Consider the following 132,158-nt stretch of genomic DNA (forward strand, 5'->3'; position numbering starts at 1 on the left):
TTGATTTTATTTTTTTTCAGATCTTCACACTCGATTTCATCAAAGGAAATTAAGACATCTCATAATTTAGAATTCAACCTAAAAATAAGTAAGATGTTGTTAAAAAAATTATTTACATCAAAGATAAAACTTAAATACTATCAGATAATTATATTGTAACTTCAACACATTAATTACTTGTTGAAATTCTCTTGATTTTAAGTGAAATGAATAATATGTACACAAATATCATCTAACTACGTGCAAATCATTATATATAATACATTTATTTACTTTAAAATTAGTTATTTTAAAAATTTATATTTATAATATTTTTTATTAATTGAAATTAGTTTTTTTTACACTAACAATACATCTTTATTAAATTTTTATAAGTATCAGCTAATTAGTATTCATTTTGTAAAATAGTCTATTGCTTGATTTCTTTTAAAAATATTATTAATTGTCATTTTACAAAATTAAGAATTAAAATGATAGTTTTATAATTAAACAAAAATATGAAAATTTTATAAAAGTTAGAATTTAAGTGACCTGACCAATATTATAAAGAATAAAAAGTTTCACCATATAGATTATTTCAAATTAAATAGTGATATTAAGTTAGAATTATATATATATATATATATAATTACATTAGATAATTAAAAAATTATCTCCGATAATAATTTTGCGACTGGATCATAATTTTTTTGTCACTATTTATTCAATCAATACTTGTTTTAAAAAAAAATCCAACCATTGAATGCTACTTTGGTGCTATTCATGTAGAGATTGTTCGTACTAAATAGCAGCACTCATATTGTTAATGTGAAATGAATATCCATTAGTTTAATCAATTAGTAATTTCCAATCTAGATTTCATTCTACAAAAGATACGTCTGATACGCATAGAAGAAAAATAGAGATTCTAATTTCCAAAGTACAAGAGAAGTTACCGAGTTAGGTGGTGATTCTCTTTTTGATCCCACAAACTACGAGAACAATTTTACAGTATAATAATAATTGACATCTGAGGGACACATTATAATATTAATAAAACTTAAATAACTTTTTTTTAACAAATGGGGCTCGCGCCCTAATAAGAACATTTTATCTCCTAAGGACATAAATACTATATAGCAACATCTATTAAATAAAATCGAGTGTGAAGATCTAGAAAAAATAAAATCAAGAGTGATTGCGCCACTGCACAACTGTAACAACATACGCTACCGAAAGCTAGCCTGTCCAAAAGTGATTGCGCCACTGGAGATGTAACAACCCATTACGCAAAACTTTTTTAACACAACAGTTCAATGTCATATGTCAGCTATTCGTTGAATTACGTCCTTGTCTTTGACGTAATACAAATAAAATTAAACCCCTTCAATAAATAGTTTAAAAATAATCCATTTTAATAAATAGTTTGAAAAAGAACTCCAAACTGATGATTTTGCCCCTTACCTAATAGCATCACACTGCACACTATCAAGCCTTGTTTGCACCCTTTTCCATTCTTTCCTCAACAACATCGATCCATTCATGATGCATGTGCGCTGTACTGTGGCCAATGGTTCGTGCTTTTGTTTCTTTCGACGAAAAGGTGTCCTCCGTATTTAAAATGCTTACGTAAGTAACTTTACCGTTTGCCATACCTCTTGAGTGTAACCAAGTAGGGGTGCACTGTAACACTGTCTTGTTCTTATGCTGATTACATTAAAGACCGTTACATATCTTTCCACTATTGCAGGGATTTCTTTGTCCCTTTGTTCATTGTTTTTTTACCCATCGCCATGTTAGCTGTTTCGCGTTTGTTGATAAGTGGAAAATAATTACTAGTGTAACCTCAAACGCAATTAAGAAAAAATGGCAACAGAGACATTTTAAGTGAAAGCATGGATTTATATATATTTTTTTCCACGTTGAGTACAAGAGATTAAATTACCTAAAAGAAAATATCACACACTGAAAGAAAGGAAAGTGCTTGAAAATACTAAAGGGTATTTACCAATGGCTCTTGTCTTGAAAAGAACCTTTAATCTACATAATAGGATCAAAGAAAAGGTTGCAATAAAAGCACAAGCAATTGCCATTATTGACAATATTTTTATTATTCTTATAATTTCCTCTTCATTTTGAACTCATCATGAAGAGGAAATTAAATTGACTCAAATAGCGGGGTTGCTCCTGAATGATCCAAGAGCCTTAGCAGCACCTGCTCTCAAGATGAATTGGTGGTAGAAGGCTGCAATGGCTGCTCCAATAAATGGTCCAACCCAAAAGATCCACTGAATAAACAAACATAAGAAACATATCAGACAAATGTTCCATCTATTTTATCCTTTGTTACATCAAATGACATGGCAAATTATAAATTTGATAATAGTATAAAAGTAGAAAGTTGTTGAATATAGAAAAGAGCTACTCACATGGTCATCCCAGGCCTTCTGTTGGTTGTACATGACAGCAGCTCCTAGACTCCTAGCAGGGTTAATGCCAGTGCCTGTTACTGGGATGGTTGCCAAGTGAACCATGAACACAGCAAAGCCAATTGGAAGTGGAGCCAAAACCTTCAAGTACAAAACAAAAGCACAATAAGAAACTCATGTCATGTGGTTGAATTAAAACAAAAAATGTAGATAACAAGTTAAGCAAAACATACGAATCTAAATTAATTATCAACATTTCAAATTGTGGTCGTGGTTTCAGTTTGATATTGCAAGAAATTGTGGCCAATGCAACTACAACTATGGTCTCATTGCTGTCACAAAACCCTAAAAGAAAACCTTAATGTTGCGGCTAAAATTGTTGTCATAGATTATCTTCTAAATTAAACCTTGTTAATTAATTATTATAAAAGGAAAACAAATGGAATTTATAAACAGTAAGCACTAGGGGCAGATGGGGCATGCCCCATGTGAGGCGCATGGTTTCTTTTCTTTATTGAATTTGGAGAATCTGAGGAAGTGTATGGAGGAACCTAAAGCTGATAATGACAAATGAGGAAGATGCTAGAAACTCTCACGAGATTTGCCAGCTTGGAGAAAATGGCGTTTAGCATTAATGATACTGTTCTGAACACTTTAATTTTAGGCCTTAAAGTTCCATATCAACAAAGATACATTTTGCTTCTAAGGCAAAAAGACGCAGACGAAAACTCCTGAAGAATCCACTTTTCTCAAAAGAAGAAAGAAATTAGATAAGATTCGTATCATAAGGCTATGAAAATCCACCACAGAATCATATATTTTAATGGCCTAATGGACTCATATTACTCAAAGCATATGGTAACATGTCACTTCAATAAAATAAAATAAAAAATCACCATGTATTTGGTAATTTTGGTGAAAGAAAGGGATAGGTTCACCCCTCTAGGATGCCTAGATGAATGAAAAATGTAATATAAACATTAAGACATGAAAATATGCCCACAGGAAAAGGTTACTCACTTTCTTGTTTTGAGGACAAGACAATCAAACAAGTAGTGGAAAACCAAGCAAGAAAAGTGGAAAAATTCATCTACATTGAATGCAGCCTGCTCTACTCAATATTATTGCAAATGAAGTCTCTAGATAAAGTAGTGAAAAGAAGGATTTTATCCACCTACACTCTCTCTCCTCAATATTCCTAAAATACATCTTTTTCTATTTTATTACTCAAAGTATATTAGTTTTTTGAGAAGTGGAGACTGACCACTCTAACTTTTGGATGTTGGCACTTTTTTAAAAAAAATTTATATATTTTTTTAAATTTATGTTTAAATTTAAATTATTAAAATAATAAAAATGTGGGACATTGAAAGTGAAATTCTTTAATATGTTGGTGTAGTTTAATGTTTATTATTAAAAAAAAATTAAAAATAAAAAATAGAAAGAAATATATTTTGGGAATATTGAGAAGAAAGGGTGTGTAGGTGAGTAAAAAATCTCTAAAAAGATGGATTTAGATTCCAACATCAAAAGGAAATCCAACTGGCTAAGTTCTGTACCTATCTCATGAAGGATGGACTAGTTCACATTATTGTGAAATGATTATTAAAGGTAAGGCTTCTATAACTAAAATTATTAATAATAACAAGCATATATGTTGACTGTGCCAATTTTTTTATGATAATGGAAACTACATGATATCATAGGCTGTAAACTTTATCATTTCAAACTGGAAAATTATTGAGTGGAAGCATGTACAGCTTCTGAAAACTATTAATGCCAATAACCGGCTAATTTCATTTAGAAAGCAAAGCTAGAAGCATGAAGATTAGATATGTGATTATGGTTAAGTCACTTCCACTCAGCTTTTTTCTTTACCTGTAACCAGTCTAAAATAATTTCAAGGAACTCGATCTTCTATTAAAAACCTGAAAGACCTACCCTGCTTTTAAGCAACCATAGATTCACTCCTACGCAAGATATATGGCAATATAATATGAACATGGCATGTATTATTCCATTGAATCATTGCTTTCAACACAACTTATGCAAGCAACATTTTCCTCTGAGTTAATGTAACAATGTATTTTCAAAGAAGGCAATAAAAATGATTGAGTTCATACCGGCACATGAGAATCTCTAGCATTCCTCTTGGGATCAGTTGCAGAGAACACAGTGTAAACCAAAACAAAGGTTCCAATGATCTCAGCACCCAATCCAACACCCGTGCTGTACCCTTCACTGAGCTCATTGGCCCCACCACCATACCTGTTGTAGTAAGCCTTTTGGAAGGCCTTAACCAACCCAACTCCACATATGGCTCCCAAGCACTGAGCCACCATGTACATTATTGCTCTAATCAAAGACACCTTGCGAGCCAAGAAGAGCCCAAATGTCACTGCTGGGTTTATGTGACCCCCTACATTGGATACAAAAATTCACAATTTTCAGAATAAGAAACCAAAATTTGCAAACAAATCATGGGTATTTACAAAAGAGTGTCTTAGAGATTGAAAAGTGAAAAGGCACCTGAGATTCCAGCAGTGCAGTACACCAGAATGAAGATCATGCCACCAAAGGCCCAAGCAATGCCAAGAATGCCAACTCCACCACACACATCACCCCCAGCCTTTACATCACTCTGGCTCTTGTAACCAATCACAGTGAGCACTGTGATGTAAAGGAAGAGCATTGTGGCAATGAACTCAGCAATCAAAGCCCTGTAGAAGGACCACTGTGTGAGTTCCTCAGCATCAATCAACGGTGCTGGAGGAGGATCATGGTAGTCCTTTGCAGAGAAGGAACCACCCTCAACATCATGCTTAGCCATTGCAATTTGCAACTACCCTTATGATTTTGGACACTGCACACTGATCAAGTTAAGAACCTGAAAGAAAGGCTCACAGAAAAAGAAAGAAGGTTGTTTGGATGAGTGTGTTAATTAGTGTGAGAGGAGAAGGGGTATATATGGGGGTGATGGAGTGTGGTTAGTGCATTTGATTATTTCAATAATGCAATTTGACACTGAAAAAACAAGGCAAAATAATAATAGCAATAAACTATTTGGTTTTGAGTCTCTATTTCACCGACCTTGACCTCACTTTTACTACACCACCACCTCCCTACCACTCTCTTCCATTCATTTGTATCTTTGTTTGCTTTGTCATTTTGTTCTGTCTAGAGTGGATGAATCTATCTTTTAAAACAAAACATATCTAAGTAAGAAAAAAAATTATATTTCTAAGTCTGTGCTTGAGTGAACAACATTTTGAAATAATTAAAAAATATATTAAAAACACTAATATAAAAAATGTAGATTAAACTCTACACCAAATCCCAGAGAAGCTTTTGTGCAGAAATTTCCAAGATTAAACTCAACAGTTATGCAGGACACAGTATAGTAAGTTAATTTAATTTGAAGTTGCGTATGAGTCAATTTAGGATAGAAGTTATCACAGACGTGGAAAAGCAAGCTGTTTTAGAAAAGCAAAGTGCTGTGCTGTGCTCTACACAGTTGCTTAGAAACCGTTTGAAAAGTTTCAAGATATTAGCGTGTTTAACGTGGTTTTTTTCCCGTTCCAAGGGAAATTGAATGTTTAACGTGACTTTTTCTTTAAGGTATAAGCAAGATTCTCATTAAATCTTAATACTCGTAAGTAGGACTCATTAAATTGAGTCAGTTTTAATTAATTTTGAAGCTCTAATTTAAACTAAATTAAGAGTGTTTGATTGCATCTTTTGGACGTGTTCAATGATACTTTTCTCGAATATATATATATATATATATATATATATATATATATATATTAATTTTAACCGTTCAAATAAGATGTAATTGTTTATATTTATAATTTTCATTCTTCACAGTAAAAAAATACTCATTTAATATGCTTCCTACTACCTAAGTATACATGCTTGATTTAGGTTTTAACATGAAAATTTTGTTATCTGATTCAATTTTTTTAAATCAAAGTTAAAAATTAATCCTGAGATATTAAGGGGCTAACATTGTTTAACAAATATTTGTAATACACATAAATTAGGAAAGTATTTCAATCAAAAGTCAAAAATTAATCTTCAGAAATATTAAATGATTAACATCTTTTAATACACATAAATTAAAAATCAAATTCATCATCACATACTTAAGAGATAACCACTAATAATGTCACACCAAATTATATTATCTAATTCAAATTTGAAATGACAAATTAAGAAGTATTTTGATGTGAGCCTCACCCAAAAAAGATCTATTCACTATAGGCAAGATTTTCGTGTCGCTATTAATATTATAAGCGATGGTTCGCTCAAAACATATTTGATTTGGACTTAGGGATAAAAAAATATATTTGATTTGTACTTTGTTGAGTCTTCTTTTTTGTTACTATTAAAAAATTATATTTCATGAACATTTATTGAAAATGATTAAACTAGACATATTTATAATATTTTTACTTTATAAAAATGAAAATAAATTCTCAAACCAAGTATAACTTTAAATATAAAAAAATTGGAAACATTTTTTTGAAATAAAAATAAAGAATATTTCCTCAAAATAAATAGTTGACTATTTTTTCTCACTACGAAATTGTATTCTGCCACCGGACAAAAGTGATGAGTATACATACTGCCGTAGATTTTCATTGTGTGAGTCTGTGTTAATTAATAACTTATATAATCAATATGTCATACAATTATTGGTATTGTAGAATCGTAATTATTTTTTATTTTTGACAGAAGAATTGTAATAGCTATTTTTTGCAAAATTAGCATTTTATGAACTTATAAAAGTAGACGAATCTGAGAACACTGCCAACACACACAAACAGGTGACCAAAAAAGTTGTGGCCCCAAATGGCTTGGCGGTTCCGCTGTTTAACTTATCAGGCGTTTGTTGATTAAGTTAAGCTATACAATATTACAAATTATATTTACAGGAATTATATTTTTAAGAATATTATGTTAAAAATATTATCTCCGTAAATATGTATGATTATCATTAATAATTTTAAGGAAAAAATTATTTAATTAAAAAGTAAATGTGAATATAAAAGAACTTCATCTAGATATGAATATTTCATATGGTTGAAAATAATTTGTTCTCATGAAAATAAAAGAACTTCATCTAGATATGAATATTTCATATTCTTAAAATGTGCTTAGAAAACTTGTAAACAACAAAGAAATGTGATATTTTTTAGTCTACATTTCGTATTTCTTTTTTGAGTTTACTGTATGTTTGACACTGTATTTCCTCATTCATGGGTGTGAGTCAAGTAGAAACAAATAATATTTGTTTTCACTTTATTTTGACCAATTGAGATAAATTTATATAAGACTCATCAAAACAGACCCCAATATTAACTTGCATTTATTTAAGAGATTTAATCTATGCTTTTCTTTTCTTTTTTTTTTCCTTTTATAAACATAGGATTATTCATTCATATTATATATGGTACTTTTTTTTATGATGGTAACGATATTCAAACTAAAGATCTTATAATGATTTTAAGTTAAAAATTTATGTATGTAATTACGTTAAATTAAATATTTAAAATAATAATTTTATTTGACTCAAGAAAATTAACTCCAATAAAATATAATCGTAGTCTAATAGAAAAAACTAAAGAACTGATACAAATTACTCACTATACCATTAGTGATCCTAATAAGTCTTTGTACTATGTTGGAACATATTATATTACTGATATATTGTTTTTATTATAAAATTTTATTTTATTGTATGTTTTATAACTATAAAAAGTTGTACAATATAGTTGTTAAAATAATAGTTTGTCTGTTAGAGAGTAACGATCCAAGAAGCATTAATTTCTCAATCGAGAAGCTCCTTTCCTAGTTTTTCTTCTTAATGATTATAGAAAGAGAGAATATATGGCAAGGATGAGCATTTTAGGCTTAGGAGTGCCGACTAAGCAAACTTTTTCTTCTTAAAAAACAGAGCGAAGACAAATTCATAAAAAAAGTTTATTTTTAGAAACGAGAAATTATGATAATAAAAAATAAGTTGGTGGTTCAGAAATGACAACATCCATATTTAAAGTGAAGAAAGTTATGGGTGGATGGCTGAGATAATGTGCATGTACACCGAAGAGCACCATTTCATCATTGTTTTATGAAAGAATGATTAGCTTGCCAACAATATTTTAATCATAAGCAATAAGAGGCCAGTATTGAACAAACGATAATTAAGTTTAACTAAGTGTGAATGAGTCTCAAATAAAAAATTACGATTAAAAAAATAATACTCCAATTAAATAATAAAAAATATTTTAAAAATATTATCATTAAATAAGATATAATTAGTTAAAATTTACTTATATTTTTAATTCAACACACATTAAAATTCTTTTTATATATATTTTAGTTAGGATTCGGATGGAGTAATTGAGTTTACGAGGTAGCATTGTTTCATTTAACGCAAATCATTATAGAGTATATTTTTAGGTTTATGGGGGGGCTTTTGATAAGGCAAGATGGGAAGACATAATTCTTCTTAATCATAAATTATGGGTATTATGATTTTAAATAATGATCAAAATATATTTAGTTAATTGCAAATATTTTTGAAGATATTTACACATATTTTTTAAAATTAAAAATCTTATATTTTTAAAACTTTATTATTCAAAATTTTAAATATATTTCATTTTTTATACAGAAAGCTTTATTATTTAAAACAAATTTTATTATTTTTGAAACAAGAAAAAAAAATACCAAAATGTTTTTCTTAACTTGATAAAGATGTTACCTTGCCTACGGTTGCATCTATAGTGAAGAAGGGCATAAGTGATCCACCATGAACCTATAATTTTACCTACTATAGGAGGTAAGTGCACATTTAATTCGAGAAAAGATTACAAACAGTTTCTTATTTATAATAAACGTAAAAATAACAGGGAAAATAAACTTCCTAGTGTCTTCTGAGAAATTAAGAACTGCCTTTCAACAATCAAAAACAGATCGTCAATTCTTAAAATTAAAGTTACCCTTAGATGTCTATGATCAGCACCAAACATCCTTTTTTCACTCAAAAACTATTTCCTAAAAAATAAAAATATATTAAATTGAGTTTCAATACTTAAAAAAATTCTACTCAACGACTTCAACAACGACCTAAAACATATTTAACACAAACTTTTATACTATTGAAATTAATCTCAAACAAAAACCATATTATTAAGAATATATTTAATTGGGCACAAGTTTTGTGGAAGCAAAAACACTTGAATCACAACGAAGTGCCGGTGCCGTCAACTGTTTCCCATTGAATCATAGAACGCCACATAGCTACTGAGTGACCGACTTCACATTGTAACGTCCCCACACTTCAGCTATAGATTCAGAAAATGTTCATCAAAATCCAAAGCCATCGTTCCGTGCTTCACTTTCACTGTGTGTCACTATTGTCGTGTCCACCAAATTCTTGTCGGTGACTTCTTTATTGACTCGCTGCCATAATTTTCAGAACTGTTTTTCACTTTTTGATTTCTCATTTCATTTTCATCACCTTTTTCATGCCAGCTTTTTACTATTACCACGTTTTATTATGCCTCACAGTTAAGTTTGTATCGTTTCGTCCCTGTCAAAGTGGCAACATATTATTGAGATTTTGTTTAATTTCTTTTGTTGTTTCTTGTGTGTGAGGCTTTGCGCTGAGATTGAGAGTTACTACCATCTTCTTTTTGTGTTGAAAATTCAAACAGAAGTGAATTAAAAAAACGAAGAGTGCACTTGATCCATCATCAAAATCAAAAGAATCCCTAAAGCAAAATTGTCAAAAAAAATTTAAAGATAAATGATTATTTTTCTCCTCGACTTGTACAATGCTGATAAATTTATCCATGAAAGATAAAAATTCAAATTTTAGTCCACAAAAATGAAAAAGTGTGATAAATCCATTCATCCGTTGACTTTTGACTTTCGACTATTATCATTAATGAAAGAGCCTACGTGACATATTTAGAGACGAATTTGTCAATACTCTATACATTCAACTCTAATATTCAAGGACAAAAATGATTATTTATCTAAAATATAATTTAATTTTCATCTTCATTTCCTTTTTTAATCGTTGTATATATAACATTATAATAAACACTTAAAAAAAATAAGAAAACAAACATTAATTAAAACAAATTAATAAGCAAAATATATTTGTTGTTCTAAAATTTTTATTATGACAACATTAGGTAATGACAAAATTAAGTTGAGTCTCATTTTTTGTAACAATTAACTTAATAACTATGTATTTTTGTTTGAGTCTCAATTTGGGTAAGGTATTGTCACATTAAAAATTTAGGGCAAATGTCAAATTATGTTCATTAACCAATATTATGCTAACTACTATGCTTGTTCTAACTAATGTTTGCTTTCCTATTTTTTTAAGTTTTTATTGTAATGTTATGTTTGTAACAACTAAAAAAGGAAGGAAGATGAATATTAAATTATATTATAGGTAAATAATCATTTTCATCCCTAAATGTGTCATGTAGACTTTTTTATTAATGATAACAGAAAGAAGTTAAATGATGAATAAATTTGTCGTACTCTTTTTACTTTCTGAAATTAAAATTAAAATTTTCATTTTTTGAAGATGAATTTATATGCTCACATATATTCATTGACAAAAATAACTATTTGTCCAAAAATTAATACCATGTTGAGATTGACCCTGTATGACCGATGTGGCCCAAGTTTGATTATAGAATCACCTTTTTATGACTTGGTCTATCAACAACTTTTTCTCTATTATCTTTAACTCATCTAGCATGAAAGCTCTCCGACTTTCAATTTCAGCAACTTCAACATACATACCTTGAAGGCTCCAATATTTGAACCATTGTTGGGTTCTCTAGTAAAGAAGCTAAATTGCTTTAATTTTCCACCAAGTTTCAGACTTTGAGCTCTCATATAAGTTCTATTTTTTGCAGCCCACAAATCATAATTTTCTCTTACAAATAATGGAGGCGGAAGCAAGGAATTGCTACTGCATGTCATACTGTTTGTGGTTTTTTTTTTTTTTCTGGTTTGTATAAGTTATTCTAGCTGATTTTCTCACCCTCAATTGAATCTTGATACCATGTAGAAAAATAATAGCAAGAGAAGAGAGAAAAAACAGAATACAAAGCTTCTATGGTGGAATGAAAGTGTATTTTCGTTCTGAATTTTCCAACATACATACAGTGACTTGATTTTTTTTTTTTTTGTGAAAATTCAATATCACAAGCAAAAAGTGTGACATTGACCTAGCATCCCTCAAAACATGGGTTACCACACTAGTTCACCAACAAGTCGACTTATTACATATCACAAAATATTAAAACAAGATATCTAATAGATTTTACTTCCAATATATAAAAAAAAAGCTCATCAATTCTAACAAGGAAATACAAAGGAAAGTGCTTCGAAGTACTAAAGGGTCTTTACTATTTACCAAAGGCTTCCTTTTCTTGAAAGAACCTTCAATCTGCAGAGGATCAAAGCACAAACAGTTCCATATTATTATTATTATTGTTGCAATATCAACTTTTTTTGCCTCCAATTATCTTTTTTTTCCATTTCCACTAACCCCCCATGAAGAGGAAATTGACTCAAATAGTGGGGTTGCTCCTGAATGATCCAAGAGCCTTAGCAGCACTTGCTCTCAATATGAATTGATGGTAGAAGGCTGCAATTGCTGCTCCAATAAATGGTCCAACCCAAAAGATCCACTGAACAAACAAACATAGAAAACATATCAGACAAATGTGCCATGATTGTTTCATTTAAATTTGATAATAGTATAAAAGTAGCAAGTTGTTGAATATAGAAAAGAGCTACTCACATGGTCATCCCAGGCCTTCTGTTGGTTGTACATGACAGCAGCTCCTAGACTCCTAGCAGGGTTAATGCCAGTGCCTGTTACTGGGATGGTTGCCAAGTGAACCATGAACACAGCAAAGCCAATTGGAAGTGGAGCCAAAACCTTCAAGTACAAAACAAAAGAACAATAAGAAACTCATGCCATGTGGTTAAATTAAAACAATGTATTTTCAAAGAAGGCAATAAAAATGATTGAGTTCATACCGGCACATGAGAATCTCTAGCATTCCTCTTGGGGTCAGTTGCAGAGAACACAGTGTAGACCAAAACAAAGGTTCCAATGATCTCAGCACCCAATCCAACACCTGTGCTGTATCCTTCACTGAGCTCATTGGCCCCACCACCATACCTGTTGTAGTAAGCCTTTTGGAAGGCCTTAACCAACCCAACTCCACATATGGCTCCCAAGCACTGAGCCACCATGTACATTATTGCTCTAATCAAAGACACCTTGCGAGCCAAGAAGAGCCCAAATGTCACTGCTGGGTTTATGTGACCCCCTACATTGGATACAAAAATTCACAATTTTCAGAATAAGAAACCAAAATTTGCAAACAAATCATGGGTATTTACAAAAGGGTGTCTTAGAGATTGAAAAGTGAAAAGGCACCTGAGATTCCAGCAGTGCAGTACACCAGAATGAAGATCATGCCACCAAAGGCCCAAGCAATGCCAAGAATGCCAACTCCACCACACACATCACCCCCAGCCTTTACATCACTCTGGCTCTTGTAACCAATCACAGTGAGCACTGTGATGTAAAGGAAGAGCATTGTGGCAATGAACTCAGCAATCAAAGCCCTGTAGAAGGACCACTGTGTGAGTTCCTCAGCATCAATCAATGGTGCTGGAGGAGGATCATGGTAGTCCTTTGCAGCGAAGGAACCACCCTCAACATCATGCTTAGCCATTGCAATTTGCAACCACCCTTTTGGTTTTGACACTGATCAAGAACCTGAAAGAAAGAAGGTTGTTTTGATGTGTGTTAATTAGTGTGAGAGACTGAGAGAAGGGTTATGTATATATGGGAGTGATTGAGTGTGGTTAGTGCATTTGATTAGTGCAATTTGACACTGAAAAACAAAGACAAATTAATAATAGCTATAAACTTTTTGGTTTGAGTCTCGCTTTCACCGACCTTTACCTCACTTTTACTACACCACCACCTCCCTACCACTCCCTTAAATACATTTGTATCTTTGTGTTTTTTTCTTTTGTTATTGTTGTTTTGTCATTTTGTTCTCTCTAGAATCTACTAAATACTTTGGTAATTGGTAAATTTAAGTTTAAGTTCTGTATGAGTCAATTTAGAGTAGAAGTTATGACAAACGTGGAAAAGCAAGCTGTTTTGGAAAAGTTTCTAGACATCAGAGTTTAACGTGGCTTTTTTCTGGGTTCTAAGGGAAATTGGATGCTTAACGTGACTTTTAATTATGGTATAAGAAAACTAGTTTTCTAAAGTGGATCTAAATACTCGGAAGTAGCACTATTCACATGGCTCATTAAATAGGCTAGTTTTAATTAATTTTGAGTCTCTAATTTGAATTAAATTAAATGCGTTTTTTCATTCATGTTTTGAAAAAAAAAAGTTAATTAGATTTTCGAAAAAAATTAATCACAACAAAATTAATGAATATTTTATATTAATAATATGGTTAAAAAAATGGTTGGTACTATTTGACGTGCATCGAACAATATTAAACATTACACCAAATATACACTGATTAACTTATCAAGATACTAAAGTCTGTTTGCATGCATAAATGTTTTAATATTCGTAAAAGAAGAAAATAGGTATTTAAATTTATTATTTTTAAAATATTTCATAAGCTTAATTTATTATAAGCATTCATTCAAATAATGATTTTCAGTATATATGTTAGATATTAAATTTTTAAATTACTTTTTTTGTAATAACTTTTCCTATCATTTTTTATTATATTAATATGAAAATAAAGATTTATATTTAATCAATACAAATGACATTATAGTCAATTACTATACTATATATCTTCATGTATATGTATAAATCACACGGATTGATACTTATCAAGTAACAAAAGAGGATTTTGCTTAATTGGGTTAAGCAAAATGATATGAGTTGTTATAAATTTTTGGTGTTTTTCTTTGATTCTTTTGGGAAAAAAAACTTACCAAATGCAATTATAATTACATGGAGAAGTAAAACTGTTAAGCTTAAGAACAATAGTTTTGAACTAGTTCTTTCAAAATTAGAAAACAGACTAATTAATCATGTTATTAGTTTACGTTATCCCTAATGTATATTTAAATGGAAATGAATACTGTGCACTTTAGAAACTTTCATTGGAAATGTGGCTGAGCAGATGCCAACACAGCTAACCCACACAAGCAAAGTTGTGGCCCAAAACACCTTGGCGGTTCTGCCGTTTAACGTTTGGGACCCGCTATTGCTGACTCCATTACATTACATACATTAATAATGTGTGAATGATTTGTCCCTCCCATTAACTTGGTCTGGTTCTGGTACAAGATTGATTTTAACATGTTTGAAAATTTTCAAAATTAGACTTAGTAGTACATTTTAAAGATATATTACATTTTGGGTCGTCTCAATTTAGTTGAATATTTTATTTTTTTTAGAAAAAGTTTGAATTTTTCTAACAATTCTATTTTTGTTTATATGTTGGAATGAAAGACATACAAATATCATTTGATTTATAATAATTTATATATTTTATCCAATCAACTGAATTAGATCTTCTTTAAAGATTTTCTAACAATTTATGTTATTAATAAAAATAATAATTTAATAGATAATGTTTCATAAAACTATTTTTTTTATAGATTTTATAATTATTATTAAGATTTGTAGGATATAATTGTAAAAGAAAAAAAAAAACAATTTGTCTGTTAGAGAGTAATGGACAAAGAAGCATTTCTCATTCGAGAAGCTCCTTTTCCTCGTTTTTCTACTACCTAATCAAATGATTATAGAGAGGGAATAGATGACAAGAATTAGTATTCTAGGAGTGCCGACTAAGCAAACTTTTTCTTCTTAAAAAAAGAGTGAAGACAAATTTATAAATAGGTTTATTTTTCAAAACAAAAAAGCTTGTAATAAAAAAATCAGTGGGAGGTGGAAAAATAACAATATCCAAATTTAAAATGAGAAAAGTCATGCGTGATCTAGTTGGCTGCTTGAGACAAAGGGCAGGTATCAGGAAGAGCACCATTTCATCCCTGGTTTAGTAATGAATGATTAGCTTTCCAACAAATACTTATCATAAGCAATAAAAGATCACTATTGAACAAATAATCATTGAGTTAAAGAGGTAGTAGCATTTAGGGGTGAATTAGGTTCGGGTTGGTTCAATAACCTGATCAATTTGAAAGAGAAAAATTCAATTTTAAAATTATATATTTAATACCGATTTAGCTTGAATTTTATTTTTTATTGTATAATTTTATAATTTTGTAACCCCCTAACCAAAAAAATGATATAATTACTAATTTAGTCCCTAAATTATTTAAAATGACTCAATTTGGCACCTAAATTTTTAAACACTTCAATCATGTCATCTAATTTTTAAAAATATTTCAATCAGGTCACTTTTGTAAAATTCCAACGGTTTTTACTTATGAAAAGTGATGGTTTTCATTAAATGTGTTGGTTTTAATTTGATAGAAAGGACTTGGTTGAAGTATTTTAAAAAGTTAGAGGGCCTGATTAGAGCGTTTAGAAATTTGAGAAATAAATTGAATCATTTTAAATATTTTAAGAACCAAATTAGTAATTAAGAAAGAAAAAAAAAAAAAAAAACCCTCCAAAATCATACACACGATGTTCCCTCAACCACATACAAAAGAATCTCTAAAAAAATACAAAAGAGAAGTAATTTAATTATCACACACAAAAAAATAAGCCCAATTTTCACAAAAATACATACAATTCGCACACAAAAACTGAAGCCCAATTCTTCACACGCACACAATCAAACCAATTTGCAAAAAAAAAAATGTTTAATTTTTTTTACAGAATGTTTTTAACAAGTAATTCTGATCATTTTTCTAAATTTATATAAAGTTTGGGATTTTTAATATATTTACAGCAAATACCCGAATTAGTAAACTACAAGAGTATCTTTCTCTCCTTTCTTTTTATTTTTATTTTGGTATAATTAAAGAAAGAGAACAAAAGAAGCGGATTCTTGCTACTACTTTCTTTATATATTGGGTTCACATTTACTTTATTTTGCTGATTAAAATTACTATATGTTTGAAACACTAGGATTAAGCAATGCAAATTGGAGGAAGTCCACATCACTTTCCAAGTTAGCTATATGTTTCTCTGGCATTGTCACTCATGCCTCTATTCCTTCTTTTGTTTCCATCAAAACTATTGTGTTTGTGATAGTTTCTTTAGTACCTTTCCTTTGAGCCAACCACAAAGGCTTTCCTCTTCCAAAATCCAACTCATTGAATCCCATATTAGCCCAACTTGTGAACACAGATGTAATTGGGTTTTTAGTGGCAATACCTTCAAGCATTAGTTGTGCACACTCATCACTCCCCAAAAATCTAGGATCATTTTGCACCTTCAAAAACAATTCCTTAGTGAGCTTTCCAAGCCCTTCTTCTAAAACTCTAACTAAATCTCTAATGTTAGTGTTTTTGTCGACATCCTCCAAGAGAACCATTGCTGGCCATAACAAGTTTCCAATGGCACCTTTTGAGAAAGGCTCTCCCATCCTTTTCCTCATGTCCACAAAATGTAATGCAACCATTGGACTTGTTGTGTCACAAGATTCCTTTGTGCATGCCACAATCATATGCTTACACATGAATGAAGACACTACTTGGTATCTTGTAGGTTTTGTTTCATCACTTGATTCAGACCAAAAAAAAAAAAAAAAGTCATGACTTGTTATATCGAAAATGCTTAATATTACGAAAAGAAATTTCGTACAAACAGCACGAATGATGTGGTAGGTGTGTTTCAATTCCTTTCATGACTTTCCATTACTCTTTTTTTTTCCAGGTGTTTCAATTATGTTCATGTTTTTCCGTTCTTTGCTTATCCTCTTCGCTGCAAAAGCACCACACTCTTCAGCGGCACTGAACCGCATGTTGGTTCATGTGTTTCCGTTCCTCACTGATACATATATACTAGTATTATTTTTCTTCTGTTACCTAACACTTGCAACACTCTTCATTTGACACCGAACATGTATAGACTGGTACAATGTTCAATGCTTTTAATAGGAACTAGAAACAGGAGAGAGGAATGGTTGATTGAATAAAGCTTCAAACAATTGATTTGGGTGAATTACTGTGTGACCATTTTGCAGTAATGGTCACAACAACGGTCAATTGCTGCAACTTTCAGTGATAAAGACATTGAGATGGAGTTATGAATTGCTATAAAATGAAGCATTGAAATCAACCATTGTGGTGGTGGTGGATTGATTTCTTTGCAAACTTTCTAAGTCCTACAAAGAGTTTGTTTAAGTCTCTAATTGATAGCCAACATTCATTTTAGAGTAAAATTTATGGAATATGAATGAATTTAACTAGGGAATTTTTAATTGACTAAACACAAAAGAATAAATTTCAAAATCAACCTGATCATTGATGTAAAATCTTCAGAGTTTGGGCTTTTGCTGAGTCACAACGGCTGAATTATGAGGTATTGTTCAAGGTATGCTTTTCTGGTACAAATACAATCTTGTGGCTTCACACAAATTTAGATTAGATTGAAGCAGCTCGTCACTGTTTCAATTTCATTTTCATAATTAGATTTATATTGTCACTTCCTAAAGGTAGAAACTAGTTATACTGAGTATACCTTAATATCAAAGAGATTGAAAAGATTATTGCCATCAAAAGTCTAAAGGTTTGTTTCAATAATTTAAGGACAGGGTAGTAGCGATATCTATAGTCATCACAGGATCTTTCTTCAGAGTAATGGAAAACATTTAAACTCTAGAATACGCAGGTATGATTCCAAAGCAATCTAAAATAATCGGTCTAAGAAATGTATGGGAAGAATATCTCCTTATTTTTTTGGGGAAAATGTAAATTATATTAAACCCAAAATGATACAACAATAAACGGGGCATACCCCGCAGCTAGAGAAAATCAAAAGTCTCCCTAATACAAGAAGGCTTATATCAAGATGCTAAAACAAATACAACAGGTGCGCTTGTCTATACATAAGAAACTTAATCTTGCTAATAACCTCTATTACAGAAAATTGATAATCTTCAAAAATCAGCTTGTTCCTAGACAGTCAGATGCAATAGACTGTAATTGTTATAGTCAGACAACGTAATAGAATCTCTCCTTATTTTAATGGTACACGCCATGTTGCCTAGACTCAGGCACTAGCAAGAATGGTTTTTATCATTCCCCGTATATTTGCTTAACCAAACAACATTACTATAAATTTCAAGACAACTTTGTTACATGAACCAACTTAAGGGGAAAAAAGTGACTAGGCCTGTATTCATTCATATAAAACTTTTGAAGCCCTGCCAGAAAATTTCTACTTGATATATCCTATTTTATACATTAATTATCTCGGCTGCAGCAATTGGCTGTAGGGGCTTTTGCTTGAGAGATGAATTTATCCTAAGAGATGATGATTGGGAGATGGGCTGCACAGGGGCCAAATAATGGTTGCCACAATAAATTAGAGGTGTTCAAAGGTTGGGGTGGGAAGAAATTCCAAAAGGCTATACACAAGGTTTTAAATATCGGTCACGGTCGTCACAGTCACATTGTGGTTTATTGATATTGCGGCAACAAGTTGTAGACAAATGCGACCGATGTAAAAACCTGTGCATGGCAAAAGGCTGCTCATGCGTTGGTACAATTCGTGCAAACAGATTTCGTGAGATGACATAGTTGCCATGCCGATATATACATAGCTATAGAGGATGAACAATTAATTCAAAGAGGAATTGATGAACCAGATCATCTCAGTGATTTTCCACAGCTATCTTGAATTGTGCTCATAGAATATCTGCACTTGCATAGGAGATAAACCTTCACTGGAGAAGCCTCACAACACACATGCAGTTCAAGAAAACTGTGGAAGATCACGAAAACCATTCCCAAAGCAACACCCTACGGAATAGTTTTTCTAAGAATAAGGGGTGGAGGAGAGTGAGTAATGAAAACAGGTATAAGTTTTTTTTTACGGTGAAAATATGTATAAGTTGTACATTGCTTGAATCATGATTTGAATATATATATTATATATTATATATATGTAAGGTGAGAGAGATTTCATTATAGTGATTAAATGACAAATATGGAGGGTTTAATTAGGGTAGATTCTTTGGCATGTTTCTAGAGTAAATCAAAATGTATGCTTTTTTATTTTTTATTTTAATGAATGAAATGCATGCCTTCTTGCCATTTTAATATCTATATATATAATTTAAATAATATTATACATAAAATAATTACTTTAAAAATATTTACACAAATGCTTTATCATACATAATTTCTTGAACATCGCATAGGTAGGGTTACAACTTACTAATTTAACTGTTTTTCTTCGATGGTAGTATTATTTTAAGTATTTTTAGTTCTAACTTGAATTTTAATATTTTTCTAAAAAATTATTAAGATTAAAAATAACATCGTAACAATATAATTATTTATAAACAATTTAAAATAAAATTTATATGTTAAAAATCATTTATTTATTATAAATTTTAATTATATAAAATAAAAATTTATTTTATGCTATGTAGAATCTAAACTTACTAGTCTATATAATAAAAAAAGGAAATATTATCGCAAATAGTAGAAAGAATTATAAAAACAATTCATTTTATGGGGTATTCTTTTTAGTGTACTACCTAAATTAGTACATGTAAAAATATCAGGAACTTGAAAAATTATGACAAATCTATATTTTTTTATTTGTAAAAATTAAAATTAGGAAGTTTACATCAACTTGTTTAATCATAAGCTGGATCCTCTCGGTCAACTTATATGCCTCCTCTTAATTGGCTTTTTCTCTATATATTAAATATTAATATTAATATATGGTTCAAAAAAAATGTTAATATAATATAGGAATGAAAAGCGTGCTAGTTCTTTATCCCGACAAGTTAGGTTTGTATTTCAATTGGTACCTAAAGAAATTAATAATTAATTAGTTTAATAAGCATGAAACTAGGGAAATATCCCCTCTAGTAATTGTTAATTCATTTCATTGACTTAAAACTTTACATTTCAAATAATAAAAAGAGAAAATAATATGTTTGATTACTAATTTATAATAAAAGTGTGTTTTTTATTTTTCAGAAATAAAAGAATTCCCGAGAACATATTTCTTCTAATACATACTTTAATTTCTCTTTGATAGGGTGATTCACAAAAATATAATATCTAATAAATTTTAGTGAATAATAAAAAATATGTAAAAAAATGTGCTAAAGATTATGTATGTTGCCACTATTTTCTAATATGATAGTTTTGACTTTTTTAAAATGAATAAAAATAAATGGTGCTTTTGATTTATTAAAAAATAAGGCACTGAATAACATAAAAATATTTATCTAATATTTGATTTAAATAATGACAGAGGGATAGCACAAAATAAAAAATGATGAAGTGGAAAAATATCCAAAAATTTGTAACTTGCTAAACTCTTATATAACTTTTTATCCCGTGTCTAACAAAAATAAAAATACAATATTATCTCTGTTTACCTCCATCCTCATCTCTGTCGCATCCCTCATCATGGATCTCTCAAATCGTTCTTCCCTCTCTATTCTCACCATCCCCAACGCCTACCTCACTGTCGACAACCACCTCTCCCTAGCTGCCCTTGCTGACATCTTTCGATCGCTACCACTTCCTCCTCTAGTTCCTTTCCTGGTCCAACCTTCGCAACCTCCCCCCTTCCAACAAACTCATCACCACGCTTCTTCAAACCATCGGTCGCGCCATCAACAACTTTGGCTCCGTGAATCTCATCGGCGACTCCTAATCTAGTGTCATCTCAATTCGCTCTCCCGCACCGTACTCCCCCTCCAATGTCATCATCCTCTCCTTCATAAAGAAGCACAACGACATCGAAAAACCACTAAGCACTGTTTCGTTGAACTTCCTCCTCGCCTGTAGGGACACGTCGTCGGTGGCGCTAAGCTGGTTCTTCTAGCTCGTCATGAACCACCTCGCCATGGAAGAGAAGATCCTCATGGAGCTAACGACAGTGCTTACTTCCACTCGTAGCGATGATCGACGGCACTGGACGAAGGAGGTAGAGGACTTCAAAGAAGCGGACAAACCAAACATTGCACAGTACAAAGTGTATTATAGTAAAATTTATATTATTTTGTCTAATACATAAGCACATAAAATAAGATACAACACAAATCGATCATCAAACAACGTACAGTATAAAAAGTTGTCATATGATTCAGCTACTTGTCCAGTATTATTATGTTTGTCCTGTCTTTTTAGCATATCAAATGTACCCAAAGTAAATAACTTTAGTACAAAAAAATATTATTATTTCAACACCATGTGCACCTAATTAGTCTTGATATATTGACTGTTGATTTTCTTTCCAACAACTATAATTATTTACTGTGTTTTCTAAAACAAATTGCTCACTTAATTTTAAAAAATATATAGAATAATAAACATTAAAAAAACACTTAACTAACAAAAAGTAAAAGATAAATAGTCAAATTTGCTTATGAAAATGTGAGATATTGATAAATTATTTTTTGAAAGATGAAAAATTTAAATTTGATCCCTTAATGTGATAAAAGTATGATAAGTTACTTTTAAACAATTTAATGATAAATTAATTTTTAAACTTTATAATTTAATGTCAAATTAATTATCTAAAAATATAACTTATTGTCAAATTGATCCTTAAACATTATAACTTAATGATAAATTTTGATTAATTTGTCGTATTTTTTGTACATTTAATAGTTAAATTTATATTTTTCATCTTTTATATACTAATTTGTCACAATCCTGAAAAGGAATTTGGTTATTTATCCAAAAGCAAATAATAAAGATTTTTGGAGGAAAAAATGAAAGCAAATTGGGTAATGGATCCACGTTGACCATCATGTGATGAGTGTAACACGTGCACGTAGTAATTCTTGAACGACAAGGAAGGGAACGAAATAGGAAACCTAGCTAACTGCACCTACGTCCATTGTTATCATTATCACTGTGATTAATTTCCTCTTTGATTCTCTGATTCCATTTTCTCAGAATCAGAGGATCATATATATATATTTATCTTCTTAATTTCCCATTCTTAGGTATATATAATGTATAATGTGAATATCAATCACCATATATATCTTCTTATGAGGAATATTTTGTGGGTAACCAGAAGGTGTGTGCGCATGTTTCGCTGATTTCTCACAATGGCTGCTCCTCATAGTGAGGGTGTAATGGAAGGTTGGCTCTATATATTTGCCTCCAATAGGATAGGGTTGCATTGCTCACGCAAGAGATACTTTATTCTCAAAGAAAGTTTTCTTAGAAGCTTCAAAGATAAACCCGTTTCCCTGATGAAGGTGCTCTTTAATATTCTTTTGCTTATCATGTAGAATTTTAATTTACTTAACTCCAACATGATTGTTTCTCGTGAAAAATAATTATGATGTAAAAGAAAACAATCTAAAATCTATAAATGTTTGTTATTGTCACTTTCTTTTCTATCTCATCACTTTCTCTGTCTATTTTTTTTCCTAGCTATCTGACTTTTTCTTCTTAGTTTTTTCCTTATTTTTGAAGTTGTGAAGATGCATATAAAAGCATATGATATGAAATTATATGGTTTCCAAAATGTTTTTGTTGGTTCAGTTTTCGATGCTATATGAATCATTTTAAGCCAGCCAAGTGCGCGCCAACGTGATGGCTCTTTTTGGATTGATGCATGGCAAAAAATTGTGTTTCTATCTCTATAACAGTTTGAATTTACTCTCAGTCTCAGTGTTCAGGATTAGTTTTTTTTTCTCCTTTGACAAAAGTGAAGGAAGTTTAATTCGATGTAGTTTAGTCAGAGCTATTGATGTTAATTTTCTTGTCACGCGTTTCAGACTATATATTCATATTTGATTTCTTGTTTTGGTGCTAGGTGCAGGAAGCTGAATAATGTTATTTTACTTTACATTCTCACAATTAAACTTTTTCTATCTCTCTTATCTCACACTTCTCCCCATCTCTCTTCTTACTATAATAATTTTTGTGATAACTTTTAATATAAAGTGTGAAAAGCATTACTCTTTTCTAATATTTAGTAACGGATAATCTTTCTAACATTTCGCATGCAGGCCTATTCTTTTGTACTCAGATTTCGTTATGTTGGTGACAGAAGATTTTGTGCAATATATTAGACGAATGATTAAGTAGTTTATTTTGGGCTAAATAAAAGTATTATCTTTTCAGGAGCCAAATAGAAGTGCAATAATTGACTCCAGCGTTCGGGTAATTGACAATGGAAGAGAGACTATCAACAAAAAAGTAAGAAACTTAATTAGAGATTTTAACTTTGAAGTGGACTACTGTACTTTGTAATACACTTTTTAATTATCAGTTAAAATTTATTGAGACTCCTAAATATGACCTGAGTTGCACTGTCTATTTAATTTAATGAGTTTTACTTGTAACTTTATGATTTTTAATAACTTTTAATAAATAATAATAAGTAACAAAAAGTGTGTTAAGTTAGCATTTTTGAATCCTTTGTCTTTTTTACTAATCATCAAATTTCAGAGTTTGGATAAGTTTGCCTTGTTTCTTTTAACAATGTTAACTGTATTTACAAATTTGTTTACTTTGTGCAGGTATTCTTCACCTTCACAGTATATAATGCTTCAAATCAAATAGATCAGCTTAAGGTGTGTGAGAACTAAATGTCAAAAATCAAAATTAATAAACACATATGTAAAAAGTTTTTGCAGTGGTGGATTGTGAGATGGTTTGAATTAAAATTTCTAGTTGGGAGCAAGTAGTTCAGAAGAAGCTGCCAAATGGATACGTTTATTGAAGGATGCTGCATTGAAGGTTTTAATTACTCTCTGTGTAGGTTGTTGCCTTAAGACAGAAGCTAATGTTATTATGTATTTTCAGGAGAATTCAAACTCAGAATTGAATCTTGTGATTACTTCAAAGAAAAAGCATTCATCATTGAGGTAAATCAACTGCTTTTCCGTATGTGATCATGCAATTCGTAATCTATTGACAAGAGTATCATTATATAAATCAATAAATAGCATTTGTCGTAATAATTTAATATATTCAATTGGGCATGTATTTATTAATCTGGTAGTTCTAAATTGGTTCATTTTTAAAGGTGGTACTATTGTTCCTCTACTTTTGCTAGAGTTTTGATAGTGGTTGTTGCTTTTCTATACAAAATTATGGTCTTAAACAACAGAATTTCATGCACTAGAAATGTTTTTTTTTCTTATGTTGCTGTTGTTCTTATGTATTATGTATACCTAAAGCTTTGTTTAAACAGAATGGGAGGCTCAAAAAGGACAAATTGGAAACACTATGTTGAATGGAATTTTCAGTCATGTATATACACTGAAGCAATGATCTCTGATGTTATTGCTCCCTCCCAATGGAAGATTTTTAGTATTAACAATGGTAAAGTTTTTAAGTCTTCTCCCTGTAGCAAGTTGCTTCATCTGTTATCTCAAACTTCACTGATTGTGTAGGACTAAGGATGTTCAAAGAAGCAAGGGATTGGGATTCCCATGGAAATGTTAGTTGCTCCTACCTCTGTAAAATCTCATTTTTGTTTATGGTCATTTTGTCTAAACTTTGTTGTATTCAGAAATGGGGCACTCACCCAGTAATGATGGCAGTAGGTGTAGTTGATGGAACTTCTGAAGAAATTTTCCATACTCTTATGTCTCTGGGGTCATCAAGATCAGAGTAAGTCTTCAAATTACTGTTGGTAAGTTAAGGAATGTTATAAACACTCTTTGAAATACACTTTTTATTATTAGGTGAAATTCACATGCAATCCATTACTTGTAATATAGGAATCATCAAATAGGGAGTGAGACTTGCATCGTTTATGATAGGTCCAAATAAATTTCATGTAATAAAGAATGTGTTAGAAAAAGGATGTTTATATAAGTGCAACTTTTAAATTTAATCTGCTCTCAGTATAAATACTTTTAGTTTTTAGACTATATCTGCAAATATGGAAGTCAAGTGGGGGCATTTTCTTAGGAGTAGAAAAGATCATATTGATCAGGTGTATTCATAAGCTTTTTCATTACATGGAATTTAGTGGTAAGAAGGATTTAAAGTCAGTTCACTTTTAATGGAATCTTTTTTACATCATCAGCAACAATGAAGTGTCACACAATTGTAATAACTAGAGGATTTCACTAGCAATTGAAGCTCTCAACAGTTTTTCAGACAGAAGGCACCAAACGTGTGATACTTTCCATGATTGTGGATCTAAATTAAATAAGTTCTTTAATAAACACTAGCATTGGAATCTACACAATCATAAAGGAAAATGTTTTACCTTGATAGAATAAAGGGAATTAGTTGTGATTTTCTTTTGGCTTTAGTCGCTTTCTCTTTATGTTTGTAAAAGAAGACAAAAAAAATGAAGACAAACAGTATGACTGTCAGTGTTTTTCAACTTGAGATTCATATCCCCGTTAGTACTAACTACTAAGAAGTTTTTATGCTATCCAGAGAAGCAACATTCGTAATGAATCATTGGCAATTTTCCCCTTATAGATTTTTTTTCATTCCCAATTCAAATGTTGAATATAATAAGTTTCTTGCAGATGGGACTTTTGTACATACCAAGGCAGTGTGGTAGACCACATTGATGATCATACTGATATTATTCATGTGAAGCTGTACAATGATTGGCTACCATGGTAATTGATAAATTGAACTTTGTTATAGACAGTTTGTTCAATCATACTTGTTATTAATTTATCTCATTCTTAGGGGCATGAAACCACGAGATTTTCTGCTACGACGGTATTGGAGAAGAGAGGATAATGGCACATATGGTACATTCTTTTAAGTAAAACCATTCTATGAAGCTCTAATTCATTGTTATTATCTATCAGTTAATTCTGTCTTTTCCTATGGTTCTGTAACAGTTTTGTTATTCCATTCTGTTTATCATAAGATCTGTCCACCTGAAAGAGGCTATGTTCGTGCATCCCTTAAAAGTAATGTATGCTTTTAAATTTGAGATTATTATTTTACCTTTCTTTTCTGAGTAAGGTTTCAAATTGCAATTGTGGTTGCTTTACTGTCAAAAAAAATAGTAAAAAATATTGGAAAATGCGACTGATGTAGCTACAATTGTAATTGCAATGCTTGGTTAATGTTTGGTAGGTGGAGGATTTCTAGTAACTCCTATTAACAAAGGAAAGCAGTCTCTTGTAAAACACATGCTTGCTATTGATTGGAAGTTATGGAAATTGTATCTAAGCTCCTCATCTGCTAGATTCTCAACCATTCGCATGCTTGAAAGAGTTGCAGGTACGTTTAACAATTAATATATTTAGGAATCAATCATGTATGAAAAAAAATTATGTTTAGCCCTTATAATTAGAAAGGCATATAGTGACTAAAATTTAAGAAACATTGTAAAAGCAAAGACTAATGTGTACTAGTAAGGTTGTATGGTGACTAATTTCAAAATGAGTGTCACTTATTGATACCAAATGTTTATTTTAAACTTTAATATAAGATATGACATGATAGATATTGAAGTTTTTATTTATAGCTTTTACATAAGGATATTGTTATACTAACACTTTAAGTCTTAAAATCTTCACCATTTGCAGCACTAAGAGAGTTTTTTAAGGCTAAAGCTGGAAATTGTTCCTCTGAACCTATTGAAATAGCAGTAGATATTAAGAATGAAGTTACAGAAGAGAACAGCAAAGCCGTGGAAGGTGTATTGGAAGGAGAGGTCGATGGAGAAACTTCTCGCCGTACAAATTTAATGGGATTGGATGATTCTGATGAATTCTTTGATGTTTCTGAACCAAAGAACTATGATGAATTTGAGAATGAGTGGCACTCTGCCCCGCTTTCAGAACAGCACTCTCAGGTACCTTATTCCTTACCAAGATTCTTCCATCTTGGATTCAGAATTTACTTGATGTTCTGGTTTATTAATCATAATCAAGTTTTCAATGTGTTTGAAACTAGAACAACTTTACACAGTACTTTTGCTTACTAGGGAATACTTTTCTCAGTAATGTAAATAAAATCATCAATTTTATTCCTATTTATGAAAATGTCAATCAATTTAGTCCTTTACAACAACTAATTAATGTAGAAATATAATGAAATCGATCAACTTAATATCTTTCAGAAATGAAATTGCTAATTTTCATTTGTGATTGAATTCTTTAGAGACCAAAATGGTATTTAGCTGTATGGTATACATGGATTAAATTTATTGTTTAACTTGAGCAGTAAAGACAAAAACAGAGAAAGTTCAAGAGAAAAGGAAAAAAGACAAAGGAATTGAATGAAAAGGTTAATTTATGGAGAACTTTCAAAAGTTACTAATGTCGCATGAATTTTAAATGAAAATGCATAACATGAGAATGCACCGCTACAAACTAAAGAAAGAATCAGGCATGTTTGATCATTAAATTTTGTGAATTACAATCTATTTCATCAGATTTTTTTATTAATTATGTCAATAAAAAATTATCTCGTGTTGAGCAAGGATAAATATAATCCGAGTGTTCTTAAAATTAACTTAAACCCGAAACAAATGTTCATATTCTCTTCCTAACAGGTCAAGAGTCGTATTAACTGAACTAATATTTCTTCACTTAGGCTCAGGAATTCAACCCCTTTAATACTTATGTGCATTCAGTTTGTTCTTTCTGATTTATTTTTTTTATCTTCCTCAATATTTGAGTTTTCTTCAACTCACGTCCATAAAGAATAATTATTATCTTGGAAGCTGACAACAAAACCTGTATACTGACTTGGAAGTTGACAACAAAAAAGAATTCTGGCACCCCATTTCCTTATTATCTCATGATTTGTTTCCTATTTTTAGTTAAGATTATGATCTAGCTAGTATTCATATAAATAAGGATTCGTACATTATATTTTGCATCAAATTGTAATCACATTATTTACAGAGAAACATTACTCAGTCTCTATTTTCTCATTTTCCTTCCTAAAAACATAGAAAACCTTATAATTTGATCAACAAACATTTGTTCTTATTTCAAAAACCAATATTTTATTATCTAAAAGATCTTTTTATGGCAATTTGTCTCATTTTATTAATTGACGATGAAACTGAAATTACTGGATTTACAGACGGATTACCACCCCAAAATGTCATCAGCTGATGGTTTGGCAAAAAAATTACAAGACCTTTCAGGTTATTCTTGTTTTAAGTATCATTACTTAGAGATGGAAGGTATGTAACATACTGCTAAATGATTTTTTGAGGAACTGGTTTCAAATATGTTTTGCAGTTCAGAAGAAGGGATACATGGATTTACAAGAGACTTCCAGCAGGGATAATAGTGAGCCATGCCCTTATGGAGCCACTCTTCAAAAAGATTCAAGCTGTAATTTACCATGCAGTTGGGATGAATCTGATGCATCTTTATTTTATATTCGTGGAAAAACTTATTTAAAAGATAAGAAAAAGGTATTTACAAATTCTAAAACTGTACCTATATAAAAATCCAATTGTAGAAAGTACAATACTTATATACAATTCCTTAGTGGTGTTTGTATTATTTCTAATCAAAGTTGGGGTTTCACCTTGATAAATTTAAGTGCAAATCTTTATTATGTAATTAAATTGTGGAGGTGAAACTTCAATTCTAGTTGAAGAACAATACAAAAAACACTTATGAGACTGTATCTAAGTTTTGTCCCTGTAGAAATTTAACTTCTGAAAGTATTATAAGAGAACTCCTGATGATCCTAGCCTGATAAAATATGCTCGTTCCATGTTATGATGATAATAAAAGGTATAAGAACAATTCAATTAACAAGTATAAGTTAATATACATGTGTTTACATAAAAATTAATTTCTATCACAAGCCTTAGAATAAAGAAAATGACTATGTTGAGGAACGCGGCTAACACGAAAATCAATTTTTTTTTACATAAATTAAGCACATAATTGAACTAGGAGATTGAATTTCTCGTATCCAGGTCAAGGCAGAAAGAACCTTGATGCAAATGGTTGGTGCAGATTGGATTCAATCTAACTCGCGACAAGATGATCTATGCAGTCGTCCTGGTAGCATAGTTCAGGTTTATTTTCTATCCTTATTTTGCTACTTTTGTATGGTTTTCGTCCATTGTTGATGGCCAAAAGACTAAAAAAGAATCATTACTGCTGAAATATTGTCATTCTCACATTTCTGCTTTTGGATTGATTCAGCAATATGAAAAAAATGGGGGGCCAGAGTTCTTTTTTGTTGTCAACTTCCAAGTTAGTAAACCTCATCTTGATTATTGCATTCGCCCTAGTTATTGAGAATCCTATTGTTTAATGTATGATTTTATCAATCAGGTGCCTGGAAGTTCCTTGTATTCCATTGGACTCTATTACATGATGAAAACTCCTTTGGAGGACAATCCTTTATTGCATAGCTTTGTTCATGGAGATGATGCTTACAGAAACTCAAGATTTAAGCTAATACCATATATTTTTAAGGTTAACTTCATCATAATATTCGTGGTCCTTCATCAAAAAGGCTTACTTGCACTTTTGTTTATCTTACTATTGTTATTTCATATATGTGGTCTTTTATTTTTATTTTTGCTAATTTGATTCTTTGCTATCTTAATTATGCAATTTTGGCTCATTCGTTAATTTGGCATTCGATATTTAATAGAAACAATCGTGATAGTATAGTAGAATATCATATTAACATGGCAGAACAATAAACTGTCACGTTAGCATTTCCATTAAATATTGGATGTCAAGTTAAAACCAAAATTGTACAAATAAAATAGTGGGGGATAAAAATTGATAATAGATTGATAAAAATTACATTTAAGCCCACCAAAATAAGTTGGATAAAGAAGAGTATCTCTAAAACTTTACACACTTTGTGATTTGTTTCTTCCAGGGACCATGGATAGTCAAGCAGAGTGTTGGAAACAAGCCATCTTTGCTAGGCAAAGCTCTAGACATACGTTATATTCGTGGGAGAAACTATCTAGAGGTGACAATATTGATCTTCCATAATTATTAGAGTAGTGGTGATTGTTATTGTAGTTTTACTTGTAATTATTTTAGTTTTCATCTGACTCTGACTCTGACTCCGACACACAAAGATAAGGATGGTGTTTAATTTAACCTTTGGTATTACTTTTAGCTTGTTTCTCATGTTTCCTAAGCTAATTTAAATCATAAATATTTTCAGGTGGATATCAATATTGGATCTTCAACTGTTGCAAGGGGGGTGGTCAACCTAGTTCTTGGATACTTAAACAATTTGGTCGTAGGAATGGCATTTCTGATACAGGTACACATAAAAGTATCAGTACTGTTAGACTAAGGTGAAGAATTGAACATCCATTTAGGTCCTCTGAAGATATATTTCTTCGTTTTGATTATTAGTATATTAGCAATAAATAGTTTATTGATATAATTGAGAAAACTTTCAATATAATCCTTTACATTGTAACGATTATTAACTTTTAAAGATTTTAGCTGTCATTAAATTAGTCCCACAGAATTTTTTTTATTACCACTTTAATCCTCCAAAATTTTTATCATCAAATTCTTTGGAAAATTAATCTACTACCAAAATAATATCCCAAAATTTCTTTTCAACCCCACTTGATGATGATTAATATAGTGAAATTTTAAATCTCTTCCCTTAAAAAATTAATTTGTCACTAAATTAGTCCTTTTAAATATTCTTTCATTTTTATCATTTTACTCCTTTACAGGAATTATGTGGACATTAACCTTTAAACATTCTTTTCTTTTATCATTTTAATTTTTTATTGGAATTATATGGACATTTTAGATAACCAGGGATACAGGTCCAATTTCTGTGGAGGCCCACTTTGAATTGTAATATATTCAAAGATTTAATTTCCATCCTTTCTAACTTAAAAAAAATCAAGTCAACACCTTAATAATAAGGGCTTCTCTTACTAACATTTTAATCATATGGTTTGTTGTCATTAAATCACTCCAATTTGATGGATTGACTTAACAATCTTCGTACTATGGAAATGTGTTTTGGATTTACAAAATTTTGTAAACAATCTAGCTTTTCATTCTTGTCTTAGCCACCACCTAGTGATGGTGTTTAAATTAGATATTATGTGTGTTAATTACAAAAGGTGTAGTTTTGGTGTAATATAGTTGAAGATCTTTGGCATATCATCTCAACCGAAGGAACTAAAACAAACCTAACAAAGGTAGTGACCACCTCCAAAAGATTTATGTAGAATTACCATGTGATTTCCAAGTCCTTGACATTTAAAGAAAAACAACTTCTGTTGGTTACTAGAGGCCGATGGTTTCTTTTGAGAATTATTGCTCAATGTTGCTAAAGCCCATGTTGACTTACCATTCAAAATTGAAACAAATTCGCAAGGGTATGGTATTGGGATAGTCCTTATGTAGCAAGGTAGAGTATTTTCAGGAACTAGCCATGCGTTATTTGAGAGGTGTGTAAGGCAAAATTTGTCTGTATTAAAGGTGATAGTGGCCTTAGTTTTGGTATTCCAAAAGTGGTGGCAATATTTGTTAGGACATTACCATTAAGTTTTTATAGAGCAACAATTTTTGACCAAGGAATAGCTAAAGTTTCATATCTAAGATAAGACAATAGTGCTGGTGATGCTTTATCTTGGGTTACAGAGTGTATCAAACCATTTCAATGAGCCCCAATTCAGAATTGGTTGAATATCTTTTGGAAGACGAACGATTAAATTATTTTATAGGAATTTATTTGTGGAATCTCAAGTCACATCCTCGAGGGTGTCTATAGTATAAGGAGAGGTTGCTATTGTCTGATAAATCAAATCACGTTCCACTTTTAATGAAGGAATTTCATTCTTCCCCTGCTAATTAGTCTTTCTAGCCAAAGACTTCTGAATTTTCCATCTAAGGAATGCATGGAAATTGTAAGTTGTTCCTAGCAAAAGTCCTTGCCATTCAAAAGGTATATGAATCAAGATATTGAATATGTGCTCATTAAATGGATTCATTAACCTAATCATCATAATATTAACAAGAGTTTTGTACTTATTTAAACCTAATATTTATGTTTTCACCTTAAGTTCATGGTGAAAGTCATTTGTGAGTTCTAATGGTTTGATGGGTCTTGTGCCGATAGGCCTCGAATCCACATATACCATAAAAGGGAGAAAGGGAGGGCTAGGGGCAAATATGATTTTCAGTTGGAAATGGTAGTAGATGAAAAATTTTGTTATGTAAAGAGTCATCAAACTAAATGGGCACATGGCAATTGGATATTAGTGGGAAAAGTGTTGCAACCATTGAAAGTGACGTGAATATGATTAACAAGGGAGATGGGGACATTAGATATTTGGATGGATTGTCTAGGGTGGCTTAGGTAATTTGGGTAAAAATTGTACATTATTTCTCTTTTATTTTTTTTATCCATAAAAATTAAAGAGTGTTAGAGAATTTACAATATTCACATAATTTTTTAACCAATTGAGTTAGACCTTCTTCTCTTTTATTTTTATTTCTATTTCATACTTGTAATTTTAGTGATGGGAATCTACTCCCTATTATTCTGTAATTCTTTTCATTTTTAATATGAAAAATTTCTATCTATGTATGTTACCATATTAAAATTACACATTTGATAACATATGCAGGGAAACACAGAAAAGGAGCTTCCAGAAGTCCTCATTGGAACAAGCCAACTCAATCATCTGGATACAGCCAAAGCATTTGTAGTTAAACCGTAATATTTACCCTGAAATTTATTTGTTACTTTGAAGAACATAAGCTAACATTTCAACTCAAAGAGAGAGAAATTAGTCTCAGGCTTGACTAAAAATAGTCAACTTTTACAATTGGACCAATTAGGGGCATGGATCATTTACAACAGTAGATGAGAGATGCAACTATGTGCTTCATTGTCCTTCCACTGAAGTTGATACTGGTGGACAATGTACATATTATCCTTTGTTATTTTATTTGGCTATTTAATTTGTAAAGCAAATATTTTTCAATTTACTCTTAATGACATACTGCACATAAATTATAATTTTAGTTTATTCTACCAATTATTATAAGGGTAATGTTACATACTAAGAATGTGATGTTTTAGGAATTCAGTTGTAAAGCCGGAATGCTATTTTATGTAACTCTCCTCATCTTGTATTTGTAGGTGAATTTAATTTGTTTATGCTAAGCTTTAGTACACCTTGTGCTTTCATTAATAAATTTATTTGGCTTCTCCCAAAAAAAAACAAATGTTACACACTAACAATGGTTTTTTAGTTAAAAGACTTAAGAAAAGGAAAAAAAACACATAAAATAGAGTTTATTTTCTCAACTAATGTTTTTAAAATCAATAAGGCTCAAATTCCATATTTTACTTAAAAGAATTGAGCCTATTTTTATTGGACGTGTAAAATATTTTTTTATTATTAGTTATGTTTATGATTTGAATATTCAAACTTTTCATTTTAAAAAAGTTTATAAGTAGAATAAAATAATTTATTTCATGCAGGGTTAAATATGTTTTTTCTCCTACAAAAATATATCAGATTTCATTTTAGTAATTTGAAAAAAAATTCTTTGTATTTAATCCCCAAAATTTTCGAAATATTAGATTTTAGTCATTTTCTTAACTCATTAATTAAGAGGTAGAAGACTGTGGTGAGCGAATTCGATGGGGATGATAAGTTAAACCAATTGCATCAGCTTCGAATGGAACCGATCCATCAAATAACAGAGTATGTGTTAGCCTTGTTAATTGTTAGTGTTAGTCTTAGCATTTTAATTACAGCTGTAGCCCATGTGGCAAAGTTAGTTATTCTCACACTATGTATAAATACCAAGAATGTAATATAATTGAATCATGGAAATCATTTCTACCATAATCCAATGTGAGTTTTCTCTCAATTATCTATTCTATTAATTAGAGACCATGGCCTTCTTCAACCTTCTATTTTTTACTTGTTTTTCTAATTCTTTTCTAATTTTTTAAATTAGTTTTTTTAATTTTATTTTTGTTTGGTCAATGGATCCCTTTTCATTATTTTTTTTATCTGCAAAAATTATTAAAAGATTTATAACAACTCATGTACTTTGTTCAATCTATTAAACAAAACTCTCTTAGTCTTCTTGTTAGTTTAATTACCTATTATTATTATTATTATTATTAATGCTTTTATGACATTTTTAATATACTCCATCCCAATCAAAATAAGTGACAATGGAATGAAATTAATATACTTTATTATATATATCTGTCACCTTAAACAATTCAAAAGATATTAATTTTTTAACTTTATCTGTATTTATTGATATCTCCCCTAAATAAAACAGAAGAAAAAAAAAGCATTATTATTATGAGCATTCAATAGAGAGCAAGAATAGTAAATACTAAACAAAAATAAAGTAATGATTGTATTAAAATGTTCAAAATAATATTTATTTTTAATTAATTTTAAAAAGAATAATATTAAACACTATTAAATACTTATTATCTTTACAATATTTTTACCAAAAACTTGTTTATATTTATTTATGAAAAATAAAAATAAAAAAGTAGGTGGTGGGTGGGAAACGATAATTGATACGTCCAATTTTCCATCGAAATCACGTTTAGGGAAAGGTGTACTTCTTTCACTATTATTAAGTATTAATTAGTTCCTTGAACTGTACTCATCATCTCATGCATGTCCCAAGAGCACTAATACTAATCCACGTTGTTTTTCAACAACCTTGAGGCTGCTATCTTAACACTTATATATAGTGACAAGAGCCTAACACTTAAATCTTTGAAATTTAATTGGGTTTTGGAACCAATCATTATTATCTTTTCTATCCCAGTTGGAGAAGTCTAATAGAAGAAAGGGATTCAAAGAGTGCAACCCAAGTTAGTTAAAGAAGTAAAGGATGAAGTGGAGCAGCACCAGCACACCACCATGCTCGATCCTATCTCTTCCCTTTTGACATTTTTTTAAAGAGAGGGAGTAATTTTTAAGGCAATTGAATGAATGATTCAAAGAGTGTAAATCAAGTTAGTTAAGAGGGAAAAGAGAAAAATTGAAAGGAGAAACAAAGGTCGTGAGAGAAAGAGAAGCCCGCCTCTAATTTGATATCTTTCTTATAGGATATAAAAATAAGATATATACTAAAAGTTGCACTATATATATATATATATATATATATATATATATATATATATATATATATATATATATATATATGTATGTGTGTTAATTTAATTTTTAAGTTTAGAGCAACACTTGCTGGATTACAGGCTCTCTCATTTTGAACATAGATGATAAAATTACTAGAAACGATTTCGCCAAAAATAGTTAAAAGATATATTACCAAAAAAAGTCAAAAGATATAGTAAAGCTAGTGCTTTTGACTACTCAGGCTAAAACTTTGACTAAGTATTCTGGATTTTTTCTAAATACACACCAATTTGTGAGAAGTGCACTTATAAATCGACAGAAAGTAGTTTTAGTCTTGAGTGATGTAAAAGTCTGCTAGTCTGCTCAAGATACACTTACTATACAAGTGAAACAATCAAGTAGGAATTGAAACAATATATATATAAAGATGATAACCATTCACGGCCTTCAAAAATAAGTTGGATTTCACCTAACATTTATATATACTTGTTGAATAAATGTTTGAATTTCTTCATTAATTTGATTTAATCTACACTAATATTTAACAAGTAAGAAATCTCCTCAAAGAAAACTTGTAAGAAATTAATATTGTAAGATGAATAAGAGTATAATCAGTTGAAATACAGATATTGTAGATAACATAAAAAAATATAAGAAAAACACATACTAAGGATATCAAATTGTGTTTCCTTGTATTAAAGATGCGTGGAAAATGAAAATTAAAGATACGTTTCTACCATTATCCCATGAGAAACCTCTACAAGAATAGAAAACTCTATATTTAGATACCCAACAAAAACAAAATTAGTGAAAATTGAGGAAGCTTCTTCTTCATTTCATTTAGCAAGTTGTTATCTAACCGTCCTTCATTCTTCTTTTTCAATTTGATTCACCTTCATCTTTCTTCTTCTCCAATACTCCTTTATCCTTCTTCTTCTTCCGTTTTTGTTAATGGAGGTGGTATGGTAAAGTAAACTCGAATGAAATTGATTGACAAAAAAACTAACTTTTTGCAAGTAAGTCAAAATGGTCCCAATAATTGAAACTTAACGTCAAAATAGTCTCCAAAAAATATAACTAACTGATAAAGTGATACACGGCGTGATTTAATAAATTTGCATTCATACTAGGAGGGTGAAAATTGTTACTAGAGTCTTTGGAGACTAACTTGATGAATATGAAGACGGTACATGACCTTTCTAAAGCTTGTGGTGGATATCTAACATTTGGCCATGCTTTTTAATTATTTGGTATCAAAAAGAGAATTCAAGGATGGTTTAGTTTCGTTGAATAATGATCAAGATGTGTTGGCTATGTGCCACACAGCTCTCGCCCATTCAAACAAGGATGTGCTTTATATTTTGAGCATGTCTTAAATGTCACGTCGGATATACTCCTTAATTTTTGCCTCATGTTGTTGACTAGCTATTTGTTGGCAGCACACTTATTATATGAATACACACTTATTATATCTCGTTGTTGTGGACCATTTTGTTAATTAGTTATATTTTTTGGGATCATTTTGATATTAAGTATCAAATGTGAGGGACCATTTTGATAGTTACTTGCAAAAGTTAATTTTTTTTTGCCAACCAATTTCGTTCGAGTTTGCTTTGCCATACCACCTCCATTAACAAAAAGGGAAGAATGAGAAAGTTATGGGAGAAAAAGGATGAAGATGAATTGAATAGGGAGAAGAAGGATGAAAGATGAGCTAGCACATAACAACTATGTTGAATGAATTAAAAGAAGAGGCTTCCTTAAATTTTCTACTCAAATATCTGTTACCTACATAAAGTGAAAAAAAACATGAGTAAAAAATATTTTTTTCCATTGACAATTTAGTTCAAAATAATATGCGCCGAAGTGGAAAATCTCATGCACACATGAATATGCGGTATAAGCAACATGTCATGTATATACTTAATGTTAATAGAAATCACTCATATTTAATGGTTGAACTAATTTATTATAACATTTTCATATTCATGAACTAAATTTGTCATTTCAAAAATATAGAGACTAATTAAATTGTCAATAAATGTATAATTCAAATACTAAATAAGCTATTTATCCTAAATTTTTTTATTATAAAGATTTCGTGACTATTAATAGTTTTGTCAATAAAATCCATCAATTGATGTAGGAGCTTAGATTGATACATATTGAGATTATTTTGTGTTGGAATAGCATTGAAATAATTTATTTTAATTTTTTGTCCAAATTGGTAAAAACAACTAAGGGTTCTCGATCATAATTTTTTTTTCATGATGTGTATACCTTGCATTAAATCAAATGTTTTGTAACACATCCCAAAACATGAAACTTACTATTTTGAAATACATATTTCTATCCAAGAACACTTGTAGTTGAGTTATTTTGTTCTCTTTAATTAGATGATTCACAAAATATATTTCGGGCTTCACCTTGATGGCACACAACAAGTAACATACTAAAATTTCACGAGGCTTTGTAAAGTCATTTGTAAGAATTTTTCGAATTATTAATGAAACTTTTTTTTCATAACCTCTCATTTCAATATGAAATTCCTCTCAAATCTTCAAGTTCTTTGTAAATTTTATTAAAGGGTTATGTTTGCTATTATTTTGCACCCATATACTTAAAAAAAAATGCATAGAAAATTGATGGCTAGAATGAAAGAATTTCTATGGTCCTAATGTGATTCATGAAACTTGATTTATTCCCAAATTTGGATTTTTCCTTTTGTCTCCTATATTCTTTGCACTCTCTCATTGTGTGCGCAATTTTATTTTCTTTCCCTTTCCTTATGTTGTGCTAACACCTTTCTCTAAGCTATAAAAGATCATTTTAAGTGGCAATATAATTTGAATGGAGCAAAAGGACAATAAAAGGTTAAATAAAATCATAATAATTCATAAAAATGAGAGATACGAAGAGGAAGAAGGTTTTTTTTGGGAGGGGGGTGGATATTTTATTTATTTTTAAAAAAATGTTTGATGTAAGTGTCCCCAATTTTTAACACCTTGAAATATTTTATATTGATTTATTTGAGAGAATTTTATATCTTTTGTATACCCTCACCTTTTGGGCTTGATATTTTTGTTTGCATCATACTTGTGTTATTAAATATATTTTAGTATTTAGTTTAAAAAAATATTTTAGTATATTTGCACTGCTATCTCAGTTAGGATATTTTTGTTTGGAGATTAATTTTGATTATTGTATGACTTAAATAATAGCCTTTGTACCATTTTTTTAATGTCTTATGCTTGTTGTGTGTATATTATTAAATAATTTCTGCAGGTACAATTATTAATATTTTTAATAATTGTTAACTCATCTGTCGTGAAAAATATTATACAATTTTTTGAATTTGTTGAAGTAGATTATATTAGCTAATAAGCTATTATTAACTAGTTAAATAAGATCGTTTTTAATAAAAATCCTAATTTAATTAGTCAAACAAGTTCAATTGTAAGCTAATCAAATAAGTTTTTTTATAAGAAATATAAGATTATTTTCTTTCATTCAAAATGTGAATAACAATACAAGAAGAAATATAATCAAAACATGAGAGCTAACATAACATCTAGAAGTCCTAGCTGAGCTATGACTCACTTAATTGGCTTATCTCTTTATAAAATTCATCATGGAGTTTTGAATACTAGAGGGAACATTTTCACATCTGTTGACAATTAATTGGAATTCTGAAAGTGTTGTTGTTGAGGAGTACTATCGAAAACAATTTTGCAATCAGTTTCAACAATGACTTTTTGAAGACCAAGCTGTTTTATCCATGAGAGAGCTTTGTGCAGCGCCCATGCCTCCACTATTTTTGGGGTTGGATTTCCAAAACAAGTGAATGTTAATTTGACATTTCAAATGAACTTTAAATCTCTTACGTAATTGATCCACCATAAAGTATCCTTTAGGAGCTAAAAAGAAGAAGAAGTTGGATCAACTATAACCAAGGGCCATCTTGAATCAAGTAACAAATAAAACAAATTTGCTCTTAACCAAGCTTTGTTAGTATAACAGAAGTTATCATGTTAAAATGAAAACTTGACAAATATAACATTTTTTTTATCTTAACAAACAATCTGAATGAAACTAAACATATCTTAATCAAATTGGTTTAGTTCGGATTAATTGAAAAAGTTTAAAATCCAAACCCAAACCAATCTATATTAAAATAATTCTACTATAAAATCTTATTAATTTTCCTACTTATCTTGTATTGTAAGTATTAAATATACTTTATATCTTTAAAATATTAAGTACGTAGTACTTTACTTTTTACTTTTTCATTTTGTACCTTTTTTATAAGGCAACAGAAAATTATAAGAATATAAATTAATAAAAGCAATATAGCATTATTCAGTTCACCTAATCAAATATAATTAGTTAAAATTTAGTTTTTACCTTAAAACTCATCCAACCCAACCAAACCAAAACTTAAAGTTGTCTGAAACAACAGCTTGGGCCCTGCCATTATTATTCTGCAATTCGGACCCTCCACACTTCATCTACAAAAATTCTGAGCCTCTGTTTTATCTTTTCTCTGTTTCTCAATCAGTGGTTGTACTTTCCGCAAACCGAGGCCTATTATGCAGATGCTGTAAGTAGTGTAATGTACCGTACGTACCGTAGTAAAACTCAAAAGAGTAATATTTTAATAAATAAAGAAATTAGATTGGATATTCATAATATAGCCTTGCTATTTAATTACAAATTATTATTTATTAAATTTATTAATTTTTATAATGATTATTTTAAAATAATATTAATAAAAAAATTTATTGTTTGATATTATACTTTAAAAGCTTTAATACTGGTAATGTATCATTATTAAACTCATTAATATACTATATCTTTTTATTAATTTTTCTACTAAATATACCTATTTTTCCGATAAAATATTAAATAAAAAATTAAAACATTTAATATATTAAAAAAACTCCCTACCCAGTATATAAAAAGTAAAAAGAAAAAGTTGACTGAATTCAATTCTGGTTCAAAAAACGGATTTTTTTTTTCTGATTCAAAAAACGTTCGCCCCCAATATTCAAAACCCATTGGCGTTTTTTTCCAGAAAAAGGGTGAAAAAGTGAGAATAAAAAGAGGGGAAAGTGGAACCAGTTTCTCAATCTTCTCTCATGGGGCATGCAATATGCACTGCGATAGAGTTGAAGATTGTTGTTGTTGTTTTGTAGCGGTGAAAATCCGTGAATGGGGTACGTTGTATTGTGTAGGGTGTGAGTGCATGGGACCCGTGTGCAATCAGAGTAGAGAGAGATTAAAGAATAACTTCAACGTCACGACACTGTGGGATAGTAAAAGACAGCTAGCAATGAACACGGAGCATCACCTAACGTTGTTGCCCATCACATTTTTCTTCTTTTCTATCACACTACTTTTGTTTTTCTTCTTCTCTTCCCTTCTAAGTTCTTACTTCTTATCACTCTTTTAAGGCTTCTTCACTCCTCTCTCTCTTTTCAAAACCCTCTCTTATTTCCTCTTTCTGAACATTACTGTACTTTGTTGTCATCATGGAGAAGAATAGCTACTAACGTTGTTCAGACTTTGGAGCTTCCTTTGTTTGTTTGTTGTCTCTTTCTGTGTTTCAGGTTTGCCTCTGCTTCTCTCATTTGGTTCATGAGTATTTGTTACACATTTTGCTCATTTACTATTGGAAAAAGAATTAGGGTTCGTAACCCACTTTTTTTTTTTCTTTCAATCTAACACAGTATAGTTGTTTCTCCGTTTGTCGCTCTGCTACACAAACGCATATTTAGAGTTGTGCAAACGGTTAACCAAACATGTACTTAATCTTCTAACTTGATTAATCATGGTTTCACTTTTAGTTACGAGAGATGTTCAAATTACGTACGTGGAAACCTAAAAAAAATATTTGACACGTCACACGTTTGGTCTTGAGAAAGGAATTCGGGCAAGAATGAAAAATGTTGAGGGTTTACTAGTTAATTACTACGTACCCTCATTGTTTTTAATTATTCTAGTATATTTCAATTGAAAATATGAAATGAGTTAGTATATTAATTATTAGTTATGTCTGATTTCTTTCAATTTCAATTTTCTCATCCGTAGCTGATTTTGTTTTGTTTTTCTTCTTTTCTAGGTTTGGATTTTGAAATTGTTTACGCATTGCCGATAGGTTTGCTCAAAGTAAACTAAAGGTTAGGTCTTGTTCTGCATGTTCTACCTCAATTTTTATAAAATAGTTTTTTTTTTTCTTCTGAAGGATGATGAAATTGAATGTTCTTATGTTCTTCGTCTTCAATTTTATGACTTCAAAGACAGTATGGAACAAATTTGGGACCAGCTGTTGCTAACATATATTCCAAGTGTTAGCTGAAATGGCACCTTTTCAAAATTATTTTCATTCGTAATTTTCAATTAATCCCGGATTTTATGTCAAATTTCAAAGTAAAAGAGAGAATTAAATATTATTTTTAATAGAAGTAATTTTGAAGTCTCTATTGTTAGCAATTACCCAAAAAAATGAATTTCTTACTGATGTATTTAAATTGTTTCGAATTTTGATTAAAACATAATTAATTAAAATAAAATTCAAAAACTCACTTTACCTTAGATTTCTTTTCTAATTCTTTCTCTATAATTCCCAAAACTAGAATCTTTGACAATTTCAGAAAACCCATATGGCCATATGGGATTGACTTCGTTTAGGATTTTCATTTCTCAAATAACCGGAAAAAAGTTAATAAAAAAAATATTACATTTAAAAATGAGTCTAATAGACATGTATAGTAAATGTATTTTTTTAAAGTTTTACCATTAATGTTGGTCAATAAAAAATCTATTTGACATGATTTTTAAGATACCTATTAATAAATTTATTGTATATAACATTTATGGTTAGACAATATACATGAATTATTTATATTTGAAAATTTTAAATTTTCTTACAATATTTACTTCATAATCCTTTCACTTTCCTTGAATAATAAATATTTTATATTTTTAAGACATTATATATATTTATTTATTGTTTTTAAAATAAAATAAAAAAGAGAGAGAATTTGTAAGAAACTATAGCATTTTTATTTTATTCTTTATAAGTTCCCATTTTAACATATTAATTTATTATCATTTTTTCTATTCCATATTTCCATTTCAATAATTGCCATAAACTTTCAAATTTTGTAAAGATCAATATAAAAAACAAAACACTTTTATGACAAGTGCTAACATGCGCTCTCTCTTTCACGGTGGACACCCTACTCCTTTCGTGGGTCCCCCGACATGGGCGCTACTACTAATAACGGATTTCGAACCATTCACACTCTCATAACTCATTCTTCAAACAAACAAAACCTTAAAAACAAAACATACTAAACCTTCTCCTTTTCTTTTCTCTTCCATTTTCCCAACTCACACTTCTCATTTTCTCAGGGAAATAGAAAAAGGAAAATGATCGGAAACTTCATCGACGACATTGACTGCGGCAACTTCTTCGACCACATCGACGACCTCCTCGAATTCCCCGACGACGCCGCCGCCGCTGACACCTCCGCCGCCGCTCCTGTCCCTCCACCGGCGAACTTCTGGTCCGCCGAGTCCGACTCGCTCCCCGCCACCGACACGGTGTTTTCCGACAACTCCGTGACGGACCTCTCGGCGGAGCTCTCTGTTCCGGTGAGTCTCTAACGCCTCTCATTTGTCCGTCCACGTGTGCACTCGACACGTAAACCCTAAACGTGTTGCGTGTAACTTCATCAACCCCCATGATTTTGTTGATGTTTTTATTACATGTCTGTTACTCCGCGTAATGGGGTTGCGTGAATATTTGGTTCTTTTAGTTGTGCATCTTCGCTTCAGTTGTTGATGTCTTTTTGTTCGTTAGTGTTCTACTGTTGTGTTTTTTTGTTTTTAATAATCTAAAGTTATCTTTTAAAATATTGATAAATTTAAAGAGTCTAATATCTATGCATTAAAAAAAATTTACACTGTAAGTGTATATAGTATTCTTCTCAAATTTGAAGTTGGATTTTGAGTTTCAGGGTTTCAAATATTTCAGACAATGGCTGTCCGAATTTTAAACAGTTTCATTATTTAAAATATCATATTAATCCATATTAAATATACTTATTTTTTCGTAAAATTTGTTAACTTAAATTTGATTAATGTGTTCCCATCATAACTTTTATTAAAAAAATTATTTATTAATTTTTAATTATTATATGGAGAACAATTATTTTATTTTTCTAAATTTAATAGGCATGCATAAATTTTTCATTGTAACCTATCAGAAATAATGACTTTTAAAAATTTTAATTACATTCTTTTGTATTTTTTCTTACTCCCTTAAAAAATATTAAATAAAAGATTAAAAAAATTAATGCTTGAAAATATAAAATAAATTTAATGCTTATACATATTATATAAAAAATGTAGGTGGATATTTTAGGAAAATTTAGAATTATTTAAGTAATTATTGTAAAAAAATCAATGGCCATCTTAAAGACTTTTTGTATTTATTTATATTAAAGTCAATAAAATTATTGTATATCACAGTTTATGATTAATTACAGTATATAAAAAATGTAATATGCTTTACAATAATATTCTCTCAAAATTAATATAAAGCTGTATATCAACATTTTCCTTTCTGAAATTCGGTTTTTTTAAAATAATTTAATCTGCACCGTCACAACTTAGACAGGGGTATATTTGGGAATTTAGTGCAGCATAATTTTGGATTTGGGTTTGTACAAATTTCCAAAAAAAAAATTAGACAAGGGGTAATTTGGTAATTTGGTAAGGACACATGGTTCTGTCGGTGAGAAACAATGGGCACATCCTCCACTCCGTTGTGGGGTTGCGCTGCCTAAATTATTATGATTATCATTATTGAAGGTCACGTGCCTTGCCATGTGACGCCATAATGGCCATTTACAAGGGTCGTCACTCTAAGTAGTAACTTCACCAGGAACTGTGGTTTGGTCATGGTCAAAATCTGTTACCTTCATTAAACGTGTCTAGATATTTAGTTAAAGAATTAATTTTTAGGATAAATTAATGAAATTTTACTTGATATTCCACTCTTTTCATTGACTCTATTAACATAGACTATTTTTTTTTCTGATTTCTTATGCAATTATATAAATTAAGGGAAGTCAAAGTAACGTCAAAACGTTTAAATAAAGGAGTAAAAGTATTGTATCTATTAATATTTAAATTAGTGTTTTTAGGACACTCGACACTTGTTAGTAAAACCTTACAATAACAAAGCTTTTAGTTATAGGTCTTTTTAATGATTCTCAAAGACATTAGTCAAAGAATGAATAAAGAAAAAGTATTTAATGAAAATTAAGTTACTTAAGAAATACACCAGTAATATTTGTTTATAAACAGTTTTTACTAAGCTTTATAGTAGTATTTGTTAACATTCTTCTCTATGTATTGATTCATTAAGCTAAGCTCACCCTTTTATTATTCCATTTCAAGAGATTGCAATATTCACCAATGGGGTTTGTTTAAATTCTCTGTCCCAAGAGGATTAAGTGCACTGATTAAACACTTGATATGCATTTAATTATATATATTATTTTCAATAGAAATTTATTATATGAATTTTTTTCAATAGAGATTTATTGTAAAATTTAATGAAATATCATAAAAAAAATTATGATGAGACAAATGTTAACCAATGTTTATAGCTTTACATCCCGTGTCATTTATGATAAAAGAGAAAGAAAAAGAAGTTATTGGGATACATAAAAAAAAATGTGCTCTTTTATAATTTTTAAATGTACTCTCTCGTAATGTCCAATATAATCTTTGCTTTTTTTAATTTCTTAGGGCACTTGTTAGAAAACACTTATGATAATAGTGTTATAACTTATAAGGATTTGTAGCTACGTACTTATTGATAAAATAAAATAAAAAGCGTAACAGAATTTTTTTCATCCTACCATTTACTTTTTTGCTTGAATTGTCAATTTAGTAGCATCTCTGTTATGTCATTTGTATGAGAAATCTTTTTCTTCTTGGCTAGGGAATGTTAAACTTAAACTCTAACTATGTTCAATGTGTGTCCTTATTTCAGTATGAAGACATTGTGCAATTGGAATGGCTGTCCAATTTTGTTGAGGACTCTTTCTCTGGTGGGAGCATGACCATGAAGAAAGAGGAGCCACAATGCACCACCACCAAGGAGGACATAGCTCCTGCCCAGTTCCAGACAGCAAGCCCAGTATCAGTCCTTGAAAGCAGCAGTTTCTGCTCTGGCGAGAAGGCTGGCACGGAGATTAAAATCTCCGTGCCATGTGGACGCGCGCGCAGCAAGCGCCCGCGTCCTGCAACCTTCAACCCCAATCCAGTGATGCAGCTCATCTCCCCTGCATCCTCCACTGGTGAGAACACGCAGCACAACGCTGCCAACACCTCCAAGGCATCATCGGATTCCGAGAATTTCGCTGAGTCGGTGATCAAGGCTCCTAAGCAGGCCTCTGGGGAGCACAAGAAGAAAAAGAAGATCAAAGTGACTTTCCCATCAGGTCAAGAGCGGAATGCACCATCACAGGCAATTAGGAAATGCTTGCACTGTGAGATAACCAAGACACCACAGTGGAGGGCAGGGCCAATGGGGCCGAAAACACTCTGCAATGCTTGTGGCGTGCGCTACAAGTCAGGCCGGCTTTTCCCCGAATATCGCCCTGCAGCGAGTCCAACATTTTGTGCGGCCATGCACTCCAACTCCCATAAGAAGGTCCTTGAAATGAGGAACAAGACAGGCACCAAATCTGGCTTTGCAACTGTTTCTGCTGCCTCACCAGAACTCATTCCAAACACTAACAGCAGCCTTACCCTTGAATATATGTGAAAGGGGGAAAGGAAGGATTCTAGTTGGAGAATTCTCTAATTCTCTTTCAAGTCCTCTCTTGAGTCATGTCTTATACAAGGTTTTGAATTGCATTCTACAAACTGCAATGTTAAAGGTTTTAGAGGTGTCTGCAACTGCGTTGTGGTTGCGGTTGTGACTGCATCAGCCATATTTGTCCACAATTTTGATGGCAACCGCAAGTTAAAACCTTAGTCTTTGTGTTATTTCTTGTCTGTCATTTATTTTTCTCATTGGATTTTTGTACAGGGCTGGAATGAGGGGATAGGAGCAAAATAGAACATGATCATATTGTAGCTATATTTAGAACTGAAGAACAAGGGATAGAGATATGCAAGTCAAAGAGGGTAGAGTCACCAGAGTGTTAGCCATTTTAGGTCTAGTAATTGTAGCAGTACTCAGGAGGAGTCTTTGTTACTTTTCTTATTCTCATCATTTTTCATTTTTTTTTCTTTAATTTCTGTTTCTAAATATCCCTCCCTGTAGCAAATTCTTTTTGCTGTTCATTTGTAGCAAAACTTATGAGTTGATCAGGAAAGGAACTTTTGGAATTTGCCTTCTTCCTTTTAATGTTTTGTCTTGTGCATATCCTTTCCTAATATCTGCAAGCTACAATGAGTAAGTATATGCCAGTTATGATTTTGAGCAATACTGCAGTTTTTTTTTTAAGTATAAGAATATCTTGATCTATTCTAACTTTGGTATTGGATTCTTCCTAAGTTGTCCATATTGCAATATTGCTCTGTTTAGCAAACTGTGCAACGGACCAATTGTTGCAATATTGGCAGCAACACATGCCACTGTATCAATTAGTTCGCTGTGTGGAGATTAGTCTTTGACAGACGATATTAAAATTTCACAACGAATTTTGGCAATACCAAATATCAGGTATATTACTCTATAGGCACTAGACATATTACTTGAAAAGGAATAATATCACTATATTATTGAGTAAAGTTTTACGTTAGTCCCTAAAATACTGTTATTCACTTTAGTTTTTGATTTTACAGAAAAATTATTTTAATTCCTAAATCTAAATTTGTAAAATATTGTAAAATTTTATTCATTTTAGTCTTTAATGGAAATAAAAGAATGTAATGAAAAAGAAGATTAAAGTGAATAAATTTTTGTAAAGTTTTATGAAGTCAAACACTAAATAGAATATGCTTACAATCTTAGGGAAAGTTTATTTGACTACATATTTGTAACTTTTACGAGTTAAGATGAAAATTTTATATTTTTAAGGATTAATATCTTTATTATACCTCCTAGTTATAGGTATGGAGTGATAATTATAGGTATTTTTTTACCTCAAAAATAGATTGATCTGGTAAAAGGAAGATTATAAAAAAAAATCTTTTAGGAACAATTTCAAGAATTCGTTTGTTATGAAGTTTAAAAAGATTGCTAGTTTGGTGAAAATTTTCAGAAATTATTACTCATTACATAGATATGAGGTTAATTCAATGGCCAGAAAAAAAAAAAATCTCAAAAAATTAAAAAAAAAAGTAGTTGTCTACTATAATGTAAATTACCTACATAAGAGAACAACCTACAAAACCTACCAGCAAAAAGAAATAGAAAGAGAAGCAGTGGGAGAAGAAATGATGATGATTATTGATAAAAAAGGCATCCATGCCTTGAAAGGTAAGACTAATGCTACTATATTAATCTAATTATGACATTGAGAGACTCTTTCTGAGGACTTGGCAACATGTCATGATCTCATTTCAACTTTACAACCGACAATTAAATTAAATGATAATTTGCTGTTAAACTCAATCCATTGCATCAATCATTTCAGCTACTTGAATTTTCTCCTGCTGATGGGAAATATTCTTTCAAAAAATGTCACACATCTCCCATGCTTTAAGTTATGCCTGATCATAACAACTTTGATAAAGACTTCACAAGGATATATACCTCTCCCCCTCCAACATCTTTTGTATTTTTGTGTAATCTGATTACTCTAAACTGGCCCTGCTATTACTATATATATGTAAGAGTTGGGTCAATTTTGTCACCAACCTCTTGTGCCTACTATTACTGTTACTATTCCAATGTATTTTCTTTTTTCTAGTCATCTCTATCAAAGTAGGGTACGTATGAAAGGAGTGCAAGTAATAACTTCTTCCGTCTCTAAGGATAGAAAAATGCGTCCATAATTATCGATCAATTGAGGTGACTTATTTAATAACATATCCTCAACTTGTAGGAAAGGATATGGATTCTTTTACTAGAATACATTTTTGAGAAGAGGTGAAAATTTTAAGTATATCTAAGCCAAATAATCTTATAGACAGCTTAAATAACTTAAACTTGCACACAGATATTTCAGGTCTCACTTAAGAATTAAATATTCAAATTATAGTAGTTATAAAAAATTTATTCATTTATAAAAAAAAATGTAAAAGGAATAAAAGTGAGGAGATTGAATTATATATATTATTAGTATATAAATTATGTTTACACAAATATTTAATAAAAAGTCAATTAATGTTATTAGATATTTTTAAAAATATTTTGCTCAAAAAATATATAGTTATAGTAAAAATTAAAACGCCCAAGAGAACTCTTCTCTGGCCCTAAACTGCGTTTCTAATTGTACACAAATAGGCTATAACAAAAACAGCCCTCCTCACAAACAGAACAATTGCCAAAAGTCAAAATCCTTTTTTTATAAATTGAAAGGGTGAGAAATGAATGTATCATCACTTAGTGTATGCTTGAATATTATCTTTTTTTATGGAATTTGATTTTTTTTGTCTAATTGTTTAACATTAATCTAACACTCATTATTTTATGTTTTTACATTAGAAAGTGTAAATCCTCATGCCAATCAAATAGATTTCAAGAGACTCTTACATATTACACATGAAAGCTTATCCCATGCAATGTTGTATCAAACAAACTACTACCTCATTTCCTATATATAAGAAATAAATAATTAAATTATCAACACCAATAAAAATAATTAAATAAGTTACTTTCAATTAATTACAGTACAAATTAAATTTTCATTCCAAAAGTACCCTTAACATTAAGTATATTAAGTGGTGATTATATTTAATGAAAATATTCTTAATTTTATGAACAAAACTTTTCAGGAATAAATATTCTATTTTTTTAAATGCTAATACTACCAAAATTTCTCAAAATAAGATTTCCCTCCTAAATAACAATTATACAAATTTGCAAAACTAATGCAAATCATGATTTTCCACCAAAAATTAAAAATCCATTGGTCTGAAAAATTGAAATATGACTCTCCAATTCTTTTAGTAGTTGCACTAAATAAATAATGTAGACCTCACCGAAAAAAGAAAACACACTTCACAAAAAATGCCAATGCAAATAGATTTGAACATTGCACGTGAGAAAAATGAGGAACCATTGACAGTATCGTTTGTGCTTCAAGAAGTTGAGGAAGCAATAGGGACAAGGGGGAACATGAGGAAGTTGAAGAAATATTCACCCCGGATGAAGTTGATGAAGCTTTAAAACACAAGGAAGTTGAGGAGGAGCTAGCACCGACTTTGACAACAAGTGAAGCTCAATATATGATAAATATTGACTTTGTTTACTTGTTTATATTTTGTCCAAATTCAATTAGTATAGCCATATGTTATTTGATATTTCAAATTCCATCATTGTCACATTTTAAGTAGGGTTTGTGGAGAAGAGGGCACGCCCTCACAGGTGAGCTAGGGATTTAAAAAGTGGCGCGGTGACAATTTTATAATTAAAGGGAATAAAAATTACGATGATTTTACAAAAAATTGTTATAATTTTTATTTCATCTAATTATAAAATTATCATCACGACATATTTTAAGATGATTTATCGTAATTGTCTTAGAATGTGCGTCATATAAAACAAATTTTTTAATAGTGTAATGAGCATTTTTATGGTCTTTACTAAGGTGAATCACATTTGGGTTGGATCTTCAAGTGGTTATTGGGTTTCAATTGGATGTGAGGGTGTAGTCCTTTTTACAATTTGAGGGTGAGAAATGAATAAAGGTCAGTTTCTTTAATATTAAAAAAAATATTTTTAAATAAGTTTTTTTAAGAAAATATAGATAGAATTTGTTTATTTTATTTAAAAAAAGTGCTTGTAAAAAAATTTAAACAAACAGACCCTAAATCATACCGAATATGTGTTTGAATATTAGTTTTGTTTTAATTAAACTCACATTCAGAAGTCAATTAAAATCTCTCATTACTTTTATGCTTGTGTATGATTGGAAAGTGTTAATTCTGAGTTCAATGCCAATCAAATATGTTTTCAAACACACTGTAGTTTAATCGTAAATATTGATTTCACTTATGTAACAGTTGAATAATGTGATATAGTTTAATAGTATTTTTTTATTAAATATTACTTAAATAAAATATTTATAAATATATTATTGGATAGTTAGGGACCGTTTGACAGGGGGAAAATTTATGTCCGAACATCATGAATCTTAGAAATCATATTTATTGGGAAGGAATAAAATTTGTTTGATTAGTTATTGAAAATCATTAGATAAATTTTTTTAGAATCGAAGAGTTATGCATATTTTTATTGATTATTTTAATTATATATCATAATATATAATTTAATAAAACATTTTAGTTTAATAAAAGAAAAAGTAAACTCTGAAAAGTAAAATTCTCACTTCTCTCATGAAAATGTTTTTGTAAAAAAATATTAAAAAAACACTCCTAAAAAATATTATTATATGGGAATGTTATTTATTTAAAATGCATACCAAACGTGAGAAATTAAATTTTTTAACCTATAATTCCTAAAAAATGAAAAACTTATCTCCTATCGAACATCCTTTAAAATTTTCATTTGCATGGTACATGAAAAATTATGAGGAAAATTCTCAAGTACTTTTTAAGTTATTAAAATTGTATAGACTTAATATTACACAAGTTTCTTGTACATCGTATGGGTATTTTAAATTTACTATTCATGATAATGCCTTTTCTATTTGATAAAAATATTTAGTAATTAAATACTATAATAATTTATTTTAAGGACAAACGAACAAAGATATTTAAAAGATAAAGTTTTGTCTTAAAAAAAATGAAGTACGCGCGATTTAGATTTAAACTTTAATAAATATATGACCTATTATTTATACATGTTAAGCAAAAATATTATTGCATATATTTCATTATATTTTTACATGTTAAGCAAATACTTTGGATGCAAAAATTATTTATAATCATCACTCTTTATCTTTTCTAATATAATTTGTTTACTACATTTTGTTGCTCATTTTAGTCCATATAAATTTTTAAAATTTAATAAATGATTCTTATCATCATTTACTAATGAGGTAACATACATCTAAATATGTCACAAAGCATATCATTTCATAATAGTTACTATGTGACATATTTAGATGTTTTTCATATTATTATTAAGTGATAATAGAGACTATTTTTTAAAAAAAAAATTATGAAGACTAAAACCAATAAAAATAATTGGTGACCTAAAACCAAATTTAGTTATATTCGCATAGATTAAAAACATATGGTTAAAATACAACTTTGATCTTCTTATTTTATATAATTTATCATTTTGATTCCTCGATTTTAAAATAAAAACATGTACTCCCTGATTTTTGAAATATAATAATTTTAGTTCAATATTTAATTTTACATATGTTTTATTTTAAAATGGGAGGCCAAAAATACAAGTTGGCCAAACACATATTTATGCCTAATCATTATCTATAAAAATATGGTTAATTAGTCTACCTTTATAAGAGAGTTAGGTTACAAGAAAGTAGAGTACCAAATAGCAATGTGGCCGCCTAAAACAATACTCAAACTCTAGTCTGTGTGTTTATAAGAACTAGAATATAACTTAAATAAAAGCATACCTCTCACTAATGCAATTACCACCTTATATTGATGTCATCTGACATCATTGGCTCCAAGATCAATGATCATTCGCATAATGTAATCTAAAATGTTACAATTAATTTTGCAAGCAATTTTTCTTTGGTCTGTATATATACACATTCCAATAATAAACAGCCTCCCTCTTAACACTTCCTTTTTTTTTTTTTTTATAATAGATAGTGTTATAGAGTAAGTATTACTTTCTCCTAAGTACAATGTCTAATTAGAAGCTGGTGAGCTTTTGAGAAGTTTCATCATGAAGTTGAATCTGATATCTGGTGAGGTTCTTGGCTGAGACCACTTTGCTCCTTCTGGAACCATGATACATTTGTAACCTTGTCCTTTGTATAACATTGTGGCCACAAGATTAGCCCCAACTTCTGGCATGAGACTCTGCCTTTGCTATCAATTTCTTAGCTATCCCCTTCCTCTGAAAATTTTCCCGGACCGCCACATTTGATATGTATGCAATTCCAGTCCTACAACACAAATAATTTGTTCTACAGTCATCAATAAGGATTCACATGGTAAAACCATAATCTGTTTTGAAGGGTAATGGATGGTTCAAAAGCTTTATAAGACAATAATCTAGGTGGGAAAAAATATTTTTTAGCATATCTAAAGGCAAATGCATTCTTACCAATGCAATCAATGTCAACAGATTAGAATTTCCAATTTAACAAAATGAAAGGTACAGTTTAACCAAGAAGAAACTGTGCATGTGTGATGAAAGATTCTGTGTAATTAGTAACATAAATGACATATATGCTGTGTTCTATAGAGGGAAATCATCCAGTGATAACTTTTAAGACAATAAAAGTGGGCAAATGTATACAAGGTCTAGATGTAACGGTTATAAATTTGAGACTTCAAAATCGGACAAGCTAATTATAGCTGCAGGTGTAACTTTCTTGAAAACATTTTCTGCATTTTTTGGTGTTGGTTTAAATATTACAATTCGAAAATCTTTTCTTATGCTTGATGCAGAAAAACATTTTGCAGATAATACATTTCCAATATTTGATGAAACAGTAAATAAATAATGTGTTTTCTATTGACCATATGCATTGGGGTCATATCATATCACAGGAAAGATACCAATCTTTCATTCGATGCATTCATTCTAAAATATGCATTCTTAATTGAGGTGGAAGGAAAGCCTACTAAAATGATATGTGCCCTGATTCCTGTGAGGAGTTCACTCAGCAATACAAAAAAAAAAAGAGATGTTTGCTCTGAAACTTTGCACAAAACGTGACTTCCTATGGCTGCTGTATAGGCCATATGTCATACCTGCTTAAAAGTTAGGTAAATAACATGTAGCATAAGTTCATAAGAGTTCTCTCCCCTAAAAATTTTTGTGCCTCTTCAGGGGACAACAGCTCTCTGCCCTTCCTATAGAAGTCATTTTAGGACACCAATTTATCAGAAGATTTATATATGAAATGCGCCACGGTTTGTAGATGGATTCAAGACATGGTGAGGTACTTCTGTGAATGACAAACTAATAAAGCAAAATTTTCTGCTTAAAGTTTGAGATCTGAGCATTATACACCAAGGAAAAAGTGGACAATCAAGTTTGAGATCTGAGCATTATACACCAAGGAAAAAGAGGATGATGCAACCCATGTCACATTGAAGCTTATAATGATGAAATGCATTATCTATTACTTCATGGCCAAACTATGAAGCAATGCACCAGTAATCATTTCAAAATTGAAATTTTGTATGATGAGGTAATAATTTTATCAGCCAAGGTACAAACATAATATGAACAATTTCTTTGGAAATCAGTTTCTTAAAGAAGATGGTGAAGCATGAATCCACACTTACACAAGTCAAAAAATGGCAATATTATAATATCTTTGGGCCTTAAGACGTATATAACTCCTTAAGCTCCAAAAGTATGTGCTGCACTCATAACCCCTTTCTTGGTAGAAAGTCTGCATTATTGTCTACTGTTAATATACCAGCCACATAGCCTTTGTTGAGGTTGAATTTCCCATCAAAACCACCCATCTTGAGACCCCCACTTCCAAATGAAAAGGACTCATCAAGCGAGCTGTCAATAACAGCCACCAAAACAGATTCTTCTGCAGTCTCTCGGCCTAAAGAATCCGGCTAACATAGCCACCACCAATCTGTCTATCCTCAGCACAAAATCTAATGGGAAGGAATATTCAGGGAAGAAGCACTTGCAGTGAGTCTCTGCCACTCCCCCAGTAGTCCTCCAACCTTGCCTCACGGACAATAATTTCGGGGGACACTGTTGGGAACAAATCAATAACTTGACTAGCCCTGCAAATTCCAGAATTCAAACACCAGAGTTTTATCTCCAGTAAAGTTGACATCTCTGAGTGTATTAAGTGGAAAGCATGCATGCCCAGAATGCTTTGTATCAGGTGAAATCAAAACCTATGAAGTGAAAATGAAACTGCATAATGTAATGTGAGTATGTGACTATACCTGTATATGATTCTCCACATTGTTTACAATGGTGAACTTAAAAAAGGGTTTGAATAAGATCAATTGAATGAAGGGTGTTTCCCAATCTTTTACAAAATGACAACCATTCCCTGGAAAAACTATTACATGGTTCCAAACTAACATAGTCCAAGTTAATCTCCATATGACACATAATGTTAATTATCTCTTCCTCATAAATTGCAAAATTCGACTACAAGTCACGAAAATTGGTCAGAAATTCAGAATCATGTATACATGATAGTCCTAGACTATACTATATAATAATTTCTCCATTTGAGGCAAAAAATAGCAGCAATTCGGCTAATAAGTAATTGATTTCAAAAGGCCTATCTTTAATCCACTTCATCATTTTCTAACAATTAAAGGCTTATACACAGATGTGCTAAGACAACAAATCCAACAACCAATACCACTGAGTTACTTGAAGGTTGAAAATTGTTCAACACCAATAAAAGAGAACTTAAAACAAAGCACAACCCAGCAATGCAATGAAGCCTGGGCTGCAGGTAATTCATCATAGGAAGGTGAAAGCTTGGATGGGAAAGAGGTTGGTTTCTTAAAACTGGCATTGAAAGGTGAGACTTTGGCAAGAGTTGAGGATACCGAGGTATCCAAAGGAATAATTGACAGCATTTCGTGGAGGGTCTCTCTGTCTCTTGTTCAGCTCTGTCTTCATTGGAAAGATCCCAATATTCTGTTTGTGTTTAGTATAGGGGAGAGTGAGTTACATGACATGACAAAAGAGTAAAAGCAGACCAAGATGAATGAGAAAATAGGATGAATGGTTGTTTGTTTGACGTGAGGGAATGTTTTATTTTTGTTATTACATAAAAGAAATTAAGAAAAAATTAGAGATATAATATTGATTGTGTGATAAGAAAGAAAAGAGAAATATGAGAGGTTTAATTTTGCGTGCTAACAAACTAATACTTAATGTTTCCTGATAAAAAAAACTTATAAGAATGTCAATATGTAGTTTCTTTTCTTCTAAAACTTTATATTGAAAATAGTATAATATTTTTTAGGGTTTAAATCTTTTCTGTTAAGTTATTCTTAAGACTCCTTTAATTTATAAATAAAATAATAATAAAAAATTTATTGAAAAAAAGAAGAAGAAATAAAATCAACAAGCACATTTATTTTGTGACCATGTTTTTTATACGGAGTATTGTCAACTTTATCTCCACTGAAAACTTTGCTAACTAATTTTAGTGGAGTTTTTTTCTTCCAATTATATTTTTTTTTATCTATAAAACTTGAACTCAAAATCTTACTTAAGGTTGTCAAGTCTTATATCACTTAAACTAACGACTTATTAATCACCAAGTACATGAATCAATTGGGGTTAAGTTGTTCCAATTTAACAAACAGGTCTCAAACTCAAGTCCTAGTGTGGTCTAGACCAAAAAATTTTTTTGGGGGGTGGAGGAAAAGAAAGGGTAAATACCAATTTTGCTCAATGAAAGTGTCAAGCGCTCACAATTTGGTATTTGAAAGATGATAAATTCAAATTTAGCTCCTCAATGTGCAAAACGTACAACAAATTCATCATGTCGTCAATTTTTTTCTATTAACGTTAATGATTTTGCCTATGTGAGAACCCATGTGTATAGATAAAATATCATGTCATTGATTAATAATGTACTCGACTAATATGTTAGTATATTTATCATGGACTAAATTGTCAATACTAAAAGTTTTATTTTTCTTTCTTTTATAACAAGATTTGACAAATTAATCTTGTAACATTACAACTTACCATCAATGTAGTCTTTCAAAGATACAATTTATTGACAAATTAATCCACCAACTATAAAACACTTAATTAAATAATGTTAGACACAACACACTCACATACAAATTGAAATTCCTAGTAGTAAACATGAAGCTCAACCCTAGTTGTCATCAATCTAGCCTTTTCAAAGCCTGAACATCTTCCTTTCATTTATGTTTAGACCATAGCCTTTTTTTTTTATGTGTCTCAACATGAGTTAAACTTGGATGAACTCTTAACTTATTGACCAATTTTTATGCAACTCATTTCATAATTGTTTTTGTTTTTTAAGACCTCATCACAACTATGCTCATCCACAAAGGTTTTAATTTCAAATCATTTTATAACTTTGGTCCATGCACAATAACTCTTATAAGGGTGTTCATAATGTGATTTGGTTTTATTTTTAGATAAAAAATAATTTTAATCAAACAAATAAATATACAATTCAATTTAAATATCATTGTTTTTAATCTATTATCATAATATTAATTCTATTGACTAAAATTATGTAATTATTATACTATATTATTTTAAAAATAAATTTATTTTTCATTAAAATTTGTTTAACATATTAGAAATTATTACTTTTTACTTTTATTTGGCACTATTAAAAAATAATATTAACAACTTTTTTTGTAACATAATAATAAATTATACATCATTTGATATTTAACATTAATGTTAAGAATATTGTTACATTTTTTATCAAATGAAAATATAATATGCACCTTGATTATAAAGTAAAGGAATGTAATAAGTTATTTAATACTTATCATTAAATACCACAACAAAAATCATATATTAAAAACTTATTATGAAAAGAAGCACACTATAAATCACATACTTTAATCATTAACAATTTAAAACAATATCAGCTACATAATGCAAATCATATATTAATAAAATTAATATAATTATAATATGCGGTTTGGTTCAATTTTTATAACAATAATTGAAAATCAAACCAAACAGCAAATAGTATGCAATTTTTTAAGTTTTTTTATCTTTGCAATTTTAGATTTAATTAATTTTTTGGGATTGATTTAGCGATTTACCAACGATTTGATTCGGCTTAATCTAAACACCTCAAAAATCTCATGAATATTACTTTTGTTTGTAAGTTGCTCTACTTCATGATTATTTTGATGTTATTTAATATCACGTCCATGAAATATGGTGTAGTCTCTTATAACATTAATAAAATTTTATTTAAACCTCCAAGTGAAAATATCTAAAATGGTTTTTTACATTGTATTGAACTTCTTGTTTGATAGTCATGATTTGAGTTTGTGTAAAAGTGTATTATGTTGGAGATTATGTAATTAAGTATTTTATTGTTTGTGGATTAGCTTGTCAGTTAATTATATCTTTAAAGGATTAGAATGATAATAACTTGTAATCATAATTTGTAGAAAGTAATTTGTTACCATTTTTTTTTAATATAGGGAGAGTGCTCTAATAAAAAAAATAAAACATTTAATATTAACAATTTAATCTATCATAAACATAATAACGTGTTAATCCAATATAATCAATAACACCTAACATCTATCCATACACATGTACTACCAAGCAAGGGGTCACATGCCACCTAAGTTCGAATTTCATATTTTCCAGGAATCAAATTGTTAGTGATTGATATTTTTAGTGGTCAAAATGAATATTTAAAATAAAAATAAAAAAAAAAGTGAAAAGGAAAGCATGAGATAGATAATAGAGGAAACAACGTGAGAGTTCCACCGGAGTAAAGTAAAAGCTTTTGTAGATTCAGAAACCCTCACTTGTTGTTGGTGTGGTTGTGTTTTTGCATGCTTCGGACATGTCGATGGCGATGGTCCACCCTTCGGTTCACCCAATCGAAGCCCCACCCATGACTGAGCATGCAATTGCAATTGCAATGCCCAGACACACTCTGAAGGATACGCAGGGCATGCCCGGCACCCTCGGTGGCTTCCTCTTGCGCTTCGCCCAGTTCTCTTTCGCCCTCGTTTCCCTCTCCGTCATGGCTACCACCTCCGATTTCCCTTCTGTCACTGCCTTCCGGTATTCATTAATTCCCCCCTTTCCTTATTTTCTGTTTAATCGTGCTTATTTTTAATTGGGTTTGTGGTAATTGTTGATTTGGGCTTGTTTTTTGTGTTCAAAATCAGCACCCCAGATTTTATTTTTTTTCAAGTGGGTTTTATCAAGGGGGCAATGAAATGTAATGAAATGAACTCTTGTACATTCACCATATTTAGAAAGAATTGATTTCTTAAAATAGTTGGGGCCTTGGTGGGCATTTTATTGTCTCAGGTTCGTACTAATAAATTCATCTAACAAGTTTGAGAATTGTTTTGGGTAGTTACTAGTCGTTATTTCGAAGATACTTTAGTGATAAAAATGGTTAAATCTAGTGCTTATTTCGCATTATATTTTATTTAACAACTTACTAATATAACAACAAAAGTAAATGAGGTTGGTTGGCTGAATGAATCACATAACGCCATTTGATTCAGTTAGAGACCAAATCTTCTGAGATATTATTATTCACATGAGATTCTTCTTAACAACTTCCTCATATGTCTTTTTTGTCTCTCTCTCTCCCCAGTTCTTAGACTAAAAACCATGCAATTTATTCTTATTCTTGTTACCGGTGTACTTTTTTGTATACATGTCCAAACCACTTTAATCAGTTTTCTGTCATTTTTTCCTCAATTGGTGTCACACCAATATTTCCTTGTCTTTAGCAACTTACTAGGAACCGAAAATTCAGTCTTGATAAAATGGGTGGGAAACCTAGGCTTTTACCAAAATCACTCATGGAACCCCTTTCAAATTTATTTCCTTTTATGTTTTGTATCTTTTTCTCTTAAATAGTCCAAAGTTACTGCTGATTTCTGAATGGGCATTCAGGAAATGATAAGATTATGATGGAATAAATTTGAGAGGAAGTTGGAGTAGCATTTAGTGAGGTGGGGGAATATAAAGTAAATAGTAATACACTTAAGGTGGTTTGGTCATGCAAGGAGAAGATCTACTGAGAGGCCCCAGTGAGAAAAGTGGATCAAATGGAATGTAGTCCAATTAAAAGAGGGAGAGGGAAACTGAAGAAAACTTTAGGAGAAACCATTTCAAAGACCTTGATCTAAATAGACTTTATAAAAATCTGATTTTCAACGAAACATAATGGCATTGTTGGATACTTGTAAGTTGTAACCAACCTCACTTGGTGACATAAGGCTCAGTTGTGGTTTTAAGTGGAATTCTGTTTATTGGAATCTCCTTATATTTAGTGCTATATTTAGTATTTACTTGGGCTAGAAGCCTACAAATTTTATGCCATCTGAAGATCCAGTTGGTGATCTGTTCAAGCCTTTGCCTCTCTAATCTATTTGGGAGTTATAAATTGTCTCAGAAGAATATGCACACTGTATGAATCAATTAGGCTTGGAATGGAAATGAGATTTGAGAGCATTCAAAGGCTCCATTATATGTACTGTAGGAAGTCATATTCCAAATAGTGGGCCACTCCACTTCCTTAAATTTGTGTATCTCTACTGTAATGTTTGCAAAGGTGATCAGTTCATTAGGATTCGATTAGGTCTCCATTCGCATAGTCTTCATTTTCAACACAGCATAACAAGTTTTGTTATATTTCTTGTACCAGCTACCTTGTTGCTGCTGTCAGCCTGCAAAGCTTGTGGAGCCTCTCTTTGGGAGTTGCTGATATGTATGCCATTTTAGTAAGGCGTGGCTACAGAAATGTGAGAATTGTCCGCTTATTCTCTATCGGTGATGGGGTAAGACAATGCTAGAAAACTTTGTGTACTTTTAATTAATCTTGTAAAATTGGTGTTATCGTCACATTGTCCTGAACACTCTGACACAGAAACTGTCTGAGTATATTCACTATCCAAGAAAGTTGTAACAATGGTAGCAGTAAAGGCAGTGAAAAAGTTGTCTTGTTCATTAGAAATATAACCATGTACAAGATGGTTGTCTGTCTCCAACCAGAGACAATCATCATTTTAAGGAAATACGCATGTAAAACTGTACCTGACCATCAGATTAATACGTTTTGCGAAAGACTATTAACACTGTACATTAGGAAAATGCATTTTAGCTATGGAACTGATTAAGTGGGATGATGCAAAAGTCAATGTTTTCAGCTACCCTATTATTGGGAATATAGTTTGTTCGTTCATTTGTTACAATAATGCGTATACTGTACTATAAAGAATAAAAAAAATGCAGAGGTACTCATATGGTGTTTTCTTATAATTTATTTTTCTATGAAACTAAGTTTTTTCCTGTGAATTCTGGTGCAGATTACTTCAACACTTACATTTTCTGCAGCCTGTGCTTCTGCTGGTATTACAGTCCTCATTGGCAATGATTTGAATGATTGTGCACAGAACCATTGCAGCAGGTTTGAGACAGCAACAGCAATGGCGTTTATGAGTTGGTTTGCTGCTTCGCCCTCATTTATTTTAAATTTCTGGACGCTGGCCTCCAAATAGAAGCAGCAAGAAAGGGTTTTAGCTATGTATGTCATGTAACTTTGAGGATTGATGGCCCTGATTGTTGCAAATCTTAACCATGGGCTTTTTTGATCCTTTGAAATATTGCTGCTCTTCAATTCAAGGCATGAGCTTTAAACTTTTAGTTGTGAGGTTTATAATTTCTCAAACGATGATATGGTAACTTTCCAAGTACATGTCTACATGGCACAATATAAAGTTTATGCTGGTGTGAATGAGTTTGCACAAGTATAGCACCCAGAAATGAGTTTTGAAGTAGATTAATCAACTTGATTTCTAGAGTAATAAACTTCTAAAATTCTAGGAGCTGGAGTCGTGGCATTGACAACCATGTTCAAGAAGTAATAAGTTATAGCCTCAAACAGTAATGCATAGAGGCTAAAAAGGCCTAGAGTTGTTAATCATTGGGTTCGGACTAATGGAGTCTGCAGAGTAAAAGAAGTAATAAGTTATAGCTTCTGCGTAATTCGATAAATTTGAAGTGATTTTATTAGTATACGTGTGCATTAACGCATGTTCAAATATATATAATGTAATTATGTAAATTTATTACCTCTCAGATATGATTTTTTTAATAGGCAAAATAAATTAATTGAGGGTACCAGAAATACAAAAAACAGGATACAACCAAATAACAATTTCAAACTGTCCCTCAACCCCACGGTTATCCAGTATTTACAACTCTCAGATATGATATTACATAGTTACTTATACCAAAATTTAACGTATTTGTGATAGATCCAATTCAAATTATATTTTATATATTTAAAATATTTTTTTTGTAATTTTTAATCATGGCATAATTTATATATTAAAAGGGATTTGTTAACTTATAGTCATTTGTGTTTTAGTTAAAAATGTAGCAGCAAGTTATACTTATAGATTATCTTAAAATGTTTTTGGTGTAACTATGTTTTGGTTCTTGATAAATAATTAAATTTTTATTTCGGTTTTTAATAATTTTTTGTTTCAAATCAAATTTTTTATTGTTTGTTTCCAAATTTGTTTATATAGCACTTTGGAAAGTAATTTAGATAGTGCTTGAGGGATTAAAAACAAAATAAAATTAACAGGGACAAAAAAGTGTAAGAAAAATTATTGGAGACTAAAATAAAAATTGTCATTTATTAAAGAAAAATATATATTAAGCATAAAATAAATATTTATCCTTCATAAGTTTGAATTGCTAATAGCACAAAAATAATAAACTTATTGGTTTTAAGACGAAGACATTTGTATAAATAAAAAAATTATTATTTTTAGGTTTAATTTGATGCTTTTCTTGTTTAAAGATTCAATTAGGTCATGTATTTTTTTTTAAAAAAAATAATTCAATTCAATTAGGTCCTTTACTTTTAAAAAGATTCAATTATGTCTTTTATTTTTTATAAAATGGGTTGAATTTGGTCCCATTAAAACTAAGAGAATGTTTTCAATTAGGATTTTAATTTTTTTTATAAAAAAATCTTGTGATATTCAATCAAAACTTTTAAAGAATAAAAATAAGTCTTTTAGTATGCAATCAAAATTATTAAAATTTTGTAAAGAATACAATGAAATTCGTTACATATTCTATTAAGACTTTTTACTCTTAATATTCAAAAGTCCACAAATTTTAGTATTTTTTTCTAATGGAATTTGTTTAATAGAAAATATAAACACCACATCTATTAAGTAATCTCATCCAAAATTTGAGATTTTTCAGACTTTTTTCTTTTTTGACCAGATTCTTCCTCTTTTTCTTTCTCCCTCATTTTTCTTGCCCATATCTCTCAAATTCAGCTCTTATTATTCTTTAAAATTTTAGGAGCAAATGCAAGAAAAATGTGACCAAATCTAAAAAAAGAGCATTGCTATACTTTCAAAATTATCAGTCATGAACAATACGAAATGGTGATTACTTGCATCTTATTGGTCAACAAAAAATAAAATTTAAGGGTAAAAATTCGAAGAAAAAAAATCATTCTTCAAAGGTATAATTACATTTTGTATTTTTTAATTTATTTTTAAATTTAATTTGATACTTTTATTATTTAAAGATTCAATTAGATCATATATTATTTTAAAACAATTCAATTCAATTAGGTCTTTTACTTTTAAAAAGATTTAATTAAATCTTTTATTTTTTAAATGAATTTAATTTGATTTGATTTAAAACTAATTTAACTTATTCTTTAAAAATTTTGGAGCAAATGGAAGAAAAATGCGACCAAATTAAATTCATCTAAAAAAAGAATAGTGCTATACTTTATAAAATTATCAGTCATAAACAGTACCAAATGGTGATTACTGGCATCTTATTGGTCAACAATTAAATAAAAAAGAAATAAGATAAAATATATTTGATGGAATTAATGGGATAGCAGTTGACTTCTGTTAGTTTAGTTGACAAAAATATACATTTTCATATTTATTGTTAATACAACTAATGTAAAACAAGAAATTTTATATCGATTTTTCCAAAGCAACTAACGTAAAAATGATAGCATTTTACATGGTTTGTTAACATAACATATGTAGAAAGACAATTTTATATCATGTAAAAATATCTATTTACAAAAATTTCATCAATCAAACTAAAATAACCGGTAAAAAATATAATTATAATATTTTAAACACTTAAAAAATCTGATGAAATTTTTTAATAGTTGAGTATCCGTTGAACTTTTTAATAATTAAGTGAATCAATTAAAATTTTAATTATAAGTAAGAAAACCAATTATATAATTAAGCCATAAGAAAACACAAAATATAGTTTAACTTTTAAATAATAGAATGATGAGATTGAATTAAAAAATAAATTAGAATAATTAAACCTTCTTTATATAAAGAAGAACAGAAAGATGACGGGTCCCACTGTTTAAGGCAAGGAAGATCCGATCCGGTTCGGAGAACAACCGAACGAGGTTTTCTTTCTTTCTGCTACGGAGAGAGAGAAATTGTTGAAGAAACTTTTCTACTTCGAGCATTTTTATTTTTTAATTTTGTTTGGTTTTAGGGTTTGAGAATCAGCGCCGTGTCACGATGTCCAATCATCACCGTTCTTCCTCTAAGAACGGCCTTCCACCTCAAGAACTCCTTGACGATCTCTGCAGGTCTCTCGTTTTTCTTTTTATTTTCTCGCTTCTCTGTTTTGTTTCCCAGAAAAAAATGTAGGAAATTATGGCACTGAAAGTTACGGAGCCTTTATAGCTTCTTCTGTGTCATTTATTTATTTAACCCTTGAATTGTTCTAATTTTCTGTTTTTTTATCCACAGTAGCAATATTATACTTTATGCCTCTAATTAAAATTACTGTCTTACATAAAGAATTGATAGTACTGTCAACTGCTGACTGTGGATGAAACTTTTTTTAATTATTATTGTTCTTGTTGTTTATGTCTTCAATGTGATTTTGGGTTGTAAGAATATGAGTATGGTTGTAAATTAAGCTTCAAGCAGTAGATTTTGGCTTCTTTTCTGTTGCTGAATGAGTAAATTATTCTTGCTACACTGCAATACAATTTTTTTGAAAGAGAAGGTTCTGCTGGATATTTGTCTTATGAACATTAAATCGGTCACTTTTGCAACTGCTTAATCATGGATTACTCACTATCAGCATAATGAACGTTTTTTTTTGCTATATAACCGTTCATTTTTTTAATAATGGTGAAGATCTTTGAAATGATTTGTCATAGATAATGATATATAGTAATGTTGTCCTCCGACTCCGTAACACTAAAGTCATTTGCATTGACATTCTTCCCTTTATTTTGTCGAGTATAAGTGTCCTCCTATGTTTATTTTGTTATGAAAACCCTTTTCATGTTCTTATATTGCAGCCGATTTGTGCTAAATGTGCCAAAGGAAGATCTTCAGTCATTTGAAAGGATCTTGTTTCTTGTGGAGAATGCACATTGGTTTTATGAAGATAATTCCGTAGAAAATAATCCATCTCTGAAGTCATTAAATCTGAAGGAGTTCACTTCTTTATGTATCCTTACTATAGCTGTTTTTGTTTTCAGTCTTTCTGTTTACAATAGCTGAATATTAGCTTTTCATTCTTAGGGCCTGTTTGGGTGTAAGCTTCTCTAGAAGCACTTCTAGAAGAAGAAAATAAGAAGAAAAACATGAAATGAGCTTCTCCATTAGCTAAAATGAGTTTTTCATGAGTTAATTTGTAGTTGTCATCTCATCTTTTAGAGAAACTATATTGGTGAGCTTCTAAAAATTAGCTCATGAAGAGCTTATTTTTGCTTATGGATAAGCTCATCTCATTTTCTTCTTTTAAAAGTGCTTCTAAAGAAGCTTACCCTTTTGACTAATAATTTATGAACAATTCGTGCACTGGTTTGTTTCATACTCTTCATTAAAAGGGAACTTGGTAAGCTATTTTCTTTGCTTTTGAACTTGGCGGTGAAAATGTGAGAGGAGGATATGGATTGTCCATAGAAATTTATTCCTACAACAACCACCAAGCCTTTTTTTGCTAGGTAGGATCTGGGTGGACGAAACAATGCAATAATGTTTTGTTGTGAATCATGTCTGTTCCGAACTAAGAATTTCAAGACCTTTAATTTGGCATTAAAAAAATTGTTGCTTCACAAGATTTACTTGTTCTATTCTTCTCCCATGCTATCTCTTGTATTATGTGAACCAAATCTTGGTAAACAGGGAGAATTCTCTTCTTCCTTTGATTTCTCCTCAGTATTCTTGCGTTATACGTAACATATAACAGTGTACATTTCCCAAACTGCTTGTGGAAAATTATCTCTGCATGATAAGGCACATAAAGATGTTGACATGCTCTTATCTGGAATTCCCTTAGTCCCCTTGCCCTGTTTTTTCTTCATAAAATCCTATGCATGGTTTCTTTGAGTTCATCAACGAGGACTGCATTTTTGCTCAGCTTGTTAGCCATGCTCACATGCTTGTGCATGGACACACAGTCAAAATGATAACTGTTAAGACAATGTAATACAGTAACCATGTTCTCCAATTACATTCCATGACCAGGTGAGAGAAGGCTATCTCTTTATGATTTACTCTGTAGACATTATAAGGCACAGTTGTCTAGGCTTTACCTAAAATAGAGCTACTCATCATGGCAGTGTGTTTACATGGTCATACTCTATCCATATCAATTTATATATTAGATGCTGTTTTCCTTAACATATAGCAGTGTTCAATAGCTGTGATGTTTTTCAGCCTTATGTGGCCCATATAGATGATATTTTCAAGGACTTCACTTCCTATAAGGTTCGAGTTCCTGTAACTGGGGCAATAATTCTTGATGAAACATATGAAAGGGTAAGACAAGAATTAACACTTTCAGCAATACTTATTTTTTGCTTTCTGTAGTAAGACAAATCTATTTGCTTACCTTGTTTTCTTGTGATGTTTAGTTACTGTAATCAGTGTGTTTGAATGTGGTTACGATCTGTGTTATGAATTCCAATTATTTAAGTTCCCAAATTGGCTATTAAGACAATGTATATTGTCAGCTGTCCATAGTATTGTACATGCAGTCAATTGTTGACTTGGTTTTTTATAATCTTCATTACTCCACTTGGTTAACTTCTTTTGAAAAACAGGATAACATTATTTGTTTCAGTTATAGATATAGGCTGTTTACAAGCTTTCACCTAACATCTAGAGCTTTTAGGAGAGTCATTTCATGTCATAATACAAACTAATTGGCCTCTGACCAAGTGGTTAAGACTAAGAATGCCCCCATTCTTAATACAAACTTTATTGGGAAAAACCCAAGTCCTACATCGGCTAAAGATAAAGCCATATAAGAGTATATAAGTGAGGGACAACCCTCATCCCTTGAGCTAGCTTTTGGGGTTGAGTTAGACTTAAACTAACATTCTAAATTCTAAGATGGTATCAAAGCATATCAAATATTATTCAAAAGGGCCGTCCACCATTGTTATCCACACACCAAGCCCAAGAAGTGTTGGGCGCGAGAGGTGTATTGGGAAAAATTCAAGTCCTGCATCGGCTAAAGATAAATCCATATAAGAGTATATAAGTGAGACATGGCGGAGCATCACGAACACGAGGAAGTGAAGGGTGAGTCCTTGTTGGAGAAGATTTCTCGGATTATGCTTTTACCACTGCTTAACAAGGGAAACAGACTTCCTACTGTTTCCCTAAATTTTGCCATGCCCTTTGTCACTCTCTTTAACAAGGATCCCGATTTTTCGATTCCTTAAAACATTTGGTTGTGCTTGTTTTCCCTTGTTAAGACCTTATCATGCACGTAAACTTGATTTTAGATCTCATGAATGTTTATTTTTAGGGTATTCTTCATCTCATGAAGGTACAAATGCTTGTCTCCTTTTGGAAGAATATACATCTCTAAAGATGTGTTGTTTAATGAATTGAGATTCCCTTATTCTGATTTTTTCCCCTCCTCTTCTAACTCTTTCAAAAATCTTGACTCTTATTTCACTCTTAATCCTAATCTATCTCCACCTTTAGTTGTCACTACACCCGAATTGTCTCAACCATCTCCCTCTCATTCTACTTTTGCACCTCTTGTTCCTCCTGGTTTTTCCACTAAACCTATTCATTCACCTACAATTCTTCTTCCTGAATCTCATTCATCACCCCCTCTGAATCCACATTTGTTCATCCTCAAACTTTAGAGTCCACAACCATTAATACATCCTCCTTTGAGTCTCCTTCAGCAGCTAACACAAATCCCATGCAAACAAGATCCAAATCTGGAATTCACAATCCTAGACTACATCCTTCGTTATTTCTTACTCATTCTGAACCTAAAACTGTGAAGCAGGTCCTGGAAAATGCAGATTGGCGTGCTGCCATGCAACAAGAATATGATGCTTTGTTGAAAAATAAAACTCAGGACTTAAGTTTTTTTACCTTTCAATAGACAGGCTATTGGGTGGAAGCAGGTTTTCAGAGTAAAGGAAAATGCTGATGGTTCCATCAACAAGTTTAAAGCAAGGCTGGTAGCAAAGGGGTTTCATCAAGTTCATGGCTTTGACTTTCATGAAACCTTTTCTCTTGTAATCAAACCTGTCACTATTCGTATTGTTCTTACCCTTGCTCTGTCATATGGGTGGGAGTTATTTCAGCTTGATGTAAATAATGCTTTCTTAAATGGGGTTCTTGAAGAATCAGAATTTATGACATAGCCTCTAGGTTTTGAAGTTGCAGATAGATCCCTGGTTTGCAAGCTAAATAAAGCTCTTTATGGCTTGAAACAAGCTCCAAGGCAGTGGTTTGATAGGCTGAAATCTACTCTACTTCAGTTTGGATTTGAAGGGAGCAAATGTGACACTTCTCTTTTCATCTATAGGCAACAGGTTCATATTGTTTATCTTTTGGTCTATGTGGATGATATAATCATCATAGGTAGTTCTACCTCTCTAATTCAGCAGCTCACAATCAAACTTCACACTGCATTCTCTCTCGAGCAACTTGGACATTTGGATTGTTTCTTGGGTCTAGAGATCAAATATCTTCCTAATAATTCTATATTGATGACTCAGAGTAAATACATTCGAGACTTCACAAAACTCTCATTCTAAGATTCTAAAATGGTATCAGACAAGAAGTGCTGGGTGTGAGGGGGTGTATTGGGAAAAACCCAAGTCCTACATCGGCTAAAGATAAAGCCATATAAGAGTATATAAGTGAGGGGCAACCCTCACCCCTTAAGCTAGCTTTTGGGGTTGAGTTAGACCTAAACTTATATTCTAAAATTCTAAGAAGTTTCAACCCAAGGTAGAGGGGACTCGTGCATCATATATGCTTCAAGCCCAAAGGGCTCTATCATGAGGGGACTTACAAGGGATATAATAAAGCCATTCATGAGTCTCGTACACCACCTAACAGCCTACACTTTTAGGGAAAGTTGCTCCATGTCATTTTCCAAAAGGCATTCAGTGTTCTAGAAACTGTGTATTGGAAGTAAACAGTCTTGTTCAAAGGTAGGCAAATTAAAAGTATAATTTTGCAAAGAAATTCTAAGGGTAGTGAAATGTTAGAGATGACATATAGAACTTCGCTGAAGATCCTTTCATCTCTGAACTGATATAATAGTATCAAGAGATTCTTTCAGAGTTATTTATTGCTATGTTAAGCCATATTTACTTGCCTGCTGTGGACAGTGCTTGCTAGTGAAGGGATGGAAAGGTACAAGTTGGAGTTTCCCTCGTGGAAAAAAGAGCAAAGACGAAGAAGATCATGCATGTTCCATTAGAGAAGTAAGTGTGCTCCTTTAGAATTATCATTTTCTCTTTAAATGACTCTTTTTTTCTATGTGCATTTGGACTGTAGGTCTAGGAAAAATACTTATCTGTATTCTGTTCATAACAAAAATTGATATAGATTGAAAAATCTAAGTAATATTAATTGGCTAATTCATGTCTTACTAGGAGTCTTGGCTTAGTTCAGTTTTTTTTTTGTGGTGAACACAGGTCATGGAAGAAACAGGTTTTGATGTTTCAAAACTTCTGAACAAGGATGAATACCTTGAAGTTATTTTTGGACAACAGAGAGTGAGGCTTTACATTATTGCTGGAGTGAAAGATGATACAGCATTTGCTCCTCTTACCAAAAAGGAAATCAGTGTATGTTATTCTTTATATTTCTTTATAATAATTTATTTTTAAGTTTCTTATGATCCTTATGTACTTAGTGTTATCTTCAATTATTTCTTATATAGTAATTTAGTTTAGGATAATTTCTTTAGAGTAGAATGTAAAAGTACAATCCTGGGATGATAAGTCAATTTCCAAAAACAGAGAAACTAAAGGAAAAACAGAGTTTCCACTAATTTGAATCTTTATTACTCTGAATTTTGGATCTATATTTGGTCTTTACTGTTTGTTCCTTGCACCTCTGATTGAGTGTGTTGTGGCTGAGAACTTTCAACATGATTGCTCTTCTTTGTTCTTAAGTTAAAGATCATGGTAAAGTTATCTATATGTGATTGACAACTGTAGGTTATCAAAATACTGAGAAATTGTGTTACCTGCAGGAAATTGCATGGCACCGGCTTGATGATCTTCAACCAGCAAGTGATGAAGTGATATCTCGTAGCATCACCGGCCTTAAGCTTTATATGGTGGCCCCATTTCTGGCGTGAGTACAACTGCATATGATTATGCTAGTTTCAGTGAATGTCACATGTATTGTCAAAGTTAAAAAGATTCACTACCTTCATGCAGATCATTGAAATCGTGGATTTCAATACACCACCCTGCAATGGCTCCAAGGCCTGATTTGCCTCTTAAAGGTAACTCCTATTTCCTCCCAAACACTGGTCGGTTTTAAATTGAGGTCATAGGGTGTAGTTTAGTTACTCAATGCTTGGCGGTGTTGGGATGAGTTAATCTCCAGCAGCTAGTTCAATCTGTTGCACTACATTATGTGCATCGGAGCCTTGCAGGACCTAATCTCGACTACTGAGGTACAGTTGACTTGAGAGGCTGAGGCATTAGGATTGAGATGTGTTAGTATTGAATTGTAAGCTACGATATTGTGCAGATTTCTTTGCTTGGAAAGCTTTTCAGTGCACAATTTGTCAAGGGATTCAAAAGGAAAAATCAACTGTCAATGAACTTGCATAAGTGTTACTTGTTCCAAATTTAGTACTGCAACGCATTCCTAGTTTGATCCTTTGTACATTTTCCAAACTGTACATTCTTCTTACATTAGTTAGGAATGCTAACGATCCTTTACTTTTTGTGAAGGAATTTGCGTCTGGAAAGCAAAACCCGGTTCTATTGGAAGTAGCTCCACAGTAATGGATATGCAGCCAACAAAACCTGAAACTGATTCTCACACCCTTGACGTGGGGCCCGGCAAGAGCTTTCGGAATTTCAGATTTGATACTGCCTTGATTTTACAAGCAATGGAAGCTTCATTTTCTTCTTGAAAGTCCAGCAACCTTTCTGTAAAGTTTCACGTAACTGAATTGATTTCCCCTCTTTCATTGGTGTAGTATTCACTATCCATGCTAATTAGTTTGTTGCTGTACATCATGTTCCTCAAGTTGTCTGGTTGATTGAATAATATGTACATTGTGTACAGGAAGTATTTGTACCTAAATAGTTTTCTCAGTTAGTGTGGTATTATCTGTAAAACTAGAGTAAAGGTTCAATGTAAAAGTTAGACTACTCCCTACATTTGCACTCATTCAGACTCTGGATCTCGGGCAGAATTAAACCGATTTATTTGGTAATGCCATTATAAATCTTTACAAAGTGGCTACTTTATGGTTACTGATTACTATGCAAGTGGTTGATAGATAGATATGATTAACATCTCAGGTATGACGTAATTCTGCAAAAACAAATTTCTGAAGAAGAAAAATTAAAAGAAAAAAAATGTTTAGTTATAATTTTGGTCGAGCGTTGAGGATTGCCAAAGTATATAAAAATCTATAATCACACTTGCCTGAAAGTAAAAAATAATAATTAAAAATACATTTTTCTTAAAAAAAATTAACCCCCCTTTCTAAACTAGCTTATCTCACTTCTTTTCTTTGGGCAAATTATTAGTCTATTGATTTACTAGGATGCACATTATCTATGATAACACTTGTGGCCTAACATGCATGAAATTGAGCCTGAGGTTTTGGAGAGAAAATCCTAATTTAAATCATAAAATTTAATTAAATTGTTGTGATTTTGTATACTTTAACCCTCTTATGTTTGACAATCAGTCAATTTTATATCTCATCATTTTCTCAGGAAAAAAACCTCTCCAGCATCAAGACTTCATCTATTTGCTCAAAACATCTTCATTACATCTCTACATGAGTCCTAAGGTTGCACAAATGTAAGAAACTAGATGATATTATGCTCTGACTTGAAGAGAAGAGAGAAATTATATTTAGAAATTTGATAAGATATGCCTTAAATTTTAGAGATTGATTCAGCCTTCACATACATAAATAAAATGTGTCAATCAATCCATAATACACAAGAAAAGATATTCTTCCGATCTCCAATATATATCTTCTATTAAGCTAAAGGCAGCGCACAACTAAAGCAACTAGCCATGGAGAATGACTCGGATCACTCTCTCTCTCTCTCTCTCTCACACACACACACACACATATGTATACATATCAGTCTATATCACTCGTTCTTAGATTATATGGCAACAAATCAAACTGTTTTAAATAAAATGAAATTCGCAAAGAAAAAAGAAACAAACATTTTATTGGGAAAGAAAAACAGATGTGTTTGTGATCTATACTATAATGGGAAGGTCACCAAAAGAAGTCATTTGCATCTTTACACAACCATCAAGCAGATCGTATTTTCATTTTAAACATTTTACAAATTGGTCTTGGGTTTGACACTTCCAGTTCCAGCTACGCGCCTTGTCACTGACCGCATGGTTACAAATTCTTCTGCAGCCGATGGGTGTATTCCCACCTAGATGAAAGAGTCAAGTGAAAGCAATCAGAAAAACAATAGCATGTTTGGATACAAATACAAAGGTAGAAGTGATTCTGAGAGCTTTTCAAAGCATCTCTACTAGAAAAGGCTCTATATTTCCTATAGAGAAACTTTCAAAAACACTCATGATTACTTATCCAAAGAGGCTCGAATACAGAGAACAAGAAAAGTTCTTGCAATGTTAAAAACGACCACCGAAATATAGAGGTTCTATTTTGATGGACTATTTTAAAAAAAATTACAATGAGTAAATCTTAAATATAAAAGGGTAACCAAAAGGCTTAATTTTGACCGACAATTAGCTAATAATTTATTTTTATACTAAATATCAAACTTTGTGTCGTCATGTAAATATAAGTTTCTTGTACTCCATCATAGTTAAAACTTTTTAATGATGTATAAAAATATCATTAAGTGATGGTGCAAAAAAGTTCAAAAATTAAATCCAAAATAGAGGAAAAAAGAGCATAGAAACAAGAATTAATGGGACGATAGTTCCATCGCAACCATCTACTACATACAACATTGTGGAATCATGCTTGCTTATCTTTATAATTTGACTCCTAATAGAATATAAATCAAATGGCAGAATCATGAAGCCTAAAAAACTTGGATTTAGATTTTGCAGAGGATCCTAGAATTATCAAACAATAGTTAGCTCTTCTTCAAGAATTCTGATTTCCCAACAAGGACTAATTATAATGCATTTTATACCAATTCAATTATTAGGATAATCAGCAATATTATTGTTCACTTAAATTGATATTGTTTTGATGTGAGCAGGTAATTCAAGTTGCTGTCTACTAGCACAATTGGAGAATATTGTGGTTTGGAAGGTCTCCAGTCTCCACAGCTGCATTGTGGCTACAAATGCAGTAGCATTATGCAATTGTTCGCAATTATAGTAATCACGATGCAACCACAAACACTATTCGCTGATCAGAGAGAAGAATAAAACCTGTTTTAAATTGAAGAATCAATAAAATCCCCCCAGACCCCAGCCCCCCACCCAGTCTCCCTGCTCTGCTATCATGAATCATCACTACATGTTCTCATCAAATTAAAGAAAACATTTGACACCAGAGAAACAAACCCACTCCTGTTATCTCTGGTATTCTCTGATAACTCACTGAGTAATCTAGTATTACTGTTTCTCCCTTTTTATCTCTGCATTTTGCAGCGGTCGGTAACTGTAAGCAATAAATCTTATGGTGTACACTTTATAATTGTTTGTTTCTCTTTCCATATTGCATTAGGCAATTACAGATTTCTTTATTTCATGTGTCCTCTTTTCTCAAAAATCTGCGTACTTTATCTCAGTAATGCAACATTCATATGTATGGAAGCATTCTTTGCATTATCTAACATTATAGTTTCTGAATAACCATGGTACCATATACCTTTGCACACTGCATTTTCCAACACTTAAATGTTGACATTCTTGAGCAAGTATTTCAGATAGGTGAAGCCAATTCCAGATGTCATTATATCATTTCCCTTCCAGTAAAAATATCCCATCACTGCCTTCAGAAGGCAGGAGAGGAAAACACAATCAAAAAAGCTGTGAACTTACCGTGCTATCAAACTGTGCCTTGGTAGCTCCACACTTCAACGCAACAGCAATACCCTATCGATCACCAATATTAATATAATTAATTAATAATAGATACAAAGAATTGAATATAGCAAAAGCACTGAATAATAACTTCTAAAAGCAGGCCCATGGACAGAAGCACATAGCATATGAGATGCATACAAAACTATAGATATATCAATATCATCAATGTTATAGTTATTATATAAATTACTACTAATTTGAGGAAGGGAATAGAGCAACCACTTCTAAAATTGTGAAAATTTCTCTTTTAAATTAAGAAACAAATTTTGAGAGCAAAATAACAAAAAAGATCATATATCTGCCATTATTCTAAAACAGAAAAGGATAGTTAAAATAAAGAATACAAGGTTACTCCAGAATAACGATGTAGTAAAAGGAAAGTATAATGTATAAAGGTTTCTAAACAATACAATATGGTGAAACAAATAGGATACCTGCATAATTTCAGGTGCATCAGGTCCACACATTGAGGCTCCGAGAACCTTATCTGTCTCAGCATCAACAACAAGCTTCATAACAGTTTTTTCTTGTCGCCTATTTGAAGAATATCAGCAACCATAATCTAGATAAGAAAGTTATGCTGCAAAGAACATAACTAATACTGGGTCCAACTGAGATTGAAGAGCATGTGATGATAATAAAGGCTATCACAAATCCAGATTAACTGTAACATTTTGATTCTTAAAATTTGAAACAAGATTTGCAGTGGAGTAAATAAACAAAATCAATGCCTAAAGGATTTAAAATGTATGTACCAAACAATATTTTCTATAAAAAATATTGTTCTCTGATCCAAGTTATCATGAATTCTGCAAGTCATTGATTTGCAATAAAGGTGAAGTGGGTGAAAATTCCAAGTCACTACACTTACCCAGAGATGGTATTTTTCATAGGATTGAAGGTTGATGTAAAAACCAACAGATCCCCATTGGTTTGCTCTATTGCCTGCTCCTCACTGAGACCAACTACAGAAAGTGGTGGAATGCTGCAGAACCACAGAAAAGAAACGAAATGGTGAGAGATAAAATTGGGAAGGAGATATACCATCATAAGTTAACATATTCAAAATAAGTAATCACTGCTAAGTTTTATAATGCAAAAGCAACTATACCTGAACACTGCATAGGGAATATTACTGTAGTCTGGCTTGATTGTTTGCCCACCAAATACAGTTTTCTGCAAAACAAATATGTTAAACAACAACAAATAATATCATCATTAGACCAATCAACTGCAAACTCCTCCCTACCCAGTACATAAATAGGTATTCTTATCCACTAAATATCTGAATACTTACAGCAAAGTACGATGCTTCCATCAAGGCCACCGGAGTTAGATTCATTCGGTTTGTGACATCACCCACAGCCCATATGCTAGGTATGCTTGTGCGGGAATACTCATCCACCTAAACACAAAGGATCGCAGAACATTTAGAACTGAGTCATAATCATTCTCTAGCTCTTAAACAATTGTTCAAATCAATATCCAGTCATTGACGAAAGCATATAAGATGATATAACCTAAAAACCAATTTGCTTCAGACATTGTATTCCCACTCACTTGGGAATTGATAAGAGAATGCTTCATTATACAAATATTTTGCCTAAAGGTATGTTGGGAATAAAAAATATTTAATGTATAGATTTGATTAGGATTTGATTTATAGCTATTGGAAAAAACCCAAGTCCCACATTGGCTAGAGATAAGGCCAAGATAGAAGATATAAGTGGGGGACAACCTTTATCCTATGAGTTACCTTTTGGGCTTGAGTTAGGCTTAAAACCCACATTCTAGATGGTATCAGAGCCTATCCTAGATCCATTAAATGGACCACCCACCTTGTCATCCAGGCACCAAGTCCAAAAAGTGTTGGACATGAGGAAGTGTATCGGGAAAAACCCAAGTCCCACATTGGCTACAAATCAAGACAAGATAGAATATATAAGTGAGGGGGCCAACCTTTATCCTATGAGCTAACTTTTCGGATTCAGTTAGGCCCAAATCCACATTCTAAGAATAGGAAACATATCTGATTGAGGGGAAACTTAGTCTCCTCTGATTACGTGTAATCATTACTATCAGTCTATATAAACAAGCATCCACCTTGTACTCTGACACATGGTTTTCTCTCAATTATCCCTCTGTTTCTCCTATTTTACAAGGTAGTACTTTCCTTCACCTTTTCACAAGGCACGTAAACATATAAGTGCTTTAACTTCTACTTGGAAGGGATTAGATATACAAATTCATTTATACTTTACAATTTCTCAGGAGTTCTCCAATAAATTGGCACACCAATCAACATGGTAACCAAATTATGGCATTCGCAGGTTGGTATTCCAATAGAAAACAGTCTATGTTTGTACCTATATAACCAGCTATGAATACCACAATCTAGTATTATAGAATCACAATGGATCCACCTATCATCCAGATGCTGAAATGAGAATAACTTTTTTCTTATTAGATTTCATGGAATCAGGTGATTAAAGCAGAGAAATGTGAACCTTTATTGCTCCAGTGTTGTCAAGCTCAACACCTACAGTTTCTAAATTCAGCCTCTTAGAATTAGGAGCCCTACCTGCAGCAACGAAAAAGCACTTGAGAGATATAGAATTTCAAAAGGCAAGCAAAAATTCCATGGACTTGCACAATGCATTCTACCCCCAACCCCCAAAACATAAACCTTGATACATTATTCGTTACTTCCATGTAAAGTTGAAGTGTGATATTCCAGTTCTATGCTATGCTAGCATGTAAACATTCCATATGAACAGATCAAGATATCAAGTATCAACAAACTTGACAGATGATTATACAAAAAGACACCACCAAATATTTAAATTAACAAAGATACTATTACAAAGTATGAGATGAGCCTAAGGAGTTTATCAGGGCACCATACACTAGATAGTATTTTAGCATGTGCATTTGCGCGGGATAAAATATTTACTTCTATATAACTAGACCTGACATCATTTTTTCTATAAGTGTGGTTAGTTAGTTTCTGAATGCTTCTTGTGACAGTCATTATGAATTCTCTGACACATTAAAAATGCACCAGGTAAAGGATTATTATATGAGGAGAAAGGCAACACAAAAATCAATTGATACTCTAATGCTGACTGTGCAGGATCACTTTTAGCCAGATGTAGGATATTATGTTTTTATTTGAGGAAACCTAATTTCATATATAAGCAAGAAGTAGAACATAGTTACAAGATCCAGCGCAGAAGCTCAATATCGTGCTATGGCATCAGCCACATGTGAGCTTACATGGCTTAGACAACTATTCCAACAACTAAAATTGAAAGATATTGAGGAGATAAAGCTTATATGTGACAATCAAGTTGTAATTCATATTGCATTAAATCTGGTCTTCAGGAAAGGACCAAACACAAATTGATTGCCATTTTGTTAGAGAAAAAGTGCTTTCCGGAGAAATTGCGGAGTGCATTTCACTGAGACCTTTAACATCAAAACTCAAATCTTAAGAGTTAGAAAATGGGTTATGAGCCTAACTCAACCCTACAAAACCGACTTATAAGGTGAGGTTTATCCCCCACTTATATACTTTAATTTGATCCTATCTCTAGTCGATATGGGACTAAACCACCACCCTCAAGATCACGCTTCAGGCAACCCACAAAGAGGCCACAACTATAGCGGGCTAAGGGGTGCTCGCAATTAAGGTGGCTATTCCAACACTCCCAATCATGCCCATGACTTCCAGCCTGGAGCATGCCAAATGCAGGTGGCCCAACAATGGATCTATGATAGACTCTAATATCATCTTAGAAAGTGGTTACAGGCCTAACCCAATCCTACACTACCAGTTCATAAGGTGAGGGTTTTCCCCCACTTACATACTTTAATTTGACCCTATTTCTAGTCGATGTGGGACCAAACCACTAAACCAGCACCCTCAAGGTTGCACTTCAGGTAACCCACAAAAAGGCTGCAACTATGGAGGGCTAAGGGGTGTCCACAAGTAAGGTGGCTTTTGCAACAAAGTGATTGATTTTGTATTTATCATTGTACCCAACTTACCTATTATAAATAGCATTCATGTTTGTGCCTCCAAGACACAACGTTCAGATATTTCTTCTCTATAGTATCCTTACCAGTGGCAAACAGTACAGCATCCGCAATCAGCTCTTCACCATGATCTGTAATAACTTTAATGCCATCCTCTGTTTTGATCAACTAAAATAATGAAATTTGTTACCATTAGCTAAGCCTCCAACCAAAGCAAATGAAAAAGTTCTACAAATGTGAGGTTGCAAACCCCTAAACCCAAAGGAAATACCTGTGTCAAATTGGTCCTTGGATGCAAATTAATTCCCCTGCCTTCAAGATTTCTTGCCACTGCAGCTCTCATTTCATCATCAAAACCTCTGCAACAGAATTTTATTCAGTGGGGAGTAAGGTATGCTACAAACAGCAAAAATGATGTTAACAAAAACTAAGGAATAATGAGTGTTATCAGAAAACTTCTATTGACCCGTAAATGTAATTACAGAAACAAAAAATCATTCCACAGATCAAATCCCCACTTTGGAATAGGAAAAGATTGCTGTCTCAAAAGTGTGTATACTATGAAACTTACGTTTTAGACAAATGAAATGTTAAGCATTAGAATTTCTACAAACAAAAACTCTCCTATTTCTAGGTAAGAATTATGTTCTAAATAAGTTGAGGCTTAAGCATTTTCCATCTATCACAAATTCTTATTGTTGTTTTCCTGTCCTTTCTGGTATCTTCCCCTTTTTCCCCTCCATATTCTCCACTTCCTTTTCCTTATGATTTCAGAGTAAACCCTAACTAATTTTTCAACTAAACTTCAATGTACATAGTTCTGATACTATACCCTGTGTTTTAGAATGCCTGTAACATTAGGACGATAAAATTATAATTGTCAAATCCCTCATAAGTCATAACTATAGACGTCAAGAAGCAGTGAAATTATTAGAATTTATCTTATTTTCCAATCATGACATATTTATTTGGGTAAGAGGCACTTAATGCCTGTATAACCAATATTAAGTAACAATGCAACTTTTGTGTCCAAAGAATGTCAAATAATGTTGAGGTTAATGCAAAAACATTTCTACACAAGTTAAATACATGTCTACATTGATTTGCTAATATTAAAACTTAAAAGCAAACTAGGGGAAAAGGAGACACAGCCATAAGGCCCCATTTATGATAACTTAAAACTTAAACACAAGATGTACACCGAAGCCAAACCTCAGTGGAAGTTCCTTTCTGAAAACTAGATCAACTGTGGAACCCATGCCACGCCATATAGATGCAAACTCAACTGCAATATAACTGAAAAAAAATATAAATTAATCACCATGAGATACTAAGTAGTTAAACTTAAAACACATAAGAAGACATACACACCCTCCTCCAAGAACCACAGCATGTTTTGGAAGATCCTCTAAACTTAGTGCCTCGTCTGAAGTTATACCCAACTCCTGCACAATCAGACAACAGCAACAACACTCATATTACAAACATCCTAAAATTTTAATTAAGAATGTGAACGTCAATAATATATCAGAAGCATTTAAGAATGAGGGACAGTGGAACGGTTAAAACTTTCCATTAAACCAAAGTTTAAAAGTCCAACATTCCACACAATTTCTTTCCTGTAGTCAAGCATTTGAAGGAAAGTACAAAGATAAATTAAGTGAAAGAGGTTTTTTTTTGGGAGAGGGGGATGTAGGTGTTAAATGCAAGGATTTGACTGTATCTAATGATGACCTTGCAAGTTATTGTAGAAAATGATTCAACCATCATCTAAATTATGTGACCAAAAACAAACAGTATTTTGGCAATAACACTAATCAGTAATATTGAAATGATAACAGAACAAACAATAACAAAGGGTGTGATTTCATAAACAAAAGATATCATCACTTACTGAATTTAAGTGTTCAATACTGCAAGGACTAAATGAGTGAGTGTATCACTTTTTTCAGATGTTTCTCATTTCTATCACTGGACTCAAGATAGCTCTTTCAAAATTTTATGCACTGAAACCTAAATTTATTTGTTCAAAAAATTACACACTACATTTTTAATAACTTTTTTAGTAAAATTTATGTTTTTATTTCATTATATAAGAATTTCAAATTTAGAATAAAAAAATATAAAATTATGATAAAAACATCATAAGGGGTAGTGTTGCATACATTTCCGTAAATTATTTGGCAAGCATTTTATACAGTTTTAAAAAGAATTACCATGAAAGCATTTGGTGTTTTCATAGCAAATTGACTGTTAGCATCATGTTTAAATTAATACACTAAAACAATTATTGAAGTACCATCAGTGAAAGATATAAAGATCAAACCAGTATTAAATAATGACAGCAAGGAGAGAGAAAGACAAAAAAAGGGGGACAGACACCTAGCAGCAAAGAAATGTAGTATTATCACATTCAAAATTAATACAGGTTATTTAAAAACAAAAAAGGGTCAAAATGAAAGAGAGAAGGAAGAGAAAACACCACTGCAGTAATGTTTGATTAGTGTTGTAATTTTAAGCAAAAATCTGAAGTATAATTTGTCATATTAAGTCATGAAAACTGAAAACTTGTTCTCTCCATGCAGTGCTAAATTTTTATTTGCACACCTAAATTCATAAGCACCACCAGATTAATAACATCACAGATAAACTAATATTACATAATACACAGTTAGAATATAATAAAGATATATTTACATTATCTTGGAATATACTGTAGATCAATTAACTCATCTAAATCAGGAAGCAATTTAAGATGTTGTTTCTTAATTTTGTTATATTTCATGTCCTTTTCATGAATTGTTTCCTTATTTAACTATTGTTATAATTCTTGTTACATTAGTTTCCTCAGACTGTATTAGTAGTACTACCCAAGTACTTGACCTAATTATTAGAATGAATAGTCTTTAGAAGTAGATTATGAGCCTAACTCAATCCTACAAAACTGGCTTGTAAGGTGAGGATTGCTCCCCTATATACTTTAGTTTGGCCATATCTGCGGTCGATGTGGGACTAAACCACCACCCTTAAGGTTGCACTTCAGGCAACCCCCAAAGATTCTGCAACTAAGGCGGCTTTTCCAACACTCCCACTCACGCCTAGGACTTCTAGCCTGGAGCGTGCCAAATGCAGGTGGCCCAACAATGGATCTATGATAGGCTCTAACACCATATTAGAAAATGGATTATTGGCCTAACTCAATTCTACAAAACAGGCCTGTAAGGTGAGGATTATTCCACCCGTACATTAATTTGACCATATCTCTAGTCAATGTGATACTAAACCACCACCCTCAGGGTTGCACTTCAGGAAACCCCCAAAGAGGCCGCAACTAAGGTGGGCTAAGGGGTGTTAGCAATTAAGGCAGCTTTTCCAACAAAATAGAACCAAAAGTATTAGAATTTTTTTTATCACATTATTATTACTACATGCCATACAAATCTAACATCTTATTGTTCATAGTCTCTATTTGTTATTTTTCTCCTACCATAATCCTAAACTTGTAATTCTTAGCATGTACATATCAAATATTATACTCACAAACAGAAACAATCATGTAAGTAAGATCATTTTGCAATGATATTTCAAAACAGGCAAATTCACCTGTCCTGGAATATTTGGACGTTGAGCCCTGCTGCCAGTTGCAATCAATATGTGCTTTGCTGTGTAGGACAATTTAGTGCCATCCAATTGTGTCACCTCAACTTCATTTGGACCAACTATCTTTCCCTCGCCTTCAAATAATTTAACCCCCCAATTGGATAACATCCGCTTGTAAAGTCCATTTAATCTGTTTATTTCATCTGTCTGCAGTTTGACAAACCAAGGTTATTGAACAACCAACAAATAAACTGTCTTTTTGGTACTAATAAATCGTTTTCTGCTTCAATATAAGCAGACAAGCAGGATGACATGTATGTATAGTTTATAACAAAGCAACATCTAGAAAAGCAAAGACAAATCCAAACTATATCTTCAAAAGTTCTTAAGGAAGAGATACAAATCTGATTTAGATACAAGAAAATCAAGAAATAACAATGCTTTACATTATTAAACATAAAAGAATATCTTGAACTACCTTCTTTTGCAAGAGCTTCTTCCAATTGAAGTCAACTTTCTCACTCAACTCCCACCCATAATTCCTGGCATCCTGTCACAATCATGCTTTTAATGGATGATGATCTCAGAAACACTTAAAGAATAATACAATAATTACGAACCAGCATGAATAAAAAATACAAAGAAAAAACCGATACATTTTCTGATGGAATATAATATTAAATCACATTTGCATAACATATTTTATGAGAATGTGAACCAATCCTACTGTAACTACATCACATCAGATCTGATAACATATACCTTTAATAAGTCCTAGTAGCTTAAGATGAGACACACGTCCTGAATTTAATGTAGTACAGGAGCACTGAGATAAGATAAGCTTTAAAAACAAAAACACTTCTACGATTAGATTTCTTTTTAAAGCTACTATTTCTAGCTTTCTGAGAAACACTAAAACTGATTTTTTTTTAAATTTCTTATTTTCCAAAATTTATCCAATCATCATAAAAAATTTCAAAGTTATTATTAAAGATTTAATTATTCTGTGGGTCCCCACACTTCTACCAAATTTCAATTAGGTCCCTGAACATTTTTTCCCTTCAATTGGGTCGTCATGTCTAATTGTCATTATGAAAAATTAACTGCAGTCACCTAATTAGAGGGGTAGATGGTGGACTAGTACTTCTAGAGTGTGTTGTAAGTACAACTGAGTCAATTGTGAGAAATTTCAGCAAAGTTTCACAATTGACTCAGATGTGCTTACAACACATTAGAAATATCAATCCACTGTCCACACCTCTAATTAGATGTCTGCAGATAATTTTTCATGACGGCTATTAGACGAGAGGACCCAATTGAACAAAAAGTAAAAGTTCAGGAACCCAATTTCTTTCTTCGTACCCCATTGCCCGGAGGCTCTTCGCTATGCGAAGGTATGGGGGAGGGATGTTGTACGCAGTCTTACCCTTGCATATGCAAAGAGGCTGTTTCCGGATTCGAACCCATGACCAACAAGTCACCAAGGCACAACTTTACCGCTGCACCAGGGCTCGCCCTCAAAAGTTCAGGAACCCAATTAAAAGAAAAAAAAGTTCAGGGACCTAACTGAAAATTTGTAAGAAGTATGGGGCCCGAGGATCAATGTAACATTTAAAAAAACTATTTTCCCTAAGCTTAAACAGACCTTAAATTATTATTTTTCAGGGATATCAAAAAAAGATCCTGTCTATCTCTCTATCTGCCCCCCGACCCACCCCCCTCTCTCTCTCTTTATACGGTAAAAAATTTACATCTCTTATTTATCTTGGATGTGACAACGAAACAAAGTACCAGAGTTAGTTGATATACAAATTCATGTATTCATATACTTTTATGAAATAAATAAATTTTAAAACACGAGATGTTCTTGTGCAGCCAATGAAATATAAAAGTATCCTTGTTAAATATTTAACTCATTAATCAAGATGAAGATGGTGATGATTTATTGTGTTTTATATGAAAAAAAATAATTAAATAGAGAATAAGTAAAGACAATGGGGCAAGGCTAAAGTATCCTTTAGATCTGAATAACGTAAAAGGAAAGTAGGAATGCAGCAAGGTTTCTGAGTCCCTTTGCATATCAGAGATGGCAGCTCTGTTGTTGTCTCAGGCAGAACACCAAGACAAGCTAAGAGCATAACCCTATCCCAACACATACTTGGGTTCAATACTGCAATGAAACAAATTAGAAAATACACCCATTCCATGGCAGCTAGACACATCAAATAAAAACAAATTGGAAAAATTACAGCAATCATGCTATATATCCAGTAACTAATTCATGTTGACAGCAATTCATTTTAAGAACAAATCCTTACCTCAAGATCACCTCCAAAAGATGCTCCATAGACCAAAATCTTTTTGGGAACACAACCACGAATAACACACCTTTGAAATTAAAAAAAAAGAAAAAAGCATTTTCATTAACTACTCAGTAGTTGAACTAGAATAGATATTTATAGAGTAGAAGTGACTCTATTACACAATTATCATGCAAATTCACAGTAAAAAAAGAACAGCTGAAAGCTAAAAAAAGAAATATATGTGTACAAACAATTTGTGTGTGCTGATGTTAAGTTATAGACCAAAACTAAATGATTACTACATCATGTTCATATAAATGCAAACCAGCATATCACATGGAAACTAAATAAAAGATGAAGAAATAAGACTTTGAATAGTTGGTCTATATCATATAAATCTTGGAGTTACAGCATAAAGAGATAGTCAGGGTATGCTTCCCAAGTATATGTGTATGACTATTTAACCAACAACCCAAAACAACATCTCCCTAGGTGGAATCAGCTACACGGATCAATCAATACCATTGTACATGAATGGTTTTATTATCTAACAAGCCCCATCTTGCAAGTTATAGGGATGGTTTTATTATCTAATAATCAAGATATTTCCCCAAAGTTGATTTCAGCAGCCTGGAGAGTGGAGACAATTCAAAGTAAAATACAACTACAACAGCGAGATGGGCTGGGTTTAGCCAGAGTTGGAGAAGGGTACTGTTACATGGAAGAATATAGCTGTAAAACATTTATGGAAGAAAGTACCCTTAGATAGATCAAATTGCAAAAGAGGATCTAAATAAGATGTTCTGTCTTTTTCTTTACTAATTTATGTAGCTGAGCCCAAATATTAGGTTTATATACTATTGAATGTGAGTATAATCTTCACAATCAACGAGAAAAACTGAGCAAGTAAGTGCACACAAATTAATTTAGCAAACCTGGGAACAAAATTTTATTAAAAAAATAAAATGAGAAAAATCTCCCAAAAATCATATTGAGTAGAATCAGGAGATACATAAGAGCAATGTGAATATATGATCTAGCAAAAGGCAATCCAGAAACAGAAAACTACTAAAAACTGAAAAAAAATTGGGGCCTAATCATACAGATATTTCTTTGAAAAGCGTAGTGCACATTACTTAAGATTTGACAGAAAGCCACACCAAATTAGAATTTTAATTTATAGAAAAACATGTGGCTGGCAACTGACAAACTTGGAAACAGCCGTTAACATAAGGAAAGCACTTAAGATACTAGCTTTAGAACTAATGTAACGTAAGAACTGCGACAACCCAGCCATTATCTGAATACTAATCACATAAAAAATAGTAAACAATGTAGTGCAAATCAAAAAAGAATTTGAAACCCATATCAAAGTGGAGAGTATTATCAAAACTTCAACCATACACGGAGACATTTTTGTCAACCTCGTGTCATTAGCAAGGAATGTATGCATTAAATAAAAGAGAGAGAAGAGGCGGAAGAAAATAATCTATGGAAAGGAAAGAGATATCAAGTTCATAACTATAACTTACGTTCCACCGACTCCTCCAATTGTTTCTGAACTAATTGGATGAAATGGAAGCTCACAAATCCCCACCTTCAGACACAGGTTGCATAATACAATAGAGAAGACAATAAATCAGTAAAATACGTAAGAGAATAACACCCAACAACAATAATTTGAAACTAGCTTAAATATTAATAAAAGTTCAAGTCCTTGAGTACTAGTTATATTTTAGTATTGTTGGAACTAAAATAGGCAACTAAAATGGGCACAACTTGTGGTCATTTAAAAGGATATTGAAAAACTGTTCAAATATTTACAATAATCCCACCGCCCTCCAAAAATCAAGAAAAGCTTCAATAGCTCAGATCCTCAAATACAAAACTATTTTCAGTGATTAATCATCTTCAACACTAAAACATTAGGTGTTAACTGTTAACAGCACAGTTACAAACCTTAGCTCCAAAATTGGATGAAAATCTAGCGGCACGAACGCCACCACTTCCAGCCCCAATAATAAACAAGTCGAAGTCAAAATTCGACACTTCTTCTCCACCACCTTGAGCCAATTCAGCTTCACCATCGATAAGCATCTTCCTAGCCATCGCAATCGAACAATCCGAACTAAATCTAAATCATCCTCATCATCAACAACAACAACAACAGCAACAACATCACAATCGCGAAATGTCAAGCCAGTTAAGAAATCAAACACTGCGAAACACTATTTGGTTTCCGAGAAAAACAAAGTAAAATTCAGCACGCATCGAGATCACTACATTGTTCACGCACGCACGCCGCAGCAGAAAACGACGGAATAATTCAAAGAAGAACGAGAACAAAATGAAAAGTGCTGCAGTTTCAGTGTATTCTGGATTTGTTTAATTTTCCAGAGAAAAGGAAATGGAAAATTACCTGCGTCGTCTCGTAATAGCAGTAATTAGGTTTGCGAAAGAAGAAACGAAAAAAATAAAAAACAATACTATTAGTATGCAGAGAGTATATATACTAAAGAAAAAAAAATTGCATTCACATTTGCATGATATGACATAAGAGATGATGCGGTAATAACTCGTGTGAAGGAGCCGCCACGGATTAGTCCAAACCCCTTTATTATTATTCTTCTTTAATACGAAACCTTTTTATTTCTCCCACAAAATAGTCACTACTCTGTGGCAAACTTTTTAATTTTATTTTATTTTTCCTCATGATACCAATATCATGATTTCAAATTTCTTTTCTTCTGTTTAGTTTTTGAGTAGTGTAAAACTTTTCTTCATTGAAGCTTAAACCTCATTATTTTTTAAGCTCTTAATGTACTATTGGCACTATAAGCATCCCAAGTTCCAGACATTTGCGGATTTACCTTCCCGGTCCAGCTATATTTAATAGATTGAAGACAAAACATTAGAATTTGGTGATGGGCATACAGGGTATTAAATACCAATAAGATTGGTGATGTGATATTAGGTTAAATTTCTTTAAATAAAATCTTGGATTTAAGTCTTATAAAAAAATATTCTAGGTAAAACTTGACAAAAATGATTACATTAAAGATAATCGACTTGTTTCTTCGACAAAAATTAATCATGATGAAAAAAAAAATCAAGAGATTTAAGCATAAAAATACCGGGCATTAAAGGTGCAATATTAGGTGATAGAATCTCCTGTTGGCGACTAGGGTGAGATCTGGGCAACTAGTTTCTTCCATGATTCCAGCATTCACTACCTACAGTAAATACTACTACTAAAGATTAATCATTTAATGACAAAGTTTAGTAACAAAACATTATTTGGTAAAAAAATGGTAAACAAAAAAAATATTTTCATCACTAATTCTAGCGTTACTAAATTTTAGAAACAAATTAGTAAAATTATGTTCAAATTCTTTTGTCCTTAATTTTAACCTTTTGAATAGTGAAATGTGTTAGATAAAAAACATTAAATAAGATATGTTTATCTAGAATGCAAAGGAAGAAAACTATGAGTTTGACAACTTTTCTTTTGACTTTAATATTTTAAAATTATATCTGAATATTTTCTTTTCTTCTTAAGGTCTAAACTTTAAATCATGTAAATGAAAGCATAAGGGCTAGAAAAATCTCTTAAAATTAACTCATCTAAATTTGAATTAATCAACACTAAATATAATTTTTAAAGAGAAAATTTCAATATATATATATATAGACACACATATATCTACATCTACATCTATTAAAAGTAATTTGTTTTAATAAAAATATATTTTCTCTATTACTTTAGGCGTATACCTTTATTCAAGAAATAATTTCATAGTTAAATTCTTTAATAAAAAAAAAAGAGAGAGAAGAAGAAATAGTTAACCATATGATACATAGAACATAACCCAAAAAATGCTCAAAAAAGTAAATGGTCAAACTGGCGCACATGAATCCTAGTTTTCAAGATATAGAAAAAAATGTTCTCCAGCTTAACAATTTGTCTACGGCAAGCTATAGATGATATATCATATATTAACTTAGAACTTCCTTTTTCTTTTCTCTATATTTTTTAGTTATCATGATAATGTGCAGAATATTTAGCGATTTTGTCCATGATTATATTCTGTTGGGAAATCTAGTTGATTATTTTTACTAGACTCTCTTTTCTCAACCGCATTTTAAATACAAGCATACAAACAAAGTGATGCCACTTCAAGAAATTGCAAAACACAATATTTATCATGGTAGATTTAGGTCAAAAATATATAAAGCTACGTCCACATCCCTTGCCAAAATCAACATATTTTCTTCTAATTTTGACGGCTCTATATAAAGATTAGCTAAGAGGAGTTTAGCATGACGTGTTACAATATTTATTACATCAAATTTTCCTCCTACGAGAGTCTCTTGAGGCACTTCATAAGTGTATCTGTTTGTTCAGGCTTCCCAACAGTCACACGAACGTACCCTTTCAGCTCTTTCTTGTCATAGTGACGAATCATCACACCCATTTGTGCTAGGTCCTCCTGTGAACATAAAGAGATAATGTCTCAAGTTGGCGACAAATTTGGTTAACTGCATTCCTAAATGCCAAAATTTCAAATGAAACAATCTTGCAATAGATCTTTGATGGAAAAAGTTGAAACAAAAGGCTCAAACATTACTCACAAGTCATAAGACAAATGCAAGCAATACATGCATTCTAGCACATTCTTTACTATTGGGTGAGATTTATGTAGTCTTGTTAAATGACCTAAGTCTCACTCCTTATTTAGTAAATACTATGGGAATTTCACCTAATCTTCTCAATGAAAAAAGATTTTTGAAGTGGAATAATAACATGTATAAGAAACACTGAAGATTGAAGATGGCTAACCCCCACCAACTATACATCAACCACAACTCGCACTCCCCAAAGGAAGAAATGGACTAAAGGAAAGAAGAATCCAAATCTCTATACCTCAGTCAAGTCAATTGAAATTAAAAGAAAGCATATTCCCCTATTTTATGTTGAAAAACCTAGATAAGAAAGAACTATTTGGAAATTAGCGTGTGTTCAATCCTCCTTATAAATATCTCTCCAATCTATGCAAATGATGTGACTGTGTTGTCATGATCACATGAAAAATTGTGTAAAGCAAACTCTTTTCTGGAACAATTATACTCCAAATGCATGAAATTAAAAGAAAAAAACATGGATGCCCAAGAAAATCGACAATTTGTATGACAATGCCGGTAATAGTAGCTGATAAAATGTAGACATTTAATGATGATTATTCTTGGTACCATCTGATATACTGAATCCAGCATATTTCTAAAATTATCTTTTGGATAGCCACTTCTCACGATAAAATGAATAAACACATAATAAAAAGCAAGGCAATTACATTGTGTAAGTAGGGTTATTTCATCAGCAAACCTCAGGGTAGCAAAAATATTAGCAAAACAACTATTCTTCACAACATAATCACCATTATTTTGAATGTGGTCATTATCCTAAGAGATCAGAATTGAAATTTTGGGGGACAGGAAAGATGTCTGTCAACTTAAATACCAAACGATGTGTCAAATTGCTCACCAAACAATAATCATCCCAAATATTTATAAGAAAATAAAGAAATAAAGAAAAAATAATATGTATGAAGATATGGAAAGGAAGGTACCTTTAGCTTCTTTGCATCCTTTCCTGATGTAACCTCACAAAGAATGAAGTTAGAATGGCTTGGAAATGGCCGGAGGAATGGAACTTCTTTCAAAAGGTCATAAAGTCTCCCTCTTTCTTTCAACAAAGCATTTTTTACATTCTGTAAGTTTAGACTAACACATTAGCTTTCATTTGTGTTGAGAATAATAGCATGTAATAAATGTGTAAACATGCAAGGGTACTTAAGTATTTTGAATATCCTGTAATTGCTCCCAATATACGTATATTTATCACAGTGCTTGACCCAAATTCTGTTATATCAAACTCTTACAACAACTTTCAATAACCATAATGTACTAGGGGATAATCAATTAACATACATGTGTTATATGCAAAAGAACAAAAGAAAAACCTCTAGATAGGTAGGATTTTGCAATGCTGCACATGCAGAAATTTCAGCAGCAACAGATACATTATACGGCTGCTTTGCTCTCCAAAGATACTCAATTATACTCAAAGGAAAAGCTCCATATCCCACTCGAAGTCCAGCTAAACCTGAGACAATTAGAAAATTATGCATTTAATGGTTCAGATTAGGACAAGCAACTCCAAGCCCAAGTTATAAAGTAGCTTCCCACTCAATATAACAAATCAGTAACAGGATTTTGTACATATCAATTCAACAAATATATGAAACATAAGTATCTAATCCATAAACTGAAAAATTTACAACAAAACTTTGATTTTGTAGAGAGAAGTGTTGTTGGCTACTCAGCTCCAATCAATAGAATTAGGAATTACTTGTTGGTGTGAGTTGTCATTTAAGGAATAATTAGAGATATTGCAGAATCAGTATCAAATCCCCTCTTTTAAGGGTCAAAAACAATGTTAGCCTTAGTGTATTACCCAAAATAGAATCCATGATTGTCTCAGTGTACTCTTATATATATTTGTAGCTGTTTCATCAGAATATACGAAATAAAATTAGAGACATAAATTCCCTTTTTATCATTACTCAGTCATTCAGATCCATCATAAACATTCTGCTTCCAACTCCAATACTACAATCCTACTTTGTCTAAATATATAACTTCTTTGGCTCTTGGTCATAATGGGATTCTATCTAGTCTGCATTGATTTCAGGATCTTTTACCGACATGTTTTAGATAATTTCCAGCTGAATTTCTATCCAGTTCTGATCTCCTCTGCATGCATATTTCTGGTGCGCTTCAAATAGTTTAAAACAACTGTCGAAAGTCCCCTCCCCCCCCCCCCCCCCAATCTCATCATTCTGACAAGCTCAAACCTCTGTTTTGCCATCAGTGACTTTTTCCAACTTTTTTTACCATTGTTCACCAGTCATTAGCTTTTCTGATCACCACCTTCCAGATCTAGACTGCCACCCAAAGATCAGCAAAACTCCATCAGGTCCGGCCCAAGAAGAGTTCACACATACACACAAGACCCAGCTGTCAGTTTTTGCGATGTGTGGCCATATATCTCAGCCATGCATGCTTCAGCCAGTCTCACCATTGCCAGATTTGTGCAGCCCTCCTGTCCGAAATCGGCACATGGTTTATCAGTTTCTGGCTTGTGACCCCTTTCTCAAGTTTTTTGCCACGGCTTGGTACCTTTTACTTTCTCTCCTTGTTGACCTCAACTCAAATCTGCCCTCTTTGGTTCAAATCATACGAAGTGGGATTGCAGAGGAATCATCCTAGCCCCATGACTTTCCCAGAGAAATCAGCCTGGCCTAATGGCTATCCTAGAAAAATAATCCCGTCTCTGCAGCTTAACCTGCAAATCTTCTTGATCCCACCATTCTACATATTTTATTGTTTGATTTTCTGAAAAGGCAAGTAACAAGCTGAAAGCTTAGGAAGCTTTGGCTTGAGGGGAAGTTAGAATATATGAAAATATTATATACCTTGGAGTATCTTAAACTATCCATTAGGATTAGTTTCCTTATTTCCCCATTATCTCCTAGGATTGGTTATATTTTTTTTTGCACAGCAAAAATAGAATTTAATTTATAATAAAAGACAGTACTAGGTGTACTGAATTACAAACAAGAGAATACAAAGGCAAAGATGAGCCGAACCCAACTAGAAAAGCCAAATTATGATTTGTTTGCCTAATTAGTTAGGAGTATGATTAGTATAAATAAGGGTTAGCAGTCTTAGTTTTTAACTTTTTATCAATCTATCAACACAATATAATACATCTCAGTTAATATCAATTTCTGTTTCATTCTCTTTTATCTCTCTTCCTCCCTTTATACCTAAAAACTCCATAATTTCAACAATCACCAAACACCCCAATTTTTCACTGCTTAGTGCTTGCTTTGTCAAAACTACATCGATGTTCAAGTCAATTATACACTCTTAAACACTAGTATTCAGCTTAAAATTGAATTATCAGTGTTTTTGAATAGCGGCTATAGTAATTTTAGTAAATAAAACTTCCATCCCGCATACTCAGTGTAAGTCCAGTTTAACCTAAATCCGCTAGGCCCTAATCCTTGTCATAATTCTCCATAATAAAAGAAACTGCAAAGAGATTATACTTCATACCATAAATTAAAATACGGATCAATACAATAATGTCAATTCTCAACTAAAATGCACATATTAGCATGTTGACAAGATGCCTGAAAAACATAGTTTTATAAAGTCTGACCAAATCTTGCAAGGGAACAATTCTCAAAAGAAAAAAAATATTATAATAAGGGAACAACATGAATTCTCAGTTCATATTCAACTTTACTTGTGTAATAGGTTAAGATAAAAGCATAAGCATACCAGCTCTTTTGCTAAATGTCCGAAGAACAATCAAATTATCATGTTTCTTCACCCAACTCATCCTTGATTCAATTGCTGAAAACTCAATGTATGCTTCATCCAGTATCACCAATATAGGAAGCTCGAGTATTTTTAAGAGAACTTCGTCATCAATTATACTGTCATGAAATTGTTAGATTAATATCTACAAGATCAAAAGCTAACAAAGGAAACTCAAATTTCCAGCATATTAATGGTACAACAATCATCTCCGGTCTTACTAAATCCTGACTTCAGATTGTTAATGAAAAGGAAATATAGAAGGACTGCCTTCATTATGGTACAATTTCTGATAGGACACTGTAATATTGCACACTAAAATACGCACTATTTGTATGCAAATACATCTGAACCTATAATCCACTACAATATTAATAAATGTATTCCTAAGAGTAGGTTGGCTAGCCAAATCATATTAATCTGTTTGTGACTGAACAAAAGCACAATAGAAATCAAAAAGAAAAAAGTGCACAAGGAACTAGTTTTAAATGGGAAGATCTGTGGAAAAACAAATTAGTTGAAAAAGAAAACACTACAAACATACAACTCCAGGTACCCTTTCTAACTATTCACTCTAGAGTAAGAAAGGATAATTGACAGTTACCTTCCATCTGGATTATTTGGAGATGTTAAAAATATGCATTTGGGCTTCTCTTGTTTAACAACTTCAGCAATTTGTTCAACATTCAAGCTGAAATCTGGCCTCCTTGGAACTGCAGTTTAAATAATGCAGATGGTTATGCACATCTAACACGGCATAATAAGAAAAATCCAAAACACAGTAAGTAAATCATAAACTAATGAGAAGACAATGAATAATAAAAAATTATAAGGATGAAGCAATCAAAAAACCCAAGATCACAACATAATGTTTCAAGAGATATGAGCCACAATACAATAGTAAAAAGGTTAATTTGTTTAGGGCCTTTTGTTTTACAATGGACAAGCATGGCAAGATTCACATCATCATAGGGACAATTTTATCAGGCAAGTCTGAAAAGCTAAAGATCTGCAATCAATTTCATGAGAAATCCCTTTACTGTCTAAGGTTCAATCAGTTGATATCTGTTTCTCATTTGACAAGTATAATATGATCTATATTTTTTCACTAAAAAAGAATAAATTTTAAAGCTGTCTCTAGGTAATGTTATTCTGACCTTTGATAACAAGTGCTCCATTAACCGCAGCATCAAATTCATACATTGTGAAGGTCGGAGGGCAGTCCACAATCTTGTCTCCAGGATCCAGCACACAACTGGAGTATATATGAGAAGCATGTATGATGGTGATTGTCGTAGCTATGATGACAATTAGCATGAAGAGAAAGAATTTGAGGCTTATCTAAAATACATAAGGTATTGGTTCTAACCGCATGATCAAATCAATAAGCTCATCTGCACCACACCCTGCAAGAATATATTCAGCTTCAAGGCCTGAATCATGGGCAAGAGCTGCGCGCAATCTGCGGCTCTCTGGGTCAGGATAGACATATGGGAATTGCATTGATCCTAGGGCTTCCATGACCTGTCAAAAGTAATAAAGGGTGTACTGTTCGGCAAGATCCTTACATACACTTGAGCATAGCTCAGAAATTAAAAAACTTAAAAATTGAAAGATAATATTTCACCCTGCCATTGTTAAACATCATATTACCAAATAATTATTTTACACGTTTACTCAATAGTATGGGAAATACAGACATAAAAAAATATAATAAGAACTCACCTCTGGAGGGGGACCATAAGGATTTTCATTAGCATCTAACTTCACGATATCCTCAGGCTTACGTCCAAGGCGAGCTGATAAAACCTGCAACAGAAAGCCTCTTCTTTTGTTAATAACCAGCATTGTAGCGGGGAACAATTTTGCCCCACTAAAGTAACCACAGACAAGTGTTGTGGCCCAGAGTTTAGAGCAAATGTTATAAAAATTAGCATCAAATGCCAAACTCCCTGCCTCTTGATGATAGGTAGAGACAAAATTACAGTTAAAAAACTTGTAATTTGAGTGCAGTGCGTACTCAAGCAAGCAAGCAACCAACAAATCTCACAGAATAGAAATACAATTTTATAAAGAAAAAGAATAGACCAAGATCCAATAACGCCACAGGTTACATGAAGAAATAAGCATGTATATTCAATTCTAAAGTAACAAATGCACAAGTAAGCTTCAATAGCTAAGCTAACAGTCGATGAGAAACACATGACAAGACCAAATTCTTAACAAGAAATTCCAAATATTGCCAAGAACACTTCAGGCAAATTAAACATTGTATTGTAGGAGTAGTCACAAGTAACCAACAAAATCAATAGGATTTGACTTTTGATGACACAAACCTCAAAGGGCAAAATGGGCTGATAAGGAGCCAACTTCCTCAGATGCTCTCTGATGAAGGAGTCACCTGTCACCTGCAGGGGGCCATTGTTGACTTGCTCCACAGGAACGGTAGAAGCCATTGCCACAAACTTCCTCTGATTATTCCCCTCAAATGAACAAATGGGTCTTGGTGCCAAACCCACTTGCTGCTTCAGATTGGCGTTGGACTTAACCCAGCACAAAGCACCAGTGTTGTAGAAATCAATCACACCCATTAAAGACTGCATATAAATGAATGAATAAATATAATAAAAAAATGAAAAAGATTCAAACTTGTGCAATTAGAGTAGCATTTCAGATGAAGGGGAGAAAAGGGAGAACATGACATGAATGTCCCAGAAACAAAGGGAAGAAAAAGAAAATACGAGGTTAAGGGAAGGCGTGTGTACCCTGCACTAAAGGGAAATGAGGAACTTACTTGGCAGAGGTTGCTGGAGCCGGCAACAATTTAGAATCGAAACTGAAGTTTTATTTAACAAAAATAAAATAAACATCAGCAAGGGGTAGAGGTGAACCCTAAAAATACACTGTTGAAAGAAAGACAAAAAACCAAAAGCAGAAACACTAAAACAGTAGTTTAAAGAACTAATAAAAAGGTTTAATGGAAAGACAAAAAGAGTTAAAAAAAAAACAAGTGGTTCAGATTACTGATAAAAAAAATTGATTTAATTATTATTTTTATCTTTAAATTATTTTAAATAATTCACTATTTGATTTTTTAAAATAAATTAATTTAATCTTTAAATTATTTTAAATAATTCTAGTTGATATTAGAATCATGAAAATGTAAGAATTAAATTGATTCATGCATTTGAGGATTAAATTAATTTATTTTTAAAAATATGAAACCTTTAAAAATTTGAGGAACAACTTGATTCAATTTTAAAAATTGATCAAGTTGAATCCTTTTAATATTAGGGGTTAAATTCAACAATTTAAAAAAACAAAATAGGAGCAAGTTCAAAGTTAAGAAGAAAAAAAAAATTACAATGGGTGAAATGTCTAATATGACCAGTAAATTGTCACGTCAAGAGGAGTTTTTTTATTATTATTATTATGCGTTGTGCTTCGAAGGAGAAGAAAGTTGCGTTCTTTCCCGACAATGGCGAAATATCCATATTCTGTAGTTTATCAGCAACGTTCTTCCCACCAATCACCACCGCGCCATTTCAACAGTCGTCAAGTACAATGCCAAAAGCACGAGCCGATTTCAAACGAGTCAAACGCAACTCGGACCAACTCGTTCTTCTCCTCCGTCGCCGACGAACTTGCGCGACCTCCGGGAGCCATGGCCTCCGTACCAAGGGGGCGGAGACATCATGCAATCCCTTCGTGAAGCTAGGGTTAAAAATGACTATTCAATACAAATTGCAATTTTTATTAAAATATTATAAGTAAATGGAGTTAACTGTTAATCAGTTCATAATCTCACCGTTTGTTTGTTTTAATTGACATCCAACGGTTTAAACTAACTGCTTCACTCGTGGACCTGTAGAATTTGCCGGAGGAAATATGAATAGTAATGTTTTTTTTTATTTATTTAAAGAAGAAGTAGAAGAAAAATAAATTTAAAAATAAAAATATTGTTTTTCTATTTTTAATTCAAATTTTAATATTCTTTTTCTCCTTGCTTTCCTTTCTTTCAACTAAAGGGAGATCCTTCCTTTTAATTTACTTTAGAAAATAAAATAAGTAAGTTTGGTCATAAATTAAAAATTAAAGTTTCAATAAGAATTTGATTCCTATAATTTAATATTTTTTTCTATATTTTCCTATAAATTATTTTTTCAAAAAAATCCCTATAAGTTTTAAATGTTTCATATTTAATTTCTGTCTTAAAATACTTCAAATTATCATTATTTTTGTTAATGTCAACACGTGTCACACATCATCACATAAGTAAGTAACAATTGATAAATATTTTTATCAAACCCTTATGGACAGATAAGTTTCAGCGCCTTGTCAGCAAGTTGGACGTTTATCTTCCACCAACGGCTCCCACTTAGAGTATTCTAAATTATTAGAATTACTATGTCATTATTTGTATCAAAATTATATCATTGTAATTAGTGTTTTTACTTTTTAGAACTATTTGGATTAACCTGTTATTCATTGTAATTATCGTAGTTATATAAAACATATTATGGTCTGTTTTAAGACACAATTGACAGAAACAATTCCTCCTTTAATTTTATTAAAAAATAAGTTACTCCAAGCACAACGCAAGATTAGAGGATGATATAGCAAAGAAGTTCATAGTGTCAAAGAATACAGAGCCATTTGAATTATGTGTTAAGAGAAAGAAGTTATTTGAAGATGCTTACTTAAATTAAATCCCAGAGTCTATTAGAAAAGCATAACAGTTAATTGTCACTGGCAAGCCTTTCCAAGCTGTTTGACCCATTCATTGTCATCATGATACAATTAAAGAAATAATTGATTGCTTTACTCCTTTATCAAATGATAGAAATAGTACCTCATATTGTTGTGTTCTCTGGCATGCTAATTACAACACAATTTGTGTTATTACAATGTCTTATTCTCCCTATTTTCATACACTAAGAAATTCCCGAATATATATAAAAAACGTAGAAAATTTCTAATTTTTAATTGGTGCTGACTATGGTGAAGTCTGCAAAAATGGACCACGAGCACTAAAAGTAACCCGGTAATTGAAGGTTTTAAACAGGAAGAAAACAAAAATAAAAATATATATTAAATCATTAAAAATTAACTTTAAAATATTAAACAATTATTAAAAGTTTAATTTGGTTTTTTTTTTTTAATTTGAATCCTCCTTTTCCACAACCAATGATTATTCCTATTCCAGATCAAGTATTTCTCTTTCTCCCAAATCCTTCTAGATTCACTGTCCGATCTTTCCTTTTTTTATAATCAACAACTTCTTCTTCTTCTCCATCGATAGTGACGAAAACTTCTTCTCCTTGTTAGAGGCGTCGTTGCGACTTACGACTCCGTTCACCTTTGCCTCGCCAACGTCGTATCTCGCGGCAAAGGTGGAGTTTGCCTTGCCAACGGTGGTGATGTTTCTTTCTCCAAATCTGAAATCCACTCCACCTAGATCTACCTCTTTTGCCTTGACTTCTCCAATGACGACTCCAACACTATCCACATCTAGAGGACCTGCATTGACTATTCGAGGAAGCTTCTAGATCTAAAGATTTGATTTTTTTTTCTTGTTTCTGGGTGAGCGTTTTGTATTTGAGGTTGTCTAGTTATGTTTGTAATTTTGTTAGTGAAGTAAGGGGAAAGAGGAACAATGGTTGTAAAGACCCCAAACAAATCACACCATAGATGAATTCAGAGGTTATGCATGTACAAAACTATATAGTTGAAAATAATTAAAAAAAAAAATTAGTATTACCTATCCCAACAAAATATATCTATTTTTCAGTAGTCTATCACTTAACCCCCTGTTCTCTCTCATTCTCTTCCTCCATTGAAGCTTTCTCTCTAAGCTTCTTATCCAAGACACTCTCTTGGTGGTGAAACTTCTCCTTCCATGACTTATTCTCTAGTAGATGACGTCTCCTCTCACCTCTTCTCCTTTATCTTCCGCTGCAACTCCATGACTGAAAATCACTATTGAATGACCTTATTGAAGCTCAAAGATTCAGCCTCTATAGAAGCTTCTCACGCAAGCTTCCATCAAGTGTTGGTTTATGGGGACAATCAATGATATTGAGAGTAGTCGAACGAGACCATAGTTAGTTGTCAAGGTCTCTAAAAGGATTACTCACAAAAGATTCTGACCAACAAGGATGTTGAGTGAAGTGTCATCGTGTGAAGTATTGTAATATAAGAGACATGGTGATGAGGATGAACAATGAAATTAGGAAAAAAAATGAATTTTTCTTATTATAAAAAAATCAAATGTATTAAAAATATTATCCATTAAACAAGTTTTCCTTCTTCAAACTAATTTACCCAACAAACCTGGTATTTGATAAATTTGTAAACCTTCTCCATTATAATATAATTTATCTCCATGATAACATAATTTATTATTTTATTTTAATTTTTAAATAAAAATGTTTTTTTTTATTTTCTTATGTAGATAACCTATTATTACAGGTAAATTTTAATGCACCACCAATTAGGGGTAGGCGTGGGATTGTATTTCTAAGAATCAAATCCATATTCAATTCATATCTACTTAAATGGATTGGATCTTAAACTTATATCTATATTTTTTTAAAAACAATTTGGATTCAAAATCCAATCCATTTAAGTGGATAGAGATTTGGTCATATCCAATCTATATCCACTTAAATGTTATAAGGATCTTTTTTTTTTTACAAATTTTAGTAATTAAACGCTAAAAATTGAAAACTTAGCAGTTATCCATTTAAGAGTTATTTTCAATCGACTTTGGTCAAGACTATTTTCAACCAGTCTTGGTTAGAGTATTTTCGACCTACCTCAACTAGGACAATTTCGGTTGACATTGGCCCATACATTTTTAGACCGACATCAACCAGGATTATTTTTTTATTGATGTCGGTCAATGCATTTTTGGTGGACGTAGGTCAAAGATGTTTTTGGTCAATCTTAGGTAAGGTTATTTTTTGGTTAAGGTTGTCTAGGGTTTTTAGTCAATGTCGGTCGATGATATTTTTTGGCCGACATCAATTAGAGATTTTTCGATTAGTGTCAACCAAGACTATTTTTTTGCCAATGTTGGTTAGGGTTTTTGTGGCCGACATTGGTAAGGGTTTCTTTGGCCAATGTCAGACGTTGATATTTTTTGCCCAACATTAGCTAGGACTATTTTTTGGTCGACTTTGATTAGGTTTTTTTTTGTTGACATCAACTAGGGTTTATTGGTCAACATCGGTCATGACTATTTCTTTTGGTCAACGTTGACTAGAGATTTTTTGTTGTTATTGACATTAGCTAGGGTTTTTTCGATCGGCGTCAATTAGGAGAATATTATGGCCGATGTTGGTCGATGATGTTTTTCAGTCGATGTCAACCAAAAAAATCCTAGCCGACATTAGCAAAAAAATAGTTTTGTTTGATGCCGACCAAAAAACCCTAGCCGATGTCGACTGAAAAACCTATCTAACGTTGACCAAAAAATAATCTTTACAGACATCAACAAAAAAACCCTAACTGACATCGACAAAAAAATAATCTCGACTAATGTCGGCCAAAAAAACTTTAGACGACATCGGCCAAAAGATATTCCCGATCAACTTTGGCCGGAAAACTCCTTACCAACATTAATCGAAAAAATAGTCTCAATCAATAACGGCTTCAAAACATCTTTAGTTGACGTCGGCCAAAATAACTCTTGATGACATCGACAAAAAAATAACTCCTACCGAAATTGGTAAAAAAAAACCTAATTGTCATCATCCAAAAAATTAAATTGGATTTAAAAATCCAAACAAATATCCAATTAATTGGATTGGATTTAAAATCCAAAAAATTAGATTTGGATATGAAACTAGACCATTTAAATAAATTTAAAGTAGATTAAATTGAATTGAATATGGATTTGATTTTATATATTTGGATTTTTTTGCATAGGCCTACCACTGATGGTCTATTTTTTTTTAAGTCTTCACCGTAGCCAGCACCTTTTTAATTTCTTCATGTCGCCTTTCCATTTGAAAATAGCCTTTTCTGTCCAAAATTGCCATTAAAATAGACAAAATAAGCCTTTTCCATTTCCAGATTATTTAAAGACAAAATTTTAAAAGCATTTATTATCTATCAACAACTGGGATGCTATTGACAATAATTTATTCAGTTTTGGAGGTATAGAGTTCAATTTGACAAGTACTAATTTCGTGCTACAGCTATAATGCTCATAAACTAATAAGAAATGACAGAAATGAGATAACTGTGTAATTAAACAACAAGCTTTGTGTACCCAAGAAAATGTTGACTTGTCTAGAGCAATTTCTAAATATGGTCAATTACCTAAACTTAACAGTTATCTGGTATCACAAACTAGAGATTTTCAAGCAATTTCCCCGTACATATAGGCTATTACTCCATCTCATTAGTTTGGCTAAATCTTCAAACTAGTACGCCAAAGAAATCAAAACAAAAAGGATATGTGCGACTAGTAATAATGAATCAAAGAAGCATTCTCGATAATTTATATCCACTATATACATATACATTGGCTTTTTGAAGAGGCATAATTAGTCAAATCCCCTCATGGACTCAAACCCTTTCTAATCAAGCAAGAAACTTCTTCCAAGATCAATCATTCCAAGAACCCCAATTTTTTTAATCGTGGGAATAACGGATTTATAATAACTTATACATCTTGTGCAACCAAGATCAATCATTCCAAGAACCCGAATTGCCTGATTGACAAATGATCACAGACTTATCTTGCTCTATTTCTTGATTTACCTTGAGAATTGTTGATGGAGAAAAGCTTCCTCATGACCCTCACAATCACCACCATGCTAGGCTTGTTGTTCTTAGTGGGAAATAGTGAACTATTATTGATCTTTGCAACAGTTAATGCTGGAGCATATCTTAATTCCCTTGAAGAAGAGGTAGCAGACACTGTGGTTGTTGTTGAATACAACTCCTCATTGAAATCCTCCCACAACATGTCCATTCTGTCTTCATCCTCCTCTAGTCCAAATCTTTTCCTGCTATTTTCTACACATGAAAAACTCTTCCTGTGAACCTCAGCTGCTACTAGTTTTGCTCCAAAACACTCATTTTCTCCTCTTTTGTTCCCTTGGTAGTAGGGATTAGGAGATGCTGCTGGTGACAGGTTCCATAGAGGAGGTGAATCAATGTTGTGTGCACAAGTATCACTGATTCTAGGGAAACTGAACTCCTCTGTATCCATGGTTTGGCCAATCAGCACTTTGTATACGATATTAGAGTGAGGGAGAAAAAAAATGTGTGTTCTGGGGTAGGTTTGGGAGTGTGTGGGCCTGGAAGTTGTTTAGAAGGCTTTAGTTCAACTGCCAGAAAATCATGCACTTTCTTATTCACTAAAAAATGATTAAAAGAAATGCCAGTAATATAGTATACTTTAGTGTCTGTTTAGATATGTTCTTTAAATTAAACTTATTCCACCAGCTAAAATTAACTTGCACTTAACTTTTATATATATATAAAAAAATCATTTAGCATCTTTAAAAGTTTAAGTGCATAAATTGATTTCAGCTTATTAAAAAATCTCAATTTATATTTTATTCTACTTTCTTATTTTTTTATCTCTTATAACTACTTATAAAAAAAAGTTATTAAAAAAACCCTTAATATACTCTTTTCAGCTTTCGTTTTGAAATACCTAATATTTATTGGAATTTTAACACTCTCTATAGATATGCTCACTTACGTTTTCAAGGAAGATCTTGGCCACTCATAGGTAGGGCAGGGCCATGCGTGCCTAAACATAACAGAAGGCAAAAAGCTAACACAATCACTTATTCCACTGCTTAATTGATTATGAAAACAATAATTGACACAAATCTATATACAAGAAAGTAAAGTGAAGGTGAGAAAATGACAAACCTAGAAAATAATTTTTCCATAATTATGTAAGAGGGTACCATAACTGTCCTTCCTTAATGATTCAAGGTTGATGAAATTAATGTAACCATAGGTGTTGAGATGTGATGTAATTTCTAGAATGTACATAATTAGAAGTAGCCTATACCTTTAAGGGCAGCCAAGAGATGCTTATTATCGCCGGATTGATAGGAGGAAGTAATTTGTATGTTAGTTATTTTCCAAATTGGTGTTTGACCATTTAAACAATGAAAGGGATATTGAACCACTAGGAGTCTAAGGCAACACGTTCAATACTTCAATCTTTTTAGGTTGGGTTACATCTCTCTCTCTCTTGTGTGGTGGGGTTCCACATGGCCAGTTGTCACCAAAATTTCAAGTTTGATGGTGATCTCCAGTGACACGTTACGAAGAGTGCATAGATGTTGGTATGTATACAACAAACAAATAGTTAAAAAGAGGCTAGTTAGTTTAAGAGTATAAACCAAGTAAACGGTGTTGGTCTAGAGTGCCAAACAATTTGCTATGAAACAAAATGTGTTTTTGGCTTCTTTTCTACGCTCAAAATTTGTGGCCATTGGATTTATGGCTCATGATTTATCCCCCCATAGTTAATGAGGCATGACAAAATGCACTATGCACATGACCAACCAAAAAATATAGATAGTTCTCACCAACCCCTTGAATATTTTGTCTAATTGTTTGGCCTAAAACATTAAAATTATGCAGTCACTGATGAAGAGTTTTTGAAAGAGGAAATGAACAGAAATGAGGCGATGGATTCATATGTTTATCAAGATAGAATACAAATGTTAACCCTTTCATTACCTTCGATTTTTCTGTGATTGATTTTTAATTTATTCAAAGAGGCTAAAAAACCTGGAAAAAAAAGGATTACAAAGGAACTAAACGAGGGATATCACCCCCCCCCCCCCCCCCGTAATATCTCCACTTAGTAAAGGCTATATATGTTCACCCACCAAAGACTATAAATTTTAGGGGAAATGGGGGTTGAATAGTTTTTTAATTCCAAAAAGTGAACAAATTTTTTATAGATATTTTAAACAAAGTCGTCTCTATCATTTGCATGATATCAATCTTGGGTTATTATTTAATCACTGTGATAGGGGGCAGTGATTAAACATGTCTATGTCAAAAGGAAAATGGATGGGCCATTGGTTAACAGGGCCTAAAAGGACTCAATAGTTAGTTAGTTAGAGAAGTTATCAGTTAGTTACTAATTGTATCCATCCAAACAATAAGAGAAAAATGTGTCTTTTGGCTAACTGTTAATGTTATAGGAAAGTTTAAATTTCTCTAGGAATTTCATTTGCTCTTCACCTAGTCTAGAATTTTGTTCTTCAATAGAGCAAGTTTCATTTTTCTGTTAGTTTTGCACTACCAGTGTAACAATTGGTATTAGAAGTTTAAAACTTTCCGCCATGTCTCTCAGTTGCAAACGAGCAACACAAGTGGTGACACCAACATTGCAGAGGTTGCCTGAGATTAGTTGAAAGGACCAATGAATAGGCAGTATGGAGCATGATGAAATGTTAGGATCCAATTGCAAAGATGTCCTCAGCTTATGCTATAATTATAAAACTGAAGCCGATGACTTCATCTCAGACAAATTTTCCAGCTTTTCACCTTGTGGATAAGGTGCATGCTTAGGGGAGAGTATTGATAGGGACCAATGAAGTCAAACTCTTCAGATTATGTGGAGTCTAGTTTGGAATTATGCTCTTCAATAAAGCAAGTTAAACTTTTCCATTAATTATGCAGACCTTGAGTAACGCATTATTTCTGTTTAGACAAACCTAAATAAATTCATCAAACACTTGAGCATTTACTTGAAAATGGCATTTAAACATTTTTCCTCATGCATATGCTCCCAATGATTTAGATTTCAGTGAGACTACCAAACTATTTTAGTGTTTCTAAGCTCTTAACATATTTTGTTTTTTTGGTTGGATGAGTATGCATACATAATGACAGTAACAATGGCTGGGAATGTCTACAGTTTTGGTGTCATTCTGCTTGAACTGCTGACAGGAAAAACTGCAGTGACTGAGGGAATGGAGTTCCTAAAGTGGGTTTTAAGTAATCCAACAGGCCAAGATTACATTCTTGATTTTAATGTCAGTAAAACATCACAAGCCATTAGAAACCACATGCTTGCGATTCTTGAGATTGCTCTTGTTTGTGTTAGTACATCCCCAGAAGCAAGACCAACAATGAAGAGCGTGCTACATATGCTGCTAAATGCTATATGAAGTCAAACTCTTCATATTTGGAATAAATCTTCAAAAGAGACTTTTCTATATTTGGGTGATGCTTTGAGTCTAGAAAATATGAAAGCATAGGGTCAGCATAATTTTTGAAAGCTTTCTAACTTAGAAAGTTTGGTTCTTTCCTCTAATAACCTCATTGGTGAAATTTCAGCTTCCCTTTTGAACTTCACAAAGCTTTCAAGATTTGCGGCAAATCAGAACAATTTCATAGGTCCTGTACCCCCTGGGATTACAAATCATGTTACGAGTTTGGATCTTAGTTTTAATAAATTGTCTGGACCCATTCCAGAAGACCTCTTATCCTCATCACAGTTGCTCCAAACTTGTTCAAGTTGAGGTTTGGGAGCAATCAACTGAGTAGAAACATTCCTTCAGGTGCTTTTGCAGCAGTTCCAAATTTGACATACTTGGAGCTGGATAACAATGACTTGACCGGAACCATACTGGTTGAATTGGAATCTTGCAGGAAATTGGAATCACTTGACTGGTGTATTGCCACCATTGCTAGGTAATCTTGCCAATCTTCAAGTCTTGAAGCTTCAAATGAACAAGCATAATGGTGCAATTCCTATTGAAATTGGCCAACTTCATAAGTTGTCAATACTGAATTTGAGCTGCAATTCTCTGGGTGGATCAATTCCATCTGAGATTTCAAGTTTGAGCAGTCTTTCTTTGTTGAACTTGCAAGGCAACAATCTGAATGGTTCCATACCAACATCCATTGAAAACTTGAAACTTCTAATAGAACGCCAACTCGGGGAAAACCAGCTAAGTGGTGTGATACCAAGCATGCCGTGGATTCTGCAGGTGTCACTGAATCTTAGTGGCAACCACATTAGTGGTTATATTCCCCGAATTTTTGATAATTTGGTTAGCCTGGAAGTCTTGGATCTCTCAAATAACAAATTTTCTCATTCAATCCCCAAGGAACTAACTGAAATGTCAGCTTTGACACAGTTGTTACTTGCTAACAATCCACTGCTGTCTGGTGAAATTCCAAAATTCAGTGAACATGTTGAAGTTGTATATTCTGGAACTGGTATGATAAATAATACTGCACCTGACAACCCAACAGCCAACAGGCCCAACACTGTAGCAACTAGTTTTCTTGTTGGCATTGTCATTCAGCTGGTTGTCTCAAAAAAATTGTTGTCATCCTCAATTAGTGATTATACTTAAAAAATGTGGCTATTTACTCATTAGTGATTATACTGTACCATATTGGTGAAATATAACTATAAAATAAGATTATAAAATTATCTAATAATATAAACGTATTAGAAAAGAAAAGAAAAATGTTAGAACGTGTTACAAAAGGCAGTGTCATTACTCATTATCCATTTGTTCTTGACTTGACTTAGTGCAATTCGATCTCACATTGTCACACAACTCTTTGTTTGTGCAGTGAAAGACCTGCAATGTCAGTCAACACCACTCCCAAACACTTTGTTCTTGTACTCTCTTTCCACCAACATTCCTTCATCTCCAAACATATCCTAAATTTATTCTGTTGCAGACACTTCCCAACATTCTCTTCTTGTTCTATCCCCATGTTGTTTCTCTTCCCCCTCAATCCAGTTCAAATAAAATACTAACTCACACACCCCAAATAGATACACATATATTCATATAATAGTGAAGCCTAATCACATTTCAAAACTCAATACCAGACACTGCTAAGAACATGGGCAGGTTTGAGTATATCCCCACTTCTTTCCTCAGTATTTTGTTCATTTTTTGTTTCTGTCCCATGGTGTTGTCCCTGCTGTCTCAAAACCAAACAAAAACCATGATCAATCTCTCAAAGAACCTTCCTCCCCCTGTTCCATGGAATGCCTCATACCCACCATGTTCATGGATGGGAGTGGATTGTGACCCTACCAATTCTTCTATAGTAGGGATATCTTTAATTCGGTATTCACTGTCTGCTTCTGACTTTCTGCCACTTGTTTGCAAAATTCAAACTTTGGAGCATTTTGATGTCTCCAACAACCGTCTGAGCTCAATCCCAGATGGTTTCATCACCGAGTGTGGAAAGATTAAGGGGTTGAAAAAGCTGAATTTCAGTGGAAACATGTTAGGGGGTGATTTACCATCTTTTCATGGTTTTGATGCATTGGAATCCCTTGATATGTCCTTAAATTATTTGGAAGGGAGTATTGGTATTCAGTTAGATGGATTGGTTAGCCTCAAAAGTTTGAATCTTACTTCCAATAACTTCGGTGGGTCTATTCCTACCAAACTAGGAAATTCCACGGTTTTGGAGCATCTTGTGCTTTCTGTCAATCACTTTGGTGGAAAAATCCCTGATGAATTATTGAGTTATGAAAACTTGACCGAGGTTGATTTTAGGGCAAATCTTCTCTCAGGGTTCATTCCTAGCAATATTGGGAAGCTTTCTAACCTGGAAAGTTTGGTTCTTTCCTCTAATAACCTCACTGGTGAAATTCCAGCTTCCCTTTTGAACCTCACAAAGCTTTCAAGATTTGCGGCAAATCAGAACAATTTCATAGGTCCTGTACCTCCTGGGATTACAAATCATCTCACGAGTTTGGATCTTAGTTTTAATAAATTGTCTGGACCCATTCCAGAAGACCTTTTATCCCCATCACAGTTGCAGGCTGTAGATTTGTCAAATAATATGTTAAATGGGTCGGTGCCTACAAAATTTTCTCCAAACTTGTTCAGGTTAAGGTTTGGGAGCAATCATCTGAGTGGAAACATTCCTCCAGGTGCTTTTGCAGCAGTTCCAAATTTGACATACTTGGAGCTGGATAACAATGACTTGACCGGAACCATACCGGCTGAATTGGATTCTTGCAGGAAATTGGCGTTGTTGAATTTAGCACAGAATCACTTGACTGGTGTATTGCCACCACTGCTTGGCAATCTGACCAATCTTCAAGTCTTGAGGCTTCAAATGAACGAGCTTAATGGTACAATCCCTATTGAAATTGGCCAACTTCATAAGTTGTCAATACTGAATTTGAGCTGGAATTCTCTGGGTGGATCAATTCCATCTGAGATTACAAATTTGAGCAGTCTTAATTTCCTGAACATGCAAAGCAACAATCTGAGTGGTTCCATACCAACATCCATTGAAAACTTGAAACTTCTAATAGAACTCCAACTCGGGGAAAACCAGCTAAGTGGTGTGATACCAATCATGCCGCGGAGTCTGCAGGCATCACTGAATCTTAGTAGCAACCACCTTAGTGGTAATATTCCCAGCAGTTTTGATATTTTGGATGGCCTGGAAGTCTTGGATCTCTCAAATAACAAATTATCTGGTCCAATTCCCAAGGAACTAACTGGAATGTCAAGTTTGACACAATTGTTACTTTCCAACAATGCACTGCTGTCTGGTGAAATTCCAAAATTCAGTCAACATGTTGAAGTTGTATATTCTGGGACTGGTCTGATAAATAATACTTCACCTGACAACCCAATAGCGAACAGGCCCAACACTGTCTCTAGGAACGGAATATCTGTTGCTGTGGCAGTTCTCATTGCAATAGTAGCAGCTTTTGTTCTTGTTGGCCTTCCCACCCTGCTGGTTGTCTCCAGAAAAAATTGTTGGCAACCTCAATTCATTGAAAGTAATTTATTAACTCCTAATGCAATTCACAAATCAAGAATTCACTTCGGTAAAGCCATGGAAGCTGTTGCTGATACATCAAATGTTACTTTGAAAACAAGGTTTTCAACGTATTACACTGCCATCATGCCCTCTGGATCAATCTATTTTATCAAGAAACTAAACTGTTCTAACAAGATATTGCCGTTGGGAAGTCATGATAAATTTGGAAAAGCGCTAGAAGTCTATGCAAAATTGAACAATTCAAATGTCATGACTCCTTTGGCCTATGCTCTGTCCATTGATACTGCTTATATACTATATGAATATATCTCAAATGGCTCCCTCTATGATGTTCTTCATGGAAGCATGTTAGATTGGGGTAGCAGATATACTATAGCCGTTGGGGTGGCTCAAGGACTTTCTTTTCTTCATGGATTTGCCTCTAGTCCAATACTACTCCTTGACCTATCAAGTAAAAGTATTATGTTGAAGTCCCTCAAGGAGCCTCAAGTTGGGGATGTTGAACTCTACCATGTGATTAATCCCTTAAAGAGTACAGGGAATTTTTCTGAAGTTGTTGGTTCTGTTGGTTATATTCCTCCAGGTCAAAAACTCTTCAACCCTATATTCCTATTATTTTTTCATAGTTCACATATTAACTTTATATAACCACAACCAAAGACTACATAAATTGAAGGGGTGGATCATATAGATTTTGAATTCCACTAGTGAACGAACTTTTATATTTATTTTAAGCCTAGTTGTCTCATTTACATATTATTAATCCTATGTAATTATTACTGATAAAAAAAATCCTATAGAATCATTTAATCACTGTGATAGAGGGACAGTGATTAAACTGGTCTGTGTTAGAAGGAAAGGGGTGGGCCACGGGCTGAGATGGCCTAATGGACTCAACAGTTAGTTAGTTAGAGAAGTTTTTAATTACTTAGTTATTACTTATATCTTAGCAATTAGGGAAAAAGGTGTCTTTTGGCTAAGATTGTTGATGTGATAGGAGTTTACTTCACCCAATCTACATTCATACTGAGTCTAGTTTGGAATTTTGTTCCTCAATAAAGAAAGTTACATTTTTTCGTTAATTCTGTGTTGCCAATATTGGTATTAGAGTTTTCCATCGTATCTCTTAGTTGCAAATGAGTGCACACGTTGTGACATGGATGTTGCAGTGATAACTCGAGACTAGTCAAACGGCCACTGTACAGCCAATCAAACATGAGCACTGAGACTGCAGAGTGTAGTGAGATGTGAGGATCCAATTGTAAGGTATGGTAGTTAAGTTCCACATTAGAAGTATAAGATTCTAGCTTTTGTGGTGGAGTTTATCATGTGACAGGAAGAGTACAACCTAAACCTTTGCAATTGACTTATTAGAGGAATGGGAATTGCAGGCACAATCACAAGATATTCTGGCCAATGCTTTCCCATATTGCGAGAACTCTGGGGTGAAGCTATGTTGTTGATCAAGTGGCATGAATTTCCAGACTGCAAGAACTATTGGGAGTTGATGATTTCATTGCAAGTAACTTTTGCAACTTTTCACCTTGACCGCTTGGTGGCAGGGTTAGTGCTTTGTGAGGAGCATTGATAGGGGACCAATGATTGAACAGTTTTATGTCAGAAGGAAAGGAGATGAGTTACAGGTTGACAGAACCCAAACTCACCTCCTATAAACGTTAGTTGTTAACTTGTTAGTTTTTGTTAGTGGGAGGATTCAAATCCATGATTTCTTTTCCCCTACCTTCTCCCTTCACCACCAAGCCAACCCTATTACCTCTCTAACCCTATGGTTGATTAGTTAGAGAAGTTGTCAATTAGTTAGTTAGTAATTGCATCCTAAGTTCTAACAATTAGGGGGACAAAGGTGTCTACGTTTCTACACTCACATTAAGTCTAGTCTGAAACTCTGTTCTTTCAATAAAAGCAAGTTCCATTTTCCCTGTTAATTTTGCAGAGCCAGTTTAACACACTGTATCTGTTTATTTTGGTTACAACTTCCAAAGACAATTTTGACTAAATGCATCAAAAACTTCAGCATATAACCTGAAAATTCACTTAAAACGTTTTTATTCATGCATTTACTACCAGTGATTTAGAATTGAATGAGATTGCCAACCTATTTTTGTGTTTCAAAGCTCTTAACATATTTTGTTCGATGGTTGGCAGAGTATGCATACACAATGACAGTAACAATTGCTGGGAATGTCTACAGTTTTGGTGTCATTCTGCTTGAACTGCTGACAGGAGAACCTCCGGTGACAGATGGAAAAGAATTGGTCAAGTGGGTTTTGGATCATTCAACAAACCCACAATACATTCTTGATTTTAATGTCAGTAGATCATCACAAGAAGTCAGAAGCCAGATGCTTGCAATTCTCAAGATTGCTCTTGTTTGTGTTAGTACATCCCCAAAGGCAAGACCAAATATGAACACTGTGCTTCAGATGCTTCTTAATGTTGGATGAAGTCAAATTCTTTAGTATTGGAATATATCTTGAAGAGAGATTTTTTGTAATTTTTGGATGATGCTTTAAGTCAAGAAAATATGAAAGGTAGACATATTACAGGACAAAGTTGGCTTAATTATTTTATGGTGTGTTACCAGTGTAAGTAAAACTAGTACCGTACATATAAGATATAACTTATACATATAAAAGTATACTTTTGTTTTCTACATACTTGTATATTACATTGTCCTTCTCTCTTATTTTAAAATAAGCACCCCCATCTTATCTTTGTTCCAATTTTAAATTTTTGGTTGAAATACGTTAACTTTTGTTAAAAAAAGTATTATCAAAATCATCTCACAAGAGATGTAAGTATTATCCTAACTTTTCCCCTTATATTAAGATATACATTGTTGATTGTTTTTTATTTTTTATATTCATTCTTCTTTTTTGTTGGTTTTATTGAAGTTTAGGTTAGTTGAATCTTAGACAAAGCAACACCAAGGTAAGCATGAAGACTTAAACAATTGTTACATATTATCAACTAATAAAATTTCCATATGAACTATAAGGAATTGAACTGAAGTCCTTTATCAAATATTGGTTTATTCGTTAGCAACTAAATTAATTTTTTTGTTGACATACACTCTCTCCCTCTGATCGATACAAATATATTACACTTTATTTAAATATTTCACTAAAGAGCACTCAATCCACTAAGTTTTATTGTATGTATAGTCCCACTAAATTTTAATTAATCCTTAAATTTTATGTCATTTACAAATAGAAGTCATGAAGTTTAATTTCATTTCAAATGATCCTTATATGCTACCCTGTACCGTGTTTTTAAAAAGGCACCTTCAACTTTAATTTCATTCCAATTCATTCTTAAACTTCATCATTTATACAAATAATTCCTTATATCAAATTAGAGTTAAATTATTTATATTAAATGTCAATAATTTACTATTTCTTTTTCTTATTATTTTGTTACAATTCATTTTTTCATGTATTAAAATATTGATTTTTCATGTATTAAAAATCTTTAACTTTTTCCTATAAGTCTATTTTAGATATTAACTTATTTAAAGGTCTATTTCATACATATTAAGAAGGGTAAAAATATTTTTTTTTTTACAAAGCCAAAGATTTTTATTTAAAACAATAAAATAATTTTAAACAATAAAATGTTACTAGAATTTACCTACAAATATTACACGTGACACATTATAAATTTTTTTAAGTTCTAAAAAAAAAGAGCCCTAATCTTATTACTCATTTATTCTTACAGAAATTAACCTAAAAAAATTATAATTTTATTAAAATAATTATAATATTATATATATATTAATAATAATACATTATTTGTATTAATAAATATTATTGTTAACAATTCAGTCCGTCAAACTTAAGAAAATTTTCTTAAGGGTTATGACTTAACATATTTAACTAAGGTGTTTTAAATAGTTTACAGTTGACAACTTTACTAAATGAATGAAACCAAATCCAACAATATAACATTTATTCTATCTACAATATTGTAACAATATGTGTGCGCGCCCGTGTGTTTTAGAACTTTTAAATTTTTGGATAAGGTTTTGTTTAAGTATATCTTTCTTATCAATATATGTTTTAACGTATGGATGGATGAACAATATATTCATAATACATGACTATATTATATTCTCAAATCTTATACGACATTATGTGTTTTAACAAATTTTTCTAAAACAAAAATCAAATATAAAATAAGATATTTTTTTATTAAAAAAAAAAACAAAAACAAAAAAAGAAATCAAGAAATAAAAGCTCAAGTAATCACCTCCTAAACACTAAAAAAAACAGCAATATCGTGCGGAAACTAAATAGTAATTACACAAAGCATATAACTTTAGAATACAATACATATTTAAAATATAAAAAGTCCATTAACTGTTGAGTACAACATAAAAGAAATACAAAACGCAATTTTTTTTTACATAGCATGGCGTAAATTAGTTAAGTTACTTCTTCTGGTATAAAATATAATTTTTCTTAATGTATATTAAATACATATAATATATGAAAAATATAAATTATATTTATTTAATCGATAATATAATTTACAAAAATAAAAAATTACAGGAAAATTAAAAATTATTCATGTTTGGAAATATTAACGTTGCCCGTGGAACACGTTAAGGAGTAACGCGTGTTTGAAGTTTGAATAATGAGCTGCGCCTGCACATTTTCCAGTCGCAGCATGTCAGTGTTCAGAGTCAAAGTCCAACAAATTAAGCATCACGTAAACGGCAAAACAAAACAAGTCTATACATTTTCCCATAGAAAATCACCAGTTTGTTTAAACCTTTTTTTTTTAAAACACGTTTTTGAAAAATAAAAAATAAATAGAGTACTTCTCATTAAAGTAAAACAAATTGTCTATTTTTTTCTTCAGAAAATTACTTTAAAAATAGAAAACATTTACTTTATTAAAAATAAACTTAAATAAATGGATCCAATATTGATGATATTGGCATGTGTGTGTCAGACGGAGAAAAATAAATAAAATAGAAAAATTATTAATACTAATCATATGTTTTTGTTTGATAAAAAATTAGAAGAAAAGTATGAAGAATAAATAAATTCATAAAAAAATTCTTGTTATTTTCTTCAATTTAATTTTTATTTTTTTTCTTAATTTTTGTACCTAACACTTAGTAATATTTTATTTAACTAATATCCTAAAATATTTTCTTTTATATTAATGTTTCCTAAAATTTAAAATTTATTTTTAAATATTTATTGAATTTAAAAAATAGGTTATATTAGTAGGTTGGTCTCATATAATTATGATTTTTTTTATTTAGATTCCTATACTTAATCATATATTAATTTTAAATTTATAATCAAATCCCATATTAATTTGTGGTGAATAATTTTATTAGACTTGATGGAATATTCAACACACATGTAGATTTAAGTATTATTTCATATTTATTCAAATAGTATTGATGCTACATATGAAATTATTTAATTTTTTTTATCCAACACACCTCAACATCCCTAAATCATTCCCATTCCATCTATTATCTATTTTCTGTATAGTAACCTAATCCTAAAATGTAAATTTCGTGTCTCTTAAACTATAATCCTATTTCTAATACATTATTAATTCTAAATTTATTTGTAATGTTGTTTCCACCTCTCTAATCACCTTTATAACAATTCATAGTTTAAGATTCAGATATGTATATATGATGAAATATTTTATTAAGTTTAACAAATTTCTCATGATAAATTAATATAAAGACCTAATTATAAATTTAAAAATAATATAGGATCCAATTTTTAAAAAATATAATATAGGGGCGTAATTAAAAAATTTGTAATAATATGGATAACTACAAACTAATTTAACTAAAAAAACGCAAATGTATGTATTTTTATACATACAAGTTATCAAAATAAATTGAACATATTTATCACTTATAAAATTGATTTTTTTTAATACGGTATATTTTTTTATTAACAATAATCATAAACATTCGATCTAAACATGTATTTTTTCTCATAAATTAAGTCAATTTTTTTTATTCTTCACATTAGATAGTTATATGAGTGCAATAAAACAACATCTTTTGAATATAAATATGGTTATTTACCAATTACTGATTATATCTATTAATTAAACTAGAGTACATACTTTAGAAATGTGGTTATTTACCCATTACTGATTATACAGTACTGTATTGGTGAAATATAAATATGAAATAAGATTATAAAATTATCTAATATTATAAACGTATTAGAAAAGAAGAAAAAAAGTTAGAACGTGTTACAAAAGGCAGTGTCATTACTGATTATCCATTTGTTCTTGACTTGACTTAGTGCAATTCGATGTCACATTGTCACGCAAGTCTTTGTCTGTGCAGTGAAAGACCTGCAATGTCAGTCAACTCCACTCCCAAACACTTTGTTCTTACTCTCTTTCCACCAACCTTCCTTCAACTCCAAACATATCCTAAATTTATTCTGTTGCAGACACTTCCCAACATTCTCTTCTTGTTCTATCCCCCATGTTGTTGTTTCTCTTCACCCTCAATCCAGTTCAAATAAAATACTCACTCACACACCCCAAATAGATACACATATATTCATATAATAGTGAAGCATAATCACAGTTCAAAACTCAGTACCAGACACTGCTAAGAACATGGGCAGGTATGAGTATATCCCCACTTCTTTCCTCAGTATTTTGTTCATTTTTTGTTTCTGTCCCATGGTGTTGTCCCTGCTGTCTCAAAACCAAACAGAAACCATGATCAATCTCTCAAAGAACCTTCCTCCCCCTGTTCCATGGAATGCCTCATACCCACCATGTTCATGGATGGGAGTGGATTGTGACCCTACCAATTCTTCTGTAATAGGGATATCTTTAATTCGGTATTCACTGTCTGCTTCTGACTTTCTGCCACTTGTTTGCAAAATTCAAACTTTGGAGCATTTTGATGTCTCCAACAACCGTCTGAGCTCAGTCCCAGATGGTTTCATCATTGAGTGTGGAAAGATTAAGGGGTTAAAAAAGCTGAATTTCAGTGGAAACATGTTAGGGGGTGATTTACCATCTTTTCATGGTTTTGATGCATTGGAATCCCTTGATATGTCCTTCAATAATTTGGAAGGGAGTATTGGTATTCAGTTAGATGGATTGGTTAGCCTCAAAAGTTTGAATCTTACTTTCAATAACTTCAGTGGGTCTATTCCTACCAAACTAGGAAATTCCACGGTTTTGGAGCATCTTGTGCTTTCTGTCAATCACTTTGGTGGAAAAATCCCTGATGAATTATTGAGTTATGAAAACTTGACCGAGGTTGATTTTAGGGCAAATCTTCTCTCAGGGTTCATTCCTAGCAATATTGGGAAGCTTTCTAACCTGGAAAGTTTGGTTCTTTCCTCTAATAACCTCACTGGTGAAATTCCAGCTTCCCTTTTGAACCTCACAAAGCTTTCAAGATTTGCGGCAAATCAGAACAATTTCATAGGTCCTGTACCTCCTGGGATTACAAATCATCTCACGAGTTTGGATCTTAGTTTTAATAAATTGTCTGGACCCATTCCAGAAGACCTTTTATCCCCATCACAGTTGCAGGCTGTAGATTTGTCAAATAATATGTTAAATGGGTCGGTGCCTACAAAATTTTCTCCAAACTTGTTCAGGTTAAGGTTTGGGAGCAATCATCTGAGTGGAAACATTCCTCCAGGTGCTTTTGCAGCAGTTCCAAATTTGACATACTTGGAGCTGGATAACAATGACTTGACCGGAACCATACCGGCTGAATTGGAATCATGCAGGAAATTGGCGTTGTTGAATTTAGCACAGAATCACTTGACTGGTGTATTGCCACCACTGCTTGGCAATCTTACCAATCTTCAAGTCTTGAGGCTTCAAATGAACGAGCTTAATGGTACAATCCCTATTGAAATTGGCCAACTTCATAAGTTGTCAATACTGAATTTGAGCTGGAATTCTCTGGGTGGATCAATTCCATCTGAGATTACAAATTTGAGCAGTCTTAATTTCCTGAACTTGCAAAGCAACAATCTGAGTGGTTCCATACCAACATCCATTGAAAACTTGAAACTTCTAATAGAACTCCAACTCGGGGAAAACCAGCTAAGTGGTGTGATACCAAGCATGCCGTGGAATCTGCAGGCGTCACTGAATCTTAGTAGCAACCACCTTAGTGGTAATATTCCCAGCAGTTTTGGTACTTTGGGGAGCCTGGAAGTCTTGGATCTCTCAAATAACAAATTATCTGGTCCAATTCCCAAGGAACTAACTGGAATGTCAAGTTTGACACAGTTGTTACTTGCCAACAATGCACTGCTGTCTGGTGAAATTCCAAAATTCAGTCAACATGTTGAAGTTGTATATTCTGGGACTGGTCTGATAAATAATACTTCACCTGACAACCCAATAGCCAACAGGCCCAACACTGTCTCTAAGAAGGGAATATCTGTCGCTGTGGCAGTTCTCATTGCAATCGTAGCGGCTATTGTTCTTGTTGGCCTTGTCACCCTGCTCGTTGTGTCAGTGTCACGACATTATTACAGGGTTAATGACGAGCATTTACCGTCAAGAGAAGATCATCAGCATCCTCAGGTCATCGAAAGCAAATTATTAACTCCTAATGGAATACACAGATCAAGCATTGACTTCTCCAAAGCCATGGAAGTTGTTGCTGAAGCATCAAATATTACTCTAAAAACAAGGTTTTCAACTTATTATAAGGCCATCATGCCATCTGGATCAATGTATTTTGTCAAGAAACTGAATTGGTCTGACAAGATATTGTCAGTGGGAAGTCATGATAAATTTGTGAAAGAGCTAGAAGTCTTGGCAAAATTGAACAATTCAAATGTCATGACTCCTTTGGGCTATGTTCTGTCCACCGATACTGCTTATATACTATATGAATTCATGTCAAATGGTTCCCTCTTTGATGTTCTTCATGGAAGCATGGAAAACTCTTTAGATTGGGCTAGCAGATACAGTATAGCGGTTGGGGTGGCTCAAGGACTTTCTTTTCTTCACGGATTCACCTCTAGTCCAATACTACTCCTTGACCTGTCAAGTAAAAGTATTATGCTGAAGTCCCTTAAGGAGCCTCTAGTTGGGGACATCGAACACTACAAGGTGATTGATCCCTCAAAGAGTACAGGAAATTTTTCTGCAGTTGCTGGTTCAGTTGGTTATATTCCTCCAGGTAAAAAACTCTTCAACTTTTATATTTCTATTAGTTTTTCGTAGTTCATAGATTAACTTCATGTAACTACCACTAAACACTATATATATTGTAGGGGCAATGTGGATCAAATAGGTTTTGAATTCCACTAAGTGAACAATGTTTTATATACATTTTAAGCATAGTTGTCTCTATCTCATTTACTTGACATCAGTTATATATAATTATTTAATCACTGTTTCTGTTTTAGTTACAATTAACAAAGATAAACCTGACTAAATTCATGAAACACTTGAGAATATAACCTGAAAGTTGCATTTAACATTTTTGCTCATGCATACACTACCAGTGATTCAGAATTCGATGAGACTGCCAAGCTATTTTAGTGTGTGTATGGTTTCATGGTGAAAAGCATCAGAATTGATTTTTATCTCCTGTCCAATGTGATTTTATTAAAGATATAGATGTTTTGTTATTGTTAGGTAAAATTAATTTAGCCTCCAAACCTCAGTTTGACTAGAAGTTATAAAAAGTAACTTTTGTATTGGGTTGAAAAATCTGCATTGAGTTTTACATCAAACTTGCCTTCAGGATCAAAACATCCAAACATATAACTTCACTCTAAAACCAGTTTTTCAAAATTAATTTTGCAATCGCTCATCCAAACACAGACTTTGTATTTCATAGCTCTTAACCTACTTTGTTTGTTGGTTGGCAGAGTATGCATACACAATGACAGTAACAATGGCTGGGAATGTGTACAGCTTTGGTGTCATTCTGCTTGAACTGCTGACAGGAAAACCTGCAGTGACAGAGGGAACGGAATTGGTCAAGTGGGTTGTGCGTAATTCAACAAACCAGGATTACATTCTTGATTTTAATGTCAGTAGAACATCACAAGCAGTCAGAAACCAGATGCTTGCAATTCTCGAGATTGCTCGTGTTTGTGTTAGTACATCCCCAGAATCAAGACCAAAGATGAAGAGTGTTCTACGAATGCTCTTAAATGCTAGATGAAGTCGGATTTTTCAAGGTTGCACTGCATATTTAAGGAATTTTTTGTTTTGTTTTGGGTAATGCTTTAATTCTAGAAAATATGAAAGGTAGAATTAATGATAGGATTGGATTTGCTCAATACTTCTATGGTGTGTCAACAGTGTACAGTAAATCAGTTTACTAGTGGTAGACATATAGCTCACAGATATAATAATGGATGGATGTCTTATTCTTATGAATGCAGAGTTAGTAGACTTATAGTTCAAGGTTTAATGTTCCCATTTTAACTTATTTTAGATTAATAAACTTTATTTTTTATGCACAAGAAGACTAAATGACAGCTATGTCTTAAGTTTTAAATAAGAAAATCTAAATCCGTTGCCCCCATAATATGATTCCCAATAATTTTTATTTTATTCGCATTGTATTTTTATAAATTGGCAATGACTCCTACCTGATCATTTTTAACTGGATTTTCTATTGTATACCAAAGAAATGTTAGTAATGTAATATTTTTTTATCACTCGTTTAAGTATATTCTTTATTATTTGTTGAAAGTAATAGGAAATTATAAAATTAAATGAGTTTCACTTCTCATTTAATGAGATTCCATTATGATTTCATTGTTTTCTAATAAAGAGCTTTGTTTATGATAATGTATGAAAAGTTTTAATTACACTCTATAGAACCATGGGACCTTACTTTATCACATTAGAACGCACCAGAAAAGGTTGATTGATCAGCAGACTGTTCAAACATTAGAGCAACAAGCATGGTTACATAAGGGGGGAAAAAACATAGCAGCAGATGCTTTATGGGTATCCTTTTTCATGGCTTCGTCTAAATTAAGCCAAATTTTTAGTTTATAAGAGAACTTAATGAAGCTGTAGCTGCTGATGCTCAGCTAAAGGAAGAACTATGATTATGTGATAATAGCAACCATTGGATCCTTATTGTGACCAGTTTTGATGTATTGGAAGAACCGGTTTGTAATACCACAATATAGGGCCTTGATTCAACAAATTGTTGGTGAAAATCATACATCACCGGTGTGAGGACATTCAGAAATATCTGGAACTAATTCTTCATTGGCCTGCTATGAGAGTGGACATAAGAAAATTAGTGCAACAGATCTTATATGCCGAGAGGCTAAACGTATAGCACTCTTCCTGTAGGGCTCTAACAACCTTTACCTACTCCACATCAGATTTGCAAAGATGTTGCCATGGACTTTATAGCAAGGTTACCATTGGCTTTAGGTTATATTGTTAATTTGTTGTTTTAGTGGCGGTCAATAGGTTGCCAAAGTATGCACATTTTGTTGCACTGAAGTCAGATTATACTAGCAAGCACATTGCAAAAGTGTTCATGACTTATATTGTCAAGTTGCACGGGCTACCTAAATCGATAGTCTCTGACAGGCTCAAGGTCTTCACAGGCAAATTTTGGCAGAAGATCAAATTATTGTACTCTGTCTAGTTCTTCCTACCATCCATGAGCAGATGATTATGCTGAAACTCTCAACAGATGCCTTGAAATGTATATTTGGAATTTTACATTGGTTTATGGCAGATACCCTCCAACCTTAATCAAGTATATAGTAGCTGGAGAGGACCTTACAACTTTAATCAGTGCAACAAACCTTACAACAAAGAGATTTGCTACTCAACAAAGGATAAAATCCCTAGCAGATAAAAAAGAGAAAACATGTTAATCTCATAGTGGATGATATGGTGAGAGTTAAATTTCAGCTATATAGGAAACAGTGAATATCACTGAGAAAGAATCAAAAGTGAGGCATGAGATGCCTTGAACCATTTCCTATAATGGAGGAAATTGGAAATGTGACCTATAAAGTTACCATTGCCAGCTACAGCCAAAATTAATCCCATACTTCACGCTAAACTCAAGTATAATTTTTTTATATTGTCAACTAATAAAAATTACCTGCAGTATCTTCTAAGGTAATTATTGTGAAAGTAAATAAATTTATCATATATAATAATTATCACATATAATAATATATGTCACCGCCAAGTGGGTGAAGATTAATTAGATTTAAAGGTAAATATCTTATTTCGTCCTTGAATTTGTAAAACATTGACATTTGGATCCTCCAAAGATGAAAAAATAATATTTTGTTCTTGAATTTTCAAAAAGTGTCACAAATTCATCCCATTGTCAATTTTCTTCTTTAACCCAAATGACTAATCCTATATGTTATTGTTTGAATCTGTCTTCTCTGTTGTTCCTTTTCAAGTCCTTGTGCTGCTCATTCAAAACGACGACGTCAATTGTGATTCAATTTTAAAAATCATGAAAACAATATTGTTTTCGAAGGGACAGCTTGAAAAAGGACAACAAAGAAGATAAGTTGGTTATTACTTGACCTATTTGTCATCCTTAATTTTACTGTGTTGTTAATGCGAAAGGATAAATTTGACACCAAAATTTTGATAGATTAATTTTTCAATTTGAAGAATTATAGATATTTTCTTTATGACAATCAACAAACAATTAATGTCAAATAAATTCTTAAATAATTTTATTTTATGTCATTTACATCTCTAAATGTAAGAACTTACTATCAAAATAGTCCATGATTATCGGCTAAACCCAATCCCTACACCACCAAACAACTTACACTCTCATTTCATACTATCTAACCACTTAGTGACCACCTCTAAAGTGACCATAAACAAATCACCATAACACAAAAAAAGAAAAACAAGTTAACAAATTAGTGTGTCAAAATTTTGATAACAAGTTATTTCTTCCCTTTCAACAACACAACAAAAATGTCATGTCATAGCAGAATTAGATGTTTGGGTTAACGGAAAAAATTGATAATGTTTTTCATATTTTTTGAAAATTCAAATACAAAATTTTATTTTTTTCATCTTTTAAGAAGTGAAGTGTTAATGGCTTATAAATGTAATGATTAAATTGGATATTTAATATATGCCGCTGTGAAGATTAGATTTTGCCGTTCTAAAATCTAATATCTCATAGTCGCTCGTAAAAGTGACAAGTGACAACAAAACCCCACTCTACCAGTCCCCCTATCTTAAGAAAACTAAGCATAATCCATTTTCCCAACATCGCATATTGCACGACACGAGCGTTGAGACAGTAACCACGATGTCCAAACTATAGACAAGATGAAAACGTTGGAAATGAGTCTATTAGCAGGTGCTTACGTTCAACCCCGCTTCCCTTGTAACTACAACCCAACGCTTTCCGCATCTTGCAGAACCCAAAAGACAGCAACTTCACTAACCGTAACAACTCCCAAGAAAACAGAAAAGGCGTTATTCACTGAGTCATTCGATCAAACACGTGACGCGCAACCTCTCCCCGAAAAGAAGAAGAGGGTGTTCTTCTTAGACGTTAACCCGCTCTGTTACGAAGGAAGCAAACCCAGCTTGCACTCTCTCGGGCGGTGGCTCTCTCTGTTTCTCGAGCAAGTCAGCCATACCGACCCTGTCATTGCTGTAATGTCCCAACTCTACTCATTTTTCAAAAGATGACATTTAGATGCAAATGCTTACTTTTGGTACTGTGTTCTCTGATAAGAATTAGACTTCAACCTACCCTTTAATGGAAACTTTTTTATATAGATTATCGATGCAAAATTCAATTTGTAATTTTTTTTTTCATATAGAGGACAGACATTCCCCGCTGTTGATAATCCTGCTCAAGCTGGATAAGACTACTGCGACCAGCCAAACTCTCTTATTCCAATTGTAATATGAGAACATAAATTAGTCTCTGAATTGATGTTAGTTCCCTATAAATTATGGATGAGGTCCCTGGACTTAGAGGACAAGTTTATGGAAATTTAACTTAAGCTTGATGCACTTTCTTCAAATATGCGCTTTTTTGGTATAATTTCTCTGTATCATAAAGTTAAAGGACATTTTATCGATGAAATATATATGTAAAATTTGATCTTGATATATGTAATTTCCATCATTTAGTGACTACGAACCATTTACTGCTGCATGGGCATTTCTTCTTCTGAATTCTCGTTAATACTTTTCTTCTATCAAAAGAAGAAACAAAAAAGAAAAATATATGATTAGGTCTTATATTTCCTTCTCCGTTATCTCTGCTTTTCTTTCTTTCATGTTCTTTGTATCTTTTTTTTTCTTTCCATTTCTCTCTTTCTTAGGCATTGAAATGATTGAGCAGGTTATTGATGGAGAAAGGGGTAGTGAGCATCGCAGAAAGTTGCTACCTTCATATAAAGCACATAGGAGAAAATTCACGAGACACATATCATCTTTGCAAAGATTTTCAAGTGGCCATGTTGGGAGGTCCCTCCAAGTTATCAATGATGTTCTCGGAAAATGCAATGTGCCAGTGAGTTGTTCTGTATCATTGCTATTATTCCATTTTCCTTCTAATTTTTTGGCATATTTGCATATAATTTTTTTTTCTGATGAGTAATATGATTCATTTCTTAAATATATTGTTCCTTTCCTGAAACTTACATCAAAAAATTAAATGCTTGCTTGGATGCCTACCAGTTCAAAATTTGCTATTCCTCCAAACCACAAACATATTCTGGAACTACAAGAGTTAAGAGTAACAGAAAAGTTATCTTTTATTTTCCCATGATTCTATTTGTGAGGGTTTCTAAACAAACAGTTGATGTCTTTACCAAAATTTATATAAAAAAGTGTGGCATTACATCCTGGTTTTATAGTGATTGTCACAAATATGGTTTGATTTCAATCTACAACGTACCACCGATTTCTGGGTATGTAGATGGGTTTGCAAAACAGAAGTCTAGTGAAGCCATCAAAATTAGAAACATAAACATACACAAGCTACATATTTGGATGGTACTTGACAGGGAAATTGTTTAATCTTGCAATTTTTGTTATTCAAATATTGCAAGATTATAATTACAGGTAAGTAACAATATGGAGACTAGCAAATTAATGATACCATTCCTTTTCTTCTCAAGTATTCTTTAAGTTTTTGTTTATCAATCATTTTAGTAGAATATGCACATTATCATTCTCATAAATTTAATCAAAAGTGAAGTCAGTTTATTTTTATTCAATCATATTATTCATTAGTGACAAGATGAAACCATATAGGTTATAAAAGTTGATGGCCATGAAGCTGATGATGTTGTTGCTACTCTTGCTGGACAAGTTCTCAATAAAGGGTTTCGAGTGGTTATTGCCTCCCCCGATAAGGATTTTAAGCAACTAATATCTGATGATGTGCAAATAGTTATGCCTTTGCCAGAGTTACAAAGGTGGTCCTTCTACACCTTGAGACACTACAGGGATCAGTACAATTGTGACCCAGAATCTGATCTGAGCCTTAGTGAGTGTAACATAAACTACCGATTATTTATGTTTGATATGTCCATCCTTAACATTTTATCATGAATATACATTTTCAATATGTAAAAAATTGTGAGGCTAAGCCAATTTATATATTTTCTATTATAAATATAACTGAAAGTCATTGGCACAAGTGGTTTGGTACTTGTGTCCCTTAATCAAGAATTGGAATTTGATTCCTGGCTTGGGAATGGAGTCGCAACTAGTTGTATCACTTTACATCCAAATGGGCCAATCTAGTGGAAGGGGGGGATTAGTTGGTGTCAAATAAGAAGCCCCAAAGACTTCTTGTTTGTACAGAAAAAAAACTATTATAAAAAAAATATTTTAATTCTTTTGAATAAGCTTTATGTTACAAATTATGTTGATTAGATACATCTTAATGGGCTTTTCACTAACTAAATCTTAAGTATGCTGATCTAATAGAACCATGTGGCATGAAGAACTGCGGTTGCAGAGATAAAATACAACGTAGTGAATTTTTTCTTACACTGTTTAAAAATTGTGTTATTACTTAATGGCTAAATGGTAATGTCATTATGACTAACATTTCGATATATGTATGCTGTGATTGTGTAGGATGTATTGTAGGTGATGAAGTTGACGGTGTTCCTGGTATCCAACATCTGGTCCCTAGTTTTGGTCGGAAGACTGCTCTAAAACTTATTAAAAAGCATGGTTCATTGGAAACTTTATTAAATGCAGCTGCAATAAGGACTGTAGGCAGACCATATGCGCAGGATGCCCTTAAAAACCATGCTGATTACCTACGGAGAAATTATGAAGTTCTTGCCTTGAAAAGGTGTGTTGATGTTTCTTTCTAAAACACTCTTTATGCTAATAAATTATTAATCGGTGCTGGTATGCTGTGTTTCTTCCCATCTTCAACTATTTTGTTTCTTTAATAACTATGGATCACAATTTCTGACAGGGATGTAAATGTCCAACTTATTGAGGAGTGGTTGATTAAGAGAGACAATCGCAATGATAAAATTGCACTATCTGCCTTCTTTAAATATTTAGAAGAAAGTAAGGAGCTCACTAACAGTGGCAGGCCTAGCTTTTATAATGGTTAAATCCATACAGGTAACTGCTAAAAAATATATTTTTATCAGATTCACTTGCTTCCTTTGGGCAGAGAAGTCTGCAAATCACCGGAAATATTAACCTATGATGTTGTCACTAATATAAAATCAGAGCTCCAGGAACTATGGTTGTCCCTATACTATTCATTATACGACAAGAAAGTTTTATCCCACTATTCATTATAAGCATAGATTATTCTGTTTACTTTTCTATTCATATATGAATGAATGATCACTATTCATATTAATCCCATTGTTAATAAAATGATACTAACTTTACGTTTTACCTTCTTTATGATGCTGAAACTTTTTAGATATACAGTTTTACATGTGAATTTGCATTCTAGGGATGCTGTTGGTATCATGTTTGGTCACTATGACATGGAAGCTTGCTCCAGCTGTGTCATCCGCATTCACACAGTGCAATTAGAATCTTTCCAACCACCACCTTCACACAATATCTAGGTGTTACTCTGAGGAACTAGCATGCCTAAAATTTGTAGTTCCTAGTTATGTGACTTTGATAACTTGGTACAATTTTGAAGATTTATGTGCGATAACCCTACACGTGATTAAAAAATTCATGGTCCAAACCTTTTCAGCAAACTTGATTGGGTCAACCAGTTGCTAACATTATTTCCAAGATAATTTTGAGGCAATGAATGAAACTTGCGAAGGGATATAATTGAGAGATTCAGTATAAAGCAAGCTCAAGGACCGTTAGATGAAGGAAGGCCTCCCATGTGACCAATTGGATGATTGCTGAATACCAGATTCATGTGGTTGTGATTATTTTTGAAAAATAAAATAAAAATTACTTTTATAGTTCTCTTGTGATGTTAAATATATACTTGTTTTTCAAAATAAGCTAATTTAAGCATGCTTTTATTTGAAAATAAGCTACTAAGACCGTGTCATTCTTTTTTTTTCAGGGACTAAAAGTGAAAACTCAAAATAATCTAGAGACAAAAAATAGTTAACTTATAAAGAATAATCTATTTTAAAATATCATGTCAAAGTAATAAAAACTATCTTCTCCGTATCACCAATTTTATTGACTTTTTCATAAATAATGCAAATAATAGTTTATAGTTTTAGAAGAAGAAAAAATTATTTTCTACCATTTATATTAACCTACTCATTTATTTTATTTTAAATTTTTTATTTTTTAAATATACTTCTTATTTTTAATTTTAATTTGATTACAACTAACAACTAGTTAAAATAATCGATCATCTCATCACTTTTTTTTATCTTGGTTCATATATTTGATATTCTTAGATTATTATTTTATTTTTATTTTTATTTTTAAATTAAATTTTAATATTTTTAAAAGAAATTATAAATAGTTAAAAATAGTTTATATCTTGTATCACAATATAAATCATTTACCATAAATCTAAAATATAATTTATATGTTAAAAATATCTGTTTATTATGAATATAATTTATATATTAAAAATATTTATTTATATTAGATGTCATTGATTTGAGTAACGTGCTGAACCTGGATCCTTCCATCAAGATTTTGCATCTAAGCATTGTGAATGAAAACAAAATATGATTAAAAATAAAAAAAGAAAACATAAATTTACATTAATTAAAAATGAAAAAAATAAAAATCGAACTAAATTTATATTTAAGACTAATAAGTTTGTGTTCAAATTGTAAACGATTCTTTAACCATTCAGCCGACTAAACAAAACAATTTGTTCTTCAAACATGAATTGAAGCTCAAGCTAAAATAACTTTCTCTCTACCCCATTGAAAAATGCTTTGGTTTGGTGCTCTTGCTTTTCTTTGTTACGTTTCTGTTTTTCAATAATAACCACCGGAAATCTTTTTCGCTATTGTCATTTTCTTAGCATCGTCAAAATGATTCTTTTTTCACCACCTACGTCATTGCTTAAATCATTTCACTCATTAATGTTCCACTTTTGGGTCTCCATTGTGGACCCTTAAACAAGCTATGCTTTTCTTCTATGTGTTTTTTTTATTTTTTTTATTTTAACCACTCAAGAGGAAAATGCTACGTAACTTTTTAAACACTTACGCGTATAGAATTCTTAATTTTTTTATTATAGAATTAACACCTTTTTTTTTCTTCTAAAAAGCAGTTTCATTAACTTGGTTTGTTTTTCTATAGAGATACATTACATGTATATTTCAAAGAGACAATCTGAGTTAGATAAAATTAACTATAAACCACAAAAAAAAATTCTAAGTATTTAGTGCAGTTGTATTCCAGGATTCTAACATTATCTATATATTATATAAATTGATAACTATATTATATATAAAATATTTTATGTAATTCATAATTCAGCATATTTTAAACATCGGAGTATTTTTTTGTATTGATGGCACTTCTATTTTTCAGAGGATTAAAATAAATTTCTTTTACTGGAAAAAAATTATTTTGAATTTTTTTTATAGAATGTTTGGTTCTTATATTTTACTTATTTAGCTAGATTTTCCATAAAATATTATCATTATGCAGTCATATATATATTGGTATTGCTAGGTTTGCTCATTTTTTCACGTAACTGAATTTTGACACGTAAGAACATTCATTTATATTTATATTTTAAAAAATATCTTCAAATGAAAAAGAATGTTATATTTGCGAATTTTTATTCTACTTAAAAATGTATTCAACTTATTAAATGAGATATTTACCGAAAATTATTTATAGTTTAATTATTAAAAAGAGTTATATTATATCCCAATGTTTTTTTTCTTGAATAAAACATTTTTTCATAAATTATTATGAATAAATTTAAATAATTTAATATTATCTACAATTATATAAAAACTGTCCAGCAATTGAATAGGTATCGCTATTTTAAGTCAACTTTTTTACATCATATACTTTCTCACTGCATTTTATGTTTTATTTTATTAAAATATTGGATGTTTTGTTCCCTGAGTGTGCTTTGCATGGGTTAGTGTTCTAGTTTAACATAATTAGTTGATACTGATAACTTTTTTATGTACATTGTACTGTGTTCATGCTAACACTAACATATATATTAAAATAATGATTAATGGGAGAAAGAGAAAGAGGTAGGAATCTACGTTGCAACAACTATGCGGCCATCTTATCTCCATGCACGTACGGGAAACCATTATTTTAGTTTATGTCTGCGGTTCCTTGGTTCAGTGCAATGGCTGTGTACATGAAAAGGAGCAATATGAACCCACTTGGATATATATATGCTGTGGGGCAGCTTCGTTGACATTTTTTTTATCAAATTAATCAAGGATATTCTTTGGTTAGAGTTAAAAAATAATTTGTGTAGGAAATAATTCTTTTCGATATTGAGAAGTATATAAAGGTTTGATTTGTCTAAATATATAATATTCTTTTATGTTCACATGTTTGGAATTTAAACCTTTAATTAATTACATATTTAAGGAATTCGATTATGGTCAATTGTTCAGTGTACTGTTTGTGTTACCTTTTTTTTTTATAGATTTTCTTTTTGTTTTTGTCGATGATTAATTTTTAATATATAAAAACTAATTTTTTATCGATAAATATTAATTATTAATATTATTAGTTTTTTTTTAAGGATTCTTGAGAATATATATTACTTAGAAGGCTTTCAAGTACAAATGAGAGTTGAGCAAGATTATTACATGTTTCTAACATTTGCTTCTTCGGATTCTTCCTTACTTTATTGGAGAGTTGAGCAAACTTGAAATCTATAATTGTGAGTTTGCTCAACTTTTTTTTTTAATCGGCGAGTGTACTCCGAAAGTGGTGATTGATCTTCCAATTGAGAAAAAAATTTGGCAGTATGAAAAAGTAAGTTGTACCATGATTTAGCCAATTTATCCACGAATTTGAAATCATCCCATCACTTAATCGTGCAATGCTGGAAGGAACTAAAGAAGCCTAAGGAAGAGTTAGAGAGATAAAGGGTAAATTAAAAACTTATATAATTTTTTTTATGAAATTCAAGATATTAATTGTATTTTTTAATACTTATGTCAGAACCTTAAATGCGATATAAAATAGAACGAATGATTTAATTTTATTTTTTTTATAATCTATTGACATTGTTTTAGCTTAATATTTTATAGGATAAATAATTATTTTAGTTCTTAAATATATAAATTAATGCCAATTTAGTATTTTTGAAAGAACTAAAATTTGATTTAGTTTAAAGTGTAAAAAGTGAGTTAAGTTTCAAGAGATTATTTTATCATTAAATTGTAATGTTCAATGATTTATTTAATATTGAGTTTTATTTTTAAGAATCAATTAGACATTAAGTTATGTAATTATCATATTTTTTACACATCCATGAACTAAATTAAAAATATTTTTTCATTTAGAGATTAAATTATCAATGGATTATATAGGGCCTGAAATAATCATTTTCCCATCTTTTATAATATAAGGTAAGAAATTTTTTGTGCACTTTTTTCGCCTAAATAAGGGCACCTTAAACAATTCCTTTTAAGTTATTTTATTAAATCATATTAACTAATGATATATTTATTATAAAATTAATTCTAAACATTTATTATTAGATATTAGGGGAAAAATAATAAATTTTAATGGTATCATTAGTGAATATTTGATTTCATACATTCATTAATTAGTTATTGTACATTAATTTATTATATGATATATAAAATAATATTTTTTATATAATAAATTGTTTCTGTTTAGTATTTATAAAAGAAAAAAGTATTATTATATATCATAAAATAAATTCAATCAAGGAATTATTATTTTTTAATAAAAATAAAGGCTATAACACTTTTAGTCCTTTATACTTAATTGAGACTTTTTTTTTCAATTTTTTTTTACAAAATTCTTTTGAGTTGTCTTTTGCATTGTATTTTTTTTTTACTAAAATACTCTTAATTACTTGACAATAAATGTTATATACTAAAAATATAAATGTATTATCTTTCTTATAAAGATTGAATGAGAAGACTAACACACATTAATTAACTAACTGAGAAAGTAATTAAGTAAAAATAGAGATATTATGAGTCTCAATAATTTTAATAGTAATTTTAACAAAATAATACAAATTATTAACAAATTTAATGTAATTAACTATATTAACCAACTTTCTTAAAAAGTGTAGATTAGTTAAAAATAATCTTATATAGAGGGACGAATGGAATATTAAGTTTGGTCCTTTATGTCTTATAAGTTACAAAGTTCAATTAACTCCTTCATGTTTTTAGAGTCAAAATAATCATTTCAAAACAATGATCATTTTTATGTTGGGACACAATTTTAAACTAAATTTTGACTAATTCAAGACATTAAACTTGTTCTACTGATTATTTACATGAAAATTATAAAACTCAACTAATGTTTAAATCAAAAAAGGTCAAACATATATAATAAAAATCTTATAAAAAAATGAGTCACACAAGTAACTAGAAAAAAAATTAATATTTTTTTAAAATTTTTTGGTGCTCAATGAATTCATTTTTCACGCAATTTATATTATGTTTATCACTTTTTTTTTATTCAAACATTAGTTGATTCTATTGTTTTCATATACATGAGTCTAATAGAATAAATAGAATAAATTTCACGTCTCCAATTAGTCACAATAAGGTTTAAAATCATATTCTAAAATTGAAAACTATCATTATTTCAAAAATATCATTTTAATTAACTCACTTAAAAGAACTAAATTGAATTTTTTAGAAGGTAAATGACTAAATTAAATATAATCTAAAACATAAAGGATTAAAAATGTATTTTAGTCAAAATAAAATATATTTTTAAGAAATTAAAACTATTGTTATTTAAATAATAATTATAATCTATGTCCAACGTATATATAAAAAAAAAAATTGAACAATTGTATTCGTACCCATTTTTTAAACATTTGTTACTTCACCATAAATGTAGACTGACCATAAACAACATTTGTTACACGAAAAAGAGAAATAAATAAAAGATAAATATAAGTTAATTAAATGACTAAATGATGAAGAGAAAGAGAGGAAAAGGTAAGTTGTGAAAAAAACTTTACAAAAATATTATGAATAAGATTTTTTTTTTTACAAGAGGAAACAAAAGAAAAAAAACTAGTTACAAAGGAAAGAGACACCTACAACATGTGCTAACAATTAAGAATCTACGCCACTTGATACTTTATCAAATATCAAGTAACACTAATGGTTCATGCATTAGTTCTCGCACCCATCTTTGTCAAGTAATCTGCAAAATATGCATAATTTCCCTCTCGTCATGTATGGAACAATTGGCAGTCCCACTGGACAGTCGTGTAATTTAAAAGAATTAATAATAATTGCCTGCATCGATCCATATTGGTGGTAAATAGAGATATCCTCCTTTATAAGCTTTATTGCTAAGTAGTAAATCACATGGTGAAAGCTTGTGTCCCAACATATCTTCAACTATGAGACAAGGCTAAGACTTAAGAACAAAGAATATTAGATTATATATATGCCCACATTACCAAATAAGCCTTTTAAGAAAACCCATGCATGAATATCCATGACCAAACCTTGAAATGTTGCATATTGCATTTCTATCCATATTCATTCAAGACCGCATAAATTAATTAATCCCCTTATGCTTCTTCCACAAATTTCACGTGGGAGTTGGGACAATGGTTATGCTTGCCCAGGAATCAACCTATGCATAGGCAATGGAAACATTATTCATGCAAGCTCGCACCTCTCGGAGGCATTATATGTGCATTGTTTCACTTTTTTGTTGCTGTCAAAACCAGTTTGTTCTTAGAGCACCAAATGTGCCATTAAGTAATAGGAATCAAGTTATCAAGCTTAATGATATCAAGTAAACTTAATAGGAATCATTTCGATTTTCTAGCTAGATATTTACAATATAATTAATAAACTGTTCTTTTAATTCAGATTCGTGGTGATGGACGTGTTAGCTCAATGATATCAAGTGTAATCTTACATTTAAAAAAATACATTTAGGGTATGTTTAATGTAAGCTTTTTACATAAGTTTCTTAATCATCTTTTTATGATTCTTACAACATTTTTTGTGATCCTTACATACATTGTTATGTCACTCTTAAGAAATTTATACAAAATTTTACTTCAATACT

At 31.7% G+C, this 132,158-nt stretch overlaps 13 protein-coding genes and 1 long non-coding RNA gene across 19 annotated transcripts; 8 read left to right on the forward strand and 6 right to left on the reverse strand.

Moving 5' to 3' along the window:
* Positions 1 to 1,860: 1,860 nt before the first annotated feature.
* LOC114390606 (aquaporin PIP2-2-like) lies at positions 1,861 to 5,522 on the reverse strand. Its single transcript, XM_028351405.1, has 4 exons — positions 4,938 to 5,522; positions 4,532 to 4,827; positions 2,409 to 2,549; positions 1,861 to 2,267 (listed from the first exon to the last, which is right to left on the reverse strand). The coding sequence occupies exons 1-4, from the start codon at positions 5,236 to 5,238 to the stop codon at positions 2,148 to 2,150; spliced, it is 858 nt and encodes a 285-aa protein (XP_028207206.1). The 5' UTR covers positions 5,239 to 5,522; the 3' UTR covers positions 1,861 to 2,147.
* Positions 5,523 to 11,560: 6,038 nt separating this feature from the next.
* On the reverse strand, positions 11,561 to 13,446 carry LOC114390821 (aquaporin PIP2-2-like). Its single transcript, XM_028351711.1, has 4 exons — positions 12,901 to 13,446; positions 12,495 to 12,790; positions 12,253 to 12,393; positions 11,561 to 12,139 (listed from the first exon to the last, which is right to left on the reverse strand). Exons 1-4 carry the CDS (start codon positions 13,199 to 13,201, stop codon positions 12,020 to 12,022), a joined length of 858 nt encoding a protein of 285 aa, XP_028207512.1. The 5' UTR covers positions 13,202 to 13,446; the 3' UTR covers positions 11,561 to 12,019.
* A 9,244-nt stretch (positions 13,447 to 22,690) lies between these two features.
* On the forward strand, positions 22,691 to 25,218 carry LOC114389965. The gene is made up of 6 exons (XM_028350658.1): positions 22,691 to 22,843; positions 24,116 to 24,169; positions 24,270 to 24,463; positions 24,793 to 24,923; positions 24,995 to 25,041; positions 25,114 to 25,218. Exons 1-6 carry the CDS (start codon positions 22,691 to 22,693, stop codon positions 25,216 to 25,218), a joined length of 684 nt encoding a protein of 227 aa, XP_028206459.1.
* Positions 25,219 to 26,716: 1,498 nt separating this feature from the next.
* On the forward strand, positions 26,717 to 33,539 carry LOC114389966 (protein ENHANCED DISEASE RESISTANCE 2-like). Its single transcript, XM_028350659.1, has 10 exons — positions 26,717 to 26,807; positions 27,116 to 27,384; positions 28,626 to 28,689; positions 28,787 to 28,965; positions 29,482 to 29,583; positions 29,714 to 29,764; positions 29,846 to 29,989; positions 30,408 to 30,503; positions 30,705 to 30,806; positions 33,151 to 33,539. The coding sequence occupies exons 1-10, from the start codon at positions 26,717 to 26,719 to the stop codon at positions 33,241 to 33,243; spliced, it is 1,191 nt and encodes a 396-aa protein (XP_028206460.1). The 3' UTR covers positions 33,244 to 33,539.
* A 7,311-nt stretch (positions 33,540 to 40,850) lies between these two features.
* LOC114390957 (GATA transcription factor 8-like) lies at positions 40,851 to 47,092 on the forward strand. Of its 2 annotated transcripts, XM_028351905.1 has the most exons (4): positions 40,852 to 41,264; positions 41,777 to 41,834; positions 43,072 to 43,314; positions 45,728 to 47,092. In XM_028351905.1, the coding sequence occupies exons 3-4, from the start codon at positions 43,090 to 43,092 to the stop codon at positions 46,502 to 46,504; spliced, it is 1,002 nt and encodes a 333-aa protein (XP_028207706.1). In that variant the 5' UTR covers positions 40,852 to 41,264; positions 41,777 to 41,834; positions 43,072 to 43,089; the 3' UTR covers positions 46,505 to 47,092. The 2 variants fall into 2 exon arrangements, with proteins under 2 accessions (XP_028207707.1, XP_028207706.1); XM_028351906.1 differs by lacking the exon at positions 41,777 to 41,834 and having other exon boundaries at positions 40,851 to 41,264.
* A 5,321-nt stretch (positions 47,093 to 52,413) lies between these two features.
* LOC114390303 lies at positions 52,414 to 55,688 on the reverse strand. Its single transcript, XR_003661869.1, has 2 exons — positions 54,262 to 55,688; positions 52,414 to 52,907 (listed from the first exon to the last, which is right to left on the reverse strand). It is a non-coding gene; the product is annotated as an uncharacterized LOC114390303 (long non-coding RNA).
* A 2,696-nt stretch (positions 55,689 to 58,384) lies between these two features.
* Positions 58,385 to 61,459, forward strand: LOC114389006 (CASP-like protein 5A2). The gene is made up of 3 exons (XM_028349579.1): positions 58,385 to 58,735; positions 60,342 to 60,474; positions 61,003 to 61,459. The coding sequence occupies exons 1-3, from the start codon at positions 58,512 to 58,514 to the stop codon at positions 61,192 to 61,194; spliced, it is 549 nt and encodes a 182-aa protein (XP_028205380.1). The 5' UTR covers positions 58,385 to 58,511; the 3' UTR covers positions 61,195 to 61,459.
* A 2,590-nt stretch (positions 61,460 to 64,049) lies between these two features.
* Positions 64,050 to 71,448, forward strand: LOC114391032 (mRNA-decapping enzyme subunit 2-like). Its single transcript, XM_028352030.1, has 9 exons — positions 64,050 to 64,121; positions 64,214 to 64,310; positions 65,037 to 65,188; positions 66,377 to 66,504; positions 69,342 to 69,437; positions 69,651 to 69,803; positions 70,214 to 70,317; positions 70,404 to 70,471; positions 70,929 to 71,448. The coding sequence occupies exons 2-9, from the start codon at positions 64,240 to 64,242 to the stop codon at positions 71,111 to 71,113; spliced, it is 957 nt and encodes a 318-aa protein (XP_028207831.1). The 5' UTR covers positions 64,050 to 64,121; positions 64,214 to 64,239; the 3' UTR covers positions 71,114 to 71,448.
* An 887-nt stretch (positions 71,449 to 72,335) lies between these two features.
* Positions 72,336 to 86,766, reverse strand: LOC114391031 (glutathione reductase, cytosolic). Of its 3 annotated transcripts, none has more exons than XM_028352027.1 (17): positions 86,626 to 86,744; positions 86,166 to 86,340; positions 85,739 to 85,803; positions 84,222 to 84,291; positions 82,382 to 82,453; positions 81,907 to 82,110; positions 79,675 to 79,748; positions 79,516 to 79,599; positions 78,575 to 78,662; positions 78,390 to 78,471; positions 76,773 to 76,846; positions 75,563 to 75,670; positions 75,377 to 75,441; positions 75,137 to 75,250; positions 74,700 to 74,799; positions 74,221 to 74,274; positions 72,336 to 72,623 (listed from the first exon to the last, which is right to left on the reverse strand). In XM_028352027.1, the coding sequence occupies exons 2-17, from the start codon at positions 86,313 to 86,315 to the stop codon at positions 72,522 to 72,524; spliced, it is 1,506 nt and encodes a 501-aa protein (XP_028207828.1). In that variant the 5' UTR covers positions 86,316 to 86,340; positions 86,626 to 86,744; the 3' UTR covers positions 72,336 to 72,521. The 3 variants fall into 3 exon arrangements, with proteins under 3 accessions (XP_028207828.1, XP_028207829.1, XP_028207830.1); XM_028352028.1 differs by lacking the exon at positions 86,626 to 86,744 and adding an exon at positions 86,490 to 86,602; XM_028352029.1 differs by lacking the exons at positions 72,336 to 72,623; positions 74,221 to 74,274; positions 74,700 to 74,799 and having other exon boundaries at positions 75,133 to 75,250; positions 86,744 to 86,766.
* Positions 86,767 to 88,361: 1,595 nt separating this feature from the next.
* On the reverse strand, positions 88,362 to 95,592 carry LOC114390849 (histidinol-phosphate aminotransferase, chloroplastic-like). 2 transcript variants are annotated; one of them, XM_028351755.1, is made up of 10 exons: positions 95,449 to 95,592; positions 94,991 to 95,251; positions 94,380 to 94,463; positions 94,024 to 94,178; positions 93,812 to 93,909; positions 93,259 to 93,367; positions 92,616 to 92,773; positions 90,227 to 90,369; positions 89,834 to 89,974; positions 88,362 to 88,696 (listed from the first exon to the last, which is right to left on the reverse strand). In XM_028351755.1, the coding sequence occupies exons 2-10, from the start codon at positions 95,243 to 95,245 to the stop codon at positions 88,565 to 88,567; spliced, it is 1,275 nt and encodes a 424-aa protein (XP_028207556.1). In that variant the 5' UTR covers positions 95,246 to 95,251; positions 95,449 to 95,592; the 3' UTR covers positions 88,362 to 88,564. The 2 variants fall into 2 exon arrangements, with proteins under 2 accessions (XP_028207556.1, XP_028207557.1); XM_028351756.1 differs by having other exon boundaries at positions 95,420 to 95,558.
* Positions 95,593 to 101,134: 5,542 nt separating this feature from the next.
* LOC114390336 lies at positions 101,135 to 102,019 on the reverse strand. Its single transcript, XM_028351036.1, has one exon. The coding sequence runs from the start codon at positions 101,878 to 101,880 to the stop codon at positions 101,401 to 101,403; it is 480 nt and encodes a 159-aa protein (XP_028206837.1). The 5' UTR covers positions 101,881 to 102,019; the 3' UTR covers positions 101,135 to 101,400.
* A 3,776-nt stretch (positions 102,020 to 105,795) lies between these two features.
* LOC114390934 (leucine-rich repeat receptor-like tyrosine-protein kinase PXC3) lies at positions 105,796 to 111,121 on the forward strand. The gene is made up of 3 exons (XM_028351863.1): positions 105,796 to 105,973; positions 108,399 to 109,026; positions 110,610 to 111,121. The coding sequence occupies exons 1-3, from the start codon at positions 105,884 to 105,886 to the stop codon at positions 110,906 to 110,908; spliced, it is 1,017 nt and encodes a 338-aa protein (XP_028207664.1). The 5' UTR covers positions 105,796 to 105,883; the 3' UTR covers positions 110,909 to 111,121.
* A 3,648-nt stretch (positions 111,122 to 114,769) lies between these two features.
* On the forward strand, positions 114,770 to 118,936 carry LOC114390932 (leucine-rich repeat receptor-like tyrosine-protein kinase PXC3). Its single transcript, XM_028351862.1, has 2 exons — positions 114,770 to 117,639; positions 118,337 to 118,936. The coding sequence occupies exons 1-2, from the start codon at positions 115,086 to 115,088 to the stop codon at positions 118,633 to 118,635; spliced, it is 2,853 nt and encodes a 950-aa protein (XP_028207663.1). The 5' UTR covers positions 114,770 to 115,085; the 3' UTR covers positions 118,636 to 118,936.
* A 2,686-nt stretch (positions 118,937 to 121,622) lies between these two features.
* On the forward strand, positions 121,623 to 125,890 carry LOC114389256 (DNA polymerase I). 2 transcript variants are annotated; one of them, XM_028349890.1, is made up of 7 exons: positions 121,623 to 122,108; positions 122,809 to 122,979; positions 123,726 to 123,960; positions 124,560 to 124,595; positions 124,686 to 124,782; positions 124,912 to 125,066; positions 125,413 to 125,890. In XM_028349890.1, the coding sequence occupies exons 1-6, from the start codon at positions 121,776 to 121,778 to the stop codon at positions 125,054 to 125,056; spliced, it is 1,017 nt and encodes a 338-aa protein (XP_028205691.1). In that variant the 5' UTR covers positions 121,623 to 121,775; the 3' UTR covers positions 125,057 to 125,066; positions 125,413 to 125,890. The 2 variants fall into 2 exon arrangements, with proteins under 2 accessions (XP_028205691.1, XP_028205690.1); XM_028349889.1 differs by having other exon boundaries at positions 121,626 to 122,108; positions 124,560 to 124,782.
* The last annotated feature ends 6,268 nt before the right edge of the window (positions 125,891 to 132,158 follow it).

This window comes from Glycine soja, chromosome 16 (genome assembly GCF_004193775.1).
Source record: "Glycine soja cultivar W05 chromosome 16, ASM419377v2, whole genome shotgun sequence".
NCBI lineage: Eukaryota > Viridiplantae > Streptophyta > Magnoliopsida > Fabales > Fabaceae > Glycine > Glycine soja.

Bases quoted from the DNA above. Each gene is read 5' to 3' on its own strand.
- LOC114389966 (XM_028350659.1), top strand. From the start codon at position 26,717: ATGCTTGCTATTGATTGGAAGTTATGGAAATTGTATCTAAGCTCCTCA. The intron at 28,966-29,481 runs GTATTTACAAAT...TCTCGTATCCAG, and splicing joins ATTTAAAAGATAAGAAAAAG to GTCAAGGCAGAAAGAACCTT. The intron at 30,504-30,704 runs GTGACAATATTG...AAATATTTTCAG, and splicing joins GTGGGAGAAACTATCTAGAG to GTGGATATCAATATTGGATC.
- LOC114390336 (XM_028351036.1), bottom strand. From the start codon at position 101,880: ATGGATACAGAGGAGTTCAGTTTCCCTAGAATCAGTGATACTTGTGCA.
- LOC114390606 (XM_028351405.1), bottom strand. From the start codon at position 5,238: ATGGCTAAGCATGATGTTGAGGGTGGTTCCTTCTCTGCAAAGGACTAC. The intron at 4,828-4,937 runs GTGCCTTTTCAC...TATCCAATGTAG, and splicing joins CTGCACTGCTGGAATCTCAG to GGGGTCACATAAACCCAGCA. The intron at 2,268-2,408 runs GTGAGTAGCTCT...TTGTTTATTCAG, and splicing joins AGAAGGCCTGGGATGACCAT to TGGATCTTTTGGGTTGGACC.
- LOC114389006 (XM_028349579.1), top strand. From the start codon at position 58,512: ATGTCGATGGCGATGGTCCACCCTTCGGTTCACCCAATCGAAGCCCCA. The intron at 58,736-60,341 runs GTATTCATTAAT...TTCTTGTACCAG, and splicing joins CCTTCTGTCACTGCCTTCCG to CTACCTTGTTGCTGCTGTCA. The intron at 60,475-61,002 runs GTAAGACAATGC...ATTCTGGTGCAG, and splicing joins TATTCTCTATCGGTGATGGG to ATTACTTCAACACTTACATT.
- LOC114389256 (XM_028349889.1), top strand. From the start codon at position 121,776: ATGAAAACGTTGGAAATGAGTCTATTAGCAGGTGCTTACGTTCAACCC. The intron at 122,109-122,808 runs GTAATGTCCCAA...ATGATTGAGCAG, and splicing joins ATACCGACCCTGTCATTGCT to GTTATTGATGGAGAAAGGGG. The intron at 123,961-124,559 runs GTGAGTGTAACA...GTGATTGTGTAG, and splicing joins AGAATCTGATCTGAGCCTTA to GATGTATTGTAGGTGATGAA.
- LOC114390932 (XM_028351862.1), top strand. From the start codon at position 115,086: ATGGGCAGGTATGAGTATATCCCCACTTCTTTCCTCAGTATTTTGTTC. The intron at 117,640-118,336 runs GTAAAAAACTCT...GTTGGTTGGCAG, and splicing joins AGTTGGTTATATTCCTCCAG to AGTATGCATACACAATGACA.
- LOC114390934 (XM_028351863.1), top strand. From the start codon at position 105,884: ATGATAAATAATACTGCACCTGACAACCCAACAGCCAACAGGCCCAAC. The intron at 105,974-108,398 runs GTTGTCTCAAAA...CCCACCCTGCTG, and splicing joins TTGGCATTGTCATTCAGCTG to GTTGTCTCCAGAAAAAATTG. The intron at 109,027-110,609 runs GTCAAAAACTCT...GATGGTTGGCAG, and splicing joins TGTTGGTTATATTCCTCCAG to AGTATGCATACACAATGACA.
- LOC114390849 (XM_028351755.1), bottom strand. From the start codon at position 95,245: ATGGGTGTGATTGATTTCTACAACACTGGTGCTTTGTGCTGGGTTAAG. The intron at 94,464-94,990 runs GTTTGTGTCATC...TTTCTGTTGCAG, and splicing joins AGCCCATTTTGCCCTTTGAG to GTTTTATCAGCTCGCCTTGG. The intron at 89,975-90,226 runs GTTTTTCTTTTG...CTAAACTTACAG, and splicing joins AAAATCCTACCTATCTAGAG to AATGTAAAAAATGCTTTGTT.
- LOC114390821 (XM_028351711.1), bottom strand. From the start codon at position 13,201: ATGGCTAAGCATGATGTTGAGGGTGGTTCCTTCGCTGCAAAGGACTAC. The intron at 12,791-12,900 runs GTGCCTTTTCAC...TATCCAATGTAG, and splicing joins CTGCACTGCTGGAATCTCAG to GGGGTCACATAAACCCAGCA. The intron at 12,394-12,494 runs GTATGAACTCAA...TTGTACTTGAAG, and splicing joins CTAGAGATTCTCATGTGCCG to GTTTTGGCTCCACTTCCAAT.
- LOC114391032 (XM_028352030.1), top strand. From the start codon at position 64,240: ATGTCCAATCATCACCGTTCTTCCTCTAAGAACGGCCTTCCACCTCAA. The intron at 69,804-70,213 runs GTATGTTATTCT...TGTTACCTGCAG, and splicing joins TTACCAAAAAGGAAATCAGT to GAAATTGCATGGCACCGGCT. The intron at 70,318-70,403 runs GTGAGTACAACT...ACCTTCATGCAG, and splicing joins ATGGTGGCCCCATTTCTGGC to ATCATTGAAATCGTGGATTT.
- LOC114389965 (XM_028350658.1), top strand. From the start codon at position 22,691: ATGGCTGCTCCTCATAGTGAGGGTGTAATGGAAGGTTGGCTCTATATA. The intron at 24,170-24,269 runs GTGTGTGAGAAC...TAAAATTTCTAG, and splicing joins ATCAAATAGATCAGCTTAAG to TTGGGAGCAAGTAGTTCAGA. The intron at 25,042-25,113 runs GTTAGTTGCTCC...TGTTGTATTCAG, and splicing joins ATTGGGATTCCCATGGAAAT to AAATGGGGCACTCACCCAGT.
- LOC114390957 (XM_028351906.1), top strand. From the start codon at position 43,090: ATGATCGGAAACTTCATCGACGACATTGACTGCGGCAACTTCTTCGAC. The intron at 43,315-45,727 runs GTGAGTCTCTAA...TCCTTATTTCAG, and splicing joins CGGCGGAGCTCTCTGTTCCG to TATGAAGACATTGTGCAATT.
- LOC114391031 (XM_028352027.1), bottom strand. From the start codon at position 86,315: ATGGCTAGGAAGATGCTTATCGATGGTGAAGCTGAATTGGCTCAAGGT. The intron at 79,600-79,674 runs GTGTGTATGTCT...ATTTTTTTTCAG, and splicing joins GCTGTGGTTCTTGGAGGAGG to TTATATTGCAGTTGAGTTTG. The intron at 74,275-74,699 runs GTATCCTATTTG...GGTGATCGATAG, and splicing joins ATGCACCTGAAATTATGCAG to GGTATTGCTGTTGCGTTGAA.